At 45.8% G+C, this 115,071-nt stretch overlaps 3 protein-coding genes across 3 annotated transcripts in view; 1 reads left to right on the top strand and 2 right to left on the bottom strand.

Moving 5' to 3' along the window:
- Nucleotides 1–9,035: 9,035 nt before the first annotated feature.
- On the top strand, nucleotides 9,036–27,961 carry POLR1E (RNA polymerase I subunit E). The gene is made up of 12 exons (XM_023203160.1): nucleotides 9,036–9,224; nucleotides 9,795–9,898; nucleotides 11,311–11,387; nucleotides 13,075–13,160; nucleotides 16,731–16,789; nucleotides 17,619–17,763; nucleotides 19,231–19,338; nucleotides 19,960–20,056; nucleotides 22,152–22,285; nucleotides 25,161–25,242; nucleotides 26,009–26,140; nucleotides 27,309–27,961. Exons 1-12 carry the CDS (start codon nucleotides 9,149–9,151, stop codon nucleotides 27,466–27,468), a joined length of 1,260 nt encoding a protein of 419 aa, XP_023058928.1. The 5' UTR covers nucleotides 9,036–9,148; the 3' UTR covers nucleotides 27,469–27,961.
- Nucleotides 27,962–34,711: 6,750 nt separating this feature from the next.
- On the bottom strand, nucleotides 34,712–98,780 carry FBXO10 (F-box protein 10). The gene is made up of 11 exons (XM_023203158.2): nucleotides 98,611–98,780; nucleotides 64,065–64,655; nucleotides 59,338–60,171; nucleotides 53,292–53,441; nucleotides 50,200–50,336; nucleotides 48,723–48,793; nucleotides 46,306–46,458; nucleotides 45,056–45,325; nucleotides 41,989–42,302; nucleotides 39,678–39,859; nucleotides 34,712–36,530 (listed from the first exon to the last, which is right to left on the bottom strand). Exons 2-11 carry the CDS (start codon nucleotides 64,647–64,649, stop codon nucleotides 36,356–36,358), a joined length of 2,871 nt encoding a protein of 956 aa, XP_023058926.1. The 5' UTR covers nucleotides 64,650–64,655; nucleotides 98,611–98,780; the 3' UTR covers nucleotides 34,712–36,355.
- A 13,214-nt stretch (nucleotides 98,781–111,994) lies between these two features.
- The window catches only part of TOMM5 (translocase of outer mitochondrial membrane 5), a 4,060-nt gene continuing 983 nt past the window's right edge, over nucleotides 111,995–115,071 (bottom strand). Inside the window, exon 2 of the mRNA XM_023203157.1 lies at nucleotides 111,995–112,508. Within this exon, the coding sequence (XP_023058925.1) occupies nucleotides 112,474–112,508 (35 nt within the window). The 3' untranslated portion in view covers nucleotides 111,995–112,473. The remainder of the gene's footprint in view (nucleotides 112,509–115,071) is intronic.

Genomic DNA, 115,071 nt, shown 5'->3' with positions numbered 1-115,071 from the left:
AAACCCTCTGTGGTTTAGGCAAGCGGGCTTTCCGCCTAATTCCGCCAATCACAACAACGACTGCGTGAAGTCTGAGGGCGCCCGAGAGGCGGGCCCTCAGGGCAGGCCTTACCGCCATTCGCTGGTCCTGAAGCATTTTTCCACCCACGTGGTGCCCGGCCCTTTAGTGACCCAGGGCTCTTCTCCCGGGGTGAATTCCCGTCGCTGAACACACACAAGTACGGGGTTGGAGATTTGAGTTCCCACTTAATAGATGTTGGGAAAGATAAGTTTCCAAGAAGCTCTTTAGGTTGAAGTCCAGGGTAAAAACGGCGAATAAAAAAGGTCAGACCCCGCCCCTCGTCCAGCCAGGTGGCTGCGCGTCTGGAAAAGGTGGTGCCACAGGAGCCTGGCGTCTGGCCCCGAACTCGGCCGCAGGTCATATAAGCCTGTCGTCTCCGTGCCCAGATTCGTAATCACCCGCACCCCCAAAAAACAAAATATGAAGCGCTAAGCTCTCCCATTCATGTCCCAAACGTGGAAGGGTCGCGTACTTGTATGAGACGCGGTCTGAAAAGTGCGAGAGCCGGGGCGACGCTCGGGTTTCCAGGTGCACACTCGGAGAGAGAACCCGAGCCCTGAGCATCGGGCACAGGGGCCAGGGAAGAAGCCCCCTTTCTTCGGGTGAGGACGGCAGAAAAAAGCTGCCTTCTCCTGCGCAGCTTGTCTGGGAGCGTTGCTTGGCTTTGGAGACAAAGGCAGGCTCGCGAACACGGCTGGGTTCTCCTAGGGGTGGGGGTTAAGGGTCTTGGAGGAGCTCCCATAAAAATGGAACTCCCGCCGGGCGCGGTGGCTCAAGCCTGTAATCCCAGCACTTTGGGAGGCCGAGACGGGCGGATCACGAGGTCAGGAGATCGAGACCATCCTGGCTAACACGGTGAAACCCTGTCTCTACTAAAATACAAAAAATTAGCCGGGCGTGTTGGCGGGCGCCTGTAGTCCCAGCTACTCGGGAGGCTGAGGCAGGAGAATGGCGTGAACCCGGGAGGCAGAGCTTGCAGTGAGCTGAGATCAGGCCACTGCACTCCAGCCTGGGCGACAGAGCGAGACTCCGTCTCAAAAAAAGGAGCTACCAAAAAAAGGGACTCCCGGCCGGGCGCGATGGCTCACGCCTGTAATCGCAGCAATTGGGAAGGCTGAGGCGGGCAGATCGCCTGAGGTCAGGAGTTCGAGACCAGCCTGGCCAATATAGGGAAACCCCGTCTCTACTAAAAATGCAAAAATTAGGTAGCGGGCCCATGTAATCCCAGCCAGCTACTCGGGAGGCTGAGGCAGGAGAATCGCTTGAACCCTGGAGGCAGAGGTTGCTGTGAGCCGAGATCGTGCCGCTGCACTCCAGCCTAGGCCACAGAGCGAGATTTCGTCGCGGGGGGGGGGGGGGGGGGGGGAAAAGGAACTCTCCGCTTTACAGAATTGAACACACCGGGTACCCCTACAGCTGATTCCATCCCTTCAGTTACCAGTCGGAAGTGTTGATTTCAAAAAGCAACCTGTTTGCATGGATTTCTTAAAGGCCTCGGTGGAGTCTGATGTTTAATTCTTTTCCTTAAGATTCGCTGACACTCTATAGCCATCACACATATTTTACTGCCAGATTGATTGGTAAAATAAAGAAAATATGGAATGATGACAGTAAGCCAGGCAATAGGAGAGATTCCATTGTGTGTGATGTGGCTCTCAAAGGTAAATGCCATGACCTCGATTCCTCAGATTTACAGGCTGACAAAACTTTTTAAAATTGTATATTCAGAACTTAGGAGTGTGTGGAAGTGGACACCTGCTATATTGTGGTCGGAATATCACTGATGCCCTGTTTGACTATCACTTCGTAGTATCTATCAAAATTTAAAATATGCGTTTGTTCCCTTCTAGCTGGCAATTCCTTTCTAGAAATATATGCTACCGAAATACAAAGATGTGGAATAATAAACCCAAGGCTCTTTACCACAGCTTTGTTAGTACAAGGGGCAGGGGTGGGGGGAGCGGGGAGTGGAGAACAAACCTAAATGTGCAACTAAAGATTACAAAAATTTGATAAGTATCATGGCTCCTTCATGACTAAGGCTCCATAGATGCAAAACGAAAGTAATAAAATCCTGCGGCCAGGCACGATGGCTCACACCTATAATCCTAACACTTTGGGAGGCTGAGGAGGGTGGATCACGAGGTCAGGAGTTCGAGGCCAGCCTGTCCAACATGGCGAAACCCCATCTCTACTAATAAAATACAAAAATTAGTTGGGCATGGTGGCAGGCGCCTGTATTCCCAGCTACTCGTGAGGCTGAGGCAGGAGAATCACTTGAACCAGGGAGAAAGAGGTTGCAGTGAGCCGAGATCTCGCCATTGCACTCCAGCCTGGGCGACAGAGCAAGACTCCGTCTCAGAAAAATACATACATATATACACACTTACATACATACACACTTACATACATACATACAGGTACCTGCATGTGGAGGTACACGTAAAAGTTTGTGAATGTATGGCTGGCTGAGTGTGAAAAGATACTATCAAATGTTCATAATGTCATTCAGGGAAGGAGTGGGGGTGGTGATGAGATGTTTTAAGAGGGCCTCCTTAGGCTGGGCGTGGTGGCTGACGCCTGTAATTCCAGCATTTTGGGAGGTCAAGGCCGGTGGATTGCCTGAGGTTAGAAGTTTGAGACCAGCCTGGCCAATATGGCGAAACCTCGTCTCTACTAAAAATACAAAAAATTAGCTGGGCTTGGTGGTGCATGCTTATAATCCCAGCTTCTCAGGAGGCTGAGGCAGGAGAATTGCTTGAACCCGGGAGGCGGAGGTTGCAGTGAGCCGAGATTGAGCCACTTCACTCCAACCTGGGCGAGAGAGAGAGAGACTCCATTTAAAAAAAAAAAGAGGGCCTCCTTGGTTTTTAGTTTTACAGACTGCTGTATCAATTTAGTTCCTACAACAGGTGTTGTTACTTTAGTAGTATTTAGGAAAACCTGGAATTTCAGGTTGCTTAGATTTTCAAATCACTGACAAAATTATTCCTAAAGTAATCTATATATTTCCCCAAAAAGGTATCAATAAGATACTTCCTGAAATTAGACAAATAAGTTCTAAGATTCATAAGGGGAGATAATATTGAAAGAATAAGCAAGACAGTCATGGAAAAAGTAAGTTGGATATCTACCTGTGAGGCAGGAGAACAGGATCTGGAGGCGGTGACCTTCAGATCCACTGCTGCTGACTGGTTATCAGAGGCTACTACCTTTTCACCCCTACCTTTTTCTGTGTGGCAATTGCTCCATGGCAGTTGTAAGCCCTCCGTTTTCTGCCTGGCAGTTGAAATATGAAAATACCGGCCGGGTGCAGTGGCTCGCGCCTGTAATCCCAGCACTTTGGGAGACCAAGGCAGTGGGATCCCCTGAGGTCAGGAATTCGAGACCAGCCTGGCCGACGTGGTGAAACCCTGTTTCTACCAAAAGGAGAAAAATTAGCCAGGCGAGGTGGCGAGCACCTGCAATCCCAGCTACTCAGGAGACTGAGGCAGGAGAATGGCATTCACCCTGGAGGCAAAGCTTGCAGTTAGCCGAGATCGCGCCACTGCACTCCAGCCTGGGCAACAGTGCGAGACTGCGTCTCAAAAAAAAAAAATAAATAACAAAAATTAAAAAAAAAAAAAGAGCCAGGTGTGGTGGCACACGCCTGTGATCCCAGCTACTCAGGAGGCTGAGGCAGGAGAATTGCTTGAACCCAGGAGGTGGAGTCTGTGGTGAGCCGAAATCATGCCATTGCACTCCAGCCTAAGCAACAAGAGGGAAACTTCGTCTCAATAAATAAATAAATAAATAAATAAATAAATAAATAAATGAATAAATAAATAAATGTTTGCTTTCACTGCCTTGCTTTGTGTGCTTTGTCCAATTCTTCAGAATGCCAGAGAACATGGACAACTACCCTCAAGTGGTAACACCTGACTTTTTACACAAATTTAATATCAATTTAATCAAATATGGTATTTTTTAAACTAACCCATAATAGCAAAAGAAGAAAACCTGGAACGATTTTTTTTTTTTTTAAGATAGAGTCGTGCTGGCCGGGCGCGGTGGCTCAAGCCTGTAATCCCAGCACTTTGGGAGGCCGAGACGGGCGGATCACGAGGTCAGGAGTTCGAGACCATCCTGGCTAACACGGTGAAACCCCGTCTCTACTAAAAAATACAAAAAAGCTAGCCGGGCGAGGTGGCTGGCGCCTGTAGTCCCAGCTACTCGGGAGGCTGAGGCAGGAGAATGGCGTAAACCCGGGAGGCGGAGCTTGCAGTGAGCTGAGATCCGGCCACTGCACTCCAGCCGGAGGGACAGAGCGAGACTCCGTCTCAAAAAAAAAAAAAAAAAAAAAAAAAAAAGAGTCGTGCTCTGTCGCCCAGGCTGGAGTGCAGTGGCACGATTTCAGCTTATTGCAACCTCCACCTCCCAGGTTCAAGGAATTGTCCTGCCTCAGTCTCCCAAGGAGCTGGAACTCAGGCTCACGCCACCATGTCCAGATAATTTTTGTATTTTTTGGTAGAGATGGGGTTTTGCTATGTTGACCAGACTGGTCATGAACTCCTGACCTCAGGTGATCTGCCCACCTTGGCCTCCTAAAGTGCTGGGATTACAGATGTGAGCCACTGCACCTGGCCGAACAATGTATTGTATAATCTTGGAGTAAAGTAGGCCTTTTTAAACAAAATACAAAGCCTGAGAGGTAGAGAGTAAGTCTGATAAATGAAGCTAAACAATAATTTACATTTTTCAATTGTGCAAAAATTCCATAATTGTCAAAAATTTTGGAAATGTCAAAAATTCCATAATTGAGAGACAAAGAACAGAGAAAACTATTTGCAACACATAACATAGACTTAAAAAAATTTTTTTAGAGACAGTCTCACTCTGTCACCCAAGCTGGAGTACAGTGGCATGATAGACTCACTACAGCCTCAACCTTCTGGGCTCAAGCAATCCTCCTGCCTCAGCCTCCCTAGTAGCTGGTATTACAGGCATGTGCCATCATACCTGGCAAGTTTTTATTTTTTGTAGAGACGGGGTCTCACTGTGTTGCCCAGGATGGTCTCAAATTCCTGGCCTCAAGCAACCCTCCTGCCTCAGCCTCCCAAAATGCTAGGATTACAGGCATGAGCCAATGTGCCCGGCCATAACATAGATTTAAAAGGCTAGGTTCCTTAATATATAAAGAGTTCCTGTATCTCAGTAAGACTAACAACCAACTGTAAAAGTAAGTAAAGGATACAAATAGATAATTCATAGAACAGGACACAAAGATGGCTCACGCCTGCAATCCCAGCACTTTAGGAGGCTGAGGCTGGCGAATCATGAGGTCAGGAGTTTGAGACCAGCCTGACCCACATGTTGAAACCCCGTCTCGACTAAAAATAGAAAAATTAGCTGGGCATGGTGGCACACGCCTGTAATTCCAGCTGCTCAGGAGGCTGAGACAGGAGAATTGCTTGAAGCCGGGAGGCAGAGGTTGCAGTGAACTGAGATCGCGCTGCTACACTCCAGCCTAGGTGACCAGAGTACAGGGTGAGTCACTGTATGGAATCTGACTCACCTTTTCAGGTCTTTGTTAGTGTTATTCTGAAACACCAGCAGATGGAGATATTACCCCAGGAAAGGAAAGGAGGACTTTGCTTTTCTCCCTCTCCTTTCCCCCTCTGGAAAATCATTTTCCTTCTCTGAAAAATGATACTAAAAGAAAACTCCAGGTGTCTCTGAATTATTTCCAAACTAAATTTCAAAAAAAAATTATGTGTTAAATTCTTCCTGTGATTATCCACGATTTGAATATAAAAGAGGCCACTTGGCCAGGCGCAGTGGCTCACGCCTGTAATCCCAGCACTTTGGGAGGCTTAGGCGGGTGGATCACTTGAGGTCAGGAGTTCGAGACCAGCCTGGCCAAAATGGTAAAACCCTGTCTCTACCAAAACTATAAAAATTAACCAGGCGTGGTGGTGGGTGCCTGTAATCCCGGCTACTCAGGAGGCTGAGGCAGGAGAATTGCTTGAATCTGGGAGGCGGAGGTTGCAGTGAGCCCAGATCACGCCACTGCACTCCATCCTGGGCGCCAAGAATGAGACCCTATCTCAAAAAATAATAATAATAATAAATAAATAAATAAAATAAAAAAATAAAAGAGGCCACTATAGGTTTTTGCATTTTGGTTAATGCCTAAGAAGGGCTCCCTCCATCCTGCCCCATCCCAGTTATACAGGCACATATGTATATGTACATGGTGTGATAGGTGTGTCTTTTGAATAACTGTTAAATAATTAAACAACACAGGGGTATAGTATGATCCCCTTCCCAGCTACCCGACCATCAACACTTTGCTTCCATGGATAGAATCTCTGTCATTTGGAATTCTAGCCTGTGGTAATTCTAGGAGTTTTTGCTTCACTGGGTGTATTGTACTCTTCAGCTTTTCTCCTCGCTACAAAACAGTCAATCCAGGGGACTTTCACAGAATTTATCGGACTGGCAAAGATGTGCCTTAAAAAGAAATCAGTCTGGTACAACAGTGCTTCCTAAACTTCAAGTGCGCGTGAATCACCTGTGGATCCTCATTCAGAAGATTTGGTAGGGTTGGAGATCCTACATTTCTAACAAGTTCCCAGGTGATGTCAAGGCTGCTGTTTCCATGGACCACACGTTGAGTAACAAGGCCATACAATGTGTTCCTATATCATGAGGGACCAAGATACTTCTCTTAAGAACTATACTTGGCTCATCATAGCCACTGTTATCTTGGTCACCTTTAACTTTGATTTAACTGTTCACATTTTAATTCAACCAAAAAACATTTATAGAGTCTGTTATGTGTAAACCCTATGCTAGTCGATTTCAACCAACATTACCAAACATGTTTGAGTTCCAGTCCCTGTGCTAGGCTTCCAAGATCAGTGATAATTCAGGCCCATTCTTTGCCGTGTCATTCATTAATTCATTCCATATTTATTGAGGGTCTACTATGTTCAGGAGTTGGAGATAAAGCAGTGATCAAAACAAACATAAATTTGTTTATTAACCCCCAAAGTGTTTATTGTTAACCCCAAATAAGTTTAGTGAGAAAATGATCAATGGGGGAGGCAATCACACAATTAAGCTCTTCATCCTTCTTTCTTCTTCCTTCTTCTTCCCTTTTCCTTCCCTGAACAATTCAATCCAAAATCATGAGGTGGGGCAAGGTAGCCTTCCAAGGTAGCCTTCCAAGGGAGGAAGGGCTATGAGAGCTAAATGCAACACATGATTCTTGCCAGGACATTTTTGCTATAAAAACATGATTGGGCCAGCTGCAATGGCTCACACCTGTAATCCCAGAACTTTGGGAGGCCAAGGTGGGAGGATCACTTGAGCCCAGGAGTCTGAGACCAGCCCTGGCAACATAGTGAGACCTAGTCTCTACAAAAAAATTTTTTAAATTAAGAAAAAAAAAAAAGCTAGGTGTGGTGGCATACACCTGTATTCTCAGCTACTCGGGAGGTTGTGGTGAGAGGATCACTTGAGCCTGGAAGGTCAAGGCTGCCGTGAGCCCTGGTTGCAACACTGCACTCCAGCCTGGGTGACAGACTGAGACCCTATCTCAAAAAACAAACAAACAACAAACGTTGGGACAATGGGTAAATTTAAATGGGATGTGAGGATTACATGGTAGTAATGTACCAGTGTTAATTTCCCGATTCTTTTCTGTTTAATTTTTTTTTTTTTTTTTTTTTTTGTCGCCCAGGCTACAGTGCAGTGGCACCATCACAGCTCACTGCAGCCTCTGCCTCCTAGGCTCAAGCAATCCTCCCACCTCAGCCTTCTGAGTAGCTGGGACGACAGGTGTGTGCCACCACACGTGACTAATGATTCTAATGATTATTTTTTTGTAGAGACAGGGTCTTGTTATGTTGCCCAGCCTGGTCTCAAATTCCTAGAATCAAGGGATAGAACTGCCTCTGCCTCTGCGCCTGGCAATTTGCTGATGGCTGTGTTGTTATTTAGGGAATGTCCTTGTCTGTAGGAAATACTAGTCTTCAGGGGTGAAAGGGTATCAGGTGGACAGCTTACTCTAAATGGTTCAGGGCAAAAAAAGTTCTTGCAGTGTTTCTTTAAGTTTGAGACTGGGTAATTAGAAAAGAGTGACAAGTGCTCAGGCAAAGGGGTTGCAGGCTTTAGGATTATTCCTAGGATTCTGGGTGTTGGAGGCGGGTGTGAGGGTATGTGGAAGGAAAAGAGTCTTGAAAGAAGGTGATTTGGAAGACAGAGGGGAGTCAACCTGAGTTCTTGCCCTTCAATAGTACGCATCTTTGGGCAAAGGGAGCCTCGGCCAGGGTCCATGCTTAAAGGTCCTGCTTTTGCCTTTTTTCTGCTCTGAAAACTCCCCGTGCAGAAGGGTTGAATCCGCAGTGAAAAAGGGACATGTCCATCAGCTCGGACTCCTCCTTCTATTTCAGTCCAGAATCTCCTGCCCAAAGGCTCTGGGGTTGGTTGGGCTTCTGTTCCATCACCTCAGGGTTGATTGGGCCACATGTGTGCACGCCACAGCGCATTGCAGGGAGCTGTTTGTCGGACTGTGAACAAAGCTTGTACCTACAACTGGATGTCCACGTGGGTGGGTGGGAGGCCCTAGAGACGGGCGGCTTTTCGCCAGCGGCCACATTTAGTTGGGGCTCAAGGAGTTCCTGTCAGAAAATTGTAAATTTGAACTTGGTCTTTCAGGTCTTGGGAAGACGTGTTTGTCACAGTAGGAGAGAGACGACACTCTCTCTAGACGGTGCTGAGCCGGAAGAAGGCTCACAGCAAGCTTAGACTGAGGCCGTAGGACGTCTCAGGCTCTGGACCTACAAAACCCAGCGTGCAGGCGAGCGCTGAGCTCATCACGTGCTGCGCCTCGGCCAGTGGCGTGAGTGTGTGGCACCTCGTGGGCGGAGACCACGCCTCTCCGCGCGGGGGGCGGGGACACGCGGCACGCGTACTGTGGGCGGTGCCCGGCGGGGCCACGCCTCTTCCGGCTCGCCGCGCGGCCTAGGCTCCCGCGTGTTTAAAAATCCGTTTGTGGCTACTGCTGTCTTAACTGCTGTGCTTGGCTGACAGACAGGCGAGATGGCGGCGGAGGTGTTGCCGAGTGCGAGGTGGCAGTATTGTGGGGCGCCCGACGGGAGCCAGAGAGCTGTACTGGGTAAAGACTGCCGAGCTGGAGCCGTGCTCCTCTAACCCTCACCCCTTCCGTCTCGGTATCTCAGCTGTCCCCTCGCACTCCGTTAGGCTTCTCCCCAGCGGGGCCAGGACGCCTCTAGTCTCCACCACTTGCCTGGGCTCGGTCGGGGCTGCCCTGACCGTCTTTCTGTCACTACCGCCCAGCCGGATTGGGACATCCCACTCACCCGCTCCCCAGGGCTGTGTCCAGGACCCTGCTGTCCCCTCACCCACCAGGTCTCCCATCTCCCCCGTTTCCCTCTCTTCACTGGGCAGGGGTTCCTTCTGTCACTTTAGGTGTGGACCAGGCCTCTGCTGTCAGCCTCTTTCCGCGAGATATTACCCCCTGTCACAGCCCCTCCCTAGGGTTCTCCCACCTCCCTAACCCCTCTTCTCAGCTGGTCCCGGATCTCCTCCAGTTCCCTTTGGGTCAGGACCCGAGCTTCCTTGCCATCCCCATTCTGACACTCCCTCCCTCCCAGTGACAGTCTAGTCCCACCGTACATTGTGTGGCCTTCTGCTCTCACCTCATTCTTGGGCTGCACTCTTACAGTCCAGTTCTCCAACGGGAAGCTACAGAGTCCAGGCAACATGCGCTTTACCTTGTATGAGAACAAAGATTCCACCAACCCCAGGAAGAGGAATCAACGGATCCTGGTAAGTGAAGCAGTTGCCAGCTGTCTCCACTCTGCAGGGCTCAGAAGGCGCCTGGGGGTGGGTGGTGTGGGGAGAAACAGGAGAGTGGTAGCAAATGGACCTTTGAAGAACTCTGATGCCCAGCAACTTGGCATGTGGGGACAGGCTCCATCTTTCATTCATTTGTTCTTTCAACAAGCATTTATGGAACCTCCTCTGTATCCCTGTGCTGCAAGCTTCTAGGAAAACAGCCAAATCAGGCCTAGCCCCACTCGGAGTTCATACTCTAGGGCAGGGTTTCTCAACCTCAGGACTATTGACTTTTGGGGCCAATAATTCTTTGCTGTGGGGGCAGCATCCCTAGTCTCTACTCACTGGATGCCAGTAGCTCCAGAGTGGATTTCCCTGGATTGAGAACCTCTGCTCTAGAGAGATGAAAACTGGCTGTGAGGGACACTTTTACACAAAGCTCTGAGGCCACGTGCGGAAGAGTACAGGGCAGAGTGAGCTCAGTGGGAGGAGAGGACTCTGCCAGAATGCCTTCCTTGGGGAGGTCATGTTGGAGCTGAGTCTTGAAGGCTGGAATGAGGGTTCGGCAGTCAAGGTTTGGTGTTCTAAGTGAAAAGGATAGCGAGGACAAATGCAGAGAAGCAGGAAAGCTTGCTTATGATTGGGGAGTCAATCAGCCATGGTCCTGAGAGTATACAAAGAACAGTCATGGGAGAGATGGGCAAAGAAGATGAAAAAGGGCTTGGACTTTGGGCCAAAGAGAGATTGCTTACAGAATCACTTTGTTGCATACCTATAAGTGCTAGAAGCCCAGGGCCTCTCTCTCAAGTCTTGTGATAGAATTCCCCCAAGAGCTGGCCGGGCGCGGTGGCTCAAGCCTGTAATCCCAGCACTTTGGGAGGCTGAGACGGGCGGATCACGAGGTCAGGAGATCGAGACCATCCTGGCTAACACGGTGAAACCCCGTCTCTATTAAAAATACAAAAAAACTAGCCCAGCGAGGTGTCAGGCGCCTGTAGTCCCAGCTACTCCGGAGGCTGAGGCAGGAGAATGGCGTGAGCCCGGGAGGCGGAGCTTGCAGTGAGCTGAGATCCGGCCACTGCACTCCAGCCTGGGTGACAGAGCAAGACTCTGTCTCAAAACAACAACAACAACAAAAAAAAAGAATTCCCCCAAGAGCTTTTCATGCCATTTAGAAGCTAGCACCATCTGAGGCTTCTCTTTCAAAAGTTGTCTTGCTTCCCCCACAGGGACACCCCATATTCCCTTAGAGAGAGTGGAGCTGGATCATCTGCCAGAGATGAACTAGTTCTAATCCACTGTGAGTCTGGATTCAAAAGCCTCAGCAAATGTAGAAAAGAGAGATGATGCTTAATACCTTTCAACATTGGTTGTAAATGGAGTTTCCCCCCTCTGCATTTTAGGCAGCTGAAACAGATAGGCTTTCCTATGTGGGAAACAATTTTGGTACTGGAGCCCTCAAATGCAACACTTTGTGCAGGTAATGGCAGGGGAAGGGACAGCGGGAAGGGTGATGGGGTTGGGAGTGGTGGCAGCACTGGCACTGCTGTTTCCTGTCTGTTTTAAGGGCAGCAGGAGCCATCTAGAGAGGTTTACTAGGTGATTCCTGTGTTCCTATTAGACACAGAGTCCTTTCCCGCACCTGTAGACATTGCTGGAAAGGAAAGACAACTTGAATTTCCTAAAAACCTCATTTGTAACCTTGTTTGTTTATAGCTGTCTTATTCCCAAAGGCAGCTCTCTCCATTAATTTGGAATGTGTGACTAGTAGGTCAAAGCTTGCATGAAGTTTATCTGGGAACTAACGACAGGTAAAGAACTTGGTAGTGTTGAAGGCTCTGGGCTGGGAAAGAGGAGCCTGGGATTCCCATCCCGCTGTGCTGCTGTTTGACTGAGTGGCTGGGTAACTCTGCCCGTCTCTGACCCCTAGTCTCCTCCTCTGTAAAATGAAGATTGTCCAACCTCAACTGTATCACTCTCGGGGGCTGGTATGATGCAGACAGGGCCCTGTGATGGTACCCAACAATGAACTACAAACCAGGCCCTTTCTGAGCCTCACTGGACCATACTCCAATAGAGGTCAGATTGCTGTATAGGTGCTGAGAACTACTAACCCTGCACTCTCCCCTCTCAATGATGCCCTAGTTCCAACTGGTCTCCTTCCCATTTACTTGATTTTGCCTCCATAAAACTGTTGTGCCATAAATTCTAGTGTAATTCTAGATTCCTACACCCCAAAAGAGTTTTCCATTACAGTACAGCAGCGAGCCCAAATGTGATCAACTACCAGAATCACCTGGTAGCTTTTTTCTTTATTTTCCAGAACCACCTCATATCCTCCCATCCCATCCTATCCTTTCCTTTTCCCTGTCTATGCAGAGAATTGCTGTGGGGTAGGGGTAGAGGGGGATTATTGTTACTCATAAGTAGGTGATGCATTTCTCAGGTGTGTGGGCAGAGAGAAGGTTGAGAACTTTTAAACAGGAAAAAGGGCCAGGCACAGTGGCTCACAGCTGTAATCCCAGCACTTTGGGAGGCTGATAGGGGCAGGTCACCTGAGGTCAGGAGTTAGACCAGCCTGGCCAACATGGTGAAACCCCATCTCTATTAAGAATACAAAAATTGGGGCCGGGCATGGTGGCTCAAGCCTGTAATCCCAGCACTTTGGGAGGCTGAGACGGGTGGATCACAAGGTCAGGAGATCGAGACCATCCTGGCTAACACGGTGAAACCTCATCTCTACTAAAAAATACAAAAAACTAGCCGGGCGAGGTGGCGGGCGCCTGTAGTCCCAGCTACTCGGGAGGCTGAGGCAGGAGAATGGCGTGAACCCAGGAGGCGGAGCTTGCAGTGAGCTGAGATCCGGCCACTGCACTCCAGCCTGGGCAACAGAGCAAGACTCCGTCTTAAAAAAAAAAAAAAAAAAAAATACAAAAATTAGCCAGGCATGGTGGCATGCACCTGTAATCCCGGCTACCCGGCAGGCTGAGACAGGAGAATTGCTTGAACTCGGGAGGTGTTGTGAGGTTGCTGTGAGCCAAGATCACTCCACTCCAACCTGGGCGACAGCAAGACTCTGTCTCAAAAAAAAAAACAAAAAAAGGAAGCTGTACAAATAATACTTTTGAATAATCCATTATTACTTGTATTATTCCTTCTTTATTCAGGCATTTTGTGGGAATTTTGAACAAGACCTCTGGCCAAATGGAAGTATACGATGCTGAATTATTCAACATGCAGCCACTGTTTTCAGGTAGGTCCCAGTCATGAAAGCTGTCAGAAACAATGCATAGTTTGGGTTTGCTGGATGAGTTGGCTTGAGTTTTAGATTTACAAAACACATTTTGTAGTTACTTTTATTTATTCTGTTTTTTCTGCTTTGTCTGTGTTGAGAAAATGGTTTTATATATGTATACTTTTTTTTTTTTGAGATGGAGTCCCACTCTGTCACCCAGGCTAGAGTGCAGTGGTGCGATCTCGGCTCGCTGCAACCTCCACCTCCCGGATTCAAGCAGTTCTTCTGCCTCAGCCTCCTGAGTAGCTGAGATCACAGGCGCACATCACCACACCTGTCTAATTTTTGTATTTTTAGTAGAGACGGGGTTTCACCATGTTGGCCAGGCTGGTCTCAAACTCTTGACCTCAGGTGATCCATCAGCCTTGGCCTCCCAAAGTGCTGGGATTACAGGTGTGAGCCACTGCGCCCAGCCTAGAGTTTTTATTCAGCACACACTTATTGATAACCTAATGTACCAGGCACCAAGCTGGGGCTGTGGATGTGGCAGTAAGCAAGACAGACACAGATCCTGTCCCCATAGTGTTTAGAGACTTGAGATCAGAGGTTCATAAGAGCAAGCTGAGCAGTGATCAGAGCAGAATATTAGAGGACATGTCTGATATAAAATCTTTTCCATCAAAGAACTGCCTTAATTCTTTTTTATTTTTGTAAATTATTTTATTTCTTCCTTGATGATTTCGAGGGTGTATCTTCAAACCAGTACAAATATTTCATATGTAATACCTGGCCATTTTCTAAACAATTGAATTTGTTCCACAAACAATTTGTTGCACAATAAGCTACCTCACGTCTTTCAGCAAGAGATACATTAAATTTGAATAGTAAAGACATTATATAATGAACTAGGACATAATTAAAATTTGCTTTAAATATTTATTTGGGGGAGAGGACACCACACTTCTGCTCAATAAAGAGAAACATTTTTACAGTCCAGAGGTCTTTTATTTTTTAAACACCTATTATGCCATGAATTCATAGGGAATAGGTTCCAGCAGCTCAGGCTCCTTCCCATTGGTTCTCACACAGTGTGCTTCTCTGGGTGGAGCAGGCTGGTGCTTCAGTTGAACCCAGGTACCTTTCTCTTTGGCTTCTTTCTTTTTCTAATCATCTTTCTTCACGTGTTTCAGGAAGCTTTCTCGGCTCTTAGAGTGCTTAATGTGCTGCACATTAATTCTCTTGGCAAGAATCTTGCCCTTAACTTGTTTGTTTACAACAATGCCAGCAGTGTGCTGGGGAACACTGTAGACTCTTCCAGTTTTGCCATGGTAACACTTGTGGGGCATTCCTTTTTGAACAGTACCCATTCCCTTGACATCTACAATATCACCTTTCTTATAGATTCACATATATGTGGCCAAAGGAACAACTCCATGTTTTCTAAAAGGCCTAGAGAACATATATCGGGTTCCTCTCCTCTTTCCCTCTCTGTTCGTCATTTTGATGAATTACTGCAAGATGGTGGTTCTGGCTGAAAGGGATCTTTCTTAATTTTTAACCGTTATAGTTGGGGTAAAGAGGTTTTAGAATTTCTGGTAGACAAAGGAAATTGCTTATTAAGTTGTATAGTAACTTTCGTGTTGAGGAAAAGTCTCTACACTAATTTGGGGGAGATCTATCTTTTTCCCCTAATCCAGTGGAAGAATTTACATTGCTTCTCTGCTTTGTCATCTTCAAATGCTCAGGGCTAGAGTGAGATCTTCCAAGGGGCTTCTGTTCCTTAAATCTCAGAAGTTGAATCTTAGTGATGCCCTTAGATACTGAGAACCATGGCAGGATAGGGTAGTAGACAAGAAAGAATCACTGGGAGCATTGTGAATCTGCCTGATACCTCAGAGGCATTCATTCCAGCTTTATTCCCTCAAAGCAGTTCTTCCATCCCTTTTGAGAATCTGATAAGGACCTAGACCTACTTCTGACAAACATATATAATACACAAATATATATATATGGGATTTTTTTTTAATATGGAATTTCAGACATAGTTTTTTTTTTTTTTTTTGAGACCCAGTCTTTTGTCACCTAGGCTGGAGTGCAGTGGTGCAATCTGGGCTCATGGAAGACTCTGCCTCCCGGGTTCAAGCAATTCTCCTGCCTCAGCCTCTTGAGTAGCTGGGGTTATAGGTGTGTGCTACCATACTTCGATAATTTTTGTATTTTTAATACAGATGGGGTTTCACCACGTTGGCCAGGCTGGTCTCGAACTCCTGGCCTCAAGTGATTCACCCGCTTTGGCCTCCCAAAGTGCTGGGATTACAGGTGTGAGCCGCCGTGCCCGGCCAAATTTTACACATAATTTTTTTTTTTTTTTTTTTTGAGATGGAGTCTCGCTCTGTTGCCCAGGCTGGAGTGCAGTGGCCGGATCTCAGCTCACTGCAAGCTCCGCCTCCCGGGTTTACACCATTCTCCTGCCTCAGCCTCCTGAGCAGCTGGGACCACAGGCGCCGGCCACCTCACCCGGCTAGTTTTTGTATTTTTTAGTAGAGATGGGGTTTCACCATGTTAGCCAGGATGGTCTCGATCTCCTGACCTCGTGATCCGCCGTCTCGGCCTCCCAAAGTGTTGGGATTACAGGCTTGAGCCACCGCGCCTGGCCCTACACATTATTTTAAAGGACTCTTGAGTCCTGACACCCATCTGTGAATTTCCGAGGTGTCCCCCTGCTTTGCAAACATATATAACTATATTTAAGTCATCCTCCAACTGTTCTTGTAAAATCCAAGGAGGCAAGGAAAACTGTAATTTAACGTGTTGATTAAACACAGTTTTGTTTTTATATGTAAGAAATTAGTAAATATGAGTTTATTCTAGTAGCACACACACAGAGATAACATTTAAGTCCTTACTATATGCTAGTCACTGTTCCAAGCACCTTCCTTGCACACACCAACCTTCTGGAGTAAGTACTGTTGTTCTTTTTTTTTTCTTTTTTACCAATGATGAAACTGGCACAAAGGTTAGATGACCTTATCAGGGGTGATATCTGAGATAACAGGCAAGGCCACTCCAGACCTTGTGCTGTTGTCAGGCATGGCAGAGCTTGTATTCCAGAGCTTGTGCTATTGTCTAGTAGGTTATACTGCCCCTTATTTGAGTACTTTGTAGATGATTAGAGAGCGTCGTTTAAGTAGCACATACCTCATGTTTATGCCTGCTTTTAGGTCTTTCACCAAGAAAGCAAAATTATTTCCTGGAAAGAGCCAAGGATTTGTTTTCTAATCCTGTCTCTACCTGGTGAACTGACCTGGGGCAAGTCGTTTCATCTGTGGGCCTTCTGTTTTTTAATTTCTAAAATGAAGGGGTTGGGCCAGATGACCCCTTGATTTGGCTCTCTAATTTATTCTCCAAGTTCTTTAACTGTGTACTAAAGCTACATATTAAATATTCACAGTGTACACTCATGTTAGGCTCAGGGAAGTCCTATAGTAAAGAAATCTATTATTCTTAGATAGACAAATGAATATTTATTACTATTTGTAGGCCTCCCAATTGACTTTTCTTTCTCTCTGTTTTTGTGTGTTTTGATAGATGTATCGGTTGAGAGTGAACTGGCACTAGACAGTCAGACCAAAACTTACAGAGAAAAGGTGAGTGTGATAGAATTAAGGTGTGGGACCTTAAGCAAGTTCCTTCTACACCTTGGGTTTCTCCATCAGTAAAATGAGCTTGTTGAACTCAAGGGTCTCCCTGGCTGCTCCCAACTCATTCAGTCTGTTTCTCTGGACAGTTAGTTTGTACCTGCAGAAGCCTCCTTGGTCCCACAGAGAACAGTCCTGCTGCCATCTGAGGCAGCTGAACGCAGCTCTGTGCCAACGTTTGGAGTCGGTTCTCTGGGATACAAGTGTAGCATAATGCTTGTTTTTAGGATTTAGTCCAAGTTTTAGAATATATTGGTTGTAGCCTGAAAACATTCATGTTAAAACAAAGTAAACTTGAGGATTTTCAATGTAGAAGGTCCCTACAAAGGTCATCTCACCCCAAGATGGCAAATTGATTTGAGTCTCTGGTGCTGTGTGGAGCACTGTATTGAGAAGGGATGTGAGGCTAACTTTTGGCTCAGGGGAAGGCGTCAGCCCTGTCTGTTACGGGTATAGGATGGGAGAATGGTAAATCTATTATCCCTGTCTGTTATGGGTATGGAATGGGAGAATGGTAAGCTGTGTGCTACAGATTTTCCAGCCCTAATCCTAGTCAAGTCTTTTTATCTTACTGATGGAGATGCTACTGATTGGCCAATCTGTTAATATCATTTGGTGCTTACAGCAGTCCTGTGAGGTAAATAGGTGCTATTCAGTCTTATTCACAGGTGAGGTAGTGATATCTCTGGGATGCTGAGAGTGTCCCCATAGTGACATAGCTAGGAGAGGCAGCACCTACCTGCCCTGTTCCCAGTAACCAGGTTTATCTCTTACACAGATGGATTCTTGTATTGAAGCCTTTGGTACCACCAAACAGAAGCGAGCTCTGAATGCCAGGAGAATGAACAGAGTTGGCAATGAATCTTTGAATCAGGCGGTGGCTAAAGCTGCAGAGACTATCATTGATACGAAGGGTGTGACTGGTAAGAAGTTGGAACTTGGGGTAAGAGTCTGCCCATAATGACAGCTTTCTCTTCTCTTGAGATCTTTTACTCATCCACAGATGGAATGCTGGGATCTAGGGCTGGATTCCTTTCTGCCTCTTGCTGAAGGCCTTCTCAGGGACAGGCTCTGAAAGTAGTAAGAAACATCCGAGATGGCCTTGTCTTCTAGTGATCTCACAGTCAAGTACAGGGACAGACATGGAATGGATACGTGCCTGCTGTGGTCATGGCGCTGGGGTTACAGCCTACAGGGCACAGAGGAGGGAGAAGGCCTCAGGTCTCTCCTTGTGAGTTGCAGGGAAGCTTTGGTCAAAAAGGCTGATGTGTTGATGGAAATGAGCCTCCAGAGGTGGCATTTCACTTTGGGATCGGTGGCTCTGTTTCCGGTATTCAGCCCCTGGAGTATTTAATTGTATTATTTTAAAATATATTTATTGTTCAAATACATTATAAGAACATAAAAGCAAGTTTGTATAAGAGCAGCTTTTCTTTTTGCCAGTTTTGGAGATGAGGTCTTGCTGTGTTGCCCAGGCTGATCTTGAACTCTTGGCTTCAAGCAGTCCCCCCTCCTCAGCCTCCCAGGTAGCTAGGATTATAGGCACACACCACTGTGCCCTGGACAGAGCAGTTTTTCTATTAAGAATGGAATTCTAGTAATTTTTGGAAAATCTTTCCATACCCTATGATTATATAGATTTCAACACTTTCACAAATTTATTTATTTATTTACTGGAGAAGGGGTCTTGCTCTGTCACCCAGACTGGAGTGCAGTGGTGCATACATGGCTCACTGCAGCCATAACCTCCTGGGCTCAAGTGATCCTCCTACTTCATTCAGCCTCCCAAGTGGCTGGGACCCCACATGTGTGCCACCACACTCAGCTAATTTTTTTAGTTTTAGTTTTTTGGAGAGACCGGGATCTTGCCATGTGGCCTGGGCTGGTCTCAAACTCCTGGGCTCAAGCCATCCTCCCACCTTGGCGTCCCAAAATGTTGGGGTTACAGGTGTGAGCCACCACACCTGGCCGCATAGTTATTCTTGTAGGACAGTTACAGTGTTATATTCTGAAAGTTTTGTTCCACCTACAATGTGTAGCAAATTTTTCTAGAAGTTAAGCCATTAAAGGCTATTTTGGACCTCCCTCACTTTCAGTTTCTCTCATTTTGTATTGTAAATGTTTCTGTATTAGCACAGCTGTCTGTCCCAACTCTGTTGTTGGGGAATCTTGCCACCTCCTCCTTCTCCAGTGCCTAGCTTGTGTTTGTTCATGAGTGAACATGGCAGTCCTGAAGCAGTCAGCCTGATAAGGAGGCCAAGTCACTTTGGCAGAAGCATTCAAACTTGGGGTTTCTGGACCGTTGGTGGTCTCAAGTGTACAGACTGAAAAGAATGTTGGGGAACTGGAAACAAAGAGGGTGATACGTGGATTGTTTCTTTATTGAAAAGCTCTGGTCAGTGATGCTATCCACAATGACTTGCAAGGTGACTCCCTCTACCTTCCTCCCTGCTATGATGATGCAACCAAGCCTGAAGACGTGTATAAATTTGAAGATCGTATCCTTCTTGCAGTAGAAAAGCTGCCTTATTTCACAAGTGGAGATGTCTGCATGTGAGTGCACAGTCAGGTTCTCTGAGGGTGTCTGTGTTCTGTGACATTCACAAGAGCTCCATCCAAACCTTTGCAGTTACTCAGTGCTCTTGCCAGGAGGTTAGCTTGGCTTCCTCACTAGCTGAGGGACCAGCCCCTGGGATTCAAATCCATTCCTCAGCAAAATGCCAGATGCCCACAGCTCAGACCTTTGGGGTCACTCTCCATGGATAGTCGAAATAAGACTTTTGAACCAGTCAAATGCCCAAAGTCTAGGGCAGACCACTTTTGTAAAAGGAAGGGTTGGATCTTAGAATGTCACCACTCAATGGGTCCGGTTAGAAGGAAAATGCCTGCAGTGGCTTTGTGATGAGAAAAGGCAGAAAAGCCTGGGCAGGGAATGGGCTCTGGGCTGGGAGTCTGAGAACTGAGTCGTCACCAAGCTCTGCCCCTATGTGATCTGCCCTGTGTGATCTTCAGCTCTCTGAGCCTCAGTTTCCCGGTCTGTGACATGACGCTGCTATGAGATGATCTAGCTAGTTGGATGTTTCTATTTTGGTTGGATTATATTCTTGACCTGTAACTAGTTCTTTCCTCTGCTGAGTATGAAGCTCTTCAGAGCCCATCTGAAGCTTTCAGGAATGTCACATCAGAAGAAATACTGAAGATGATTGAGGAGAACAGGTACCCTGACTTAAGCAGATGGGAATTCTGGGGAGTGCTGTTGGGACACAACAGTAGTCAGACACTGTGCAGGTCCTTTGGGTGTCAGTCAGTGAGGAGGTATGTCTGTTCAGCATTTGAACATTAGTGAGCCAGTGTTTTCTTGAATGTTTGGGCTTCCAGGAGCTGTGGGTCACATTCAGGGGAGATGGTTGGTCTCTGAGTGCATGGGACCTGCGACAGGGCAGAGGGTGGCGAGGCCTTCTACTCCGGGGCTGGGAACCAGAGCTGGCCTGTGTCACCCAGTGTCATGCTGATGCTGATTGTCACTGACAGGGCCCAAATGCTGGCCTGGGAATGGGTGCTGTCCAAAGTGATGGTTTCTCTGTGATGATATGGTAGGCGAGCTTTTCTAACATTCAATTTATGTATTTAAAATATTGTATATTTTAAATAATTCAGAGATGATTTCCTTCTCCCTCCCCTTTCCCATCTAAACAGCTTCTTTTATGATGATGGTGAGATTTATTTTTTTGCTTTTGAGTTTTTTCTTTTAATAATTTGATTTTGATGAAGAGTTGTCAATCTGAGGTTTGTTCCTCCAATTTTTGTTTTTAAATTTTGCTTGTCATTGAAATCCAGCGCCTTTCCAGTGCCTTGGAATTACTATTATTACTACTTTTTTTTTTTCTCTTCAAAGATTTATTTCCAAAAAAGAGCTCATTACTAGTTCATAGTTGTCTTAATGTGATTGTGACTTGGGCCGGTGCAGGAACGAACTCTGAGCGGGGAGTCTGAAAACTGGGTCCCTGAGCTCTGTCCTAATCTTCCCTTCTTGAAACCTCAGTTTTTCTGTCTGTAAAATGAGGCAGCTATGAGATGATCTTGAAGAGCCTTTTTATCTCTGTGAGTCCAGGGTCTTGCTAGCAGAACAGTGCCTGAAAATAATAGTGAGCATTGACTGAGCCTTAACATTTTTGCCAAGCACTGTTCTAAGAGCTTTACTGGCATCATCTCTTAATCTAGAAAAAATCCTTAGGAGAAGAGTACCTGTACTATCATTGGCCCCAATTTATAGATGGAGAAACTAGGGTACCAGATGTCAAGAAACTTGCCTGGCTGGGCATGGTGGCTCACGCCTGTAATCCCAGCACTTTGGGAGACCGAGGCAGGTGGATCACCTGAGGTCGGGAGTTCAAGAGCAACCTGACCAATGTGGAGAAACCCCATCTCTACTAAAAATACAAAATTAGCTGGGCGTGGTGGCAAATGCCTGTAATCCCAGCCACTCGGGAGGCTGAGGCAGGAGAATCGCTTGAACCCAGGAAACGGAGGTTGCGGTGAGCCAAGATCGTGCCATTGCATTCCAGCCTGGGTAACAGAGTGAGACTTAGTCTCAAAAAAAAAAAAACAAAAACAGAAACTTTCCTGACATTAAATGGCAGAGAAAAGATTGAAACCCAGGCCGGCTGACTACAGAGTGTATGTTCCTGACTACAAAAACAGGTCAGCAAACTACGGCCCACATGCCAAGTCTGGCCTGCTGCCTGTAAGTAAGTAAAGTATAAATAAAGTTTTATTGGATCACAGCCCTATTCATTTACTTAAGTAATATCTGTGGCTGCTTTTGCACTACAATGGCAGAGTCAGGTAGTTGCAACAGAGGTTGTATGGCCTCCAAAGCCTAAAATATTTACTGTCTAGCCCTTTATTGATCCCTGCACTAAACCATGTTCCTCCTGTTATAAGGAGTGTTGAATGTACTGGCCTTCATCAGCTGCTTTTGTTCATTTGTTTTTTTGTTTCTGAGATAGGGTCTCGCTCTGTCACCTAGGCTGGAGTACAGTGGCGCAGACAGCTCACTGGAGCCTTGACCTCCTGGGCTCGGGTGATCCTCCCGTCTCAGCCTTCCGAGTAGCTGGGACCACAGGAGTGTGCTACCATGCTGGTTAAGTTTTTGTAGAGATGGGGTCTTGCCTTGTTGCCCAGGCTTTCATTAGCTGTTGAGTGTGTCAGGGGTGAGAGGCGCCTGCTGCTCTTGTTGTAAGAGGGACATAGTTCCTGACAGAGTCCATCCTACCCTGACACAGGCCTCTCTTTCTTTTCCTTGTTTTAGCCATTGCACCTTTGTCATAGAAGCATTGAAGTCTTTGCCATCAGACGTGGAGAGCCGAGACCGCCAGGCCCGATGCATATGGTTTCTGGATACCCTCATCAAATTTCGATCTCAGAGGGTAGTTAAGCGGAAAAGTAAGTCTATGGTAAACATTTAATTCTAATTGTTTCCAGTCTGTTGTTTGTCTATAATTCTTAGATCAGTTCTAAAGAGAGAAGAAAATTGATATGTCTGTCCAAGTCTTTATTGTCAACTGTGAGATTCCTGCTGGTACTGCTGACATGTCGAGGGGACTTGCCAGGCCCCTTTTTCTCTCTGGATCTCCCATTTTCTCGTCTGAAAATTGGGGCCACGTTGGATTATATGAGAGTTCAGGGTCCTTCCAGAGCTAACATTTGCTACTTCTATTCTGCATTAGGCAAAGTAGAATATCCAGGTCAAATAAAATGAAAATTTTAAGGGACTGTTAGAATAAACATCAGCCGTGTGTGTGTGTGTGTGTGTGTGTGTGTATGTGTGTGTGTGTGTAGAGAGCGCTTATGAGTTACACATATGTATCTTGAAAGCTTGTGGCAGGTTTGTGTTGTGTCAGCTGATTTCTAACAGGAGAGTGTCAATCTGATGGTAACCCAGTGTCACCTGTAGCTAGGACGCTTTGTGGGTCACACCCTCATACCTACCCAGAGTTGGAACCCAGGAGGAGATGTCTGTGGTTTTAGGCACAAGGTGTTTTTAGTTGTTACTGTGATTGGGCATCCAATAGTCTATACTCCTGTTTTTCAGTATAGTCATGTGTCACTTAATGATGGGGGTATGTTCTGAGAAATGTATCCTTAGGCAATTTTGTCATTGTACAAACATCACAGAGTATATTTGCATAAACCTAGATGGTATAGCCTACTACACACCTAGGCTATATGTTATAAGCTGCTGTTCCTAGGCTGCAAACCTATACAGCATGTTACTATACTGAATATTATAGGCAATTGTAACACAATGGCATTTGTGTATCTAAATGTATCCAAACAGAAAAGGAATAGTAAAACTATGATATTATAATCTTATGGGACCGGCTGGGCATGGTGGCTCATGCTTGTATCTCAGCACTTTAAGAGGCCAAGGTAGGCCGGGCGCGGTGGCTCAAGCCTGTAATCCCAGCACTTTGGGAGGCCAAGATGGGCGGATCACGAGGTCAGGAGATCGAGACCATCCTGGCTAACCCGGTGAAACCCCGTCTCTACTAAAAAATACAAAAAGCTAGCCGGGCGAGGTGGCGGGCGTCTGTAGTCCCAGCTACTCGGGAGGCTGAGGCAGGAGAATGGCGTAAAACCCGGGAGGCGGAGCTTGCAGTGAGCTGAGATCCGGCCACTGCATTCCAGCCTGGGCGACAGAGCGAGACTCCGTCTCAAAAAAAAGAGGCCAAGGTGAGAGGATCACTTCAGGCAGGGCAGGAGTTTGAGACCAGCCTGGGCAACATACCAAGACACTATCTCTACAAAAAAATAAAAGTATTAGCTGGGGTAGTGCATGCCTGTACTCCCAGCTATTTGGGAGGCTGAGGCAGGAGGAGTGTTTGAGCCTAGGAGTTCAAGGTTACAGTGAGCTATGAATGCACCACTGCGTCAGTGACAGCAAGACCCTGTGTAAAACAAAATCTTACAGGACCATTGTCACATATGTGGCCTGTCATTGACCAAAAGAACGTAATGTGGGACATGACTGTATTTGCTTAGTCATGCTTTTTTTTTTTTTGAGACAGGATCTCGCTCTGTCACCCAGGCTGGGGTGCAGTCCCATGATCTTGACTCAGTACAACCTCCATCTCCTGGGTTCAAGCAGTTTTGCCTCAGCCTCCTGAGTAGCTGGGATTACAGGCGGGCGTCACCATGCCCAGCTAATTTTTGTGTTTTTAGTAGAGATGGGGTTTTTCCGTGTTGGCCGGGCTGGTCTCGAACTCCTGACTTCAGGTGATCCACCCTCCTGGGGCTCCCACAGTGCTGGCTGGGATTACAGGTGTGAGCTACCGCACTCAGCTTGTATTTGCTTAGTTCTTTTTTTTTTAATTTTTATTTAGACGGAGTCTCGCTCTGTCACCCAGGCTGGAGTGCAGTGGCTCGATCTCGGCTCCCTGCATCCTCCACCTCCTGGGTTCAAGGGATTCTCCTGCCTTAGCCTCCCAAGTAGCTGGGGTTATAGGTGCCCGCCACCACACCTAGCTAATTTTTGTATTTTTAGTAGAGACAGGGTTTCACCATGTTGGTCAGGCTGGTCTTGAACTCCTAACCTCATGATCTGCCCGCCTTGGCCTCCCAAAGTGCTGGGATTACAGGTGTGAGCCACCATGCCCAGCCAGTTTTTTTTTTGTTGTTTCGTTTTGTTTTGTTTTGAGATGGAGTCTCACTCTATCGCCCAGGCTAGAGTACAGTGGCGCAATCTCGTCTCACTGCAACCTCTGCCTCCCGGGTTCAAGCTGTTGTCCTGCCTCAGCCTCCCAAGTAGCTGGGATTACACCATACTCAGCTAATTTTTGTATTTTTAGTGGAGGTGGGGTTTCACTGTGTTGGCCAGGATGGTCTTGAACTCCTGACCTCAGGTGTTCTGCCTGCCTCAGTCTCCCAAAGTGTTGGGATTACAGGTGTGAGCCACTGCATCTGGCCACTTAGTTCTTATTTTCACATTCCAATTCCACCTTTCCCCCTCTCTCCCTGAGCTTTCAGCACAATTTTTGTTTTCTAAGGTCATGTTAAATCTGCGTCCTTAGGCCTCCGGCTGTGTTTTCTTGTCACTGCCCCATCACCAGCATCTCTTGTGCAGGGCAAGCTGCAGGCTGGAGCACACCAAGCGTGTTTTCATTTCGATGTGGCCGTTCTGCTTTGTGGGCCCTGCTTCTCTTACCACCTGGTTCTGATCATTACAGTGGCCCAGCTCCTGGCTTTTCTCTCAGCTCATGGTGGAGGTGTGGCCTGAGGGTTTTGAGAGAAAATGATCAAACTCAACTTTGTGTTGTAGGTGCCCTGGGACCTGGAGTTCCCCACATCATCAACACCAAACTGCTGAAGCACTTTACCTGCTTGACGTACAACAATGGCAGGTCAGAGGGTGGTTTCTGGGATTTTTTCCTGTGCAGGAGAAAGTAGGTGAGGGTTGGGAGTGAGCAGCAGGGGCTTGGACTCAATTCCATGTCCACAGAGATGCAGTGCTGAAGAGACTGCTGCCATTTGGAAGGCTCCTGGGGCCCCAGTAAGTTTAGCAAACGCTAAATATGACATACTCTGTCCTTTTTGGAAAAGTATTACTTTTGGGGAATCTTAGAAGCTCTGGGAAGTTCTCCAATAAAGACTTGTTTTACTTCACATACTCTTGAAGAGCCCTTCCTGATGTCCCACAGAGCTGGTGTTCTGCGGAAAGGCAGTGTTGCAGAAAAGGGCAGCCCAACTCGGTGACTCAGGAAAGACCCGCAAGCATTGCCCCGGGCTTCCTTCCTGCCATTTGCCTGGAGTGTGTTTTCTGCTCTTGAGTGTGCTTGGAAGAATCAGCACAGCTGATTTCGGGATGATTGTTTTCCCAGCAGCCCTGCTGAGCAGGCGGGGACAGACTCAGCGCTAGCGGTGTCTGGGGCGAGTGTAGGCCCAGCCTTCTCTCTCTGCCTCAGAGGAAAACATGGACTGGCACACTGCTCCACTGTGCGTGAGGCCGAGGAACCTTGGAAGGGCAAAGAAGTCACCCACATTCTTTTCCTTTCCTGAAGTTGGGAAGACATTCAGCGCATATGAGAATAGGGTTGAATGTTCTTATTTTGCTTTTGGAGAAATTGAGAGTTTAATTTTGTTTCTCCTTTATTGCCACTGATTTTCTAGATTACGGAACTTAATTTCGGATTCTATGAAGGCGAAGATTACTGCATATGTGATCATACTTGCCTTGCACATACATGACTTCCAAATTGACCTGACAATGTTACAGGGGGACTTGAAGCTCAGTGAGAAAAGGTGAGCACAACAGAATAAAGAGCTCCCTGCAGGGTGCCTTGATGTCTTATTTCTGGTACCACTGGAAAGCATGAGGCACCACCAAGGGAACTGAGGATGTTTAAATGTGGGAACAACTTGGAACTAGAGGACTATTTTCAGTGAATGAATCATTGACTGAATGAGCAACTAGACATTACTGAGTGCCTTCTCTGTGCTAGGCACTGATTTTCCTAGAAAACAATTGAAGAATCAGGCTCAGAAAAGTACATGACTTTCTCAAGGTTACACAACCAAGAGGGGAGTAGTTGGCCTTGAGACCTGAGCCTGTCCATAACATTCTGTTCCTGAATAACCAGGCAGCCTCCATTCTCTGAATTGCTGTCACAGGGGAGAGGGATTCTGTATGGGTCTGAGGGGTGCAGCCCAGGGTGGAAGTTGTAGGACAACCCAATTTGAGCTTGGTAAGAAGAGCTTCTTCACAATCCGATGGAAGGGTTTGCCGGGGGAGGTGTTCAAGGCCAGGTGGAACCTCTGTTTGGCAGGGATGTCATGTTTGCACTTCTCTGACCAGACTGGGAGAGCTGGTGGTGGAGGTACCCTTTTCGGCTCCGTCTAGCCTTGTAGAGGAGATTCAGACAGTAGGGGCAGAGCTGCCCAGGAACCGTGGGGTCAGCTGATCTTTGTCAATGATTTAGGGGCATCTGACATCCAGGAACCCAGAGGGTGTCTAGGAGAGCCTGTGAACACACCTCTGGACTCTCTAGCAGTCCAGAGAGGGACTGTTCTGAGGGCTGTCCACAAACTGTACCCACGGGCAGTGAGGTTGAAAAAAGAGAACAGGTACTTGGAACCTGTCAGATTCTACCAAGTGCTCAGTACTGGTTGCTAAAAGTTTGGTTATGGGAGGTAAAGAAAGTTGCTCACAGGGCTCTGGATACCCTGGTTTTTCATCACTCCCATGGATCTTTTTGAAGGGCAGCACATTAAAATGAAATTGGCTGTCTGATGGTTCCCAGTGGGTGAGGGGACCTTGCCTGCCTCTCCGCCAGGGGCTTTGTGCCTGCTGGCAACCTTTGGGATTCTGTCTTTATGGCCTGGAGCATGAATGTGTGCTACCTTTTGCCAAAGCCCCCTGAACGGTCACACTAAGGGGTCTCTCCAGTTGTTCTGTTTGTGTCTTCCTTAGGATGATGGAGATAGCCAAAGCCATGAGGCTGAAGATCTCCAAAAGAAGGGTGTCTGTGGCCGCCGGCAGTGAAGAAGATCACAAACTGGGCACCCTGTCCCTCCCACTGCCTCCAGCCCAGACCTCAGACCGCCTGGCAAAGCGGAGGAAGATTACCTAGATGCGTACTTTCCAGACAGGGCATTTTGGCTGCATCATAGCCACTGGCTGGTCCTATTCATTTCCAGTTTTATGTTTTAAAAAGGAAAGGTCCAGGGATGGTGGCTCACACCTGAAATCCCAGCACTTTGGGAGGCCGAGGCGGGAAGATGACTTGAGCTCAGGAGTTTGAAACCAGTCTGGGCAACATAGGGAGACCCCATCCGTGGGGGGTGGGGGTGGGGGAATGTCAAGCCTGGTGGTATGTGCCTGTAATCCCAGCTACTCGGGAGGCTGAGGCAGGATGATTACTTGAGCTTGGGAAATCAAGGTTGCAGTGAGCTATGATTGCATGGCCACACTCCAGCCTGGGTCACAGAGTGAGACCTTGTCTCAAAAAAGTAAAATAAGGATAAAAGAAGCCTTGCTTTGGCACAGGTGTGAAGCCAGAAGTGAGCATCTCAATTGTGCTTGTCTTATGCTGAAATAAAAAGTGATGGCCAGGTTGGACTTCATCTTTCTCCTTTGGTATTGCTGTGATTATAAATGGCAGATGTTTCTCATGTTGGTTCACCTATGTGGAGATTTGGGAGGGTGGGGCCCGGGGAAAAGATCTCACCAGGCTGAGTCAAACCTAATGGATGAAGGTTTCCAAAGAGAAATGTGAAGTGGCGTTCGTAGGTCTGGAAGGGCCAGTGGAGTACGTGGTAAGGAAGGAGGATCTGGCTCAGCACGCCTGAGAAATGACACTTCAGGCTTTATCAGAAGGTAACTGGGTCACCAGTGTGATGGGGAGCTGCCACAGGCCAGTAGGATACCGCCTGTTGTAATGGGGTGGAGCCAAGTCAGAGGAAGTAGTGACCCAATTTCTCTGCCTGGCTGAGGCCACATAGAAGGCAGGGGTCAGCTCTGAAGGCCACACTCTGAAGAGGATGAATCAGTCAGTGTTAAGTTCAGAAAATCAATTGCTCTTTGTATCTTAAGAAGAAAGGATTTTAATATACGGATAAGGTGCTATAGAATTGTGAGAAGGGCCAGAGGACCGGGCATCGGAAGATTGCCGTCCGGACTGCTGAATTCAAGAATACACTGCCAGGGCTGGCTTCGGGGACTCAGAAGCCACTTCTGCCTCATAACTGCTCCTGGAATTCATGAAGCTGAAGATTCAACACTGGGCTGCTGATTTCAGCTACCCATGCTTTCTTTTTGCTTTTATGTTTTTGAAACAGTCTCGCTCTGGAGCCCAGGCTAGAGTGCAGTGGCACAATCTCACTCACTGCTACCTCTGCCTCCCGGGTCCCAGTTCAAGCAATTCTCCTGCCTCAGCCTTCCGAGTAGCAGGGATTACAGGCATGTGCCACCATGCCCAGCTAATTTTTTTGTATTTTTAATAGAGATGGGGTTTCACCATGTTGGCCAGGCTGGTCTTGAACTCCTGACCTCGTGATCCAGCCACCTTGGCCTCCCAACGTGCTGCAATTACAGGCGTGAGCCACCGCGCCCAGCCCACTCATACTTTCAGAGGTCCTGTATTTCTACCACCTTGTCACCAGAGACAGCCAAAAGGTCAAGCAGCTGGCCTCCACCTTGCTTCCTTCTGATGCGCCTATATAGGAGCCTGATTTGCATGTAAAATCCTAGCAGCAAGGGAGTCTTTGAAATAGGTTTCAGCTCGCCAGCCTCTAGTTACAGGAGGCATTCTGGAAGGACATGAATGGGTTATAACAGCCAACCGATTGTATGTGCCACAGAGGAGATGGAGAAGCTGTGTCCAGAGGGGTGCTATAAGGACAGGAAGGTGACACAGGAAGGCTTAGGTATGTGGCCTGGGCCCAGTCTCAGATCTCCACGGTCCTGCTTCAAGTGGGAGCAATTGAGATCTGTGATACTCGGTGCCTGGGAGGCCGGGTCAGTGAAGGAAGGGAGACGGAGCTCAGCTCCTCTGAGAGGAGAAGTTTACACAGCACCTGGGGCCCTCCATTTGGGAGTCACGGTGGAAGGGAGTCTTGGCTGAGTTTTGGGGCAGGTACACCTTTTTTTCTTTGTGCTCTGGGATACCCTCAGAGCTGTGCTCCTCTGCTTTGTCCCCATCCGCCTCTGGCCCTGGGTAGGAGGCACTTGGAGCATACTCTTCCTCCAGCAGAGATGTGGACAGGGAATCTACTTGCCTCTTGGTTTTCTTTAAGCCGTTGTGAAAATCAAGTATGTGACTCTTCCTTGGAAAAAATAATCTCAGAAAAGGACTTCTAATACATCCTCAGGTTGTGATTAATTTTAAAATTCAGATGGGTTTGACACTTTGAGGCTGAATTTCTGGAAATGACTGGACAGAGCATGTGACTGGGACCCTCTGAACAACCTCTGACCTAGTGGAGAAGCAGGTGGTAATGCCTGGTGGTATGCATAGGGAAAGACTCGGCGGACAAATACTTGTCATGTTTGTCAACAGGCGTATCTTGCTAAATGTCGGGGACACATTCCCAGGGCTAAAAAGCAAATTCCTGTATATTAGGACATTGTGAATCCTGAGGAAAGGCTCAGAAGAGGGCTCCACCTAGCACAATACCTGACATAAAAGTGGTCAGTGTCTGCAGAATGAGTCAGACTTTCCTTGGCAGGGTCATTAGGTAGTAAACACTTGCAGAATAATGGAATTGTACTAGGGTTTCTTCTGGCTGTAGAAACCCATTTGTTTACTAATAGCTTCCCAGAAGATACCTTGATCTCACCAAGCTATTTGCCAGAATGTCTCCTGATGGCCTCACTGAAGAAAGGGGGACTGTGAGCCAGATGCTGGTGCCCTGAAGTTTTGTAATTTGTGGGATAGTCTTAACTTGCAGGGTTCGATTAACAGAATGAAGTCTGTTCCTTGGAGGGAAGTCTCTGCTTGCTGCCCTGACCTGTTGGACACTGTTAATTGGGATGGGGTCGAAGAAGGCACATTTACCACATTTGCAGGAGACCCTAACCTGGAAACAGTGAATTACATAACATTCTTTCAAGTGTCTTCTCTTTTCAGAAAGTATTTTGATACAGTTTCACACAGAGAAGACTTGCAAGAACTCTTGTATATCCTTTACCCAGATTCTCCAACTATTAATACTTTGTCCCATTTACTATTTGCTTTAGACATTTTGAGATTTCTCTTTGAACCATTTGAGGAAAGCATCCTACCCTTCAACCCATAAGTACTTTTCAGTGTATACATCCTGAGAATCAGGACTTTCTCTTCCATAACCACGGTCCACCAGATGCAGGGAATAAGACACTAATACAATACTATGACTTAGCCCACAGTTCATGTTCAAATTTCACCAATCACCATGCCTCTTTGGTCTTGCTCAATCTGAAACAGTTCAGATTTGTATTGGATTTTCTTGGCTTTGACATTTTGGAGAGTGAGGTGTTATTCTGTAGGGTGTCTGTCAGTTGACATTTGGGGCTTCCCTGTGATCGGATCAGGATTTCCATTTTTGGCAGGAACAGCACAGAAGTGATGCTTCACCCAAGTGCATCACATTAGGGGCCCATGATGTGGGACTGTGCTTTCCTTGCTGCTGTTAACTTGTATTAGTTAAGGTTGTGTTTTCCCCTTTGTGAAGTTACTGTTTTTGCTTTTAGTTCATAAGTAATTTGTGGAGGGATACTTTGAAACTAAGTATCCTGTTCCTCATCAAACTTTCACCGACTAGTTTCAGCCTCAATGGATGATTCTTGCTGAATCCATTACCAAGATGGTTGCAAAATGGTGATTTTGTAAATTATCATTTCTTCTAATTATTGGCATGCTCTTACAAGGCAGAGCTTGTTTCTCGCCCTTAGAAGTTTTGTGTTCATTTAGTTATCGGCATAGACTCAAGAGTCTTGTGTTCTGTGTGGAGTGTGTTACTGTGATTCCTTGTGATGCCTGGATTGTACGTATTTGGCCAATCTTGAGTTCCTTCAGGAAACCTCCTGGATCCCATCATTTTAAGGGTGCTTCCTTACTTTCTGACATAAGATATTTCAGGCCTATCTTGTACTTTCCCTGCTGCAGCCCTGGAGTCAGTCTTTTGTTTTGGTTTTGCTCTTTAGAGACAGGGTCTTGCTCTGTCAGTCAGGCTGGAGAGCAGTGGTAGAGTCAGCTCACTGCACTCCTGGGCTCAAGCCATCCTCCTGCCTCAGCCTCCTAAGTAGCTAGGACTATAGGCATGTACCACCATGCCCAGCTTTGAATCAGTCTTTTATCCAAGGAGCTCTGGCCTTTTAGTGGAGAATAGCAGATGACATGAATGATGGGCCCAAAGCAGGAAGTGAAATGCAATCCTGACTGCCAGACAGATGGGATCTTCAGCTGCAACAACTGGGCTCAGAGTAGAGGTGACAGCTCTGCAATGGGTAGCTCAGGCTGCACCAGGAGGCCATGCTAGCTTTGACTTCATTTTAAAAGCACACTAACCACAGCTGATAGGCTCAGGAGCTCCATGAAGGGCACCCTGCAGAGGTCTGGAGGGTAGTGAGAAGGTCCCAATGGGGCAAGCATGCCTGTGTCAGGAGGCTGATCAGGGTAGGAATAAGCCCAGCATGCCCCACGTGAGCCCACCATGAGGAAGCATTTGGAGAGAGCTTTCTCTGTGTTGTTGGAAGGGAGATTGAAGAAGGGGGGCCCAGGGGTGCTGTTGACATTATAGGCTCATGTGCTGTTCCAAGGCCCAACTCTGGCTCACCATCCGCTGTACTTAGGACCTCCTTTGGACACCAGGGCAGTGGCCTCACCAAGACCTGGAGGCCTAGATGGTGAAATCATACTGGTGTTTGCTGTGCTTGTACATTCCCATCAGCAGACATCAATGTTGGGGCCTGACTGACCAACAGGTAAGTCCAGGGAGGACACAGTATAAGCTGCTACTGTAGACTGAAAGCAAATGATTCCAAGGAAACCCAGTACCTTAGAGAATTCTCTTTAGATCCATGAGTGCTGCCCATGGAGCTGGGCCATTCCTCCTAAGACGCAGGACAGGACTCCTCAATTTTGCTTCTTTGGGCTTTCCAAGACCTACCCAGGCCACTGGAATGAGTCTCGCGAAATGACCAGGGTGGTGAAGAGACACTCTGCAAACTGGCACATATGAGAGGAACCCAGGAGGGCAGCAGACCCCAGGGGGATGAGGGTGCTGCCTGCAAATATCTAAAGAGTTGTCACAGAACAGAGTGAAGAGATGTCCTTTGGGGGCCCCAGGAGGTAGAGATTCTAGAAATGAGGTTGGGTTTGTTTCCTCATTTGTCTGCTTGTCTGTCCACCCATCCATCCAACACTTAGTGAGCTTTGTGCTGGGCATAGAGAATCAACAGTGAACAAGATGGGCAAAATCCCTGCCCTCAACCAACAGACTGAAAATACAGAGGATTCTGTGCCATCTGCAGGTGGTGTGTGGCTGAGTGGGCACAGGAGCATGGAGAAGGAGCACTTAACTGATACTTGCAGAGACCGGGGAAGGTGTTCCACAGAAGTCGTGAGTAAGGAGCTTCTGAAGGAGGGGTAGAATTCAGCCAGGGAGAGAGACTTTGGCTCAAGTAAAAAGTTAGATGGGCTCGGTTTTCTTGGGCAGGTCTGACCTGTTGTGCAAAGCACTCTCACTCCCCGATTCTTCCCCAAATGCACGAGAGCCAAGGCGGGGAGGGGGGGGGGTGTTCTTCCCACTTCTGCCTCCAAATGACTTGGAGGGAAACTGTGTCCCAGCCGTTCCCTTCCTTGCCACCTATGCCCCAGGTGATAGCCCTCCCCACACCTCTCCCCTACAAGCTCTTAACATCTGATAGGGAACTTGCCCCTACCAGGTCTCAGGAGCATCAGCAAATGGGGACATAGGTCCCAGCCTCCAAAATGGGGACAATGACCTCACCAAGTCAATGTTTAATATATTACTGACAGAACTTAAGATTGGTGGCTCAGGGATGTAGCAAAGTACTCGTGTTCTGCTGGTTAGGCTAAGTTGCAGTGACAAATGACCCTCAAATGTCTGGTTTCAACAGAAGTTCATTTGAACATGTCAGCCAGCAGGCAGCTGGGGCCCTGCTCTGGGTTAGCTTCACCCCGGGACTCAGGCTGCCATGTCTGACACATGGCGGTCTAATGGCAGAGGGACACGCGATGGGGGCAAGTTCTGATGGCCCTTAAACTTCTGCCTGGAAGTGACCATTAACCACTTCTGCCCACATTCACTGGGCAAATCGGGTCACATGGCAACATGATAGAGCATGTTACTCTCCCTGAGGGGCAGCAAATATTAGTAACTACCAAAACAAGTGAATATTTTCATTTTAATAGTTTAATGTATATTTATAATAATATAAAAAGTCTTTTCAGTGTGTGAAAAAAAGACATGTTGTAGGATGGGATCCTGGAATGGAAAAACGACATTAGGTAACAAACTAAAGAAATTTGAGGCCAGGCACAGTGGCTCATGCTTGTAATCCCAGCACTTTGGGGCATTAAGGCAGGCGGATCACTTGAGCCCAGGAATTTGAGACCGGGCTGGGCAACATGGCAAAACCCCATCTCTACAAAAAAATACAAAAATTAGCCAGGTGTGGTGGTGCATGCCTGTAGTCCCAGCTACTCAAGAGGCTGAGGTGGGAGGCTCACCTGAGTGAGCCTGGGGAGGTCAAGGCTGTGGTGAACCATGATTCACGACCCTGCACTCCAGCCTGGGCAACAGAGTGAGATCCCATTTCAAAAAGAAAAAAAGAAATCTGAATAAACTATGGACTTTAGTTAATCATGTAGCAGTACTAGTTTATAAATTTTTACAAATGTACGCTGATAGCATAAGATGTTAATAACATGGAAGCCTGGTGGTGGCAAGGGTAGTATGGGAACTCTGTCGTAATCATCCATCTGCTCAATTTTCCTGCATATTTAAAAGTTCTAAAAATTAAGTAGATTTAAAGGAAAAAGTACTAACTTCTCAAGTGACATATGGATATAGCAAAAATTCTAAGATGCTAAGCGAAGTTGGAGAAGTGTGCTCCCGGGTCTGAGGTCCCTAAGCTGATGGTCCAGTGATCCACGGGGACAGCCTGTTTCTGTTGGCTTCACAAAGCCCACTGGGCAAGCAGGCAGGAGTGATCAAGCCCTCCAGCTCTCTATCAGGAGCTGTCACAGGAACGTGCGGACCCAACAAGATAGCCCCAGGACTCTCCTGTCTCCGCCAGAGGAAACAGTGCTGGACCTGGCCGTCTGGGAGCCCCAGGGTATGCCCAGACCAAGGAAAGGCTTCCCAGAGTGCCTCTTTTAAAATATAGAACTTTATTTTGGTTACTAAGGTTTTTGTTACTGTTGGTTCACAGAAAAGTCATTTCTTAGAAAATAGTAAAGGCAGCATTTTGTACAGCGACTCACATTGGGGCCACCAAACAAGTGCAAAGGAAGCGCCAGGGATTGAAGAGGCCAGCACTCTTGTGCCCAATGTTCTCAGGGAGAACCCAGTGCTCCTGGCTCCCTCTCCACTCTCCCATCCCACCCAACAGAGCAGCACCTAGGGCCAACAGAACCAGCCATGCAGCCAAGTACACCACAGTGACCCCAGCAGGCTGGTGAGGGCCCCACAGGAAAGGCCGAGTGGGAGGGGATTGTTCAGGCTGAGCTGGCCCTGCATGCAGCCCCCTTCCTCAAGCAGTGGGGTCTGAGCTCGCCTGGCTTTGGGACTTGGACATATTCACAGTACGGTTCAGTAAAGTCCTCTGGGAGCTGGCCTTCCTCTCCTCACTCAGGCCACTAATCCCACCCCAGCCCCAGGCTGAGATCTGGGGACACGCAGTCAGATGTGGCCCTACCTAAGGGAGCACACAGGTGAGTGGGGGGTCAGGCTATGGACCCAGATAGCTCTAGGACAAGGCAGAAAGTGCTCAGTACCCTGAGAGGGAGCAGAGAAAGGCTACTGAGGTCCAGAGGGGGAAAGGGTGAGGAGAGCTATGTGGAGGTGGCAGTGTCTTGGCTAAACCTTGAGGAAAGGAGGACACGGAGACGGGGGAGAAGGGCACGCCAGGAGGAGGAAAAAGCATGAGCCAAGGCACAGAGTCGGGAGGCTCGGGAGGGTCAGTAAAGGCCAGCGCTCATCCATGAGAACACAGATGCAAACGAGAGGCCCAGGTTCCCCCATCTGGACAGCCTGGTGCCAAGGAGGGTGGCTGGTGTGGGCGCGCTGACGTGGGGTTTGAATCCTCCTGCATTTGGGAGCCTTTGGGGATGGAGTAGAGCCTTGCGCATCCCTGCCCACCGAGCCGAGCACCTGCCTGCATGCTGGAGCCCCACCTGTTTCAGCGTGTCCCTCTCTCATCCCTGTGCAGCCTTTCCGTAGGGCCTCCTGTTGCTCCCAGGTCCTTCCTCCCTCCCAGGTCCATGTCCAAGTCCTCAGGTCAACCAAACTCAACTCCTCCAGCCTCCAGAGACAGCTGGGAGGGTGTGGTAGAGTCCTTGGAGAGACTGAGAGGGAGACAGGTCTAGCTAGCAAAGGGGAAAATTCTGGGGCAGTTGTCTCTCTCCACCTCACTAGAATCACTTTCCACCATCAGAAGTAAATCTGCTCTTTCCTGAGAAGAGTCTGGGTTTGGTGTGTGTAATACATGGTTCCTTAGAACTCAAAGAAAATCCTGACCATAAGCTTCAGCATTTGAGCTTCCCCAGCTCTTCACAATCTTTATAGACGTTGAGTGACTGGAAACCCACCAACTTCTATCCCTTCTTGAAAACCATTTCCCACTTCCTTGTTACAGGCTGTGGAGCTGAAGTGTTCTGGAGGTACTGTGTTTTGAAGGCCCGGGACCCATTTGTTCGGGGGGAGGGAGGGCCAGAGTCTTCTCAGGCACTATTTCCACCTTAGCTCCTCTGAGCACCCATCCAGGCTTGGCCCTGAAGCAGGTCTGCGTCCTCACAGGATGGTGCAGAAGACACTGCGGTTGCTGTGGTAACCACCTTCCACCCGGGCTGTGATCCTCGTTGCCATGGCCGTCACCTTCTGCCCATTGTGGGCTGCCGAGGGGCGTCTGAGAGAGGTTTCAAGGTGGGGCCGTGCTGGCGGGTTCACCAGGCGCCACGTATCAGACCTGGAGGTGCAAAACGAAAATCAGTGAACTTCTGAGGGGTCTGCAGTGCTGTCTGAATGCCCTGCACAATCTTAACTTTGGTTCCAGATTGGTGGATCCAGGTGTTTAAATCTGGGTGTAGGTTTTATCTTCTAGTTTAGTGTTAGCCCAAAGAGGTGGGAGGATGAGAAACTAAGGAGCAAAAGCCCTGCATTCCACGTCCAGCTCTGCCTTCAACTCTGCATGTAGCCTTGGACAAGGTCCCCCTACAGGCCTAAATTTTCCCACTTTATTTTGAGACACGGTCTCACTCTGTTGCCCAGGCTGGGGTGCAGTGGCACAATCATGGCTGACTTTAGCCTCAACCTCCTGGGCTCAAGTGATCCTCCCACCTCAGCCTCCCAAAGTGCTGGGATTATAGGCTTGAGCACTGCACCCAGCCAATTTCCCCACTTTAAATAAGAATCTGGATAAGATCATAGGGTGGGTGTTGTGAGATAGGGTCTCATTATGTTGCCCAAGCTGGTCTTAAACTCCTGGGCTCAAGTGATCCTCCTGCCTCAGCCTCCCAAGTAGCTGGGATTACACGTGTGTGCAACGGTGCCCAACTTTTCCTTTTCCATTTCTTTTCAGCTGTATGACCACAAATGTTTATAGAAGCTTTATTCATAATCACCAAAAACTGGAAACTACCTAAATACCCTTCAGCTGATGAGTGAATAAACTGTGCAGTACACCCATACAGGGGAAGACTACTCAGCAATCGAAAGGAATGAATGCCTTACATGCAACACCATGAATGAATCTCCAGCATGTTAGGCTAAGTGAAAGAAGCCAGACTCAAAAGACTACATACTGCAGGATTTCTGGGTTTTATTTTTATTTTTTTTTCTGTCACCCAGGCTGGAGTGTAGTGGTGTGATCTGGGCTCATTGCAACCTCTTCTTCCCAGGTTCAAGTGATCCTCCTGGCTCAGCCTCCCAAGTAGCTCCCAAGTAGTAGACTACCGTTGCGTGCCATCACACCCAGCTAATTTTTGTATTTTTAGTAGAGACGGGGTTTCACCATGTTGGCCAGGCTGGTCTCGAAATACTGACCTCAGGTGATCCACCCGCCTTGGCTTCCCAAAGTGCTGGAATTACAGGCGTAAGCCACTGTACCCGGCCACGATTTCTTTTATATGACATCTGGGAAACTGCAAATCTACGGGGGATAGAATTTAGTGGGCTTCCAGTCACCCAAACTCTTGTAGAGAGTATGGAGGGCTGGGAAAAATAAAATGATAGTGAAGCTGTGGTCACAGTTTTCTAATGCTTGAGTTACAAGGAACCAAGTTTACACGCTAAATCTCCATTTGCTTAAGGCAACACATTGTCTTATATGTATTTTTATGATAATGATGTTACAGTGAAAGGATTGGAAAGTTGTGGACGGAATCAGAGGTTGGTTACTAGCATGTGAGTAAAAAGGCCTAAGCATGTTGGGAGGACTGTGTATATTTGAGTTTGGCAGCAGGGGAGCAGTACTGAAAAGGAGATGAAATGAGAGGCTGGAAGAAACTATTAGGACCTCAGGGTACACAGTGCACAATACCAGAGCTGCCTCTGGCAAAGTTCGGGCTGTACTCTGTACCCTGGGGTCTCCAAAGGGGAGGAGGAGGTGGATCCCAGGGAGTCCACAATATAATCTGCTGGGATGTGTGAAGAAAATACTAGAATTTTGATTTTTTAAAACTTTATACTTTAACATTTTCTATTTTGGAGATAGTTTATAACGTAAATAATATACTGCTAGAATAAACACATAGAAGTTATAAATAGGTATACCAGTGAGGCACGGTGGCTCACGCCTGTAATTCCAGCACTTTGGGAGGCCAAGGTGGGTGGATTACCTGATGTCAGGAGTTGGAGACCAGCTTGACCAACATGGCGAAACCCCGTCTCTACTAAAAACACAAAAATCAGCCAGGAGTGATGGTGGGCACCTGTAATCCCAGCTGCTCAGGAGGCTGAGGCAGGAGGATTGCTTGAACTTGGGAGGAAGAGGTTGCAGTCAGCCAAGATTGCACCACTGCACTACAGCCTGGGCAACACAGCAAGACTTGGTCTCTGAATAAATAAATAAATAAATAGGTATACCTACATCAGGGGGTTTCTTCAAAGAATATTTTTTCCTGAGAGTGTGTGTAATACAAAAAGTATGGAGATCATTACTACAGAACATGAAGATCCATGAGAGGTTTTTAACCATGGATGTGATGTGACCAGAGCTCTCACTTAGAAAGATTAAACTGGCAGGATACATGGGACAACCTCCAGAGTGGAGCGAGGGTAGCCACGGGCAGGGAGACTGGCAGGAGGCTGCTGCAGGAGGATAGGTGACATTGGCGGTGCAGGAGTGATACCGACTACAGCAAATATCAGTGTGATTTTACACCCAGAATGGGAAAGCAAAAGCACGGCCCAATCAGAACACAGCCCGTGCAGAGGCAGCTGGAACAGCTGTGCACTGCAGTAGTATAGGCGGTACAGGTTAGGGTGAGCAGTGCTGAGATCTGAAGTAGGGTGGCAGCAGTTGGGAAGAGGAGGTGCCAGAAAAGGGAACATTTTAGAAGCAGAATCAACAAGACCTGGTGAGTGACTGGACATCTTCGGATTAGGGAGAAAAAGGGAGCAGAAGTTTTGTCGTGAGAACACTGAGTGGATGGTGATGTTGCTGAAATGGGGAACATGAAAGGACAGACAGGTCTGGGGAAGATGTGGGTGGCAGCAATTGTGATACACTGAGGCAGAGCGACTGAAGGACAGCAGCAGCAGCAACTAACATTTTTACCCCTCAGAGATTCAGCCAGGTCGCATGATCTTATTAAATGGATTTTACTAAGGTTCAGAGATGTGAAATAAGTTGCCCAAGGTCACACAGCCAGTAATCTGCAGAGCTGAGATTTGAAACCACGTACCCCTGACTCTTAAAAAGCTTGTTCCCTCCCGGGGAATCCTCGGCCCCGGCCTGACACAGAGCCAGGCACAGGCCTTTTTCTGACTGGAGTCGACAGCTGGCAGTGTTGCAGGGAGCCCGGGCAACCATAATCCCTGGGTGTGGGCCTGGCTTCTTCCGGGAGCTTACTGTGGCTCTAGAGGACTGGTTCAGGCAACCCCAGGCACTCACTTTTTCTTGAAGACCAGGAACTTGTTGTTTTGCATGACACATTCTCGGTTGTTTGAGATCTGCTGAAAGATGGTCTTATTTGTTTTGCCCTGGAAGATGATGTTTTCCTGCACCAGGGCCTTGGCACGGCCCCGCACTGCAATGCCATAGGCCCGGAATGAGTGGATCCGGTTCTTTATTACCTGGGAGAGTCAGCCAAAGATTGTCACACCTCAGGGACTCATAGACTGAGCAGGCAAGTGAATTATCAGTTCTAAAACCGAGGGGCAGGAACATGCTAGGCAGGTCAATGAACAGCCTATGAGCTCAAAGAAAGGCACCAAGAACAGTCTGGGGGAGCCAGGGAAGGCTTCCTGGAAGAGGTGATAGGTAAGTTGTAGGCATTTATGAGATGCAGAACAGGGAGAGCTGTTGCAGAAGGAGAAACAATATGCAAAGGCCTGGCAGAGAGAGGAGGTAGTGTCAGAAGTCAGGGCCACTGACAACCCAGCTGAGACAAAAGTGTGTCCCTCTCTCCCTTCCTCTGCTCCCGCGGTGCTCAGAGGCAAAGCCCCAGAATTCTTTACTCCTTGCCTAAAGTCACTAACCTATGAAGCTGCAGAACTGTAAAAAGGCTTTAGGTGACCCAGCAATCCCACTGCTGGATGTCTACCTAAAGGGAAAAAAAAGTCATTATATGAAAAAGTCATATGCATACGCATGTTGATAGCAGGACAATTTACAATTGCAAAAATATGCATTCAACCCAACTGCCCATCAGCCAAAGAGTGGATAAAGAAATGTGGTACAGGCTGCGTACAGCAGCTCATGCCTGTAATCCCAGCACTTTGGGAGGCCGAGGCAGGTGGATCACCTGAGGTCAGGAGTTTGAGACCAGCCTGACCAACGTGGTGAAACCCTGTCTCTACTAAAAATACAAAATTAGCTGGGCATGGCGGCACATGCCTGTAATCCCAGCTACTTGGGAGGCTGAGGCAGGAAAGTGGCTTGAACCCAGGAGGTGGAAGTTGCAGTGAGCCGAGATCATGCCATTGCACTCCAGCCTGGGCAAGAAGAGCAAAACTCCATCTCGAAAAAAAAAAAAAGAAATGTGGTATATATATATATATATATATATATATATATATATATATATATACATACACACACATACATACATACAGACCACGGAATACTACTCAGCCATGAAACAGAATGAAATAACGACCTTTGCAGCAACTTGGAGGGACTTGGTGGCCTTTATTCTAGGAGAAGTAACTCAGGAATGGAAAACCAAATATTCTATGTCCTTACTTGCTCACTACTTATAAGTGGGAGCTACGCTATGAGGATGAAAAGGCATAAGAAAGATATAATAGACTTTGGTGACTCGGGGGGAAGGGTGGGAGCAGGGTGAGGGATAAAAGACTATATATGGGGTACAGTGTACACTGCTTGAGTGACAGGGGCACCAAAATCTCAGAATTCACTACTAAAGAACTTATCCATATAACCAAAAACCACCTGTACCCCCAAAACTGTTAAACTAAAAATAAAAATAGAGCCTTTGGGATCATAATTCTACAAGGACAGGCACAAGGTCTGTTTAGCTCCACAATGAAACAGGGTTCTGCATAGAAAGGTGCTCAGAGCTCAGTCTGGCGGGGAGACAAATAGGTAAAGGAAGAGATACCAAGCACTGTGGAGAGTGCTCTGTGAGGACCAAGCACTGTGGAGAGTGCTCTGTGAGGACCGAGCACGGTAGAGAGTGATATGTGAGGTAGGGGTGGGCAAAAGCACCAGACAAGGGGTACCTCAAACAGCCTCAGGTGGCGGGTGGGGGCTCAGGGACTCTTCCTGAACAGACACAGCTAAGCTGCAGGACTGTAATGCAAGGGGGGCAGGGGATATGCGGGGTATATAGGGAAGAGTGTGTGCGAAGTCCCCAAGGCAGGATCTCTCTCCTCATTAAGCATCTACTGTACGCCAGGCACTGTACAAGATTCTGTTAAGGAAAGAGAGCTGAAATAGTCTGACCTTGACCTGGAGACCATGAAGATACCTCGGGAGGCTCCCAACGCCATGACAAGGAGGTGACACCCCATCCCTGGCTTCCTGCTGGTGAGCCCTTGTTCATCCTTCAGGACTCGGTTTCTCTGTCCCCTCCTGTGGGAAGTCCCACCCACATTTCCCAGGCTGAGTCCTGGCAGGAGGGATACTGTCCCTTGTAGTGCTGAGTGATTAGTTCTGTTCTCAGCAGAGGCCATGAGGACTGTCCCAGGGTTGTGCCCTGTGTGGGCACCACATGTCACACACATGCACACATACTCACTTTAGTGTCGGACCTAGACAGCAGCTGCAGCCCGCTGCCCCGATTGCCAATGATATCATTTTCAATGACGATGGTGCTGTCGCCCTTGGTGATAATGCCATGGCCTCTGTTGTCATAGATACCATTGCCCCGGAGCTCCACTTTGCACTGGGCCTCAACCTTGACCCCACTTTGCCGGTTGCAGGAGATGCTGTTGTTGGCCACTCGAGTGGGTTGGCTGCTCTGGGCCACAGTAATGCCTCTGTCCCCATTCGCGTGGATCACATTGGTGATGACATGCAGTGCCTCGCTGCTCTGGACATAGAGTCCTGAGGCTATGGGTGGAGGGGTTGGAAAGCACAGGGGGGTCCCAGGGTCAGCCCTGACACCACCAGTCAGGAAAAGCCTTCCCTGAATTGTGCACTCCAGGAGAACGGAGTGGAGAAGAAGAGGTAGCAACACTCAGAACCAACCCTTGAGTTTGCATCTTCCAAGCTGATGAAATAGGAGGAGATCCAGGTGCGTCAACAAAACTCTGGTTCTTCTGCATGAAGTCCTTATTCCGTGTAGCCAGGGAAACATGATGTGAGAAGGCTCCTCTGGCCTGAGCTCCCACCATGTGCTTGAATGCCTCCGGCACCACCGCCATCCTACTGCCACTTCCACCTCCCTGACGGGGTGCCCACTACCGCCTCAAGGCTGCTCACTCCCCCTCTGGACAGGCAGATCTACTCGTTAGAAGGTTTTGCTTTGCTCTCCTTCCTACACTAAGCTGGAATCTGCCTCCCTACTGTTGGGGGAAATTTTCTTCTTAATGAAAATTCTGTAATTTTGGAGTAGAAAACTTACTAAGCGAAGTAATATGTGTCAAAAATGTGTTAGAAATTTGGGAAAGGGAAACCGACGCTTGGGGTTGTGTGGACTCAGAGACACTAGGTACATGAAGAGAAAAGCCCCAAGTCAGCAGGATTAGAGCCCCATGGCTTGCCAGGAAAAGACAGCAGGGCAGCCAGACCTGGGGGCGAGGAGGGGAGGGCTCTGCAGTAGGTCCCTCTGCCCACCAATGCCCCAGCCCCTGTTGGGGCAGTGCTGGGGGAGGTCGTGTGCTGGACGATGACTGGGGCCCTGCAGCAGTGTGGAGCCACAAGCCTGCAAGCTCAAATCTCTTCGTGGCACCAGCCTGTTGCTTCTCCTGGCTTGGTTGAGAACAACAAAAATAAGTATTTGTGAATGTAGGTGGCTTTGCCTGTCGTACCGGACAGACAGCATGGCCACATGGAGGAAACTCTGACCTGGGAGGGGACAGAACTCATTTTCCGAATAATTGGGTTAAGGCTGCTGGTTATCCATCTCCCTGTCCTCTACCACTACCACAGGCAAGTGCTTACCAGGCCCAGGAATCTTGTTTTGTTTTGTTTTGTGACAGGGTCTTGCTCTATTGCCCAGGTAGTAGTGCAGTGGCACCATCATAGCTCACTGCAACTTCAAACTCTTGAGTCCTGAGCTCAAGCATCCTCCCACTTCAGCCTCCCTAGTAGCTGGAACTACAGGTATGTACCACCACGCCCAGCTAATTTGAAAAAAAAATTTTTTTCTCAGTAGAGATGGGGCTCTCTATGTTGCCTAGGCTGGTCTTGAACTCCTGAACTCAAGCGATCCTCCTGCCTTGGCCTCTAAAAGTGTTAGGGTTACAGGTGTGAGCCTCTGCACCTGGCCCAGGAATCTGTTCTTAATAAGCCTTCCTCCATTTCCCGACCCACCCATTCATCCTACCCTCCAACCCCCACCCCACAGTGATTTTGATAATCAGCTAGCTTTGGGAGCCCTGGAGTTAGATGAACTACACAGTAATTGTTTTTTAATTCAAGAAATATCAAACATTTTCTACTATCTTTTTTTTTTTTTTTTTAAAGACAGGATCTCACTCCTGTTGCCAGGCTAGAGTGCAGTGGTGCAGTCATACCTCACTGCAGCCTTGAACTCCTGGGCTCAAGTGATCCTCCCACCTCCTGAGTAGCTGGGACCACAGGCACATGCCACCAGATCCAGCTCATTTTTCTTTTTCTTCTTCTTCTTTTTTTTTTTTTTTTTTTAAGAAACCAGGTTTTGTTATGTTGCCCAGGTGGGTCTTCAACACCCGGCCTCAAGCAATCCCCACGTCTTGGCCTCCCAAAGTCCTGGGATTACAGGCGTGATCCCTGGCACCTGGCCTCCATTTTTCATCAGGTTTAGGATAACATAGATTTAAAACATTTTTATTTTCTGCCTAAGAAAGAAAACTCATTGCCAATCCAACCATGATATGCATCTCATGAGAGATGTTAAATTGTGAGAAATGTATCCTAGCATTGATTAAAAGTGTATGTGCCAGAGGTGGGATTTGGTACTGCAGGGACAGGGGCACTGAGCTGGGTGGACTTCAGTTCTTTGTCTCAAGTTCATGGCCTATCAGTGTTGATGGAACAGCCACAGAAATAAATACAGCCATGAGGCCCCATAACAAATGCCGGGGCTGGGGAGGGCCCGGTTCAAAGGAGGAAGGAATGAAGGGGTACATTCACAGCAGGTTTTGAAGTTCAAGTTAGTTTGGGACATGTGGATGGGAGAAACGGCATGAGTGGGGTCAGCAGGTTAGGAGGCAGGAAAGAATGGATTCAAGTTCAGTGAATAAATGCAGGGGGACTGGGGATCAGGCTGGAAGTGGCTGATGAGGCCTGAGGGCAAGTTGGGATCAGTCTGAAGGCCCTGCCTGGCGGCTGTACCGTCTAAAAATTAAGGAGTGCCTCTACTCAGCCACCCCACTGTCTGGGAAGTGAGGAGCGCCTCTCCCTGGCCCCCACACTGTCTGGGAAGTGAGGAGCGCCTCTGCCTGGCCGCTGTGCAACCCTCCAAGTGTGAAGTGGCAACCTTGTGTGTGATCTTTCTGCCCTCCCCAAGTTTGCATTTTTGACATTAAAGTTTACTTTTAAATTAACATTAAATTAAAAGTTTTAAATTAAAATTAAATTTAGAGTTTTAAATTGGAGAAAAAAAAAACAGTGGGGAGCCATGAAAGGTTCTTGAGCAGGGGCTGAGGGGGTACACTCACCTCCATTGTGATTAATACTGTTAGACTCAACAAGAGCTATGGTGATGGGCCGGCGCAGTGGGTCGTCCTCCTTCTCCAGCTCTGTCTCCCAGAGGATGGCGTCCCCATCCTCGCTGAAGTTCTCTTGAGCCCTATGGCCTCGAGGTAACTCGCTGGAGCCATCCTTCTGGCTAAACACTGCCACTCCATACAGGCCATTGTAGCTGACGTGGTTGCTGGTGACATGGGGGAGGCTGGACGACATCATCCACACACCACAGCCCTTGTTAGCTGGAACAGTGAGAGGAGCTGGTCACCGACACTGAACTCAGGTGAAGCGGCACCTGAGTCTCCCTGAGAGGGGAAGCAAAAGCCACTGGCCTGGGAGAGAGTCCCTGACTTGCTAATGACCTCGGACAAGCCACTTGATGGCTCTAGCTGCAGACTTCACCTTCACACAAGAGAGGTCATCAGCATCAGGTGAACCTCACAAGCTTGGCTCGTTCCACACAGTGTGAAAGTGCTCTGAGGACTGTCAGGGCCACATGTCCACATCAGAAGCACATGAATCCACAGTGACAGTGCCAAGGGGGCACCAATCCTTCCCTGCATAGGAGGCAGCCTCAGTTGGAATCCCAGCCCTACCACTTGCCAGCTGTGAGACCCTGAGCAAGCTACCAAACCTCTCTCTGTCCCTCAGTTTTCTCATCTTTCAAATGGGGTTAATAACTGTGCCTCCTTCAGAAGGCAATCATGAGGATTAAATGTGATTGTGCATAGAAAGGGCCGAGCAGAGAGGTGGGCCTGAGTCACCTTTATTATCATCACTGTATTATTAGAGCTACAGTCCAGACAGATGAAGGCTCTGCCCAAAGTCACTGAGTGAGAATAGTTTTCTTCCTGTGATTATCTTGTTTTCCCATTATATTTTCAGTTCTCTGGATCAAAAGAAAGGATGACAGGAGTTAGATGCACATGAGCCAGGGCTGAAATGGTCCTGTTCTTAAGACATGACACAACTCCTGTCTTTTGCTATTTTAAAAGGGGATAAAGCCTTCTGCTTTGCTAACCCCGGGGTCAATCTGGACTACAGCGTGATTTATAAGAGGCTCATTGTTCTGAGAGGGCCTGGGTGACTGTGGCCTGAGAATGCCTGTTCAGATGAGGTCTTTGAGGCACGGGGAAAGGCAGTGACCCTCTCAGGACCCACAAGCTGGAGATGGAAACTGGGCTTCCTGCCTCCCTGGCCCGGTTGGGAACAAGCTCCTCACCGTAGATGGTATTTCCTTCTATGAGGCCTTTGCCTTCGTCTCCCACAACCACGCCATCTGAATAGCCAAAGCAGATGAGGTTACTCCTCAGAACGGGGATTCCTCCACGGCGGATGTCCACACCTCCCCACTGATTCTCACGGATGACATTTTCTATGGAGAGAAGCAGAAAAGAAGGTCAGTACCCAAGGGCCAGCTCCAGTGCTGGCAAATAGGACTTGAACAGTTTCGATCAAGGCCACTCCAGACCAGGACGCCCTGGCCTTACCCTGCCAGCAATTAGCACTGTAAATCTTGTTTGCTGTCTGATGTTTCAGGGACTTATCTGCTGACTCCTTTCCCCAAGGAAAAGGCTTGTGTCTATTTTGTGCACTCCTATCTCCCCGGCACCTACTTTACCCAATGGCCTTGAGGACTGATGATTAAAAATGAACTAGTTTTGGCCGGGCACGGTGGCTCATGCCTGTAATCCCAGCACTTTGGGAGGCCAAGGCAGGTAGATCACTTGAGCCCAGGAGTTCCAGACAATCCTGGGCAAAATGGTGAAACCCTGTCTCTACAAAAAAATTAGCCAGGTGTGGTGGTGTGCACCTGTAGTCCCAGCTTCTTGGGAGGCTGGGGTGGGAGGATCACTTGAACCCTGGAGGTCAGGGCTGCAGTGAGCTATGATTGCACCACTGCACTACGGCCTGGATGACAGACTGAGACCCTGCCTCAAAAAAAAGAGTAAACTAGCTTCGGTGAGTGACACTGGTGTCCAAAAAACCAACCAACCAAACAAAAAGGAAACAAAACAAAGTATAGGCCAGACGTCTGTAACCCCAGCACTTTGGGAGGCTAAGGCAAGCGGATCACCTGAGGTCGGGAGTTTGAGACCAACCTGACCAACATGGAGAAACCCTGTCTCTACTAAAAATACAAAATTGGGTGTGGTGGCACATGCCTGTAATCCCAGCTACTCAGGAGGCTGAGGCAGGAGAATCACTTGAACCCGGGAGGTGGAGGTTGCAGTGAGCCGAGACCACGTCACTGCACTCCAGCCTGGGCAACAAGAGTGAATGGAACTCTGTCTCAAAAAAAAAAAAAAAAAAAAAGAATAAACTGGCTTTAGAGCCCTCAGAGGCAGAATGTGGCCATCTACCCACAAGCCTGTGAGAAGGCGCTAGCCTCGCTTGTCCTTCTCAGCCTCAGCTCTGAACTCTGACCACACCCATCCCCTCCTCCTCCTGGGAGCCACCATCTCTCAGGGGTAGGTGAAAGAGTCATGGGTCAGAAGGGTAGTCCATGACACTGCTGCTCCAACACTGGCAGGGAAGACGCAGCCTCTTGGGACTGAGGTGCAATGGCTCAGGAGCCTGTGTGACTGGCCTCTTCCTGTCTCCATGAACCCACTGTAGGCCCCTTGCACACCACACTCCAGTCCCACAAGTGATGTCCACTCGGCCATGCTAAGTCTGTTCTCATAGGCGGCCCTACACGGAAGGTTCTTTCCCAGCTCCTCCAGCCACTCCCACTCAGGATCTGGCTTCCTTGTCACCTTCTCAGAGGGCTGCCCTGACCACACAATCCCCAATGCCCACCCAGTCCCTCTATTGCCTTAATTATCCATAGAGCACTTGTCACCCTCAGATAGGATGTTTTCTGCTCATATATGTAGGCTTTGATTTATTTATTCGCTTCCTCTCCTAAAATGTCAGTGGCTGAGAGCCTCGTTCACTGCTGCAACTGTAGCTTCTGGAATACGGCCTGTATGCAACGCGTGCTCAATCCAGGTCTGGTAAGTGCAGTCAGGGGGATTCCCTGGACCAGTATTTGTGGAATCCCTCTCATATCCCAGGCCTGGCTCTGCTCTGTGCCGAGGCTACATTGATGTACCAGACAGACTTGACCCTTGCCTTGTGGAATTTACCGCTTTCTAACGGAGGAGACGGACACCACAAACCACTAAGAAATTAAGTCAAAGGCCCTAGAGAGGAGGCATCCTGGGTATAGTGAGTGTATCTGTGTACGATGGGGAAGTCAGGGAAGGTTTCCCTGAGGAAGTGACAATTAAGCTAAGACCCAGAGTATAAGCAGGGGTTAGCCGGGTGGAGGTTTCCAGAGCAGGCAGAGGTCCGAACAAAGACCGAGGAGGGATTCGGATAGGTGGCTGGCATCCGTGCTTCTGAAACATCTGTGAGCCACCTGGTGATGGCCTGTCGACTCTGGGCCCGGAAGAAGCAGACACCCACTCTGTGCTAGGCCCTCCTGTAAGAAGCACAGCCACCATGCAGCTGGCGTCCCTGAGCTCCAGCCCACAGTCAGAGAAAGAGGCCATCGTCTGTGGGGGTAAAGGAACAGTGTGAGGTCCTGAAGCTGGGGGGTGACGCCAGGGGACCTTGGCCTGGCTGCCAGGTGCCAGGCAGTTCCATCCATACCTGTGATGAGGCCTTTGCCATTCTCATTCACTGCTATGCCGGCAGCACGGCCCTTGAAGATGTGGTTCCCGCTAAAGTGGAAGGAGAACAAAATAAAGAGGTGAGCCCAGGGCATCAATGTCATGCTTCCAGGAGACTGCCTTCTTTTGTGGAAACCCTGCCTCTACAAAAAATCCAAAAAATTAGCCAGGTGTGGTGGTGTGCACCTGTAGCCCCAGCTTCTTAGGAGGTTGGGGTGGAGGATCACTTGAGCCTCCCTATGGCTCTGTAGCCCCAGCTTCTTGGGAGGTTGGGGTGGAGGATCACTTGAGCCTCCCTATGGCTCAAGTCCACAGCGGCATAAAAGCATTTCCTAAAGTCCCTTTACAATCCAGGCATATAGAAATGTTTAGTTGTCACTGGGACAGCTTGACCAAAAACTAAACCCCCAACTATGCTATAAATGCCAGCTATTCTCCTAAAGCACAGACATAACTGTGTGAGTCTTCTGCTCAGAGCCTTTAATGAGTCCCTGCTGTGTAGACAGAACAGGCTCCCCAGCCTCAGCTTGGTCTACGTAAGGCCTTCCTCATATGGCCCAAGCCTTTCTTTCCATCATTCCTTTCCACTCTGCTGTGTGGCACAGATGGTCTGCCACAAGGACATCAAGGGTCACACTGCGGTGACCACAGGGCCCAAGATATTCTGGGACCATCCCAATTTAAAATATTCTATAGCACTGTCACACCATGTCAGATTTTTTCTCAAGCCACCATGAACGGTTTGCTAACCCCTGAATCTGCTGTGCCCTGCTGCCTTTGCTCATGCTGTTCCCGTTACTAGGAACATCCACCGACCCCTCCCTGCCCCCACCTGCATGAGTCCAAGTTTTACCCATATTCCAAAGTCTGACTCTGATGCTACCTCCTAAATAAGGCCTTCCCACATCCTCCTAGTCAGAATGAGTCTCTCCTTCTGGTACCACTCTGACAGCATTTATCACAGTCTGCCCCATACTAGAGCTGTGACGGCAGACAGGGTCCCAGGACTGCCACTGCCGCCTCCCACCTATCACTTATGTCAGTCCCTGACCATAGCATGCTTTCGTGCTGAGGCCACGGCCAGCACCAGGATGTTGACACAGCTCCCCCAGTCACCACTAGCAACTAACTGAAATTGTTAGGTGAGCTGAAATCTATGTTCCATTCCTGCCTTGGGGTACTTCTGTGCCCATTTCTCCAGGCTAGAGTAAGCTCCCAGGGAGCAGACTCTGCCCATGTTGGAAGTGCTCAGTAGTGACTGCCGAATAGAACGCCTACACAGAATTAACTGGAAGGGCACATAAACACAAAAGCAGCCGTGTTACTGGCGTGGGATGATGAGTGAAGTCTCTGCTCTGCTTGCATCTGTACAGTTGTTTCCGTAAAGAGTATTTTCAAATGGAGGAGAGGCGGGGAGGAGGTTAACAAAGACAAAGGAGGGAAACAGCAGCACACACCTCACGACGGGGTTTCCGTGGTACAGGATGTAAATGCCAGCCTCCTTATTGGAAAAGATTTGATTGTTCCGGATGATGCCTTTCCCATTGCCAAGGACGACAATGCCAGAGCGAAGGCCATGGTGGATCTGGTTACACTGCAAGTGAAAATGAGACAGAAGCCAGATCAGACATGCCAGTGAGAAGCAGAGTGCCCAACTGCCGCCCACATCTCCGCGACGGGATAACACAGTGGAAAACATGACGTCACTGTAAGATCCCTAGCCCGTGACAAAGGGAACGGGTCGTGCTGCCACCATGCCCTTCCTGCACCAGTACACACATCAAAACCTGTAAGGGAGACTATGAAGATTGGAGTCTTTGCTGCCCAGCCTCTTAGGAGGGCTCTTGGTCTTCACCTGCAAGGCAGGCTACCGAAAGTTTCAGAGCCTCTAATGAGTCCCCCAAACACACAATCATTTGGCCACGCCATAACTTCCAGGGTCCAGGGAGGCCATCTCTGGGGGAAGGGCAGCACCCCAGGGCAACCAAATGTTGGCCAAGTGCAGTCCTAAAGGGGCCACATCCACAGAGGGGTCCGAGTCATTTGACTTCTAGTCCTTTCTCATTTAGGAAGGGTCAGCGGGAGATGCAGACACTGGGGTGCCAAGCTGTCCCATGGGGCATAAGGTCTTAGAAGGTGTATGAACTACAGGATGCCAAGAGATATCTTTCTGTTTTTTGTTTGTTTGTTTGTTTTGGTAGAGACAGGGTTTTCGCTTCGTTGCCTAGGCTGGTCTTGAACTCCTGGCCTCCAGTGATCCTCCCATCTTGACCTCCCAAAGTGCTGGGATTACAGGTGTGAGCCACCACACCCAGCAAGATATTCATTTCTGGTATCTCTTTGTGCGAATGGGAAAACAGGTGCAGGATTATATAGTACATTTGTGGAAGAGCCAGATCTGAAGCCTAGTTTTTCTCTTTCCCATTCCAGTTAGTTGCTTTTGCACAGTGACTTAAAATTTTTAGATTAGAATAATAATACCATTGTCTCACTCTAATTGTTAATTATAGCGGAAGGGCAATTCTATACTTTGTAAATTGGTAAGTTAGCTGTATCTCTTCCAAAACGATTTCACAGAAATAAAGTTCTAGTTGATTTTAAAGTGTTTCGTGTGCAAACTCTCCTTATTCTTACTCTTTCTGGATTTTTCCTGAAGGATTTGGTAGGCTCATCAGGGTAACCACTGCCTAAGGGAAGTCTCGCACAGGGCTGAAGAGCTCCGAAAGCCGTGCACAGTGGTGTTTCCATCCCTACATCCTTTTACAACGCCAGGACTAAAATGTACCACTCCCTTGCCCCCTCCACCTGCTGTCCCTCTATCCTCAGAAGGGCAAACCCCTCTCATCTCTCTAGCCAGACGGGCAATAATTTCCTAAGCCAAGGCTATGCATCTACCAACAGCTGCGTGGCAGAAACATAGTGAGGGGAAGGAGACACTGGCTAGCTGGGTGTATTTTCTTTTTCTTTTTTTGAGACACGGTCTCGCTCTGTTGCCCAGGCTGGAGTGCAGTGGCACAATCATGGCTCACTACCATGCCATAGTCATGGCAGCCACGACCTCCCAGACTCAAGCGATCCTCCCACCTCCCACCTCTGCCTCCCAAGTATCTGGGACTACAGGTGTGAGTTACCATGCCCAGATAATTTTTAAAATTTTTTGTAGAGACAGGGTCTTGCTGTGTTGCCCAGGCTGGTCTCAAACTCCTGGACTCAAGGGATCTTCCTGCCTTGACCTCCCATAGTGCTGAGATTACAGGCATGAGCCACTGTGCCCAGCCTTCTCTCTGTATCTTTATGGGCAGTCAAGATATAATGGGTTCAGACATCACCCTTGAGTCAGACTGCCTGGATTCAAATCCCAGCTCTGTCACTAGGTGTAGGACTTTGGGCAGGATCCTCTGCCTCTTTGTGCTCTATATCTTTACTACAAAATAGGGATAATAATAATTCTTCACGGGGTTCTGTAAGCATTAAATGATAAGTAAATATCTACAAAGTGCTTAAAAAAGTATCTGGCATATAATAAGCATTATGCATTAACGGTGGCTATTATTTTTTCAAGCCCATAAAAAGTCTGTTACAGGCCGGGCACGGTAGCTCACGCCTGTAATCCCAGCATTTTGGGATGCCGAGGCGGGCGGATCACGAGGTCAGGAGATCGAGACCATCCTGGCTAACATAGTGAGACCCTGTCTCTACTAAAAATACAAAAAAATTAGCCGGGCATAGTGGCGGGCGCCTATAGTCCCAGCTACTCGGGAGGCTGAGGCAGAAGAATGGCATGAACCCAGGAGGCGGAGCTTGCAGTGAGCCAAGATTGTGCCACTGCACTCCAGCCTGGGCGGCAGAGCGAGACTCCGTCTCAAAAAAAAAAAAAAAAAAAAGTCTGTTACATTTCCCAACTTCTGGGAAATCTGTCTCTCAGTACACATGTAACAAAATTTCTCCCATACCCCATAAATCTGTGTAAAAACAAACAAAAAAAACCCCAAACCCCAAACCTGCCTCTCAGGAAGAGCCAGAGCAGAAAAGGAGCTGGTCTCTCATGTCACTGGCCACATACTCTAGGATTTTAAGTGGTTTTCACACTGGTAGAAAATCAAACTCAATATGGCCTCACAATAACCATAAAACAAATAATCTTCGGAACTAAATATCCGAAATGTGCTTTTATACAAATGAATAAAACTAACTTGGTGGGGTTCGCTGCTGTTGTTTGTTTTTGGATCCAAGTGTCTTTAGGGCAGACATCATTCTCTTTATCCTTATCAAACTCAAAGCTAACCACAGCATATGAGGGCTGAGGGCCCAGTGAGGTTTTCCTGTCTTTCTGGTCCTCCTGCTTATTAATGGGGAGATGACCAGAAAATGACTTGTCCAAAGTCACTAATACATAGAGAGAGACACAGAGTCACAAGGACACACAGAGCAGGAGCCACCTGCAAACAGGAAGCATGTAAATACAAGAGGGCCACGTGTATTTAAATATCCTCACAAAAGGTTTCTGAAAACCAAGAGTCACCCTGAATAGAGAACGAACACAAAGTACCAGTATGAGTGGGTTGGACTTTTTCCGGATGTCTACACCAGCCTCTGCATTGTGGTAAATGTTGTTGCCGGCAATCAAGCCACCGCCCTCCAAGCGAAGAAAGATGCCTGACGCTCGGCAGCGGTAAATGTCGTTCCTGAGCATGATGATCTAAGCAGAAAAGAGAAAGCCATTTATTTTCCTGTTACAAATATTTTCTTAGAAACCACTGGAGGAACAGCTGAGTCTTTTCCTCACCACCTGATCCATGCAGTTTACCCCACAGGTGAAACGCCTCAATGCTGGCACAGCCATGCTCCCGCTGTGTGCTCCCAGGACACAGCCATCTCCAGGCCCTGCCTGGCTTTGCCCTGCAGTCTCCTTAACAGTCTCACATTGGGTTTGTTTGTTTTTTTTTTTTTTTGAGACAGCGTCTTGCTCTGTTGCCCAGGCTGGAGTGCAGTGGCACGATCTTGGCTCACTGCAACCTCCACTTCCCAGGCTCAAGTGATCCTCCCCACCTCAGCCTCCCAAATAGCTGGGACTACAGGCTAATTTTTGAATTTTTGTTTATTTTTATTTTTACTATGGATGTGGGCTGTAGTAATTTTGTTTTTAATTTTTCTATTTTTTATAGAGATGGAATCTCACTATGTTGCCCAGACTGGTCTGGAACTCTTGGGCTCAAGCGATCCTCCCACCGTGGCCTCCCAAACTGCTGGCATTACAGGCATGAGCCACCACACCTGGCCCACACTGGTCCTTTAACTAAAACCTGGACTGAAGCATGGCCCTGTGCTCCGTATTCAGAACCTGCAAGCAGCACAGCTGGATGATGGGATAGAAAGGACGCTTGGGGAAGATGGGATTGAGTGGTCTTCAAACTCTACATGCACTAAGGTTGCGTGAAGATTTCCCCAGGGGTCAAGGGTGCAGCTACTTTTAATGAAACAAAATTCCAGGTCCACCATTTCCAATGCACCGCCACTAAAATCCACCTGTCTGAGATGGCATGGACAGTAAGGTACCACACAGGTTCTCCGCTCCCACCTTCCCTTTCACTTTATAAAACAAAGACCTGTTCTTCCACATCCTGAATCTTTCATGGTGTGTCACCTTGGGGTGGAAAACTACTGAGACTCCAAACCAAGGGATGATTAGAAATATTGGTATAACAGGGGGCCGGGCGCGGTGGCTCAAGCCTGTAATCCCAGCACTTTGGGAGGCCGAGACGGGCGGATCACGAGGTCAGGAGATCGAGACCATCCTGGCTAACACGGTGAAACCCCGTCTCTACTAAAAAATACAAAAATCTAGCCGGGCGAGGTGGCGGGCACCTGTAGTCCCAGCTACTCCGGAGGCTGAGGCAGGAGAATGGCGTAAACCCGGGAGGCGGAGCTTGCAGTGAGCTGAGATCCGGCCACTGCACTCCAGCCCCGGCAACAGAGCGAGACTCCGTCTCAGAAAAAAAAAAAAAAAAAAAAAAGAAATATTGGTATAACAAAGCCTCCTTCAAACAAGGTACCATAACCCAGCAACCTGCTAATAAAGGGATATATTTCCAATGACATTTTCTTTTTATATTTAATAAGCACAGTTGGCTCCTAATATCTGTGGGTTCCACATCCATGGATTCAACCAACTGTGGATTGAATATACATTATTAAAAATAATTTTAAAAATTATTAAAAAACAGACCAGGTGTGGGTGGCTCACATCTGTAATCTCAGCACTTTGGGAGGCCGAGGTGGGCGGATCACTTGAGGTCAGGAGTTTGAGACCAGCCTGGCCAACATGGTGAAACCTCGTTTCTACTAAAAATACAAAAATTAGCCAGGCGTGGTGGCAGACGCCTGTAGTCCCAGCTACTCAGGAGGCTAAGGCAGGAGAATCGCTTGAATCAGGGAGGCAGAGGTTGCAGTGAGCTGAGATTGCACCGCTGTATTCCAGTCTGGGCAACAGAGTGACACCCTTCTCAAAAATAAAATAAAACTGAATTAAAAAAAAAAAGTATAGGCCGGATGCAGTGGCTCATGCCTGTAATCCCAGCACTTTGGGAGGCTGAGGCGGGCGGATCACCTGAGGTCAGGAGTTTGAGACCAGCCTGGCCAACATGGCGAAACCCCATCTCTGCTAAAAATACAAAAAATTAGCTGGGCGTGGTGGCTAATGCCTGTAGTTCCAGCTACTTGGGAGGCTGGGGCAGAAAAATCGCTTGAACCCAGGAGGCGGAGGTTGCAGTGATCTGAGACCGCACCACTGCACTCTACACAGTGGAGACTCCGTCTCAATAATAAAACAAAAAACAAAAAAAAAACCAACCCACCAACAAACAAAAAAAAAAACTCAGTAGAAGATCTATTTACATATCATTTGCATCATATTGGGTATTATAAGTAATCTAGAGATGACTGAAGTGTGGGAGGATGTGTGCAGGTTATGTGCAAATACTACACCATTTTATATAAGGGATTTGAGCATCTGTGGATTTTAGTATCCTGGAACCAAGCCCCTACGGATACCAAAGCATGATAATATATAAAAAAATCTGGAATACATCTATCTGTGTTGTCTTAAATAATTATAGATTAATAATAAAATATATTATTATACATTGTGTACTACTAATAATATATTGCATTAAGATAAAATTCTGTGAAGACTAAAGTAGAACAAGAGTATAAATTGTAAGATTTCAGCTTCTGCTTAGGATGGAGAAAGTAGAAAGATGATGATATACACAAACATAGCCTTTTTGGAACCCATCAGAGCTGAGGCTGCTGGACAACTAGCTAGCCTGAATGCTGCAAAAAGACAGGCGATTCCAAGGAGATGAGGCCTGAGCACTTCCCTGCTGAATGCAGGGCTGCATGTGTCACACAAGCCAGTGAGGAGAACTCAGCTAACATTTTCAATGCACTGTTAAAGGTCAGCTGTGAACTAGTGTAAGTGCAGAAACTCTCGGAGTAGCTGCACCTGTTCACTTCTCTCTGGCCTTCACTAGGTGCTCATGGAGAAAACTGGGGGCAGATGAGAGACTGGAGAACGCACCCTCCTGATGCAGGCTGGGGACAAAAGTGAGAGAGGCATTAAGCCCCTCATGTGTTCTTTCCCCCTAATTTTCTTACAGAACAAACCTTTCGCATCGAGAAACAGGGGGAAAAACTCTATCTCTGGGGGTGTCGGGAGGAAAGCAACTTAGGCCCAGATCATCAGAGGTCCCCTAGTGCTGGGGTGGAGCCAGGGTCACTGAAAAAGTCCTGCTCTCAAGACCACAGTCACAGCACCTACCTAGACTAAGGATAACCCAGGACAAGAAAGAAACCCTGCCATCATGCAGGGTGATAAATAATGGCAGTCTACTGCTGGGGGAGGGCGAGAGCAGCGAGAGATCACCTCTGAGGAGCGGGTGCAAAGGACAACCTGAAGCGGAGAAAACTAGCACAAGGTAATGCTGGAGAGAGCTGAAGCCTACGGGAAGCCGAGGATAATCCTATTACCACCATAATTCAAACGGGCTCAGCTCCTAACTAGACAGACCCCCTAAAAGCCAGGCAAAAGAAGAGGTGTGCCCATTTCCAAACAAAGTATTACTGACCTCAGTCGCCACTGTCCTACACGAGCTATCTGCCTTCTAACTAAAATTTATGACACATAAAGAAGAAAATCACAGTCAGTGAGACTTTTCTTTTCTTTTCTTTTTTGGAGATGGAGTCTTGCTTTGTCACCCAGGCTGGAGTGCAGTGGCGTGATCTTGGCTTTCACTGCAACCTCCACCTCCCAGGTTCAAGCAATTCTCCTGCCTCAGCCTCTGGAGTAGCTGGGACTACAGGTGCCCACTGCCATGCCCGGCTATTTGTTTTTTTTTTTTTTTTTTGTATTTTAGTAGAGATGGGGTTTCACCGTGTTGCTCAGGCTGGTCTCGAACTCCTGAGCTCAGGCAATCCGCCCGCCCCGGCCTCCCAAAGTGCTAGAATTACAGGCTTGAGCCACGGCACCCAGCCGACACCTTTCTTCTTGGAGCCTCAAGCAATCAGGCTCCTCCTGCCAGCCATTACCCTCCTGGGATGTTCTAGAGGACAGAGAAAGGTGACAGCCTTCTGCGGAGGAGCAAGGATCAAGGCCTTGCTTGACAGGGTGAAAGGGTGCGTTTCCCCTCACTTCTGGGCCTTCACACACACCTCCTTTGCCTAGCATCTTCACCCTGCCAACTCTTTTTTTTTTTTTTTTTTTGAGACGGAGTCTTGCTCTGTCGCCCAGGCTGGAGTGCAGTAGCACGATCTTGGCTCACTGCAAGCTCTGCCTCCCAGGTTCATGCCATTCTCCTGCCTCAGCCTCTCGAGTAGCTGGGACTACAGGCGCCTGCCAACTCGCCCGGCTAGTTTTTTGTATTTTTAGCAGACACGGGGTTTCACCATGTTAGCCAGGATGGTCTCGATCTCCTGACCTCGTGATCTGGCTATCTTGGCCTCCCAAAGTGCTGGGATTACAGGCGTGAGCCACCGCACCCGGCCCCTGACAACTCTTACTCTTCTTTCGGGCAGCTCAGTCCAGGCACTATTTCTCCAAGAAACCATCTGTGGTTCCTCGAGGCTGGGTCAGGTACCCACTTTTCTGGGCTTTTATGCCACCCATAGTTTACCTCTATCATAGGGCCTCTCAAACTGGACTGCAGTAATCTTAAAAAAATAAGTCAATTAAAACATTTATCAAGCACTTGCTATATAACAGGCACACTGCTAAGCACTTCACATTTGTGACCTTAGCTAATCCTCATTGTGTCCTGGAGAAAGGTAGCAACATTAGTCCACAGGACTTAAGGGGCAGAGCCAGAATTTAACTAGAAAGCCATATTCTCAATAACTATGCAAGGAAGAATGCCTTCCTTGAGGGCTTCAACCAGATCCTTTCATCATGGTGCTCACGACAGCACAGCTATCACCTTTCCCTTTTTATCTGGCCATTTTCTTTTATTCTGTATACAGCAGTCTTGCATTATGCTTTCAAAGTAACATCACCTGAAATCCTCTTTGGAAGTGGGCTGGGGAAAACACAATTAAATTTAAATTAATTAAAATGCGATTGCTATGAACCATTTTAGAAGCCTGCAACACTCATGAGTGACCTTTGTACAATGTTCTTTAGTTTGAGTACTTCCGGCATGGGACCTCCAACAGCCAGTGAGAGAAGAAAAATAGGGATGCTTATTTCTATTTTACAGAAGTGAAGGTCATGTTTACAGTGAGTTAGTGGAGAAGTGAGACTCGAACCCAGGTGCTATGCCATGCTTTCTTCTGCATGGGCTGTCTTTCCCTTCGGAAGGCCTTCCTGTCATCAGCCATTTACAGGATTTGCAGATTGTCCTGTGGTGCCCTAAGTCCCAGCACATACAAGGTGCTGATTGCAGCAGTGGCTAGAAGGACTGTACTTAGCATAAGGTCCAAATGTCTTACGGGGGATTCCAGGCCTGGGTAAAGTAGTTTTTACTCACCCCCAGCTTCATCCTTCAACCTACCCCTACTGCACGGTTGAATTCAACCTCACACCCAGGCCCTGGCACAGGATGTTCCTGCTGCTGGGACACCCTCACTCTCCACCCCTTCTCATCACGTGTCCAATTTTCTCTGGACCTTCTACTCATTGTACCCAGCACACATTTCCTCTGCTGGGAAGCCTTCTCAACAACCCTACTCCAGTTTGGAGTGAAGGCAGTAATCATATCTCCCTGAATTTTCTCTTATTCAGGCCAAAGACTTTGTTTCTCCTACTCTGACATGGGTGCGATGCGTGACTTAGTGAAAAAGAGGCAGGAGACCCGCATTTCTAGTCTCGGTTCTGCCTAACTTGCTATGTGACCCTGAGTAAACCACGTTCTCTCTCTGGGCCTCTCTTCCTGTGAAATGAGAAAAACTGTTTCTGCCCTTTCCAAATCAGATGATGGACATGATGTCAAGTGTGTGTGAATAAGTTTAAAGAAAATTATTTTTAAAATGCAAAATAGCCCCATCAAACCCTTCCTACATATAGCCACAGGAGCCCCCTGACCAATCTAAAGTCATGACAGCACCTTGCTATTATGTATACACCGCACTGCGTAAGTCAGGTTCCGGAAGATGTTTCCTTCCATCTTGGCTCTGCCGTGGGAACAGACGAAGACGCCTCCCTTCCCATCCCGGAAGAGGCACTTGCGGATGAGGCAGCCCTGCACAGAGTTGGCCAGTGCCATGGCCTCCTTGTCCTTCTGCAGCTCCTGCTGCAGTGAGTTCAGCACTAGGCAGCTGGGCAGCTGAATGGATGCTCCTGGTAGAGGTGGGCCCAGAAATGAGCCCCCCAATACAGGACGTGGGCCCTGCACTTGATAGGATAGTCTGTACATCAGCTGGTCCTCATCTTCATCCTCACCGCTGGGACTCAGGCCTCCATCGCTGCTGTCTGGGGTCTGGGCCACCCTTTCACCATCACTACCCACTTCTGCCTCCTGTGAGCCAGTCCTGGAGCCTGGCTTTGGGGAGCTAGAGGCTGGGCTGGTAGGGCTCTGGCTGCCCTCGATAACAATGTCACAGGTCTTTGGGCTCCAGGCCTGGTCCCGGCTCTCTAGGTCCAGGGACATTAAAAAGTCAGAGTCCTCTGTGGGGAGAAAAGTGGGCAAGGACTTGATAAGCCCTAGTAGATACTTGTAGGCCCAGTTCTTATCTGCAGATGGGTGACCCTCAACAGTCACAGAGTTGTTTTCGCTGCCCACAAATTCACAGTTTTCCAGGACACACAGGGGCACGTTGTGCAGGAAGATATGAGTGTTTTTGAAGGTACAGAACTTCACTTGGCAAGTACCCGGACCGTGGACCTGGATGTGCCCATTCTCAAAGTTGCAGTTGTCAAACTGGACATGACCTGATGTTGTCTGGGGAATGAAAAGAAGAAAATGGCTGTAAGAGGGATGAAATTTGTTTTGGACTCTAGCTGCCCTTTAAGGAGGGTAGAACATGGAAAGGCCATTTGTTCTGCTGATCATCTTCCCCTCCCCAATGGGGTCTGGACGTCAGCTGTTCCCAAAAGGAACTGGGGAGCTGCTCTGCATCAGAGAGGGAGGGAAACTGGAGCTGCCTGCACCTCCATCCTTCTAATCTCAAAGGAAGGGAGACAAGTAGATGATGGCAGAGAAGTTAACACTGTATCATGACTCCTTCTAAAACCTCAAGTCTCAAGCCATGCGCCAGGGCTGGGACAGGCAGTGAGAGAGGCCTGGCCACATGTGCTGGCAAAGAGTTCTGTGTGGCAACTGATGCGTGTGTGCACAGCAAAATATGTCTCTAAAGAGAGGGGACAAAGTATACTGCCATCGCCAGAAGTATTGAACAGTAGTTTAAAGCATGAGCTCTGCCAAGTGTGGTGGCTCATGCCTGTAGTTCCAGCACGTTGGAAGGCCAAGATGGGCAGATCACTTGAGGTCAGGAGTTTGAGACCAGCCTGGTCAACATGGTGAAACCTCATCTCCACTAAAAATACAAAAATTAGCTGGGCGTGGTGGCGTGCGCCTATAGTCCTAGCTACTTGGAAGGCTGAGGCATGAGAATAGCTTGAGCCTGGGAGGCAGAGGTTGCAGTGAGTCGAGATCGCGCCAGTGCACTCCAGCCTGGGCGACAGAGCGAGACTCAGTGTCCAAAAAAAAAAAAAAAAAGCACGGGCTCTGGGGGTTGACTGCAAGTATTATCTTGTACAAATGACTTCAACTCTTTAAGCCTCAGTTACCTTGTCTGCAGCATGGGGCTCACTAGTTCATAAAGCACCATGCTAGGCACAAACTTGGCACTCAGTCAAAGTCAGTTATTATCATCTGGGGTCAGGGACACAAGGAGCAGAGTGTCCTCAAGAGACTGGGGTGGAGACAGGGCAGAGCCGAACTCTCCTGCCTAATTCATTTGGGCCCCTCGGCTCTCTGGGCCCGACTGAGAAGCAGTCTTGGTGAGGCCCATTCACTCTCTATTCCTGAAAAAGAACTGTTTCTGGATTTCATATGTATTTCATCAGATGTATCTGAACCATCAAATAAGGGACTATCTCATGATTCTATTTAATAATCCAGACGTACCTACCCCTTGAACAATTTTTAAAATTCTCTAGCAGTGACCTTTGATAGATTGTCCCAGAATTTAAGCCCCCTTAACTTCTCTAAGTTCTTCCTTATGGCTAACCTAATTTTTCCTTGCTATTTAAATCCATTTTCTCTCTAAAGATAAAAGCCAGCTCTCTGGAGATGCAGAGCCACTGCTAAGGTTCTCCTTGGAAGTCACTGAAAACGGCTGTGAAATCGCCTTGGCCTTTGCATTTTTCAGGCAAGACCATCCTAGGCCCCTGGGCCTCCTTTAGTTGAAAAACAATCATGGACTGAATAGTAACTAACGTATGTTATATGCTAAGCACTAAGCCAGAGGGCAGGCTACGAACAAGTCTAATGCCAGGCCTCATCCCTTGAGGATCTGTGGTTGTACAGAAGTAGAGGCTGAAATCAAAATATTACTCTAAGAATAAATGTATTACAAAACGTGAAGGGTCTGGAACATTGTTTCTTTCTAGAAACAAACTCTCCTGGGCCTGCAGAGCAGCACCAGGGAAGTTCATCAGTTCTTCTGAAATACTCTAGGGCTAAAACACAGGCTTTTAAGCTTTTAGGTAACATAGCATGATGTAATTTTATAAGCATTTAGATGAGAAGGCCTGAATTTGGGATCTAACTTCCCTAATTACCCACTTGAGAAAGTTACTTACCATCTCTGACCTTCAGTAGCCCTCATTTGCAAAATAGGGATACCACATCTACTTCATCCACACAAATGTTTGCTGTGGGGGTCCAATGAGGTGACAGATGGAAAGTCACCTAGATTATGAATAGGCTTTGGATCTTACTAAGTCTGAGACCTTAATGACACTTAATCTTGCTGAGCCTCCGTTTCCTCATCTATAAAATCAGATGACATTACCTATCTCATACACATGTGGAGAGGAACCCATGAGATAATGGCTATAAGGCATATGGCATGCATACGACATATGTCTGTTATAAATGACCAGTGGTATAAGGATCATTACAAACATGAGAGACAATTGTTATTGGTAATAATGACAATATACTTTAAAAAATCTTATATATATATATACACACACACATATATATACATATATATAGTTGTTTTTTTTTTGAGATGGAGTCTTGCTCTGTCGCCCAGGCTGGAGTGCAGTGGCCGGATCTCAGCTCACTGCAAGCTCCGCCTCCCGGGTTCACGCCATTCTCCTGCCTCAACCTCCAGAGTAGCTGGGACTATAGGCGCCCGCCACCACGCCAGGCTAATTTTTTTTTTTTTGTATTTTTAGTAGAGATGGGTTTCACCGTGTTAGCCAGGATGGTCTCGATCTCCCGACCTCGTGATCCGCCCATCTCAGCCTCCCAAAGTGCTGGGATTACAGGCTTGAGCCACCGCGCCGGCCCTGTTTCTTTTTTGAGACAAAGTCTCACTCTTGTCCCCCAGGCTGGAGTGTGATGGCAGGATCTCGGCTCACTGCAACCTCTGCCTCCCGGGTTCAAGCGATTCTCCTGCCTCAGTGTCCTGAGTAGCTGGGATTACAGGTGCCTGCCACCATGCCCCACTAATTTTGTATTTTTAGTAGAGACGGGGTTTCACCATGTTGGTCTTGAACTCCTGACCTCAGGTGATCCGCCTGCCTTCGCCTCCCAAAGTGCTGAGATTACAGGTGTGAGCCACTGCGCCCGGCCAAAAATCTTTTATTTTATTTATTTATTTATTTTTGAGACAGAGTCGTGCTCTGTTGCCCAGGCTGGAGTGCAGTGGCCGGATCTCAGCTCACTGCAAGCTCCGCCTCCCGGGTTCACGCCATTCTCCTGCCTCAGCCTCCGGAGTAGCTGGGACTACAGGCGCCCGCCACCTCGCCCGGCTAATTTTTTGTATTTTTTTTTAGTAGGGACGGGGTTTCACCGTGTTAGCCAGGATGGTCTCGATCTCCCGACCTCGTGATCCGCCCGTCTCGGCCTCCCAAAGTGCTGGGTGGCTTGAGCCACCGCGCCCGGCCCAAAAATCTTTTATTTTTTATGAGCAGGCAGGAAAGCAATGTAATTTTTATTGACTGCCTACATAATCCAAGTTTCTAAGCAATGTATAAGCTATAGACTGTTCTGCCAGGAACTACCAACAGGTGGATACCTGCTTTACTTTGAACCATCTTCTGGCTCTGTGTTCACGGATGGAATGTGTTGGACAAATATTTCCTGACCTTCTCACCATCGCCCTTGAGAATTAGCAAATCGTGGTAAAAGCCTGCCCTCCCTTGATCCCATACAGGGTGTGGGGTTCATGTGCTGAAGGTGACTAGTCCTGTATAGCCTTTTTCCTCTGTGGCTCTCGCTCGGGCCTGCCTCCATGAGTAGCTAATGTGCTCTCTGCCTCCTGTCATCAAGTGGCATGCTTCCAGAACCCGGCTTTCCCGCCTAGCTGCTCCACTGGTGGCTCCAGTTGGTCCAGTTGGAAAGGGAAGAGGTGCAAAAGAATTTTGGTTCCAAGCCCAAGCCATTTTTAAATACAGCTTTACCAGGAATAAAGCAGAATTCTGAGCTCTACTGATCACTGTGCCTGTTTCTCAACTGGTTCAGCACTCAGAGGAGTATGAGTATAATAATAACTCTTAACTTTCAATTCCAACCAAAAAAGGGATTAAAAACCCAGAAAAGAGGCCAAGCCCCTGGGGTCAGGACTAGAAAGGCCGTCTATTGATGTGGACACCCACCTTATACATGATGGGTGAGAACCAGGCTGGCATGAAGACGAGGTTGCACAGGCGTGTGGTTGAGCAGTGCTGATCAATGCTGGCCAGCAGGGCCACTTCACCCAACTTCCCCTGCCCTACAATCTCCACGGGCACCTTCAGGATGATTTCACCTTGCTCTTCATATACACCCGGGAAGAGCACAATTCGGTCATACAGGCTGGCCATGGCCAAGGCACTGCCCAGGCTGTCAAACTCATGGCCTGGCCCAACACTCAGGGTACGTCGTTCCTTCCTCCGGCGGAATAGAGAAAAGCAGACGGAAGACTCCAAGTCCAAGGCATTCTTGGTCCACGTCTTGGAGGCAAGGTAATGCTGCTTGAAGGCTTCTCTCCAAGACTCAGGCTCCACGTCTGGCTGGTTGGGCCAATTGGGATGGCGGCACTCGGTGCAACCCAGACACAGCTGCCGCCAGCGGGTGCTGTCGAGACTGAGGATCAGTTCATACCAGGCCCTGCATACCAGGCTGCAGCGGCCCAGGTCGGGAAGGTGCAAGTAGGCTAAGATCATGCGCCATAGCTCCAAGGGCAGGCCACCAGCCTCCATGGTCACCTAGGAGACAGACACAAAACAAAAGAGATCTCTGTCTACCCTACTTACCAGTGCCCCTTTAAAATTTCTTTTTTTTAGATGGAGTTTCACTCTTGTTGCCCAGGCTGGAGTGTAGTGGCGCGATCTCGGCCTCGCCACAACCTCCACCTCCCAGATTCAAGTGATTCTCCTGCCTCAACCTCCCAAGTAGCTGGGGTTACAGGCATGCACTACCACACCTGGCTAATTTTGTATTTTTAGTAGAGACCGGGTTTCTCCACGTTGGTCAGGCTGGTCTCAAACTCCCAACCTCAGGTGATCTGCCCGGCTTGGCCTCCCAAAGTGCTGGGATTACAAGTGTGAGGCACCGCACCCGGCCTCCAGTACCTTTCTTAAAATACCCCCTGCCATCTCCTGAGCCCAAGGGTGAGCAAATAAACAAGGCCCAGCCAGTCAGAGGACCCATCCTTTCAGTGTGAATCCTACTCTAGATTTTTCTACCAGGAATTAGCAAGGAAAACTCTCTTTTCTCTATGGTCAGATGTTATGAGGATATGACTCCAGAACTGCCAGGTTCACCACCATGTGGAGGAAACCTTGTGGTATAAAAGCCAAACAGAAATATGACACTTTAAAAAGAGGAAGAAAACAAGGTAAGCATGTGTGTGTGTGTGTGTCCTGATAGTACCGATTCCAGATTCTTAAAGATGTCTTAGAATCTACAGTTCTTCCTTCAATTTTGTAGGATATCCCAATGGCCTTCTACTAAATCCCCCTTTTGCTCAAGCTGGTTTGATTTGGGTTTCTATGACTTGCAACTAGAAGAGTCTGGACTCCTAAGAGGGAACCCACCTTTGGCTGTTAGGCTCCTAGAGCTCTGGATCCCCTACACTCTCAGGGAAGAGACCTCTATCTCTTCATACTATTAGGAAAGAACTGAGGCAGTGACTGTCCATCTGTCTGTCTCCGCTCATTCCCAGATCAAGTAATTACTGTTTCCCCATGTGGGGCAGCCCCAGGAAAGACTACTGCTGAGCCAGATGCTGTGGGTTTTGGTCCTGGCTCTGCCATTGGTTATCCTGAGCAGTTACTTGGTTATTCTGAACCCCTATGGGCTGGCTGCCCAGCCATCTACCTATTGCTTTTTCTGGAAAATCTTCTTCTCCCCTACCAGTGATTTATATCACATGATTATAGAGGTAAGGTTCCCAGCAGATTTGTGTGTAGAACAAAGGATCCCCGACCCCTTGACTGCTACTGATTGGACTCTGGATGGTTCTAAAGGGGCCATCGAGACCTTTCCCAGGAGAACAGGAGTTGCAATTCTAGAATCAGGCTGGCCTCATTCCTGAATGGTGGGGAATGAGTGGCCTCTTTCCTAAGCTATAAACTCAGGTATAGCCTCTGGTGATCATTTTCCCCAGGCTGGGGCATAGGAGGAGACAAGACAGAAGAAGCTGATCTACATTGAGAGAAGAATAAATTAGAGACACAGAAAAAAGCAGAGAAAAGGGCAGAAGCAAGGGGCGTCCAGTTTTCTATAGCACTGCAGGTCATGGCTCCAGTCTATTCTCAAAGCTCAGCTTTATCCTTGCCCTTTGAATGCCATCAGATATCCCTGATGATGTAAGCTGGCTTCATTTACTTGTTTTTATACCTAGTTCAAGGTCTCTCATTTATGAGTGTCAATTTTCCCACTTAAAAAACAAGGGGACAGAGTAAATGACCTAGAGCAACTTCCAAGTCTGAAACCCAAGTCCCTAGACAACTAGAAAGTAGGACTACGGCCGGACATGGTGGCTCACGCCTATAATCCCAGCACTTTGGGAGGCCAAGGTGGGTGGATTACCTGAGGTCAGGAGTTCCAGACCAGCCTGGCCAATGTGGTGAAAACTCCTCTCTACTAAAAAATACAAAAATCTGGCTGGGTGCAGTGGCTCGTGCCTGTAATCCCAGCACTTTGGGACGCCAAGGCAGGTGGATCACCTGAGGTCAGGAGTTCGAGACCAGCCTGGCCAATACAGTGAAACCCTGCCTCTACTAAAAATACAAAAAAATTAGCCAGGCTTCGGGGCGTGTGCCTATAGTCCCAGCAACTCAGGAGGCTGAGACAGGAGAATTGCCTGAACCCGGGAGGTGGAGGTTGCAGTGAGCTAAGATCGTGCCACTACACTCCAGCCTGGGCGACACAGCAGGACTCTGTCTCAAAACAAAACAAAACAAAACAAAAATCAGCCGGCCGTGGTCGTGGCCACCCGTAATCCCAGCTACTTGGGAGGCTGAGGCAGGAGAATCGTTTGGACCTGGGAGGCAGAGGTTGCAGTGAGCCAAGATTTTGCCTCACTACACTCCAGCCTGGGTGACAGAGTGAGACTCCATTTCATAAACAAATAAATAAATAAAGTAGGACTAGAAACAACTGACCTTCATCAAATTGTTGACCTCTCTAGGGCCTTGGGTATCCTCTCAATTTTATGAAAATGCTAATCATACTTGTCAGTTATCTAAGCCCCAAGAAGGCTAGGAGCACAAATGTATGATTATGTCTGGAAGAAATGTTGAACTTCCTCAAGACAGGCGTGGCTTTAATTCTGCAGATTCATACTGGAGCCCAGGTGAGTAGGTTCTTCTCTAATGATCACCAGCGAGACTTTACTAAGAGAAAAGTTGGCATCTGCCACTCCCCAAGATGGACACCAGTTTATTTATGGCAGCTTCTATGACAATGATGTTTCCTGTTCTTCATTTATTTCTTTAGTTATACATTCTCGGGCTTTTTGTTTGTTTGTTTTTTGAGACAGAGTCTCGCTGTATCACCCAGGCCGGAGTGCAGTGGCACGATCTCGGCTCACTGCAACCTCTGCCTCCCAGGTTCAAGTGATTCTCCTGCCTTAGCCTCCTGAGTAGCTGTTGCTGGGATTACAGGTGCGCACCACCATGCCCGGCTAATTTGTTTGTATTGTTAGTAAAGACGGGGTTTTACCATGTTGGTTAGGCTGGTGTTGAACTCCTAACCTTGTGATCTGCCCATCTTGGCCTCCCAAAGTGCTGGGATTACAGACATGAGCCATGACGCCTGGCCTCTCAGGCTTTTTAAGAGAAAATTGTTCTACTACTCATTCTCTATCCACTTTGTAGCTGAGCAATCACATCCATTCCCTTGGCTTCAACTACCACTGGAAATGCATGACTACAAAATCCAAATATCTAGCCCCAATCATCTTTCAAGCTCCACACATGAATATCCAATTCTCTTTCGGACATTTCTACCTGGATGTTCCATAGATACCAAAAACTGAACATCATGTCCAAAATGGAATCCTCACTTCCACTTCAGGCCATGACAGAATAACTGAAACTGGATAATCCCTTCCTGCCATAAACAACTACAAAGCTGGACAAAATATATGAGGCAAGTGAATATGTGTTTTCAGGCACTGAGCAGCAAGCTGCTCAAGACTGTGATTCTTGGCCGGGTACGGTGGCTCACACCTGTAATCTCAGCACTTTGGGAGGCCAAGGTATGTGGATCACTTGAGGTCAAGAGTTCAAGAACAGCCTCACCAACATGGTGAAACCCTGTCTCTGCTAAAAATACAAAATTAGCTGGGCGTGGTGGTGCACACTTGTAATCCCAGCTACTTGGGAGGCTGAGGCAGAAGAATCGCTTGAACCTGGGAGGCGGAGGTTGCAATGAGCCGAGATCACACCATCGCACTCCAGCCTGGACAACAAGAGCGAAACTTCATCTCAAAAAAAAAAAAAAGACTGATTTTTGAAAGAAAGGAAACATACGAGGCGAGTGCCAAGAACATCCTGGCGTTCGTTCTGAGGCACTTTCTTACTATGGTGTAAAGAGATGGAGCCCAGGCAGAGTGGCAGTCCCACCAGGAAGGCAGATTTGAGTTCTGCGCTGCTGAAGAGGCTTGCATTTGTGAGGTGAGGTACCAGAATACAGTGAATAGCACAGAGGGGGTGGGGGAGGAGGGGCAGTTCCTAGGCTGAAGGCTGGGCTGCACATGTTCAAGGCAAGACTTCATCGGATGTAGTAGAGATTACCTGCTATGAAAATTATTCTAATTTTCCACTTAACTTCTGTGTTTAATTTTGTTCATTCACTCATCCGACAGACATCTATTAAGCCTTATTATGTAACAGGTCCTAAGAGAAAATATTAATAAATTGGGATTAAGACATGGTCTCTGGGCTCAAGTTGCTGACAGTTTAAGAAGAGGGGAGAAGACATAGTGAAAGACAAAACAAAACAAAGTTGGCAAAAGACCTTCACTAATAGGTTGAGAAATCATGGAGTAACTCCTAGAGAAGTCTTTCTTTTTTTTTTTTTGGATGCAGTGGCCATGATCTTTGCTCACTGCAGCCTCTGCCTCCCAGGTTCAAGCAATTCTCGTGCCTCAGCCTCCCAAGTAGCTGGGACTACAGGTGCGTGCCACCATGCCTAGCTAATTTTTGTATTTTTAGTAGAGACAGGGTTTCACCATATTGGCCAGGCTGGTCTCAAACTTCTGACCTCAAGTGATCCGCCTGCCTTGGCCTTCTAAAGTGCTGGGATTACAGGTGTGAGCCACCAAGTCTGGCCTTAGAATCACTTTAGAAAAGTGTTTCAGTTTCTTCTACAGTTAAATGCAGACCTATCCTATGACCCAGGAATTCCACTCCTAGTTATTTATACAAGATAAATGAAAATAGGTGTTTACAAAGACTTAGGCAAGAATGCTTACAGCAGCTGTATTCATAATAGTAAAACAAACAAACAAACTAGAAACAACCCAAATGTCCATCAACAGAAGTGTGGATAAACAAGTTCTGGTATATTTGTACGACCGGGTACTATTCAGCAATAAAAAGGGATAAACTATTGATATAGACAAGAACATGTGTGAACCTCAAAAATAATATGCTGGGGCTGGGCACAGTGGCAGATGCCTGTAATGCCAGCACTTTGGGAGGTCCAGGTAGGTGGACTACTTGAGTTTGGGAGTTTGAGACTCCAGCATGTTACTCAGCTTAGGTAACACGCTGAGACCCCATCTCTAAAAACAAAACAAAACAAAATACAAAAAATTAGCTGAGTGTGGTGACGCCCACCTGTAGTTCCAGCTACTAGGGTGGTTGAGGTGGGAGGATCACTTAACCCCAGGAAATCAAGGCTGCAGTGAAACAGGATTGAGCCACTGCACTTAAGCTTGGGTGACAGAGCAAGCCACTTATCTCAAAAAACAAAACAAAAAAAAAAACAAAAAAGACAAAACTAGCCTTGGTGATAAAAATCAAAATAGCGCTGAGGCCAGGCACAGTGGCTCACCCCTGTAATGCCAGCACTTTGGGAAGCTGAGGTGGGAGGACAGCTTGAGTCCAGTTTGAGATCAGCCTGGACAACATAGCAAGACTCTATCTCTACAAAAAAGTTAAAAAATGTTTGCCAGGCATGGTGGTGTGCACCTGTAGTCCCAGCTACTCAGGAGGCTGAGGTGGGAGAATCCCTTGAGTCTAGGAGTTTGAGGTTACAATAAGCTGATGGTGTCTCTGCACTCCAGCCTGGGCGACAGCAAAACCCTGTCTCAAAAAACAAACACAACCCAACAGTGCTTGCCAGCAAGGTGGAGATTAACTGGAAGGGGTTACAAGGGAACTTTAGGGTGAAGGAAATGTTTTATATCTTGACTGGTGTGTTAGTTATATGAGTGCATACATCAAAAAACCCTCACTGGAGGTTGGGTGCGGTGGCTCATGCCTGTAATCCCAGCACTTTGGGAGGCCAAGGCGGGTGGATCACCTGAGGTCATGAGTTTGAGACCAGCCTGGCCAACATGGTGATACCCCGTTTCTACTAAAAACACAAAAATTATCCAGGAGTGATGGTGTGTGCCTGTAATCCCAGCTACTTGGTAGGCTGAGGCAGGACAATCACTTGAACCTGGGAGGCAGAGGTTGCAGTGAGCCAAGACTGTGCCACTGCACTCCCTGGGTGACAGAGTGAGACTCCATCTCAAAAAATAAAAAATAGAAACCTCACTGGATTGTATGCTTCAGCTCTGTGCATATCATTGCATGTAAACATCATCTCCATTTTTTAAATAGTATATATTATCATCTCTCCCCATCCCTGCTCCACCACCTGTACCGTATTCCTGGGTTAATAACATCATCATTTTCCACCTAGCTGCCCAAGACAGAACTAGAGAAACCTCCTTGATTTCTTTTCTCCCTCCTTCCCTCCCTCTCTACCCAATATTCTCTGAAGTCCTGTGTTTCTGCCTCCTTAAGCAATCTCTCCTATCAATACTTTCTTCACTATCCTCCCTGTCCCTGCATTACTTCTTTGGTTTGGATTACTATGACAGATTCTTCTTCTTCTTTTTTTTTTTTTTTTGAGACGGAGTCTCCCTCTGTTGCCCAGGCTGGAGTGCAGTGGTGCCATCTTGGCTCACTGCAACCTCTGCCTCCTGGATTCAAGCGATTCTCCTGGGTAGCTGGGACTACATGCATGTGCCACCATGCCCGGTTCATTTTTGTAGTTTTAGTAGAGATGGGGTTTCACCATATTAGCCAGGATGGTCTCAATCTCCTGACCTCATGATCTGCCCGCCTCGGTCTCCCAAAGTGCTGGTGTTACAGGTGTGAGCCACCACACCCGGGGATCTTTCTAAAATACAAATCTGATCTTGTCACTTGTTGGCTTACAATTCCTCAGTGGTTCCCCATGGAGTCCTGGGTCAAGACTAGTACAGAAGATCAGTTGTGAGCTTGTCTCTTTCTCTAGCCTCATCTCTGACACTGCTCCCAACCTACCCTCGCCTTCCCAATAATACCTTTCAGAGGACCTTTCCTTATCCTCTCCCCTCAGAAATTAAGTGCCTCCCCTGGGCTCGTATAGCACCCGGAGAACAGCTCTAGCCAACATTTTAAACATGTGAAACAAAACACAGATCACACAAAGCAAATGTGAGTTTAGAGAATCATTTTACAAGGCAAGTATCCTGTTCACCACCACCTGGATCAAACACAAAATGTTGCCAGTGCCCTAAAAGCCTCTCTGTGTCCCCCATTCCAACCCTTCCTCAAAAAGTAAGTTCAGTCTTGATTTGTGTAGAATTCACATCTTAGCATTTCTTTATGGTTTTATCACCTCAGTATGCATCCTTAGAGGACACAGTTTTTAGTTTTGTCCTTAAGTTTGTGGCCTTTTTTTTTTTTCTTTTTGGAGAAGGAGTCTTGCTTTGTTGCCCAGGCTGGAGTGTAGTGGCAGGATCTTGGCTCACTGCAAGCTCTGCCTCCCGGGTTCACGCCATTCTCCTGCCTCAGCCTCCCGAGTAGCTGGGACTACAGGCGCCCACCACCATGCCCGGCTAATTTTTTCACATTTTTAGTAGAGACGGGGTTTCACTGTGTTAGCCAGGATGGTCTCGATCTCCTGACCTTGTAATCCGCCCACCTCAGCCTCCCAAAGTGCTGGGATTACAGGGGTGAGCCACTGCGCCCGGCCAAGTTTGTGGCTTTGGTAGGTCTTTTGATTCTCATTTCATCTGCCGGTTCCCCTCTATCTTTTCTTTACAATTTATTTGTTGAAAACCCTGACTCATCTGACCAGAGTTTCTCATGGTCTGAATTTTGCTGACAGTACGCATTACTTGAAGGAGAGTTCACTTGTTCCTGTCACCTGCACTTCCTGCATGCTGGCAGCTGGATCCAGAAGCTTGCTGAAACTCAGGCTCAACCCCTTTAACAACACTACAAGTGGCATTGCACTTTTTTATTAGGAGCCACATTTCTGGTTGTCTCTTTTTTGATGTTAGTAGCCAGTGGTGCTCAATGCCTCTATCCAGCAATTCATTGGTGGTAACGAAATGTTAATACTCTTAATTCACCAAAGAACACCAAAAACAGTACAAAACAAAACAAAAACCAAGCCCAATCAAAACCCATTTGGCTTTGATTAGCTGAAATAATTTCATAAGGAGATTTTATAATTCTATTCATCCACTATTTGGTTATCCAGTGGCACAGTACATACAGGAAGAGCCAGCTTGATGTTTTCCTTTTATTTCTCAGTTTTCTTCTTTTGTTTTGTTTCCGTTTTTGGTTTTTTTTTTTTTGAGACGGAGTCTCACTCTGTTGCCCAGGCTGGAGTGCAGAGGCATGATCTTAGCTCACTGCAACTTCCACCTCCCAGGTTCAAGTGATTGTCCCACCTCAGCCTCCTGAGTAGCTGGTATTACAGGCACCTGCCACAATGCACGGGTAATTTTTGTATTTTTAGTAGAGACGGGGTTTCATTGTGTTGGCCAGGCTGGTCTCAAACTTCTGACCTCAAGTGATCGGCCCGGCTCAGCCTCCTAAAGTGCTGGGATTACAGGCATAAGCCACCGTGCCCAGCCTCTTTTTTTTTTTTTTTTTGAGACAGAGTCTTGCTGTGTTGCCCAGGCTAGAGTGCAGTGACGTGATCTTGGCTTCCAGGTTCATGGAACGTTCAATGATCTCAGCCTTCCAGGTTCAAGCGATTCTCTGCCTCAGCCTCCCAAGTTGCTGGGACTACAGGCGCCCACCACCATGCCCAGCTAATTTTTGTAGTTTTTGTAGAGATGGGGTTTACCCATGTTGGCCAGGCTGGTCTTGAACTCCTGGCCTCAAGTGGTCCACCTAACTTGGCCTCCCAAAGTGCTGCGATTACAGGCATGAGGCACTGCACCCAGCCTATTTCTCAGTTTTCAAGATAATGAATGGGTTCCCTGTTGTTCTCTGGAAGTGATTGGCTCTCAAAATTCATGTCCTTCTCACATGCAAAGTGCATCCATCCCAATAGCCCCAAAAAGTCTTAACTTGTTTCAGCATCAATTTTAAAGTCTAAGTCCACAGTCTCATCTAAACCAGATATGGATGACAGTCAAGGCATGATTCATCCTGAGGCAAATTCCCCTCCAGCTGTGAGCCTGTAAAATCAAACAAGCTATGTGCTTCCAAAATACAATGGTGGGATAGCACAGGATAGACATTCCCACTACAAGAGAGAAACAGACAAGAAGAAAAAAGTCACTGGTCCGAAGTAAGTCCAAAACAGGGCAAACAACACTAAATCTTAAGGCTGGAGAATAATCTTCTTTGACTCCATGTCCAACCTTCTGGACACAATGGGGTGGGGGCTAGGTCTCCAAGGCCCTGGAAGGCCCTGCCTCCACAGCATTGCTGGACATAGCCCACACAGCTCTGAAGGTTTGCAGTTAATACCTGTGGCTTTCCCAGGCTGGTGCTATGTGCTGGTGGCCCTGCTTCCAAGACTCCACTAGGTCACTCTACTTGGAGCCCAAATAGGGGCTCCCTGCAGCATCCTTTGAAATCTAGGTAGAGGCACACATGACTCCACAGCTCTTGTACTTGGCAGGTCTACAGTTAGCCCCATGGGGATAGCACCAAGGTAGACTGCTTGTGCCCTGGGATCTGTAGCCCAGCCACACCTGGGCCTGCTTGAGCCACCAGTGGAGTGACCAGGGAACAGAGGCCTGAAGCATCCCTAAGCAATGAGCTCCAAGGTTCCAAGAGTGCCTTGGGCCTGTCCCTTTAAGCTGGTTTGCCCTCATAGCACTAGCATTCAAGGCCTGTGATGGCAGAAGCAGCCTTGAAAATCAAATGGTCACTTGACCACACCCTTGGTTTTCTCTTCTAAACCATTTTAAAAATTCCTTACATAACCAGACCGAGAGTTTTTCAAATCTTTGTGTTCTACTTCCCTTTTAATTATAAATTGTCTTTAAATCCTTTCTTCTCCCATTTTACTATAAGCAGTTAGAAGCAGTCACGCAACATTGTGAATGTTTTGCTGCTTAGAGATTTCTTCTGCCAAATCACCTAGCTTTCCTAGCCTTCTCTCTTTTCTCCTTCTATAGGGTCCTAGGACACAGACGTTGATTCAGCCAAGTTCTCTGCCACCTTATAAGAAAGATAACCTTTCTTCCAGTTTCCAATACCTTGTTCCTCATTTCTGTCTGAGACCTCATCAGACTAGTCTTCACTGTTGCAACCACTGGAGTAATCTGTAAGAAGAATGAGGCTTCCCCTATATCCCTTCTTTTCCCAGGCTCTGGCCAGAACCACCCTTAATGTGGCATTCATGTCAATGAAGTATTTTCCAGCATTTGCTTCAAAACTGTTCCAGCCTCTACCCATTATCTGTTTCCAAGTTGCTTCTACATTTTTAGGTGTTTGTTATAGCAACACCCCATTCCTCCAGTACCAATTTATATCTTAGTCTGTTTAGTGCAACTATGTCGGAATTCTTGAATCTGACTAATCTATAAAGAACAGACATTTATGGCCAGGCACAGTGGCTCACACCTGTGATCCCAGCACTTTGGGAGGCTGAGGCAGGTGGATCACGAGGTCAGGAGATTGAGACCATCCTGGCTAACACGGTGAAATGCCATCTCTACTAAAAATACAAAAAAAAAAAAAAAAAAAAAAAATTAGCCAGGCGTGGTGGTGGGCACCTGTAGTCCCAGCTACTCAGGAGGCTGAGGCAGGAGAATGGTGTGAACCCAGGAGGCAGAGCTGGCAGTGAGCCGAGATCACGCCACTGTACTCCAGCCTGGATGACAGAGCAAGACTCCGTCTCAAAAATAGAAAAAAACAAAACAAAACAAAACAGACATTTATTTCTCACAGTTCTGGTGCCTGGGAAGTCCAAGATCAAGGTGCTGGCACCTGGTGAGGACGTCCTCGCTCTGTTCTTAGATGGTGGAAGGTAGAAAAGCAAGAGGGATAAAAATTTGTGTCTGCACACTGCAGAAGAATGTAGAATGCATCCCCACAAACCCTTCCATTCATGAGGAAGAGCCCTTATGACCTTTTACCTCCCAACACTGTTGCATTGGGGATTAGGTTTCCAACACATAAATTTTGGGGGGACATATTCATACCACAGCAGTGAACAATTCAGGAATTCAGGATATATATATATATTTATTTTTGAGACGGAGTCTCGCTCTGTCACCAGGCTGGAGTACAGTGGCACAATCTTGACTCACTGCAACCTCTGCCTCCTGGGTTCAAGCGATTCTCCTGACTCAGCCTCCCGAGTAGCTGGGACTACAGGCACGGGGCACCATGCCCAGCTAATTTTTGTATTTTTGGTAGAGACAGGGTTTCATCATGTTGGCCAGGATGGTCTCGATCTCTTGACCTCATGATCCACCTGCCTCAGCCTCCCAAAGTGCTGGGATTACAGGCGTGAGCCACTGCGCCTGGCCACGTGTATGTTTTTAAACTATTATTATGAAGTCATGGACTAAAACGTACTTTTGAGTTTCAAGTCTTTGAAATCCCTACTTTTATTAAAGTTCAAATTAAGCTATCTTTGGCCCCACATCGGTTCCTCAGTCCTTCTGGCACAACCCCTGTACCCTGTGATAGCTTCCTTGCTATGTGGTATGTCAAGATAGCATAACAGCCTCTTTAAGAAGCTGTCTTTAAAAAATGTTCACTGAGAAAATTGTAGATTCACATGCAGTTATAAGAAATAATAGAGATCCTTTGCATTCTTTGCTTGGTTTACCCCAATGGTAACCTTTTGCAAATCTATAGTATAATATCACACTAGTGTAGTGACATTGATATAGTCCAACATCTAATTTAGATTTCTCCAGTTTTACTTGTACTCACTTGTGCATGTGTATTAAGTTCTATGCAAGTTTATCACCTGTGTAACTTTGTGTATCTACTACCAGTAAAGACGGTGAATGGTTCCAACACCATATGGATCCCTTGTGTTGCCCTTTTGTAACTATACACATCTCCATCCTGCCTCCTCTCTTCTATCCCTAACAGAATTAATTAATGGCAACTATTAATCTGTCCTCCAGTTCTAAAACTGTATCTTTTCAAAAATGTTATATAAGTGGAATTACACAGTGTGTCACCTATTGAGACTGGCTTTTTTTCATTCAATGTAATTCAGTGGAGGCTCATCCTACTTGTGGTGTGCATCAAAAGTTTGTTTATGATGCTGAGGACTATTCCGTGCTATGGATGTACCATAGTGTGTATTTGCAGAACTGACAAATGCATTCATATGTGCAATACAACCCCCATCAAGAAATCGAATACCCTAGAAAGTTCTCTCATGACTCTTCTGTCAAGTTCCACCCCCAACCCCAAGAGGCAACCACTGTTTTTTTTTTCTCTTATCTCCTCAAATTCCTATTATCATGATTTTCTACTACAGACTAGTTTTGTCTGTTCTAGAATTGCATATAAATGGGATCATGCAGTATGTATTCTTCTGTGTAAGGCTTCTTTCGTTCAGCATAATATTTTGAGATTCACTCATTTCATTGCATGTAGTTTACTTTTTAACTGCTCAGTAGTATTTCATTGTATTAAGTGTTAATATATAACAGTTTTTAAAAAATTAATTCTCCTTGATGGAAACCTGAATTACTTTCAGTTTGGGGTTATTATGGATAATGCTGCTGTGAATATTCTTATGTAAGTTTTTTTGTGGACATGTTTTAATTTTTCTTGAGACAGTACTTAGGAGTGGAATTCCTAGGTTCTTTTTCCAGAGAGGCTATACTATTTTACACTCCTACCAAGAAAGAATAAGAAGCACAGTTGCTCCAAATTTGTTGTGGTGTTTTTTATTTGTTTGTTTGTTTTGTGCAGGGTCTCACTTTGTAACCCAGGCTGGAGTGCTTGGTGTGATCATAGTTCACTGCAACCTCGAATTCCCAGGTTCAAGTGATCCTGCTGCCTCGGCATCCCAAAGTGCTGGGATTATAGGAGTAAACCAACAAGCCCAGCTGCTGCTGGTTTTTAAAATTTTATCATTCTGGTGGGTATGTAATGGTGTATCATTTTTATTTTAATTTGCATTTTCTTCATAATACATGATGTTGAGATATTTTGCATGTGATTATTGGCCATTCATATATCTCCTTTTTGAAGTACTTGTTCAAATGTTTTGTCTGTTTTTTTTTTTTTTTTCAGATGGAGTTTCGCTCTTATCACCCCAGCTATAGTACAGTGGCACGATCTGGGCTCACCGCAACCTGTAACCTCTGCCTCCCAGGTTCAAGTGATTCTCCTGCCTCAGCCTCCTGAGTAATTGGGATTACAGGCGCCCACCACCATGCCTGGCTAATTTTTGTATTTTTAGTAGAGATGGGGTTTCATCATGTTGGCCAGGCTGGTCTCAAACTCCTGACCCCAGGTGATCCTCCCACCTTGGTCTCCCAAAGTGCTGGGATTACAGGTATGAGCCACTGCGCCCGGTCCTTTTGTCTATTTTTAATTTTTTTTTTAATATTTAATTATAGGACTTCTTTATATGTCCTTTGCCAGATACATGTTCTTTGAATATTTTCTTCTAATCTGTGGTTTGCCTTTTCATTGTCTTAATGGAATCTTTTGGTGAGAAGTTTTTAATTTTAATGAAGTCTAACTTACCATTTCTTTCCTTTTATGATTATTTTCTTCTCTCTGAGAAAGCTTTGTTAATTCCTAAGTCATGGATATACTCTCTTGTCTAAAAGCTTTGTGGTTTTGACTTTTACATACTGTTCTATGATCCATCATGAATTAATTTTTGTCATGGTATGAGGTAGTGGTTGAGGTTCCTTCTTTTTCTATGTGGATATCAAGTTATTCCAGCACCATTTGTTGAAAACAGTCTCCTTTCCTTATTGGGTTGCTTTGGTGCCTTTTTCAAAAAAAAAATCAAACAATGGTAGTGTGGGATTATTTCTGGACTATTTATTGTTTCATTGATCTATGTGTCAATCCTTACGCCGGCACCACAGTATCACCACATTTTTGACCTTTTTTTCCTTTTATGAATTATGCTTTTGGTGTCAAGTCTAAGAACTTGTTACCTAGCTCTGGATCTTAAAGATTTTTTTCCTGGCCAGGTGCAGTGGCTCACACCTGTAATCCCAGCACTTTGGGAGGCCAAGGTGGGCGGATCACGAGGTCAGGAAATTGAGACCCTCCTGGCTAACACGATGAAACCCTGTCTCTATTAAAAATACAAAAAATTAGCCAGGCGTGGTGGTAGGCACCTATAGTCCCAGCTACTCAGGAGGCTGAGGCAGGAGAATGGCATGAACCCTGGAGGCGGAGCTTTCAGTGAGCTGAGATCGCACCACTGCACTCCAGCCTGGGCGACAGAGCGAGACTCCATCTCAAAAAAAAAAAAAAAAAAATTTTTTTCCTGTCTTTTTTTCTAAAAGTTTTATAGTTTACACTTTATACTTAAGCCTGTGGTCCATCTTGAGTTAATTTCTTATTGAAGTGTAAAGTTTATGTTGAAGTTTTTCTTTTTAGCCTATGGCTATCCAACTGTCCCAGGACCATTTGTTAAAAAGGTTATCCTTTCTCCGTTGAATAACTTGTACTTTTGTCAAAAAATAAGTCGGTTGAAGATATTTTTGTTTTTTGTTTTTTTGTTTTTTTTTTTTTTTTTTTTACAGGCATGTGCCACTACGCCTGGCTAATTTTTGTATTTTTAGTAGAGATGGGGGTTTCACCATGTTGGCCAGGCTGGTCTTGAGCTCCTGACCTCAGGTGATCCGTCCGTCTCAGCCTCCCAAAGTGCTGGGATTACAGGCATGAGCCACCGCACCTGGCCTGTTCTGTATTCTTTAATGGAATATGTCAAAACCACAATGGGGATATTAGAGATGCTTTTTCTACTGGCTTGGTCATTGTTTCCAAGCCTTCTGCATCCTCCACTGGGTTGTTTACGATAGGGACTGGGTACTTTTCTTTCTGAAGACTCAATACCTGGTGTTGACTCCTTTCTCTATTACAACTACTCAGGGCAACAGAAAAGATAAGGAGAGCATTCTTAGCTACGGGGTGCCTAGATTATTCCAATACTGGGTCTACGTGTCCATGCACTATGAGAGTAGGATTCTGATTTTTTCCCAGGCTATGGGTTCTTTCAGGCAATGATGCCAATAAGTGATGATTTATGATTACCTACAACTGATCTGACCATCAATCATCACAAGAGAGCAGTACCTCTGGCAGCTCAAATGAACCCTTTTATATTGAACTCTCACATAACTCACTCTTTCCCTCACAACTTCATATCCTTGCACTCTACATCCCTTCTGAACCTTACCCCAGACCTCTTGATCCCTTCGGAGGCCTTGGATGGCTCTGCCTCTAATTATTCTTTTCTTAATTTGAATGTTGCTTTTCTCCTCACAAAGTCATTCTCATAAGGAAGGAGCTCTGCCAGGACCCCTGAGTGGGGTAGATGCAGCTCAGCCTCAGTTAGGCCCTCTCCTCCAACCACGTTCTTGGCTTGCCTCACTTGAGAAGTAATTTTAAAATGTTATTTTGCTGTCTTTCCATAAAGTTTTGGTGACCTATGCATGGTTCTCTGAATTCAATTACTTCACATATTACATTTCATCTAGCTGGCCTTGACCGTTCACAAAATCCATTTCTAGCTAGCTCAGATAATCTCCCTCCCACGCAACAGCTTACATACTATGTCCCCACACCATTTACATTTATCTTTCTACATTTCTTATCTATCTCCCTATAAAGATGGGCTCATCTATAATACTTTTCTAGCTGTCCTGGTTTCATTTCTTCTTTCCTTATTATTTAGCCACTTCAATTTAAAACCACCAAAAGGACATCATTATCCCCATTTTCATAACCTTCCATATGAAAGTATGCTAACCATCAACTACCCAAACATTTCCTCCCAGCGGGCAATCTCATCTTAACCAGGACCAACTGCTGCATCTGAAAAGAGTATCTTTAATCATTGCTAAGAGCTTTGACCTACTTGTTAGGCTCTGTATTCTCATCATCCCCACAGTCTGCTTTTGATTTCTCAGCTCCTCTGAGTATAACCATATACTCTTCTTTCAGGGAGCACCATACTGTGCGCTTTCTGAGATGCTTTATCCATGATGTTCTTTCCTTCTACAAGCGGCAACTCTGACAGGTGTTCAAGAGTGAAATCAGCTAACACTAAAGGAACCTAACCTCTACAGCCTTCCAGGTGAGAGGCTTCCATATAGTCTTTTTGCAGGACTTTCCATTAGGGTTCTCCTGGAATTTATTGCTAATGGTCAGTATTCTAAGTCTCAGGAGGGATTATAAGAGAGACCCAAATCACAACCACCAACCCTCATAAATGCATCTCTGCTTCCTTGTCAATTCGAGCCTAGTTTACTTTACTATCTAAGTGTTCAACCCAGTCGATGCGTCGTGTGCCCCATGTGACATCCCATAGTACCCAGCACTGACAATTTCTGTCCCAGATGGGTTTGCCACGTTTCCCATAGTAGCTCATCAATAAGAATACCCTAGGCTACCATAATTCAGTTATAGGGAATATAGCAAGAACCCCACATACCATCCAATATGCAGCACAAAGTACATGCTTAATAACAGTGTTTTTAAGTAAATAAATAAGCAGAAATGAGCCCCCACCTCAAATTTTAGGTGAATAATTAATATATTGCCCATTAGGTGATAGCAACCATTTGTTGTCACAGCTGATAACAATGTGAGAGAGAAAGAATTAAGCAGTATTGCAACTTATAGAGATCAACAAAAAAGAATTCTTTTTTTTTTTTTGAGATGGAGTTTCGCTCTTGTTGCCCAGGCTTGAGTGCAATGGCATGATCTCAGCTCACTACAACCTCCGCCTCCTGGGTTCAAGCGATTCTCCTGCCTCAGCCTCCTGAGTAGCTGGGATTACAGGTGCGCATCACCACGCCCCGCTAATTTTTTGGAATTTTTAGTAGAGATGGGGTTTCACCATGGCCAGGCTGCTTTTCAACTCCTGACCTCAGGTGATTCGCCTGCCTCGGCCTCCCAGAGTGCTGGGATTACAGGCATGAGCCACCACACCTGGCTGAAAAAAGAAACTCTTTAAACCAGACTTAGTAGAACCTCCCATAGCAGATTCTTTAATTGTGGCTCTTCAAACATCGCCTAAGAATCACCTGGGGCCTATTCCTAGCTCCATTTCAGACTTCCAGAATCAGAGTCTCTGGAGTGGAACCAATTATGTGCATTTTTAACAAGCTCCCTGGTGATTGTGATAAAAGGCCCCACCCACACTTTGATGCAGCATCCTTCTTCCTCAGCTTCAACCCTTTCAGTGAAGCGGCTCTCTCTGTATCATGCAAAGACCAATCATTTCAAAGCCAGAAGACTTGGGGTCGAGTTGCAGGTGACCTTGAATGAATCACTTAACCTCTCTGGCCTCAGGTTCCTCATATGTAAATTGGGGACCTTGATAGCACCCCAAAGTCTTTCTGTGATGATTAAAAAATCGAGGCCGGGCGCGGTGGCTCAAGCCTGTAATCCCAGCACTTTGGGAGGCCGAGACGGGCGGATCACGAGGTCAGGAGATCGAGACCATCCTGGCTAACACAGTGAAACCCCGTCTCTACTAAAAAAAATACAAAAAATTAGCTGGGCAACGTGGCAGGCGCCTGTAGTCCCAGCTACTTGGGAGGCTGAGGCAGGAGAATGGCGTAAACCCGGGAGGCGGAGCTTGCAGTGAGCTGAGATCCGGCCACTGCACTCCAGCCTGGGCGACAGAGCCAGACTGTCTCAAAAAAAAAAAAAAAAAAAAAAAAAATCGAACGCACATTGTATTGGGAATCAATGCCCTCTTCATCAACTACTTCCAGTTTTCCTTCCTTCTGGGTACATGACAAGATTGTACATCTGATCCTTCCTGAGGTCAGATGGGGCCACAAGGCTAGTACTAGCCAATGGGTTTTGAGTAGAAGAGATGTGCATTACTTCTCAACTAGAGCACTTCATTGCCTATGCAAGATCATCCAGAGCTTGCTTTTCTCTGTGGCACAGCAACTGGCAACATTTGAGATGACGATTACTCTAGGAACCTGGATCCTTACATGTTTAGAGTAAGCAGAGACGCCGACCAAGCCAAGATGGACATACACCATGCATGAAAAATATACCTTTGTTTGGGTTAAGGTACTAAGAACTTGCAGATTGTTTGTTACCATAGCAAAGCCCAGCCATTTCTGGCTGAAAGAGCATGTGAAACTCTAAAGGGCATTATTGTAAAGCCCTTGGGCACCTTGAGATTGACTGCACTACTCTTTCCCGGGTGGTGTCAGTTCTGACCCCTTGGAGCCACTGGTGCTCTACCCTCTTACAGAAGTTGCATGATGGGAAAGGCCTTGAATGCCAGACTAAGACGCTTGTACTTGTCTATTATAGATTCCTCAGAAGGGAAGTGGCCTGACCAGAGCTATACTTTTAGGAGATCCATCCAGGAGAGGTATTTAGGTGGAACAGTGAGGGTAGGAACTCACAATTTTGCAAATATTAATCACAATTTCTTTCCCTTAGGATGACGTGAGGGTGTCTGGGGGATTTGGGGCCAAGCCACCTGAGGTAGAAACTACTGGAGCTTCGGTTTTCTTGGGGTTCCAAGAAGCCCACCTATAGTAGGAAGTACATGGTTTAGTCACTGGCCTCTCAGGGGAAGGGGGATTTCCTAGCAGGTTACTGTCTACCCTTCAGCACTTGCTTTCCCCCAAACTTGCCTGTGTACCTAACTCCAGGGCTCTGAATCTACAATGAAGCCAACAATTGCTCCCTCTGGACTCCAAGCACACAAGCACATTCCCTGTCATTCCATTTGGCTTTATTTACTGTATCTTTACACTAATCCATGGATATCCATGAAGCAACAGGGATTTCTTAGAACAAGGTGACACTTTTTTTTTTTTTTAATGCATTCAAGTTTTGCCCTTCCTTTTTACCACTGGGGCCTCTGCATGTGGAATTAAAAATAACAAATGTCCCCAGAGGCTGTGCACTGGAGCATGATGCCTGTGAAGAACTGGAAAAACAATGATGGGAGCCTGTGTGGGATGGAGGGAGCATGGTCCGAAGTAGGCCCCAGGTGGTTCCGTTTTTTGATTTAAAAAACTTTTTTTTTTTTTTTTTTTTTTTTTTTAAGAAATGAGGTCTCTCTGTGTTGCCCAGGCTGGAGTACAGTGGCATGAGCATAGCTCACTGCAGCCTCGAACTCCTGGCCACAAGTGATCCTCCCACCTTAGCCTCTCAAAATACTGTGATTACAGGCATGAGTTACCATGCCCAGCCTGGTTCCATTTTTTATGGTCCCAAGAGCGTTAGAACTCAGAGTTTCTGTGTAGCACTCTCCTAACCTCCCACTGGAGGTATCCACATGCCTCTGGGCCACCTGGTGTCCCCAGCCTCAGTGGGAGAGGCAGAGGCCACCCTCTCAGGAGGCAAGTCCCATAAGACTCAGCTGTCAACAAGCAGGCTCTGCTGCTGCCTCGCCCTGACTTCAGCAAGTCCTTGAACCTTTCTGAACCTATTTCCTTGCCTCTAAACTGAGGCTGACAATGGCTGGCCTGATACACCTCATGAAGATTTTGAGAATTTCCAGAGAAAAAAAATCATTTATTCAACAAACATTCGTTGATTGCCTACTATGTGCCAGGCATTGTTCCAAGTACTGAAAAACAGTAAATGAGAGAAAGTCCCTACCTTCAGAGACAGACAATAAACGAAAAAGATATTAACATAAATGCTATGAAGAGAAATAAAGCAGGTTAAGGGGTATGAATGCACGCATGTGCTATTTCAGACAGGGTTGTCAAGGAAAGTCTCTGAGGAAGTGACGTTTGAATAGAGACCTGAATGACATTTAAAACCATGCCATGGGCTGAGATCACTAGTGAAGGAGTTGAGAGAGAGAAGTGGTCTGATGAACAAGCCCTCAGCCAGTCTAACATCTAAAGGGATGAAATGGAAACACATCTGTAAAGAGGAAAGCGGGAACAACCTCCCTCACAGCACTGTCCAGAGCTCTGCACCTGTGGGGCACTGGAAGGAAGGCTGCTGCTTTGTTCATTTGCTATCTGGACCCCCACTGCTTCCGGGAAGGGTGGGCTCCATGTGCCGTTCACCAGGCACCAAGATGGTCAGGCAGGCTGGGGTCAGGAATGAAAACATCCCTCAGGGAGCTGCACTTGGGAACTGTGTGGTGGGAGGAAGTGGCAACAGGGGAACTCTTTGGTATTAACAGTTGAGTATAAAGTGAAGCCCTTGTTTTGGCTCCCCACAAGCTCTCTAATAATGTCTCCGTTGCTCACGAATGCTTTTATGTGAGTGGATCTGTAAGGGGGCAGAGGGGACACAGGAAGTGCTGAGTTATTCCACAGGGATGAACCATGGGAAAAAGGAAACACACCTGCGGACCCAGGGCACCAGGTGACAGAGCCTGGGCACCTCTAGGAGGAAATTCACTGTGGAATTAAATGTTTTTCTTCATTTATTGTCTGTCTCCCCTGAGTAAAATGTAAGCTCCTGAAGGGCAGAAACTTTGTATCACTGCTTCGTACTATGCCCAGAACTATGCCCGGCCCATAGCAGGTGCTCTACAATCATTTACTGAATGAATAATCACCCTCATCATTATCTGGTATATTAGCAGAGCTGAGACTACTCAAATCATTAGCTATAGATTCCCTGCTGCCACACAGATCCCTGTGGAATAAAAAAAGAAGTAAATAAGAACCCACGTGTGTATTCAACACTTGCTGTGTATAAGACCAAGTGGCTAGCACCTTGTGAGTCAGTGGGAATCAGATAAAGACCCTGCTCTCAAGTCTGGCAGAACAAAGATATGTCTACCAAAAAACACCCGAAAGACAAAAAGAAAACCAAAGAAACCCCACAATTCAAGGGGAAAAATGCTTAGTGCCTGATATGGTTTGGCTGTGTCTCCACCCAAAATCTCATCTAGAATGATACTCCCCAAAATCCCCGTGTGTCAGGGGTGTGACCAAGTACAGGTAATCGGATCATGAAGGTGGTTCCCCCAGGCTGTTCTCGTGATAGTGAGTCTCACGAGATCTGATGGTTTTATAAGCATCTGGCATTTCCCCTGCTTGCACTCATTCACAATCCTGCCATGTCTTCTGCCATGATTGTAAGTTTTCTGAGGCCTCCCCAGCCATGTGGAACTGTGAGTCAATTAAACCTCTTTTCTTTATAAATTACCTAGTTGTGGGTATTTCTTCATAGCAGCATGAAAACAGACTAATACAGTAAATTGGTACCACAGAGAGTGGGGTGCTGCTGTAAAGATACCTGAAAATGTGGAAGCGACTTTGGAGCTGGGTAACAGGCAGAGGCTGGAATGGTTTGGAGGGCTCAGAAGAAGATAGGAAAATGTGGGAAATTCTGGAACTTCTAGAGACTTAGAGGGCTCAGAAGACAAGTAGATGTGGAAAGTTTGGAGCTTCTTAGGGACTTGTTGAATGGCTTTGATCAAAATGCTGATAGCGATATGGACAATGAAGTCCAGGCTGAGGTGGTCTCAGATGGAGATAAGGAACTTTTTGGGAACTGGAGTAAAGGTAACTCTTGCTATGCAGAGACTTGCAGCATTTTGTCCCTTCCCTAGAGACCTGTGGAACTTTGAACTTGAGAGAGATGATTTAGGGTATCTGGCAGAAGAAACTTCTAAATGGCAAAGCATTCAAGACAAAGCAGAGCATAAAAGTTTGGAAAATTTGCAGGAGATCATTTTGGAACTTTAAGGTTTAATGACTGGCCTATTGGATGTGACAGAAAAGAAAACCCCATTTTCTGGGCAGAAATTCAAGCCCAATACAGAAATTTGCACAAGTTAGGAGGAATGTTAATCACCAAGATAAAAAATGTCTGCAGGGTATGTCAGAGACCTTCAAGGCAGCCCCTCCCATCACAGGCCTGAGGCCTACGAGGGAAAAATGGTTTCATGGGCCTGGGCCAGGCATAGAGACCCCCTGCTCTGTGCAGCCTTGGGACATGGTGCCTTCAGCTGCAGCCGTGCTAAATGCAGCCGTGGCTAAAAGGGGCCAAGGTATAGCTCGGGCTATTGCTTCAGAGAGTGCAAGCCCTACTCCTTGGTGGCTTCCACGTGGTGTTGAGCCTGTGGGTGCACAGAAGTCAAGAATTGAGGTATAGAAACTTCCACTTAGATTTTAGAGCATGTATAGAAACACCTGGATGTCCAGGAAGAAGTTTGCTCCAGGGGCAGAGCCCTCATGGAGAACCTCTGCTTGGGCAATACAGAAGGGAAATGTGGGGTCAGGGCCCCAACACAGAGTCACCACTGGGGCACTGCCCAGTGATGCTGTGAGAAGAAGGCCACCATCCTCCAGACCCCACAATGGCAGATCCACTGAGAGCTTGCATCATGTGCCTGCAAAAGCTGCAGACACTCAACAACAGCCTGTGAAAGCAGCCAGGCAGTGGGCTGTACCCTGCAAAGCCACAGGGGTGGAGCTGCCCAAGGCTGGGAGCCCACCTCTTGCATCAGCATAAACTGGATGGGAGACATGCAGTCAAAGGAGATCATTTTGGAATGCTGAGGTTTAATAACTAACCTATTGGATTTTGGACTTGCATAGGGCCTGTAGCCCCTTTGGCCAATTTCTCCCATTTGGAATGGGTGTATTTACCCAATGCCTGTACCTCCACTGTATTTAGGAAGTAACTAGCTTGCTTTTGATTTTACAGGCTCATAGACAGAAGGGACTTGCCTTGTCTCGGACGAGACTTTGGACCTGGACTTTCGGGTTAATGCTGGAATGAGTTAAGACTTTGGGGGGACTGTTGGAAAGGCATGATTGTGTTTTGAAAAATGAAGACATGAAATTTGGGAGGGGCTAGGGGCAGAATGATATGGTTGTGTCCCTGCCCAGAACATCATCTTGAATTATAATTCCCACAATCCCCATGTGTCAGGGGAGGGACCAGGTAGAAGTAACTGGATCCTGGGGGTGGTTTCCCCCATGCTGTTCCTGTGATAGTGAGTCCCATGAGATCTGATGCTTTTATAAGTCTCTGGAATTTCCCCTGCTTGCACTCATTCTCTCTCCTGCCACCCAGTGAAGAGGTGCCTTCCACCACGATTGCAAGTTTCCTAAGGCCTCCCCCCAGCCACGTTGAACTGTGAGTCAATTAAACCTTTTTTCTTTATAAATTAGTCTCAGATATTTCTTCACAGCAGCGTGAGCACAGACTAATACAGTGCCATAAAGAAGGGAAAGTCCTTGTTTAAAGAATAAAAATGTGACCTCCAGCTAGGGAAATCAACCAATAATAATGGAAGACAACAAAAACAGCAGCAGGTACCTTTTACTAAGTACTGCTATTTGAGGGGCACAATGTTGAGTGCATTTCATGCATTATTTCATCTTATTCCCTGAAGAACTCTTCAAGCCTTACGACTCAAAATGTGCTCACAGGACCTAGGAGCTTGTTAGAAGTGACAGGCATTGGGCACCACCCTGTACTTCCTGGATCAGATTTGGCATTTTAACAACATCACCAGGGAACCTATGTGCACCCTAAATTTGAGAAGCAATGACTGAAATTAATATTGTCTTCATTTTTCAGTTCAAGAAACTAAGCCCAAGAGAACTTACGTGACAAATGACTTGCCCCAATCACTCGTTAGAGAGGTACAGAGCCGCTGAAGCCCAGCCTGACCCTAAAGACTCTGTTTTTAACCACTAAGCCAAGTTTCATGGAGGAGCTGGTATCTGAACTGGACTCTGAAACTTGCATAGGACTGGGACATTCAGAGGAGGAAGAAGGGGGTCGGTAGCAGAGGAAACAGCATCAGCAAAAGCCCCCAAGGTAGAAAACCTTCAGCTGGGCTTAGGACATGTTGGGAGGTTCAGTCTGGCTGCAGCTCCAGGAATCTGAAGGGATCAGTGAGAAAGGCCAGTTGTATCAGTTCACATGGAACACCCTTAGCCAAAGGTAAACAGTTTCTAGTTAATTTGGGGGACCACGGGGAGCTGCCTTGAGTCCCAGCACAAAAGGCCCTATGCGTGCTGAAATGACTCAGATGAAAGGGACCCAACAGGCTTCATTCACACTCTAGTTTGGGCTCTGCCTCTCCCTTGCAGATTAATCTTGAGGGCAGGTGACTTAACTCTTGTTTCATGTCCCACGTTTAACAAGGGAAACACACTTTCTACCCACGGAGGGCCATATTAGTATCAAAGTGTTGGAGTTTAGTTTCTAATAAAAAAGTAAGATTAGCCGGGCATAGTGGTGGGCACCTGTAATCCCAGCTACTTGTGAGGCTGAGGCAGGAGAATTGCTTGAACCTGGGAGGTGGAGGTTGCGGTGAGCTGAGATCACGCCACTGTACTCCAGCTTGGACGACAAAGCGAGACTCTGTCTCAAAAAAAAAAAAAAAAAGTGGAAAAAAAAAAAAATCAAGGGCTGCTCAGAACTCTATTTAGTATTGACAGGAAACGAAAAAATTTCTCTTCCAACATTATGAAGCACACAAGCACCAGTGTAAATAACTACAAACTGCATTAACTGAGCGACTGTAATGGATTAATGATTTAAAATCTTTCTTCAAATCAAAGTAAATGTCCTTAGTTTTGTGAAGTAAACTGTTTTAAAGTAATAGTAAAATATGATAACCCCAAAGAGCCCTGTACACACACCTACACACACCATTGAAAATGAGACAAAACCTAAGTTTGAAGATGAGAAAAACTTCAGCTGGGCTTGTCATCATTTCTTCAAACCATAGCTCTCTTTAGCTTGAGAAATAACCATCTGTTTCTTATCTGTTTCTTATTTTCAGCTTTGAAATTTGATGACATAAACCAGAAAGCTGTGTTCTGATGGTGCTTTCTGAGTGGGCTTGGAGCCATAAGGACCCTCTCTCCTCTCAATGCACTGCCTGTTCATTTTGGTTTACCTAGGAGACAGAAGGGGAGTTGTAGGGGGGTCCCCAGATCTGGGTTTTAGTACTGATTCTCACATAAATTTATTGCATGTCCTTGAAGGGGCAGGCAAGGGTGTTTTGAGGGCTTACTAAATGCCAGGTGTTTTTTATATGTCTTTTTTGTTTTGTTTTGTTTTTGAGACAAGGTCTCGCTCTGTCATCCAGATTGGAGTGCAGTGATGTGATCTTGGCTCACTACAGCCTCAATCTCCCCGGCTCAAGTGATTCTCCAGCCTCAGCCTCCTGAGTAGCTGGGACTATGGGCAGACGCTACCATACCCAGCTAATTTTTTTTTTTTTTTTTTTTTGTAGCGATGAGGTGTCACTCACTATGTTGCCCATGCTGGTCTCAAACTCCTGGACTCAAGTGATCCTCCTGCCTCAGCCTCCCAAAGTGCTGGGATGATAGGCGTGAACCACGATGCCCAGCCTTACACGTCATCTTAATGAGCAGTTATAACAACCAAAATGTAGTATGTTTATCCTCAATTCCTATCAGTAAACATTTATTGTGTAGTGATATTTTAGTGCATAACAACTGCAGGATCAAATTCATTCTTATTTCATGATCTATAAATTTATATATATGTGATGGTGAGGCTAGAAGTTCCTATATCATCACTTCACAGGTTAGGAACTCCAGTACTCCAAGAAAGGAACTAGGAGGCACCACACCTGGCTAATTTTTGTATTTTTTAGTAGAGACAGGGTTTCACCGTGTTGGCCAGGCTGGTCTTGAACTCCTGACCTCAGGTGATCCACCTGCCTCGGCCTCCCAAAGTGCTGCAATTCCAGGCACAAGCCACTGTACCTGGCCTTAGCTATGTCTGCTCAGCACCTTCCCTCTTCTGCATCATCAGGGAAACCCTGCTTCCACTCTATTTAGTCCTGCTGGGGCTGCCACTGAGAGTGGTGCAGTCCTCTGCCTCACAGGATGGATACTTGACCCAAAGAAGACAGTAAGAATCCCCCATCCCCTTGCAAGGAATGGGGCACCTCGAAAGAGTCCATGTGAGGAATGAAGCCAGACTCAGACAATCAAGGTGAGAGACTGTGAGAGATGAAAGGGCCAGGGACACAGAAACATTTTCTTTTTAAAGCCAACTGATGTTCTTTTTCAAGTTCAGATAGTTTAAGCTGATCACCTACAAGCAAACAAATCCTGACAAATACACAGTTTTCTCAAGTAAATTATTATTATTATTCTTATTGAGATGGAGTCTTGCTCTGTTGCCTAGGCTGGAGTACAATGGCGCGATCTCTGCTCACTGCAACCTCCGCCTCCTGGATTCACGTGATTCTCCTGCCTCAGCTTCTCGGGTAGCTGGAATTACAGCAGCCTGCTACCACGCCCCGCTAATTTTTGTATTTTTAGTAGAGATGGGGTTTCACCATGCTGGCCAGGCTGGTCTCGAACCCCAACCTCAGGCGATCTGCCCACCTGAGCCTCCTAAAGTGCTGGAATTACAGGTGTGAGCCACTGGCACACCCCTGCCCGCCCCCTGCCCCGCCCCCCCACCCAATTTACTTTGTTAATTCTCAGGTAAATTCTTTACTCACTTCCTTTTCCTCTCTGTAGGCTAGTAAGACTCCAGTCAAAGTTGATACATTATATTTACATCTCATCTACCCTAAGGTGGAAAAAGGATAAATGCAGTTCATGTGGTCTAAGGTTGCTGTCCTATCTGTCCAAAAAAGTAAAGATATTCACCGCTTATAATGGAAATCTATCAACTTTGGTCAAATTGAAATTTCAAGCATAACCATTAAGAAAACGTGTATCACATCCACATTAGTAGAAAAAAAAAGGTGAATGATGAAAAATAGCCCCAAAGAAGGGAAGACAGCTATAATGAAATGGAGAACTGTCAGGACAAACAGATTGAAAGCATAAAATAAGGCAGACCTAAACAAAAATACATCAATGGTGCTATTAATGAAAATGGACTAAATGTTCTAACTAAAAGACAAAGAAAGTCAGGGTTTTCCCTTATAAGTTTTCCCAAGGTTTAAAAAACCAAAACCCAAAAACTTCCTTTTAAGTTTTCCCAGGGTTTAAAAAACCAAAACCCAATTATATGCTATTCATAAGAGACTTACCTAAAATACAGTTACAGAAAAGACAAAACTAATGGAAAAAATATACTTGTGCAGATTTTTAAAAAGATGGCATAGCTATACTATCAGATAAAGTATAAGGCAAAAAAAAAGTATTAGAAACAAAAAAGGCAGCTTTATAATGATAAAAAGTAAATTAATTCACCAAGAAGATAAAACAACTTTATGTTTGTATATACCTGATAATACGGCCTTACAGATATAAAGCAAAAAAAAAAAAAAAAAAAAAATTAAAAGATGAAGTAGACAAATTCATAATTATAGTTGGATATTTAAACACATCTCTCTATAATACATAGGAAAAAAAAATCACTCAGTAAGGATAAAGAAGATTTGAACACCATTAATAAACTTGATCTAATGGCAGTTCATTGGACATTGAATCCAGTAACTGTAGAATACACATTACTTTCAAATACACACGGAACATTTATAAAAACTGACCATAAACACAGCCCTAACAGAAGTATCAAGAAATTTCAAAGGATTAAAATTACACAGCATCGAGCACAGTGGCTCACACCTGTAGTCCTCCCAGCTACTTGGGGAGGCTGAGGCAGGAGGATTGCTTGAGCCAGGAGTTCAAGGCTGCAGTTAGCTATGATCACATCACTGTACTCCCATGTCGGAGACAGTGAGGCTGTTTCAAAAACAAACAAAAAACAGAACAAGCTCACTGACCACAGTTGATTAATAAAGGATAATTAGAAAATGTTAGTATGTTTGGAAATTACAAAACACATTTCTCGAATATAATACTTATTGGTTAAAGAAAGAATTACAATGGAAATTAGAATATTTTTAGAAATAAACAACTAAGAAGGCTCATGCCTGTAATCCCAGGACTTTGGGAGGCCAAGGCGGGTGGATCACCTGAGGTCAGGAGTTCAAGACCAGCCTGAGCAACATGGTAAAACCCTGTCTCTACTAAAATACAAAAACCTTAGCTGGGTGTGGTGGCGCATGCCTGTAATTCCAGCTACTTGGGAGGCTGAGGAGGCAGAGGAATCACTTGAACCCAGGAGGCGGAGGTTGTAGTGAGCCGAGATTGTGCCACTGCACTCCAGCCTGGGCAACAAGTGAAAGTCTCAGAAAAAAAGAAGCAAAGAAATAAATAAAGATACCACATATCAAAACTTGTGAACTCCTGCTGAAACAGAATTTGGAAAAAAATGTATAACCTTAAATAGAAAGAATCAAAAGGATAAAAATTAATGAAACTAAACATCAATTTCAAGAAGTCAGAAAAAGAACAAAATAAATCCAAGGAAAATAGAAGAGAAAAATTAAGAACAGAGCAGAACTTAGGAAACAGAAAACAAATTTATTATGAAGACTATCACTGATGATCAAAGCAGGTTCTCTGAAAAGAACCTCTACTAAAACCAAAGAAGGAAAAAAAAAAAAGCATTAAAATGAAATCAGAATGGAAGAGGGGATATCCCTATAGATGTTGTACACCAAAGGATAAGAAAATATTATAAGTGGCCGGGTGCAGTGGCCCACACCTGTAATCCCAGCACTTTGGGAGGTCAAGGTGGGCAAATCACGAGGTCAAGAGATCGAGACCATCCAGGCCAATGTGGTGAAACCCCGTCTCTACTAAAAATACAAAAAATTAGCTGGGTATGGTGGTGCATGCCTATAATCCCAGCTACTCGGGAGGCTGAGGCAGGAGAATTGCTTGAACCCTGGAGGCAGAGGTTGCAGTGAGCTGAGATCGCACCACTGTACTCCAGCTTGGCGACAGGGCGGGACTCCGTCTTAAAAAAAAAAAAGAGAAAAGAAAATATTATAAACAACTTTATGTAAATAAATACAAAGGGATAAACTCCAAGGAAAATATTACTTAGTTAAGAAATACAAAAACAAAATCACCCTGGAACCATTAAAGACATTGAATCTGTGGTCAAAAATAAGATTGCAAAGAAAACACACTTCACACCTCCAAGCCCAGGTGGCTTCATCACCAAGTTCTATCATACATTCAAGGCTCAAAAGAGGGGAAACTAAAATGGATGGTGGAAGAGGATGATATGGGCATTTGTTAGATTTCTGGACCAACTGCAGCAGCAAGGGTTGTAATTTGTCTCACTTAACTTCCTCTTATAAGTTTTCCCAGAATTTGTGATTAACCAGAATCCTGGAGAAGCTGTACCTGGATAGAGTGAACTTAATATAAGAAGCAAGCCTATCTGTATGGTGCAAGAAGTGGACTGTGGAGAATATTACTGGTTCCATCCAGATCCTCTTTACTGGCTAGCACACCTGTCACTCAGATGTGGTATCAGCTGAGAACAACTCACAGATGTCCCTTTCTCCAGAGAACTGCAACTGCCCCCTCACCAGGCTGTGCCTCTCCTCCCCCAATCCAGCTTTCCTCATACTCCTCTTCCTGAGCGCTTCTCCCACAGTCTCACTTGAGCAAGAATCCCTATTTTAATAATGCCCTGCTTCTACAGAATGGGATCTAAGATATCACCATTTCAAGGGTGAAAAGAGAGCCATACAGTATAAGAAGATACTTTTAAAATGTACAACTGACAGGGGGCCACTAACCAAAATATATAAAGGATATATATTTCCTTTATTGAAAAAAAATAAGGGAAATATATTTCCTTTATATGTTTCCTTATTGAAAAATCAATTAAAATAATTTAAAAATGGCAGGAGACAATAGACAGTTTACAAAAGAGGCAATCCAATTAACCAACAAAAAACTGCTCAAGGGCTGGGCATAGCTCACACCTATAATCTCAGCACTTGGGGAGGCTGATGTGGAAGACCAGTTTGAGTCCAGGAGTTTGAGACCAGCCTGGGAAACATGGCAAGACCTGGTCTCTACAAAAAAAAATTAAAATAATTAACCAGCTGTCCCAGCTGCTCAGGGGGCTGACGTGGGAGAGATATCTTGAGCCTAGGAGGTTGAGGTTACAGTAAGCCATGATTATGCCACTGCACTCTAGCCTGGGTGACAAAGCAAGACCCTGTTTCCAAAAAAAGAAAAGAAAAAAGTGCTCAACCTCAAGAGTAAGCAATGAGAGCAAGTTAAAACCATAAGAAATATCATGATACAGACATGAAAACAGTTAAAACATTAAAACCAATAAAACCAACTATTTGCCAGGATATGAAGCAACTGGAACTCTCATATACTCCTGGTAGGAAAGTAAACTGTCTGACACTATCTAGTAAAGCAATTCTACTCTAACATATATAACCTAAAGAAACTTGTTCAAATACAACAGAAAATATCTAAGGATGTACTTGGCAGTCAGAAACTATAAGCAACTCAAGTATCCATTAACCACAGGATGAATACATCTACTGTGACACAGTCATACCATGAAACACTGTTAGCAATGAAAATAAGTGAGGTTGCCACATGGATGCATCTCACAAACAAGTTGAGCAAAAGAAGCAAAACACAAAATGCAAACAGTATGATTCTATATGTGTGATGTTCAAAAATGTAAACTATATTGTTTAGGGATATATACATAGGTGATATAATTACAAAGAAAAGCAAAAAAAAAAAAAATGATTATCACAAAAGTCAAGATGATTTCTTCTGGGGGAGGAAATTATGATTTGGAAGCAGGTACCGAGTATTGGCAATGTTCTGGTTCTTGACATGTTGGTGATTACATGTGTATTTCCTTTATAGTTATTTGCTAAACTATATATTTGTGGTTTTTTAATGCATATTTGCTGTATTTCATATTCAAAAAGTTTAAAACAAATGAAATAAATATACTGATTATTGTTTCTTAGAAAAATTGAGAAAACTAAAATCCTTTATTTTTAAATTAAAACCTTGCCTACAAAATCCCTAATGGGGTACACGCCAAGTAAATTTTCCAGAATGCCTAAATCTATGTTGCTCAGGGTGACCTGAGGACCCCTCTTTACATATGGAAAAGTAGGGTGAGTAGGCACCCAAAGTCCTGGGGTAGATACCTTGTTGAAGGCTGTAATTCCTGAGAATCCTTGGTAGGCAGAACCCGGGAGAGTATGCGGAACCAATTTGCCAAAGGGATTTGGGTTAAGGTTAGGAAGAGAAAGGATTGAGCCCGCAAACTCTGATAAGAAGTTTGAAAACAGAGACATCTCTTGGGTGGTCTAGATGACCATGACCAAAGTTGCTAGCAGGAAGGGCCCCAGATGCTCTAAAAGAGAACTCTCCAGGAGAACAGGGGAACCCAGCCTGGTGAAAAGCTCAACAAAAAGCCCAGAGTGAGGTGCTTTGGGGAGAATGGCTGAGCACGCAAGCATAAATAAAACAAGCTCTAACCTTGGAAACCAAGCATGGAATCATGCTAGCAGAGATTTGGTCCAATAAGGGCGTTGGACAGCAGTGATCACACATTCGTGGACTGTGTAGTACAGCTCAACAGTGTTGCCATATAGCGGTGTCAGGAATGACAATGTGTGTGGACTCCTCAGACAATGCAGTTCTCTCTCCTCTGGTGAGTGACAGTAAGACTGACCCCTTTGGAATGTATAAGCCCCAGAGAGCTTGGAGAAGGAGACACTGGAATTCTCACTAATAAGGGCATTACAGAGGACTTGGGAGTCTACTTAGAAAAAATAAGGAAATACAAGAGTGAATTTAAACCCAACTTGTGAAATGAGACATATGTTAAACATCTAAACTGAAATAGACAAAATCTTAATCAAATGTCTCTTTGTATACATTCCTTTATGTATACAATATCAAACATTTTAGACGAGTGGGAAACTAATAATCACTAAACTAACAGAAAGAGGGTAATGAGAGACACTAGCAGACATTTCAAACAAAAGCCATGACAGGTAACTCAAGAATAGGTTCATTCATTAAGGCAAACTGAAAGAACAAAATGCTTGTTCCATCTATTTCCTGACTGAAGCAGGTAGAAGGAATTTGTTTATTTCACATTATCCTGTGAAAAGGAAGTGATGTCTTCTTGGTTGCCCAGGACACCATCCCTCCCATCTCTGAGAGCTCTTGCTGACTCCCTATCTACATCATCAGAGCCCCCACTAATCTGCCCTCAGTTTTATCCCTGCCAAAGAATCTGAGATCCCTAAGGCCAAAGTCTACGTATGTTTTTATCTATTTCTACTCACTCCCACTCCTCTTGGCACTGCCACCAATGCAAGTTTATTGAAGGAAAAAAGGAGGGAGGGAAGGAAGGAATAGTGTAACTGCGCTGCAACTGAAACAAACCAGAGAATGGAAACTCATGGTGAACTGGTGACTGCTTGACCATTTATTGCTTAACAGCTGCTTGTGCGATCACAAAAATACAATTCCCCTGATAACCACGGCAACCAAAATGAAGGCACTACTGTAAAGGCAGCTCTTTTCAGAAATCTAAAAACAGTAAGAGGCCTGAAACCAGAAAGACAAAGAAATCCAAGTGCTCCAGGGCAGAAGGAAATCCTTTCTTAAAAGCCCTGACAAAGCAGCTTTTTCTCCAGTCTCACAAATCTCACCAGGCTCCAACAAGGGCTCTGGAACTGGTGTGAGGGATCCTGAAATAATTCAGGTCTCTCTGTGTGCTCCTATCCCTGGAGGCCAGCTGCTATGAGGTAAGCTCACTGCGAGCTGCAGCTTATTGTTATTTTAAAATGTAATGAGAACGGGCAGGGAGATGGATATATATATATAACATTATATAACCTCAAACTAACACAGCTAGCTCTAGAAAAAGCCCCTTGAGGACAGGGACCATGTGTGTCTTGTTCACAGCTCTATGTCCAGATCCTAGTAGGTGTACAAGACACAGTAGGGGTTCCATATAGCTGCTGAATAAACGCAGAATGAGATTAGAACTGAGGGAAAGCACGGCGCCTGGTAAAAGGTCCGTCCTCTCCACTACCCATTGCCAACACTCTGTTGGGTCCTGAGCAAAATCAAAGTCCTGTCGTCCTTCTGGGTCCAGTCTCTCCATTTGCAAAGGAGACAGCTGGATTAGATGGTTTCCCAGGCATCCTCCAGCTCTGACAGTCAATCACTGTACTGTGGTTTTTTTTGGTGGCAACACATGCCTGGCACTTTTCTCTCCCCTCAGAGGGAATCTGATACCCATCTGCTCAAGTAAATTGATGTTCCCATCCAGCCTGACTCATATGGTAGGAACAACAGGTTCATATGCCAATTGTAAAAGAGACGGCAAAGGGGGCCCAGAATGAGAAAAAGGGAAGGTCTTACAAACCAAAACGGCAGTTTTCAGCACTAAAAATATAGAAACAAAAGTGATTATTCTGCTAAAAAAAAAAAAAAAAAACCCTTACGTGGGGCAATCTCTAGCTTACTAATAATGCTTATATTAACAGCATTATCTACTGAGGCTTTTGTGCCAGACACTGTGTGCTAAACCCTTTACAATTAATCCTCCCAGCAACCTATGAGCTTATTACCACCTTTTAACAGATGAGGAATCAATCTGGCTCAAGGTCACAAAGCCAATAAGTGGCAGAACTGGGATCTGAACCCACAGCTGACTCCAGAGTTCTGGCTCCTCAAATGACTTTCCCCTCTGTTCTTCACTGCAGTCCCAAGAGCGAGGCAGGACAAGGGTTATCACTTTTTGTTTATAGATGAAGAAACCGTCTCCGAGAGGCTTGCGATTTGCATAAAATACACAGTGGGTGCCCAGCTCCATATGTGCCCCTGCGTTCCTAGGTGAAGGTTCTTCCCCATCCCAAGAATTAGTTTCTTCTTCGACTTCACTTACACACTCGAAAAATCCCAGGGCTGGAGGCACCACTGAGATACATCCTCCGTGCCCAGTAGTTTTACGGGAGGGGAAACCAAGGCACAGCTCTCCGTTGGCGTGCCTGAGCCTCCGGGTGCCAGGAGAGCGCGGAGCCGCGGGCGGCCTGAGGGCACCCCTCACGGTCCTGCCAGACCCCTGATGCCCGAAGCCCGACCAGACGCTCAGTCTCGGCCAGGAGCCAGTGGCGTTTCCTGGGTCGGTCGCCCGGGGAAGCGCCCCGGGTCCCCTCCCGCGACCGCCCAAGTTCGCCCGCAGCCTCTGCGTACCGGCCGCTTACCTCGCAGGGCGCTCGCCCACCGCGGAGTCCGGGCCGCGGCCGCCGGTGCCCTGGAAGCCAACCGCCAACCGCCCCGGAGCCGCAGCAGCCGGTAGGATTGCGGCGTGCGGCCAGCCCCGCCCGGGGGCGGACAGCTGCCTAGGGATTGTGCCGGGCCGCCGCCGTCATGTGACGCGCAAGGCGGCGAAGGATGCCGGGAGCAGCTGGCTAGCCGGGGCTGGACTTCCCGACCACCGCGCAGAAAAGCTGTATCTGCAGGAGGGGCACCGGGAGGTGGGAGGAATGGAGACGAGGAGGGGGCGCGTGGGTCTTCGGGTACTGCAAAGGCGAGCTTGCCGAAGGGCGATTCAGGCTCCTATTGCGTGGCCCCAGAAGGGGCAGAAATAGAACCAGTGGGTGGAAACTGCAGGGAGACATGCTAAGGCCAATATGGTGTAAATAAGATTCCTGCGAGCATCAGTTATCTAACAGTATAAGGAGCAGTTTCCAGGGGTGCTAGGCTCCCTGTAGGTGAGCATGTAGGGGCTGGGTTCATTCATTGAACAACCTGACCATTGGCTACCTCCAGACAATATACTAGGAGTACATATTAAATTAGTTTTATGTATGGCGCTTAGCATAATGCCTGCCATAAAGTAAATGCTGTATGTTTGTTGCTGCTGGTGCCGTTACTATTACGAACACAAAACTGAACAAAGCAGATATGGTTCCTATTCTCCTTAATTCTGTAGTGGAGAAAGTAGACAGTAATCAAGTGTCATTTAAAACAATATGTGTTTAAAATTGTAGAAAATGTACGGAAGGAACTGTAATTTATAAATAGGGGTCAGGTGTGGTGGTTCATGCCTGTAATCCCAGCACTTTTGGAGGCCGAGGCTGGAGGAAAGATCGCTTGAGCCCAGGAGTTCGAGGTTAACAGTGAGCCATGATCATGCCACTGCACTCCAGCCTGGGTGACAGGGCGAGCCTCTTGTTTCAAAAATAAAACTAAATAAATTAGGGACCAAGGAAGGGTAGTCAAGGAAGACCTCTCAGAGTAAGATAAAGAGCCAAATGGAAGAGGGGCAGGGTAAGCCCTGTGAAAGCTCTTGGGCCAAGTGGATTGGGTTGAAGGAGAAAAGATTGCTCTTTGTGGAAATGGAAAACGTCTAGCTTGTCTGAAGCCTTTTAAGGGGGAGAAGTCAGATCAGAAAGGTAGGTAGGGGCCAGATCATGCAGCACTTAGTAGGCCATGATAAGGATTTTAAAATTGTATGTAACAGGAAGCCACTGAAGGGGTGGAGGATTTGATACCTTTTCAAACAGTATGTCAGCTACTATGTGAAGACAGGAGTTAAGAGTGGAAGCAGAGATTGGTAGCTTAACCTACCAGCTGGGCCCATGGAGGTGCTATTTATTGAAATGGGAACTACTGTAAGGGGAACATATTTGGAAGTGGGGGCAGATCAAGAACTCCCATTTGAACTTGTTAAATTTGACGCTGTCAGTTAGAATGGCTATTAACAAAAAGACAAAAAAAATAACAAATGCTGGTGAGGACATGGAGAAAAGGGAACTCTCATACACTGAATTATACAGCCATTATAGAAAAATGTATGGAGGTTTCTCAAAAAACTAAAACTAGAACTGTCATATGATCTAGCCAGTCCCACTGCTGGATATTTATCCAGAATGTAAATCAGTATATCAAAGGTATGCCTGGATCCCCGTGTTTATTGTAGCACTATTCACAATAGCTGAGATATGGAAGCAACCTAAGTATTCATCAACAGATGAATGGATAAAAAGAATGTGGCATATATACACAACAGAATACTATTCAGCCTGTCATTTGCAGCAACACAGATGGTACTAGACGTCATTATGTAACGTGAAATAAGCCATGCATAGAAAGACAAATATTGCATGTTGTCACTCATACGTGGGAGCTAAAAAGTTGATCTCATGGAGCTGGCAAGTAGAATGACAGTTACCAGAGGCTGGGAGGGGAAGGGGATAGAGAGAGGTTGGTTAATGGGTACAAAAGTGGAAAGAAGGAATAAATTTTAGCGTTTGATAGCACAGTAGTGTGACTGTGACTATAGTTAACAATAATTTATTGTATATTTCAAAATAGCTAGAAGATTTAAATGTTCCCAATACAAATAAATGATACATTTTTGAGTTGGATATCCTAAATACCCTCATTTGATCATTACACATTGTATGCATGAGTCAAATATCACATGCACCCCATAAATATATATAATTATCAATTAAAAATAATTTTGAGATGCCTGTGTGTAATCCAAGTGGAGTGATTTAAAAAGCAGCTCACGGCCGGGCGTGGTGGCTCACACCTGTAATCCCAGCACTTTGGGAGGTTGAGGCGGATGAATCATGAGATCAGGAGTTTGCGACCAGCCTGACCAACATGGTGAAACCCTGTCTCTACTAAAAACACAAAAATTAGCTGGGTGTGGTGGCGTGTACCTATAATCCCAGCTACTCAGGAGGCTGAGGCAGGAGAATCACTTAAACCTGGGAGTTGGTGGTTGCAGTGAGCCAAGATTGTGCACCACTCTATTCCAGCCTGCGCAACAGAGACTCTCAAAAAAAAAAAAGCTGTTCACCGGTAATCCCAGCTACTCAGGAGGCTGAGGCAGGAGGATCACTTGAACTCAGGAGTTTGAGACCAACCTGGGCAACAAAGCAAGACCCTGTCTCTTTAAAAAAAAAAAAAAAAAAAAAAAAAAAAAAAAAAAAAGCAGTTGGATATAGACCTCTGGAATTTACGAGAGACTATCAGCTACAGAAACATAATTTACCAAGAATACTATGAAAAAGAAATTATTACACCAAATTGTGGACTGAAATAACTGACCCCGTGGTCCTACTGACCTTTTTCAGTCCCTGGTTCTATAGAATATATTCCATAAAAATGTATTCCATCTATTATTACCATATGATGTACGTGGTATGATTCTAGGTGAGGTCTAAGTTACCATGTAGTGTTCTCTTTTATAAATGGGAAAACCAAACACTAAAACCTAAAGCCAACAATTTATTTTAAGACACAAAGTTGTGCAGTAGCTAGGTATAGTAGAAAGACCAAAGGGGTAGTTTCACACTGCAATGAGCCTGATGATTTACCTTGCTGACTGGAATAGCTATGCCATATTTAATCCTTTGAAGAGTATCCTACTCCATGAAACTGGCAGTTCAGATATGATGGTCAATAAACAATCAAAAGCTTGAGTTTCTGGATTTGTGCCAATTAACACAATCATTTTGGTGTTTCTATAAAACAGCTGACTTTCAAAGTGCTACAGCAGCGTCCTACAAGAGCAGTATGTCCTCCTTATTAGTGGTGTAAGCATCACATGCCACATGGGAATTTTTTTTGTTTTGAGATGGGGTTTCGCTCTTGTCCCCCAGACTGGAGTGCAATGGCGCAATCTTGGCTCACCGCAACCTCCGTCTCCCAGGTTCAAGCGATTCTCCTGCTTTAGCCTCCCAAGTAGCTGGTATTACAGGCACCAGCCACTAGGCCCGGCTAATTTTTGTATTTTTAGTAGAGACGGAGTTTCACCATGTTGGCCAGGCTGGTCTTGAACTCCTGACCTCAGGTGATTCGCCTGCCTCAGCCTCCCAAAGCTCTGGGATTACAGGCGTGAGTCACCACACCTGGCCAGAGATTTTTTTTTTTTTGGACGGAGTCTGACTCTGCCGCCCAGGCTGGAGGTGCAGTGGCATTGATCTTGGCTCACTGCAAGCTCTGCCTCCCAAGTTCACACCACTCTCCTGCCTCAGTCTCCCGAGTAGCTGGGACTACAGGCACCCCCAACCATGCCCAGCTAATTTTTTGTAATTTTTTAGTAGAGACGGGGTTTCACCATGTTAGCCAGGATGGTCTCAATCTCCTGACCTCGTGATCCACTCGCCTCGGCTTCCCAAAGTGCTGGGATTACAGGCATGAGCCACCACACCCGGCCTTTTTTTTTTTTTTTTTAAATGAGACGGAGTCTCACTCTGTCGCCCAGGCTGGAGAGCAGTGGCTTGATCTCAGCTCACGGCAACCTCCGCCTCCTGGGTTCAAGCAATTCTTCTGTCTCAGCCTCCCGAGTAGCTAGGACTACAGGCTTTTGCATTTTTAGTAGAGACGGGGTTTCACCATATTGGTTAGGCTGGTATCAAACTCCTGACCTCAGGTGATACACCTGCCTCAGCCTCCCAAAGTGCTGGGATTATAGGCGTAAGCCAACGCGCCTGGCCAAAAATATAACTACTTAAATATAAGAACATCATTCATAAACTACAGTTGAGCCTTCTCTTCTTTCTGCCCTCATCTCATTTCTGCATGCCTCTGTCCTACCATTAGACTTGAGAGGAAACTTACTCATCCCTGGCACCTGGTTGGTGTTTACTGGCAAATGAGTAAGTGAACACACACAATCTCCTCAGCCATGGGAGCTTTAATTACTTTGCTTTCCAGAAAAAGTAGGCTCACACAGAGTGGTGTCCATGGTCAACATAGTAGACATGCCATGCTTTTTGGCTGCCCAGGATCTGAGGTCCCTTCCTACACTTGGGAATTCCTTTTTTATGAGTTTGCTGGGAAGCAGAACGTGCCTTTCACTATAGAAGTGGAAATTCCGCATATTTTCTCTGCTTCTCCTTGTGATCCTATAATGCTACAAATTACTCTCGATTTTGAATTAGCAACTAGAGACACAGTAAAGTCTCTGGAACAATTTTCTCTGGGACCATGGCAAGTGTGGCAAGTTCTTAGAGCAATACTGGCTGCCATGATCCAGGTTTCTGTGCATGTGGCTTTGGCAAAGTAAGTGGTGGCACCTAATGTTCAGCAGAAATGGTATCCTCACTGCCCCAGCTCTGTGGAGTATGACCAAGGAACAAAGGGTGATGTTCCAGTTGCCTACTCTCCAAGCCTGATTCTTTAGGCCTCCTGGTGATGCTGAACTCCCTATTATCCTTTTAATAAAATACTTTTCTTTTTCTGTCAAAATTGGATTTTGGTGTTTGCAACTAAAAAATCTGACTCACACAGTCACATAAAAAATAGCAGAGCTGAAACTATAATCTAGGACTTTGAAATCCTAATTCTAGTGTTCTTTCCATGTAGACAGATCTCTACTTGCCAACAACCCACAATTTCTGTTACATATTGATGTCCCTAAATAATTTTGTTCACCGAATTTATACTTGGATATGTAATCCGATTAGTGAACATTTCAAGTGACTGTATGGTGAGGCAGCTGCCTGTGGAACATCTAGTTTCAATTGCAGTAGTATCTTTGTACATCTGCTTATCTAATAGTCTCTTACTTTTTCGCATTTTTGGCCTCTATATACTTAAGTGGAAATGAAAATACACTGTACTTGAACAAACGTGGGAGTTAGGGGCCCCGACACCTGCACAGTCACAAATCTGCATGTAACTATGACTCCCCAAAAACTTACAGAAATCTTACCAATAACATAAAAAATAGATTAATACATATTTTTTATCACTATTATATACTGTATTCTTACAACACAGTAAGCTAGAGAAAATGTTAAAATTACAAAGAGAAAAAGCATTGACAGTACTATACTGTATTTATTTAGATTGTAAGTTTAGGTTGTCTGTTTACAAGATCAGTCTTGTCTGAAATCGGAGCAACTACTGCGACAGACCTCAATCTGTAGTACATATCAAGAATTCAACTTTTTCCTGTAATGTAATGACTTTTCTCTGCTTCCTGGGAGCACTTCCAGCATCACTAGCGGCACTCTGTATGGATCCCATGGAGTTATTCAAGGTTTTATGGTATGGCATTAAACACAAAAAATACGCAAGAAAAGAGAGGGATCACTTTTACTTTGATTCGGAATTTACTGGAGAGAGGAACTGCTCATGCAGAGATGAGCATCACATGGCATTTTAAGTGGACACCTACAACACTTGAGCTCCCTGCAGTGGCAACAAGAGGTGGCTATGGATTTACTGTAGTACACTATTACAAAAGAAAATTTTATGCAGTTATGATTTAATACTGCATCTTTCTCTTGACCTCAAATCATGCTATATATGGTCTGTTTGTGTACATAAGTTTTGATAAATCTTAACTTTTTATAATAGATGTGTGCATTTCATGGCAGTAATAGACTATGATCTACATATTTTTATGCATTCATGACATAGTTTTTCTTAATTTTTTTCAATATTGCTAGGCTACATATGTGTGCTTTTTTTCAAATTATTGCAAATCTCCAATTTTTCAATGTATTTATTGAAAAAAATCTGCATGTAAGTGGACCTGTGCACTTCAAATCTGTGTCGTTCGAGGGTCAACTCTATTACGAATGTGACTGAGAAAAAGATGAAAAACTATTAGACATGCTTAAAGTAGATCTTTTTAGCCTTATAATGACTGTTGGACTAAAACCAGCTATGTTTTATTTCTGAGGGGAAGAAATAATTTAAGAACACATTTCATAATGCTGAAAATATTTCATATGTTTAAAAGACAAAGTGCACAAATGATTTTGTAATGTTTTACATTTCAGTAACAAGTACATTCAACTTTTATATATGTGATTTCTATGTTTTGTGTACTTATACTAAAGTAGGCAACTGGCACCACATATGCATATCTGTAATACTGAGCGCACACAAGTAGCATGTAAGTAACAACTGTTCACTGTCTCCTGGGTGATGTCCATAACATGGAGTAAGGAAAAGGTCTTGTGTTTTATCTCAAATTTATTATGACAAATTTCAAGAAATACGTTATTAAAGGTTGTTCTTGTGTGTGGAATTTGGAACTGCAGTATATAAAATAGCCAGCAGATGTCAGAATGGAATCTCTTAAGACTCAAGTATGAAAACACAATAAATAACAGGAGTTTCTGGAAGGGCTGAGTCTTTCTTGCGCTGTGCACAACACACTCCAGTCACACTGGTCTTTCTTCCTCAAATATATCTGCTTTAACACTTTTTCAAAGACTCCCCACTCTATCTGGCCAATTCCTATTCACCCAAACCTTACTTTATGTGTCTCTTCCTAAGGAAGTCCTCCCTACTGCCTCCCAGGCTCAAAATTGAACCCATTATTTTCCCCTTGAAACTTGTTCCTTTCTTCAGCAAATGGCACCATCAACCCCGCTGCTTAAACCAGAAATCAGGGAGTCTTCTTTGATGCCTTTCTTTCCTCACTACACATATCTAAATAAACGCTGAGCCGTTCATTTACCCCTCTGACCTCTCCTTCTAATATAGTACCCATACTGCATCCAATATTGTTTTAAGTGGACAATTCTGAACTCCCCACCTTGATCAACATGATCTTTGCCTGACTCTCCCTTTACCTATTCCCCCTAGATAACCTGAACTTAACCCTTCAGGTTCCTTTAAATGTCATGTTTTCAGGGAAATTCTCTCTGAGCCTCCAGCAAGGTTTTCAGGTCTTAGAGATATTTACTCACATGGCATCTTATGGCATATTACAGACCTCAAAAAGGCAGCCCCCCTGCCCATCCATATCCTCAACTCTTAGCACAGTGCCTGGCACATAGCAGGAACTCAGTAACGCTGATGAATGAATTTGTAATCTCAGCGCTTTGATCTATGATAGAATGCAATCTTTGAAGTAATAAAACAGTGATTTGGTGACCATTTCACACTTAGCCAAATTTTGCTCTTTAATAGGACAAATCTGGTCAGCCATCTTTTCTGTAAATAAAGTTTTACTGGGACACAGCCACACCCACTCATTTACATATTGTCCGTGGCTGCTTTCATACTACCAACAGCAGTTGGCAGAGTTAAGAGATCGTAAGAGCCCTCAAAGCCTAAAATATTTACCATTTGACCCTAACAGAAAGCTTGCCAACCCCTGCTTTAGTGGCTTGACGACAGCTACATACAGAATTTATAACACAATCAAGCTATAAAAGCAAAATAGAGTAAAAAGACTGGGACTGGTGCCTGGATCTTATAAGAGACAAGCTTAGCTCAAGCAAAGAGGGGGAAGAGAAAAAGAAGTCCTGATTCCTGTACTTGTTCTTCATTCCAAATGTAGGCCCAAATTTTCCAGCCTGTGAACTGCTGAACACATTGTTAATTGTAATGCTAACTAATTCACAGAAGAACTATAAAGAGCAATGATAAAGCAGTTTTTGTTTTTGTTTTTAATGTTGCACTGACAGCAGGAAGAACACTATCTTAATTTAGGAGCAACATTCCTACTAAGCTGGTAACTTGTTTGTGGAGAATAAACATTTTTCGCTATCCCCATTTCTTTCAATGCAACCCTTTCAAGAGTTTATCAAATTCAGATTTGCTATGGTTCTTTCTGATTTCACATTACATATTTAAACAAATTGTATATATCTCTCCAACTGTTTCTTACTGTAGTATTTCAGAACTGTTTATTCCAAGTACTGAACCCCTCTGTGGAGTTGATGGCCTAAATGTTAAAAAGTTGGCCATAAAAACTGAACCATCACATCTTCTCTTACTCCAGCCTGAACATACACTGGAATCCAGGGTAACAATTACACTATTTTCCTCCAAGAAAAGCACGTAAGGATGGGGTACAAGGAATAAATAAACATTAAAAGTCCCCTGGATAAGCAGAGACTGACTAGAAATAATTTTTTAAAATGAAAAAAAAAAAAAGTCCCCTAAGCCTCGGCCAGCTGCTACTCATTGGCCACTGAAACTTCCAGTCTCAACCTCTCCATTTGTAAAATGGCATTAATATTGATTGGTTAAGGCTATTTTTAGATAATGAACTTAAGTGTTTGGTAAGTTTGAAGTTTGTACACAATTAGAGGATGAGTATGCTATCTCAGAGCATCTGTAAATAGCAATGAGATCTATGCCATGAATGCCAGCACAAATCACTTCTAAATGCCTTATACCAAGGACTAGCCATTAATAACGTTTACCAAATGTCAAGCAATTGTGCCAACTGCTCTACTTGCATTTTTTTCACTTCATCCTTATGACACTTTGAAGTAGAGATTTCTATTATCCTACTTTTATAGTTAAAGAAAATGAGATTCAGAGAGGCTCACTTGCTGAAAATCACCCATCTCATAAGTATTGAGCCAACACTCAAAATCAAGTCTGCCTGTCTTTAAGAGCCAGTATTCATATGACCACAGTGCCATACACTACACCTTCTTAATTTAAGAAATAAATGCAGAACCACAGAATTAAAATACATGCTTTCCAGGTAAAGATGGTTTAAGCACATGTATCTACCTCCACTCGCTCCCAAAAATCCCATTAAATGACAGTAAAAGTTTTGTCTTAGGATATAAACCTAAAAGGATGGAACAAAAGAGGAAACAGGAATAAAATGTTAGAAGCTGGAAAACAGGTAGATCAACAGTAAATAATGTAGTAGACCGAAAAACTGAATTCTGAGCCAGCAGTAGGAAAAGAAAAAAAAACCCACAAGAACCCGCAAACAACAAAAAATTCACAACCTAATTTATATCATGGAATCCCTAAAAGGTTCAGAAACTGGTGGCTTCAGGTGCCTCTAGAAATAAGGGGTAGAAGGGTACACATTAAAATAAGAATTGGTGCAAGGTTTAAGTAATCAGATGCTCTCTGCAACTCTATGCAGCTAAACAGCCTCCATTACACAGTGCCCTCTCAAAATTACAAGTTTTTTTTTCTGGCCAGGCAGTGGCTCACGCCTGTAATCCCAGCACTTTCGGAAGCTGAGATGGGCGGATCACCTGAGGCCAGCAGTTCGAGACCAGCCTGGCCAACATGATGAAACATGGTCTCTATTAAAAATACAAAAATTAGCCAGGCATGGTGGTGTGCACCTGTAATCCCAGCTACTCAGGTGGCTAAGGCACAAGAATTGTTTGAGTCAGGGAGGCAGAGGTTGCAGTGAGCGGAGATCATGCACCGCACTCCAGCCTGGAGCAAAACTCTGTCTCCAAAAAATAAAAAGTTTATTTTCTGAAAAGGGTAAAATAGAAGGTCTCTAGATTATGGGATGCCAGGTAGTTTGGGCAGAGGTATTATACTCAAAATAGAGACACAGTGAGCAAATGCATATTGGATACTGAAACACATACACACACCTCTCTCTCCTGAGCCTCACCATAGCCCTATTCCTTTGAATCCCAGAACATTGGCAGGGCCTCATTCAGCACTTGGGAGATTGGAAGAGTCTTTGTTCTCTGAGGAATGACCAGCTCAGTAGGGAATAACTAAAGATACAGACACAAAAAGTTTTCTCAACAAAAATGGCCCAATAGATGGCCCTTTAGCAAAGTTCAACATCAACAAGCTCTAATCTGAGCCTTTAATCCATGTTGGTTCCCAATTTTTTAATGTGAGCAGACAACCAAGGGAAGCATCTAATATGAAACAAACAAAAAAAAAAAAAAAGAAAGAAAAGCAATTATAGATAAAATAGACTATAAAGGAAAAAGAAAGCATTAAAAGTACTATCATTCTAAAAAGAGAGCAGAAGGAAAAAGAAGGAGAGGAAATCAATAAAAACCTATAAGCATTCATTGGTGGGAGCTACTCAACTCCCACCAATAGATAGAGTGGAGATAGAGTAGAATGATGGTTACTAGAGGCTGGGAAAGGTTAGGGGAGGAACACGGATGGCTAATGGGTGCAAAAATATAGTTAGATGTAATGAATAAGTTCTAGTATTTGATAGCATAATGGGTGATTACTGTCAATAATTACTGTACATCTAAAAATAACTAAAAGTATAACTGGAATGTTTGTAATACAAAGAAATTATAAATGAAGTGACAGATAATCCCTTTATCCTGATGTGATTATTACACATTGTATGCCTGTACCAAAATATCTCATGCACCCCATATAGATTTACGTACCCATAAAAAATAATAAAATTATTTTAAAACCTACAAAATTTGAGAACTAAAAGATACAAGTCTCAAGTTTAAATAGGTTCACCAAGTGCCCACCACAGTGAATTAAAATAAACACACACTAAGCCATGTCATCATGGAACACAAGCATACTAGGAACAAAGATCCTTGTTTCTCAGGAAGAAAAATTTAGTCCCACAAAAAAATCAGGAATCAGAATGATTTCAGATTTCTCAGCAGCAACACTGAAAGCTAGAGGTTTTGCTTTAAAATTCTCAAGGAAAATGACTGCTAATCTAGAACTCTATATTCAGCAAACTATAGAAAAAAGACATTTTTAAGGCCAGGCATGGTGGCTCACACCTGTAATCCCAGCACTTTGGGAGGCCGAGGTGGGCAGATTACCTGAGGTCAGGAATTCGAGACCAGCCTAGCCAACATGGCAAAACCCTGTCTCTACTAAAAATACAAAAATTAGCCAGGTGTGGTGGCGCGTGTCTGTAATCCCAGCTACCTGGGAGGCTGAGGCAGAAAAATCACTTGAACTGACCTGGGAGGTGGAGGTTGCAGTGAGCCAAGATCACGCCACTGTACTCCAGCCTGGTTGACAGATCAAGACTGTATCAAAAAAGAAATAGAGACATTTTTAGACCAGCAAGGTCATTCACCTCCTATGTCACCTTTCTCAGGAAGACACTGCTACAGAAAAAAACGCTCCATCAAACAATGGAGTAAACCAAGACACTAGGTAACAGAAAACATGAGATACAGTAAGAGAGAAGAAAAAGAATTCCCGGACAATAGTGAAGGGAGTTCCCAGAATACAGCCACAGCATCAGGCGTAGAAGGCTATCAGTCCAGTCAGGGACAGGTCAGAAGACTCCAGGAAAGGCTTACTCAGGAAAATGAAACAGAGTACCTAATAAAGCTGATTGCTGTGAATGATTTAGATAAATGGCAAAAAGTTTAGTTGATTTAGTGGAGATTCCATAGAAAAACCAAGCCTAGAAAAAAAACAAAAGGATATACAGCAAAAGAAAACCAGGCACTATACTCAGAATCATTTCTAATGATACTGACCTACTCAAATCACACTATATTATCTGAAGGGGTGGCCTGCCCCTCCACACCTGTGGGCATTTCTGCTTAGGTGGAATGAGAGACTTGAAAAAAGAAATGAGACACAGAGACAAAGTATAGAGAAAGAAAAAGTGGGCCCAGGGGACCCGCGCTCAGCATACAGAGGACCCACGACGGCACCGGTCTCTGAGTTCCCTCAGTATTTATTGATCATTATCTTTACCATCTTAGAAAAAGGGAAGTGGCAGGATAATAGGATCATCGTAGGGAGAAGGTCAGCAGTAAGACATGTGAATAAAGATCTCTGTGACTTAAGTTTAAGGAAAAGTGCTGTGCCTTGATATGCATATGAAAACATCTCCATAAACCTTTTTAGTGCACAAAGAGCAGCATTGTGCTAGCAAGTCCCACCTTTTGCCCTAAGGCGGTATTCTCCTTTCTCAGTAAACAGAACATACACCGAGATATTCCATTGCCCAAGGACCGGCAGGAGACAGATGCTTTTCTCTATCTCAACTGCCAAGAGGCCTTCTTTCCTCTTACACTAGTCCTCCTCAGCACAGACCCTTCACGGGTGTCAGGCTGGGGGACGATCAGGTCTTTCCCTTCCTACGAGGACTTATTTCAGACTATCACATGGGGAGAAACCTTGGACAATACCTAGATTTCCTAGGCAGAGGTCCCTGCGACCTTCCTTTGGCAGTGTACATGTCCCTAGGTACTTGAGATTAAGAGAATGGTGATGACTTTTAACCAGCAAGCTGCCTTCAGGCACCTTTTTAACAAAGCACACCCTGCCCAGCCCAAAATCCTTTAAACCTTGAGTCACCACAGCACATGTCTCTTGCAAGGACAAGGTTGGGGGTAGGGTCACAGATTAACAGCATCTCAAATACAGAACAAAATGGGGTCTCTTATGTCTACTTCTTTCTATATAGACACAGTAACAGTCTGATCTCTCTTTCTTTTCCCCACAGTTATCCTTTGAAAGGAAGAGATGACAAGATATGTGAATGATGGAGCTAAGGAGAGGAAAGAGACCTAAATCCCAATCACGACCATCACATTATTTAGAGACAAAAAGGTAAATACCAATAAAATCAGCTAAAAAGAGGTGTATGTAGTTGCTCCTGGGGAGAAGGTTAAGGACTATCCCCCCGCCGACCCAACAAACTTGGAGAACTATTTGGCTTAAAAATAATAGTACTTTTTTCCTTTGGTGGTGCTAATATTTCATATACTCAGCATCAAGCAGTAATGCTACCTTTCATTAAGACTGCCTGGCAATAAAAAACAATGACGTTTCACCAGGATTGGCAAATTCCGTAGTCCAAAACAAGACGAACTTACTGAAGCTTGCAATAATCTCAATATTATAATAGTCTCACTAGTGATTGCAGCAAAAAGTAGGATAAGAAAAATAGAAACCCAATTTTTCTTAATCGATATGTTTATTAAAAACATAGACTAATGATCCTGTGCTTAAAAGTCGTTGTGGTTGTGAGTTGATTTCCACAAAACATAACTATTAAGAGACTCTTCACAAATACACTCTGGGCAGAAAAGGTAAACAGAAATGACTGACAAGACAGTGCCATTTCAGACACAGCTCCCTCAATACTTGCTAGAAAATGGAGTTTGACATTATTTACAATTATACCAGTATTGTCAGAGGCGAAATGCCACAGGGATAAGGGTACACCAGATCATGATATCATTTCATACTTCCCAAATAGTTTTAAATTTTAGCTTTGAATATCAGTTACCAGAGCCAAACTTGTTCTTAACAAGCAGAATTTTATGTCCATTCAAAGAGTCTCTTACACCTTTCTGGGCCTATTCACTTGCAGAGAGGAGTCGAAACTGTAACCAGGCTCTTCATATCGTGCATTCATATGAGATGTCCAGTCTTCATATGCTGTCTAATTTCTTTAAGATAAATGGAGCTGAAAGAAAAATACATCTAAAATTAGTTTTCAAATCTATTAGTCCATAGGCTACATTATAGAATTATAGGACTGGGGAAGGAAACCTTATAGGTTTATTCAACATGTTTTTGAAAATAACTCTAAGTGATGGTCAAGCATCTGCCTGTACAACCCAGCAAAAGGGACTCATTGCCTTCCAAAGCAGCCCATTCTACTGTCATTCAGCTATTACTGTAAATTTCATTCTTATACTACGTAAAACCTTTTCTCCAGATAGGTTGCCCCTTAGGACGATAAAGTATAAATACAATTCTCTTTCAAATGACAATCATTTACTCTGGTGATTTATTTTAACTGTAAAAGGAACAAAACTCTAGAGGAAACAAATGGGTATTTTTCACCTTTAAAAACTCATTTGAAAGGCAGAAGTTATGGGAAAACACTGGACTAGAGAACCAGAAGAGCTGGACACTGCTAGAGAAAAAAGGAGGAAAATATATTTTGGGTCTCTTACTGATTAGCTATGTATCACTTACATACTCTAATCACATCTGATACAGTCCTACCTCAGTCATTAAGAGGGTCTAATAAGATCATGTACATAGAAATGTCTAGAAAAGTGTCAACATATAGATCTAAAGAAGTGATATTACTGTTCGGTGTAAAAGCGTTGTGACCAAAAAAAAGTTACCCAAATCACCTTCTTTCTCAATACTCACACAAATAGAACACTTTGTTATTATTATTATTGTTTTTTCAGCCTCCTGAGTAGTTGGGACTATAGGCACATGCCACCATGCCTGGCTAATTTTTGTATTTTTTAAAAGACGGGGTCGCCATGTTGCCAAGGCTGGTCTTGAACTCCTGAGCTCAAGCAACCTGCCCTCCTCAGCCCCCCAAAGTGCTGAAATTACAAGCATGAGCCACTGCACCCAGCTCAATTTGTTAATATTAAACTGAAGACACTGAGATCTGCTAAGTGAAATAAGCCAGACACAAAAGGCCATGCATTTGACGATTTCATTTAAATGAAATATCCAGGGCCAGGTGTGGTGGCCCATACCTGTAATCCCAACACATGGAAATGAGAAGGATTGATCAAGCCCAGTAGTTCGAGACTGACCTGGGCAACATAATGAAACCTCATGTCTACAAAACATAAAAAATTAGCAGGGTGTGCTGGTGTGTGCCTGCAGTTTTAGTTACTCAGGAGGCTGAAAGGAGGAGGATCACTTGAGCCCAGGAGGTCGAGGTTGCTGTGAGCCACGATCACTGCAGCCTCCACCTATGCCCTCTAGCTTGGGCAACAGAGCAAGACCCTGTCTCAGAAAAAAAAAAAAAAAATCCAGAATAGACAAATCCATAGAGAAAAAGTAGATTAGTAGTTGTGAAAGGCTGTAGAAAAGGGAAAATGGGGTAACAATGAATGCATATGGTGTTTCCTCTAGGGGGAAAGAAAATATTGTCAAATTGTGATGGCTGCACAACTGACTTTGCTAAAAACCACTGAATTGTACACTTTAAATGGGTATATTATATAATGTACAAATTATATTTCAACTTAGAAGTGAAAATAAACAATTCATATCAAATACAAAGATCACTGAGAAGCAGCAAATATTTTACTGGCAGCTAGATCAATGAAAAAGGCAGGAGGCAGGAAATAAGTAAATTTGGAAGTTGCAAGAAGCTGTTGAAGTAGGATGATATGGGTGTTTCTGTTCCCCAAGACTTGATCTCCTGTGAAAGCAGAGTAATACCACAGAGAGTGAAAGAGACACACAATAAGGGAGATCTCGGTATCAGTGAGCTCTGGCCTAGGCCCAACATGAGCCTTCAATAGGATGACCTTGGTATGGCCTTCATTTATTTGAAACATCCCTGCCACTCCATCCAGACTGGCTGGCCAATAATATACAGTAAGGAACAATGGAAAGGATACTGAATTGAGAACAAGCAAGCAGGGCATTCGAGAACTGATCATAAAGCTGCTTCCAGTTCTTATGTTCAGTGTTCCTAAAACTCTGATACCGTCCTTCCTTGCTAAGTCCCCTCTGAAAATCAAGTTTTCATTTGTAAAATGATATAAAGAATCTTAGGCCCTGCCTCCCTCAAAGGTCCACTGTCAAGACCATATAATTGGAGTAACTTCCGGTCAATTGTAAAATATAGAAAAAAAAACCCTCAAATATTTGCATTAATCCTATAGATTCATATTCTTTTTTCCCATTTCTTCCAAAAAAGTAATCATTTACTTCATCCTCTATACAAAGAAACAGAAATGAAGCAAAACTTTTTGGATTTCAAAGGTCAGCACTTTTGAATGGGAAGGAACCTGGCCGCTGGTTCACGCCTGTAATCCCAGCACTTTGGGAGGCCCAGGCAGGTGGATCACCTGAGGTCAAGAGTTCGAGACTAGCCTAGCCAACATGGTGAAACACCCATCTCTACTAAAAATAAAAAAATTAGCCGGGCGTGGTGGCACACGCCTATAATCTCAGCTACTCGGGAGGTTAAGGTAGTAGAATGACTTGAACTCGAGAGGCAGAGGATGCACTGGGCCGAGATTGCGCCACTGCAC

The sequence above is a fragment of the Piliocolobus tephrosceles genome, chromosome 14 (assembly GCF_002776525.5).
Source record: "Piliocolobus tephrosceles isolate RC106 chromosome 14, ASM277652v3, whole genome shotgun sequence".
Lineage (NCBI taxonomy): Eukaryota > Metazoa > Chordata > Mammalia > Primates > Cercopithecidae > Piliocolobus > Piliocolobus tephrosceles.
The sequence above is the reverse complement of the archived record's forward strand: the minus strand, read 5'-3'. Positions and strand labels throughout refer to the sequence as shown.

What these genes read in the sequence shown, in the direction of transcription:
- FBXO10 (XM_023203158.2), bottom strand. Translation starts at nt 64,649, where the DNA reads ATGGAGGCTGGTGGCCTGCCCTTGGAGCTATGGCGCATGATCTTAGCC. An exon ending in AGTCCAACCCACTCATACTG is followed by an intron (nt 50,337 to 53,291) that starts GTACTTTGTGTT and finishes TTTCACTTGCAG; the next exon opens with TGTAACCAGATCCACCATGG. An exon ending in CAGTATTAATCACAATGGAG is followed by an intron (nt 42,303 to 45,055) that starts GTGAGTGTACCC and finishes CTCCACCCATAG; the next exon opens with CCTCAGGACTCTATGTCCAG.
- POLR1E (XM_023203160.1), top strand. Translation starts at nt 9,149, where the DNA reads ATGGCGGCGGAGGTGTTGCCGAGTGCGAGGTGGCAGTATTGTGGGGCG. An exon ending in AGAGGAATCAACGGATCCTG is followed by an intron (nt 9,899 to 11,310) that starts GTAAGTGAAGCA and finishes TCTGCATTTTAG; the next exon opens with GCAGCTGAAACAGATAGGCT. An exon ending in GAGGGTAGTTAAGCGGAAAA is followed by an intron (nt 22,286 to 25,160) that starts GTAAGTCTATGG and finishes TTTGTGTTGTAG; the next exon opens with GTGCCCTGGGACCTGGAGTT.